General features: G+C 39.3%; 8 protein-coding genes, 1 long non-coding RNA gene and 1 pseudogene across 20 annotated transcripts in view; 4 read left to right on the top strand and 6 right to left on the bottom strand.

Annotated features, from left to right (window-relative positions):
• LOC105040808 (probable chlorophyll(ide) b reductase NYC1, chloroplastic) overlaps positions 1-8076 on the top strand; it is a 9425-nt gene extending 1349 nt beyond the window's left edge. Inside the window, exons 2-10 of the mRNA XM_010917504.3 lie at positions 678-756; positions 878-1013; positions 1473-1547; positions 1664-1859; positions 3618-3686; positions 5141-5280; positions 5569-5691; positions 6359-6551; positions 7552-8076. Of these exons, the coding sequence (XP_010915806.1) occupies positions 678-756; positions 878-1013; positions 1473-1547; positions 1664-1859; positions 3618-3686; positions 5141-5280; positions 5569-5691; positions 6359-6551; positions 7552-7737 (1197 nt within the window). The 3' untranslated portion in view covers positions 7738-8076. The remainder of the gene's footprint in view (positions 1-677; positions 757-877; positions 1014-1472; positions 1548-1663; positions 1860-3617; positions 3687-5140; positions 5281-5568; positions 5692-6358; positions 6552-7551) is intronic.
• Positions 8077-13005: 4929 nt separating this feature from the next.
• On the bottom strand, positions 13006-13501 carry LOC105040809 (mitochondrial import receptor subunit TOM7-1). The gene has a single exon (XM_010917505.4). It carries the CDS (start codon positions 13446-13448, stop codon positions 13239-13241), a length of 210 nt encoding a protein of 69 aa, XP_010915807.1. The 5' UTR covers positions 13449-13501; the 3' UTR covers positions 13006-13238.
• A 25343-nt stretch (positions 13502-38844) lies between these two features.
• On the top strand, positions 38845-46228 carry LOC105040810 (proline-rich receptor-like protein kinase PERK15). The gene is made up of 8 exons (XM_019848870.3): positions 38845-39636; positions 40468-41025; positions 42180-42260; positions 42383-42453; positions 43462-43538; positions 44098-44245; positions 44969-45130; positions 45620-46228. The coding sequence occupies exons 1-8, from the start codon at positions 39153-39155 to the stop codon at positions 45917-45919; spliced, it is 1881 nt and encodes a 626-aa protein (XP_019704429.2). The 5' UTR covers positions 38845-39152; the 3' UTR covers positions 45920-46228.
• Positions 46229-48653: 2425 nt separating this feature from the next.
• On the bottom strand, positions 48654-55523 carry LOC105041509 (uncharacterized). Of its 2 annotated transcripts, XR_012140013.1 has the most exons (4): positions 54439-55523; positions 51586-51672; positions 49591-49738; positions 48654-48902 (listed from the first exon to the last, which is right to left on the bottom strand). It is a non-coding gene; the product is annotated as an uncharacterized lncRNA (long non-coding RNA). The 2 variants fall into 2 exon arrangements; XR_012140012.1 differs by lacking the exon at positions 48654-48902 and having other exon boundaries at positions 48919-49738; positions 54439-55519.
• A 3639-nt stretch (positions 55524-59162) lies between these two features.
• Positions 59163-78089, bottom strand: LOC109504768 (uncharacterized). The gene is made up of 5 exons (XM_073253433.1): positions 78084-78089; positions 77571-77694; positions 61038-61175; positions 60397-60511; positions 59163-59316 (listed from the first exon to the last, which is right to left on the bottom strand). Exons 1-5 carry the CDS (start codon positions 78087-78089, stop codon positions 59301-59303), a joined length of 399 nt encoding a protein of 132 aa, XP_073109534.1. The 3' UTR covers positions 59163-59300.
• An 8-nt stretch (positions 78090-78097) lies between these two features.
• Positions 78098-84083, top strand: LOC105040811 (ras-related protein Rab7). The gene is made up of 7 exons (XM_010917507.4): positions 78098-78290; positions 78443-78469; positions 78569-78668; positions 82843-82989; positions 83100-83180; positions 83299-83444; positions 83721-84083. The coding sequence occupies exons 1-7, from the start codon at positions 78238-78240 to the stop codon at positions 83788-83790; spliced, it is 624 nt and encodes a 207-aa protein (XP_010915809.1). The 5' UTR covers positions 78098-78237; the 3' UTR covers positions 83791-84083.
• A 1524-nt stretch (positions 84084-85607) lies between these two features.
• Positions 85608-98967, bottom strand: LOC105040812 (subtilisin-like protease SBT6.1). Its single transcript, XM_010917508.3, has 10 exons — positions 98230-98967; positions 96805-96933; positions 96298-96450; positions 94255-94371; positions 89804-89988; positions 88814-89077; positions 87655-88726; positions 86878-87402; positions 86134-86194; positions 85608-86043 (listed from the first exon to the last, which is right to left on the bottom strand). The coding sequence occupies exons 1-10, from the start codon at positions 98785-98787 to the stop codon at positions 85952-85954; spliced, it is 3156 nt and encodes a 1051-aa protein (XP_010915810.1). The 5' UTR covers positions 98788-98967; the 3' UTR covers positions 85608-85951.
• Positions 98968-101876: 2909 nt separating this feature from the next.
• On the top strand, positions 101877-119986 carry LOC105040815 (uncharacterized). 9 transcript variants are annotated; one of them, XM_073254470.1, is made up of 12 exons: positions 101877-102198; positions 102295-102489; positions 102585-102669; positions 105373-105448; positions 108023-108202; positions 109221-109323; positions 113719-113828; positions 115330-115419; positions 115551-115631; positions 118311-118824; positions 118912-119120; positions 119508-119986. In XM_073254470.1, the coding sequence occupies exons 1-12, from the start codon at positions 102054-102056 to the stop codon at positions 119625-119627; spliced, it is 1908 nt and encodes a 635-aa protein (XP_073110571.1). In that variant the 5' UTR covers positions 101877-102053; the 3' UTR covers positions 119628-119986. The 9 variants fall into 9 exon arrangements, with proteins under 9 accessions (XP_073110571.1, XP_073110569.1, XP_073110572.1 ...); XM_073254468.1 differs by having other exon boundaries at positions 101878-102198; positions 102585-102679; positions 105389-105448; positions 118311-119120; XM_073254471.1 differs by having other exon boundaries at positions 101879-102198; positions 118404-119120.
• Positions 119987-120495: 509 nt separating this feature from the next.
• On the bottom strand, positions 120496-126447 carry LOC105040814 (uncharacterized; annotated as a pseudogene).
• A 1070-nt stretch (positions 126448-127517) lies between these two features.
• LOC105040816 (uncharacterized) lies at positions 127518-133845 on the bottom strand. 3 transcript variants are annotated; one of them, XM_029263287.2, is made up of 3 exons: positions 133583-133845; positions 130104-130192; positions 127518-128135 (listed from the first exon to the last, which is right to left on the bottom strand). In XM_029263287.2, the coding sequence occupies exons 1-3, from the start codon at positions 133730-133732 to the stop codon at positions 127730-127732; spliced, it is 645 nt and encodes a 214-aa protein (XP_029119120.1). In that variant the 5' UTR covers positions 133733-133845; the 3' UTR covers positions 127518-127729. The 3 variants fall into 3 exon arrangements, with proteins under 3 accessions (XP_029119120.1, XP_010915812.1, XP_010915813.1); XM_010917510.4 differs by having other exon boundaries at positions 130104-130198; positions 133583-133841; XM_010917511.4 differs by having other exon boundaries at positions 130104-130195; positions 133583-133841.
• Between the last annotated feature and the right edge of the window lie 10334 nt (positions 133846-144179).

The raw sequence follows: 144179 nt of genomic DNA, 5'->3' as shown, positions 1-144179 counted from the left end.
GATGTAGAAATGACATAATGGATGAGAATAGGGTTGTGAGGAACAAGGGACAAGATGCATAGGAGTTGCACCAACTAAGAGAAATAGCGAAAGAGAGTTTTTTGAGTTGGTAGGCATGGCCTAGAGAAGCAAGGAAAGACCTAATGTAACATGAAGAGAAGTTGTGAGACAGGCTTAAAAAAAGCTCATCAATAGAAGTATTAGTAATGGTCGTTAAGAAGGATCCATTGAGCCAGCCACAAATATTTGGGTCATGTTTGATGATTGTTGTCATGCTTATCAATTACATGGTTCAGAATTGTGGTGAATTGTGTAGTAAGAGTTTGCTTTGACAACACTGAAGATTTTTTCTGTCATGGAAATAACAGTGAAGGACACACATAGGTGCCTAGGCAGATGGGACAAGGCTTTTAGTTGTGTGCATGGTAATGCTCTCAGACATATCAAGATGGCTCAGATATAGATTGTTAATGACCGCTTTTCTATATTGCACTAGGTTGGAGTTTTTTCCTGGCATAAGTCCCCATACTTTCAAATGTCCTCCCACATTGTAGATATCAATTTTTTTTTGGCAATAATGTTACATTAAAGTAATCATGAGTGGAAACTAGCACACTCATATTTTTAAGCTTCTGATCTCTCTCTCTCTCTCTCTCTCACATCCTTTCCCATTTCAGTTTGTCACCCAGGTTGGAAGATATCTTGTTACCATGATGAGCACCGGTGTTATACTTGCAATTGGGTTTCAGTTATCAGGTTTGTAATTGTACCTTTTTTAGAATTTTCTAGTACTTTGTCCATCTTCTTTCTTTTTAAGTACGTGTTTGAAAGGTTTGTAAAATCTATGCCTTTCCTTCTGTACTTTGTCAATCTAAAGGTGGGGACAGTCAGATGAATACATTGATTTGGTATAGCTGGCTTGGTGGAATCGTTATTGGAACAATGATAGGGGCAAACATGGTTTTAGAAGAACATTGCAAAGCTGGACCACGCAATGTTGTCATAACTGGAAGGTAGTACACATTATCTGGTTTTAATGGAAATTTTTTGACTGTTAGCATCAGATTCTTCCAGAAAAAGAAAATTTTGATGCAAGCATATCAAATGTCAATAGTTAGGTGTCACGTGAAAATTTCAGGCTCCCTGCATATTAATTTGATGATTCACAGTGGTCACTTGGATTGCCCATGCATGTATGAATGCTATGAAATAGGAAATGCACTTTGATTCTTTTTTTCTCTCTAATATATGATTCGATTAGAATAGTCTACAGAACTTAGCAATTTTAACAAATTAATGAAATTGATATTCCAGGGTGTCTGAACACTGTGAAACAAGTACAGCATGTTCCATTAATTCTCTGTTCAAGTAGTTCAACCAATGCTGCTAACCATACATTGACTATCTCACTAATGACTGAGCTGATGATGCTATCTCATTCTGCTAACAGTTCCCTTGTACTGGTTTTACAGCACAAGGGGGTTAGGGAAAGCACTTGCTCGTGAATTTCTTCTTTCTGGAGATCGAGTTGTTGTTGCTTCCCGCAGGTGGTATTTAATATATTTGATACCTCTCAAGATTCATTTCTCTTCTATTATGCATCTACCATTTATGTCAGTCTCTTGGGCCTTAGCATATGCCATCTTGGTTTTTTTGAAGGCAGCCCTGAGTCTGTATATAAGACTGTGGAAGAATTGAAAGAAAACCTAAAGGAGGGTATGTCAATTGCTGGAAGTAGAGGTAGGACAAATTTATCTCATGCTACAGTTGTTGGAATTGCTTGTGATGTTTGCAAGCCTGAGGAAGTAAGGAAGTTGGCAAACTTTGCTGTAGATGAACTTGGTTCAGTAGACATCTGGGTAAGTATGATGTTTATCAGACTATTCTTATATTCCTGTTATTATATGCTTTGAATTAAAAGTTATTATTTTTCTCCTTTTTTTCTGAACATTGTCTGTTCTCAGAAAGAAAGTAATGACTTGGGCCTGATCTGAGCCAAATTGTTAGGATAGTTTAGCACAAGATTACCTGGACATGTGTGATTCCTAGAAAAATCTGTTATAGCAGGTGCTCTCTTGACAGCAGATTCAGCATGCCTCAAACACTGTGGATACTCTTGAATGCTTCCAATTTTTCCCTCCTTTGGCATAGCATAGACTGATTAGACTAAAATCCTGGTTCATCAATCCAACATAAAAACTTAAAAGGAAACAAGGAAGAAGATGTGGAGATTATTTTCTCATTGTCTCTCAAAAAAAAAAAAGAATCTGAGCTTGGAGGTCACTGCAATGAAAAGCTATTGCTTACGATAGACATGGAAGATAGGCAGCCTTGTCTTGCATACTTTTCCTGTTTCCTTCCACCCTGTTGACTTGGGCATAATTGAAAAACTTAAGGTTGTCAACCATGGAGGTCCTTAAAAAGGCTTAAGATTAACCTATAATAAAATTGGACAATAGAATGTTTGATGTTAAATTTGTCCAGAATACAGTTTAGCCGCATATAAAGTTATACATTTTATAAATATCAGATTCATAAATTAGTTCTGGAAGTTACTACATCATTCTCTTATGGAGTATATGCTAGCATACAACATATGACCATTTGACATGATATTTTCTAAATATTATTATCTAATTAATTGGAGTAAGTTTAAGTGTAGCCTTTTTCTACATGTCCACGCATCTTTTTCTCTTCCTTTCACTAGACAAGACATTCGAACATGTCTCTAGATCTGATTCCCACATTCTTGTCCATTCAACTCTTATTGGGCAACCTAGATAATCAATGAACATTGACATTTATAGAAGAATAATATGAAGAATGGTCAAAATCTGGTTCCATGGTGCATGTGTATCTTAATATTGGTTGATGCTCTTTGCTTATTTCTTTCAGACATTTTTTAAAAAAATTTCTTCGATGTTGCCAACATTTAAACAATGTATAGCTTGTTTAACTTGTGGCCTATGGAAGACCTTATTAGTGCATCGTATTCACCAATTGTGTTTGCTTCAAGTAATGTTTCGGTAAAGTACTTTTACTAGTCACTAAATGTATCATGTTTGAATATCTAGCCTATATGTGCGACCAAGGTTCGCCATCTTAATATCGGATCCTGTACCGATACCATCCTATAAAAATGTTAATATGCGGTTTGGTACGATACAAGATAGTGTACCGTATGTTGATATGGTACGAAAAAGCATATCAATACCATACTAGTGTGGTACGATATGCCCCATATTGGATGGTGTAGGATGGTACGCAAACCATGTCTGCAATGCTGCCTGTGGTTAGAAAGGGATAAACTTTTTTACTTTGAGGGACTATAGAACCTGTTGTGAGAAATGTGCATTAAATTGTGTTTTAAAAATTCATGAAGCTATCATTGCCTCCCTTTGTGTATCTTGTTGGTCAAATTTCTAAATTTCATGGCTAATCATGTTGAGGGTGTTAAATCTCATCCATTATCACTTAAAAATAGTTTGCCTTTGATGTATTTGTTTGTGGGCAAAGAATTTTATTTCTCAAGGGTTTATTTTATGTAGTGCATGTTTTATCTTTTAAATTCAGTAATTTGCTCATCTGGTTAGTTTATACTTTGATGCTATGGACAGATAAACAATGCTGGCACAAACAAAGGTTTTAGGCCATTGCTACAGTTCACAGATGAAGATATTGTACAGGTTCGCACTTTTGGTGCCTTCTAGTCAATCTTCTTGCTATTTACCATCTGCAACTAAGGATGTCTTTTTGCATGAACATTTTCAAATCTGGAAATATATTGAAGAAAAGATTGCAGAGTACAAATTTAAGAAACAGCATAAAGTGTTAAGACTTGGGAGGATGGCGGTAAGATCTGATATATCTTCTCTGGAAAGGAAATTTGGATAGGAAAAAAATTGCTGCTTCAATAGAAGAGACTAAAGATATTTCAAACCAATAAAATGAGTAACAATGAAACAACAATAGATTGGAATATTAATAACTATATAATAAATATGCACTTGCTTTGAGGTGAAGATTTGATTTTCTTATTGGTTTATAGGGAGATTCTGATCCAGAATTAAGATTAAATTGGTTCGATATGCACGATGCTGACTGAGTCAATGATGACAGTTGTTGTGCTATCAATTGTGTCATTTAAATGCCTAATTATGAGTGCCAATGGAGTAATGGATAGTGATCCAGGGTGCCAGTCCACAGTACTAGAGCTATAATATTCAATAAGATGAGTGTATTATATAAACAGACTCTTATGCATGCATATGCATATACCAAGTCAAAGTTGATTATATGAGGTTGACATGCTTCTCACAGAAAAAAAAAATGATGACCAAGGAATGGATCATACGTTGTTTGGTATCTATTATTGAAACACATAAAAGTTGTCTTGTGCAAAAAAATGTGTTATTCAAGACTTCAAGTTACCAATCCATATACACCATAAATGAAGACCATTTAATTCCAAGACTGATACTCCTAGCATTTCACATCTGGTGGTCTTCTAAATATGTTTTTATTTCATTTATCCAATATAGCGACCAAATAAACTCAGTAGATAGTTATCAAAATAGAAAGAGGACATTAGATTCATTGCTATGAAGGGTTCTGGGGGTCTTGTAGAATGAGGAATCTTCCTTAGGAGAACCCGATACAGGAATCCTTCACCAGTTGGGACCCATCTAGTTATTTATGCATCTTATGCTGGTATGCCAACAAAGTAGCAGAAACTTAGCATTGTAGGCTGGGTGGCATGCATGCACAACATATGCATATAAGCATGATACTTATATACATTCACACACATATATAAACAAACAAAGAAAGAAACTTTTCCATATTGTTCAGAGTACCAGAATGATTCCATGTATATCTTCTATCCTCTATGACATTGCAAGGTGCTCTCAATTGTTAACTATTCAATTTACAAAACTAGAAGTAATGGGCTTCTTTTAGCTCTCAAGGTAATGTAAGCATGCTTTTCATGCCTTAATAAATTTTTGTTGGCCAGCTGGACTATCTTCATAGGTTCAATATTTACTTTATCAGTTATTAACTTAAGAATGTTAGTTGCAGTTAATTAGTCTGCTTTAACAGTTTATTTGTGGGTTCTAACATGATGTTGCTCCCTGATTAGATTGTCTCCACAAACTTGGTTGGTTCTATAATCTGCACAAGAGAAGCTATGCGTGTCATGGGATCCCAGGGAAAGGGGGGTCACATATTCAACATGGATGGGGCAGGTTCTGGTGGATCAAGCACACCATTGACAGCAGTGTAAGTGGTACAAATTCACTGATCTTTGTCATGTGCAGAGGCTAAAACCTATATAGCCATATTAATACATAACATTGCTGATGCCAGCCAGATGAAACAAGTGCAAATTTGACATCAATTGGCAGGCATTTTTTAATGAATTTGCCATTAATTTTTGAAAACTATGAACTCATAGTTGAAACTATAGTCTCCGAAAGTATGCCGGGGATTGGCTGGCTCAACCTTTTATTCTGATTATGATGCCATTTTTGTCAGCCAACTTACCATGATCTCTTGTTTGATTTGTAGCTATGGCTCAACAAAGTGTGGCCTTAGGCAGCTTCAAGCATCACTTTTAAAAGAGTGTAAGCGGTCTAAGGTTGGAGTCCACACGGCATCTCCAGGCATGGTTCTCACAGATTTGCTTTTAAGGTAACCTCAAATGAACCATTAATTCATTTTGTCTTTAACTCTTCATATTTACGGCATTTCCAAGGTTCGTCAACAAGATGAGAGTCTACATGATCAAATAAGCTGAAAGGTCCAGATATCATAATATTTCTGTAGTGTTGTAGAACGATACAACTCACTTTCACCCAATAGGAAGGATCACCTTGCTTAGTTTGTTCTATCTGCATCTGCAATCTGCATGATATTTCTCTTGAAAGTAAATGTGGTTTGTCCTTTTTCTAAGAGAGCAAGTCAAGACACTCCCAACTCTGAGAATGTCCATTCAAGCACTCTCAGGGTGTCCTTGAAAAAATGGCCCTGCACATGGATTATGATGTTGTAATACCTGTTATGTTAATGCATAATTCTGGTTGTTGTGTTACAAGGATGTCTGTTAAGACAGGTATATCTGTTAAATTGGCATTGGAGTATTCAGATGCTTAAGAAAATTAGTTTTAGGATAGGTAAATCAGTTATGCATCTGGATAATGTAAAAAATAAAATCTGGTTTGAATTCTACATGCACTTCCACTATGCATTTTGTGGAGTTTATCCTAGCAGATTATTCTCTTTAATTTATTGCATTGCTCAAAGCATAAGGTTACTTTATTGACCTTGTCTTTTATGTTCATGGTTCCCAATCATGCAGTGGCTCAACTTTGAGAAACAAACAAATGTTTAACATAATCTGCGAGCTTCCAGAAACAGTGGCAAGAACATTGGTTCCAAGGATGCGAGTTGTAAAGGGAAGTGGAAAGGCAATCAATTACTTGACACCACCCCGTATCTTGCTGGCTTTGGTCACTGCATGGCTTCGTCGAGGTCGATGGTTTGATGATCAAGTAACTATTGCTCTCCAGATATTACTAATATTCACAATAGATTTTGATCTTGCTGCAACCATATTGAAAACTTCATAATATTTTTGTTATAGAACAAGGAACATGACAAAGTCCAGCCTTTCTTTGTATTGAGCTTGTTAATGAGTAAATAAAAGTTTGCTGATGATAACCTGTCACCAACCGATGATTTGTTAGTGCCACAACTATTAAACTACTGCCTGAACTTATAAGTTCTCTTGGATCTGCTATATTAATATATTCCGTGGGAACATATCCAGACTCATCTTGATTGGAGCATGCTTGATTAAAGACCTTCGTAGTTTTTACTCCAGTAGACTACCGAAAATAGTCTTTTTCTCTGCCCACTTATGGACATTTTTGTGATTATAATTACTGTTCATGTCGGTGGGTTTTCCAGCTGAAAATTGGACAGATCATTCTATGCGTCTGCAAGTTCAAAATTAGGGATTTTTATTGCTTTTGATTGACTCTGTAGGAATGGCAGTTTATATTTCAAATTGGCCCTTTTTCCTTTCTCTTTGAGTGGTTGTAACGACTGATTTTTGATGACGCTAGAGAGCTTATTCAAGGCAAGATTTGAAAACGTGTAACATCATGGGACAACCCAGGTCCCAGATTCTAGGAAATTGGCCAAGTAAAACAGTAGATGCTCTTATTACGACTACCCTCCCTTACTTCTTATACTCAACAGTCTCTCTCTCTCTCTCTCTCTCTCTCACACACACACACACACCCCCACTCACATGCACACATTCATTGACTTATTCTTTTTCAGTGTTCTGATTGGATGCATTTCATTTTCTTGGAAAAAATGCTTAAAGTAAGTCTTCCATTTTGTTTTCTATCGATATAACAAAGCTAATGTTCAAAGAGATTGAACTAATAGGCATAACATCACCAATCCCATTTAAAATCAACAATCTTGGTGATTTAAGAATGAAATCGCACTTGCTGATACTTTACATTTTCTCCTCTCTAGGGAAGAGCACTTTATGCTGCAGAGGCTGATAGACTTCGCAACTGGGCTGAAAGCCGTGCCCGCTTCTCTTTCACAGATGCCATGGAGATGTATGCAGAAAACACCTGGGTCTCTGTTTTCTCACTTTCAGTTGTCTGCGCCTTCATAATATTGTCCACTTCAGGTGGTACCTTTCCAGGTACATGATTCCTAATGGAGATGTTGCAAAACAAGAATGTTTTGCATCTCATGCCTCTTTTTCCGGCAGAAGAATTGGTATGATATTATTGCACACAGGAGGTCATCATTGGTGAAACTATCTAACCTATGTAAGCATAGAAGCGAGCCTTCTGGGCGAGCAGCCATGGCAGATCATCATTCATCACATAAAAATGAGGATTCCTCATTGAAAAATATCAGTGGTACCTACAGGCAAAAAAAGGAAGGGGGAAAAAAGCTTGGCTATAAATACTCTGAAATCACTGCAACCTCACATTTTAATTCCATGTAGCAGAATGCAAAAGGAAATGTATTCCAATTTTATCATGTCGTTATTTTGATAGGTTGCATATCCTATTTTACAAGATAGCACTCAGCCATGACGTGGACCATTAGTTATCCGCAGTGCATGGAATACTAGAATGTAAACCCATGATCAGGTGATTTTTTTGTGCGCTGATCAACCTGTTAAACCCAACTGATTAAACCCATGATTAAGGCTGAGAACATGATCAGCCTTGTCACAGTCTAATATTTCGAGAGCTTCCTGGTTCAATCCTGTAAGGTCGAGGATCAAAATGTGCAAAAAAGAAAGAAAGGAAGAAACTCTCAAATGCAATCTTTCCTCTGATGCTCACTGAATTAAGCAAAGTCTCCTGCATAAAACCCTAATATTCTGATTTCAGATGACAGTTTCTCCAACATGGTATGCATGTGCAATATTTGCATTTAGCTATGTCCATGTATGGTGTCTCCATTTTGAGTGGAACGCTTGTTGCGGCCTAATTAGAATAGGCTCCAACCCTCAGACACGGTAGTCTCGGCAAACTGATTTCTAGTTCTAGATCCGTTGAGAAAACCAAATTACTGAAAACTTCCATTAGAGAAAATTAAACCTCACAGAACACTCAGCAGCCTTTAATTAGTCCACCGAGAAAATTTTAGCTCAATTTGGACCTTTCAATTAGAGGTGAGATAAATTACGACGAACGCCAGTTAGCTACGTGAGATTGTTTAAGATTAATCTATTCTCCAATCAAGAATAAACTTAAGGTTGTGTTAGGTGCATTGCCAGACAACTTGAAAGATAATATTACCTAGAGGATAGATTGCCATCATTAAATTATCGATAATATTGATTACTATATTTGGTATATATAGATAATATTGTAGTAAAATTACTGAAAATTTTGATTGATATATTTGGTATGACAATCATATTATCGATAATATAAAATTAAATTTTTAAAATATCTCTAATAATTTTATCCTAATACTTTTTTTCAGTAAAAATTAATGAGAGTGATGTGATGGGAGTGATGTGGGTATGATGGTGATATAGAAAAATGACGGACCAAGAGGTGTGAGAAATCACGGCCACTGAAAGGGTGGGGAGAGGGTGGGTGCATGTGGAGTCGTAGAGATGATGGGGACGGACATGAAAGAGCCATAGAAGGATGGTGGGGGACAAAGATGGAGGAACCACAGACAAGCAAAGAGAGATGAAGGAGTTGCGGACCAGAGGCACACGCAGAGGGGGTGAGGGGGAAGGGGAGGGTTGGACAATAAGTTTTATGTGATTTTTTAAGAGATAATTTTGTTCAAAATTTTTGTTGCAACATTGACAAAAAAATGGTAATCTGGATAGTCACTCCTTCCCCAGACAGTCCAGATTGTCTCTCATGAGGTAATCTGGATTGCCAAAGTAATCTGGATTACCATCCAAAAAATATACCAAATGCAGTAATCCAGATTACCGTATTAAATTATCAATAATTTGGATAGATTGTCGGCTACCAAATGCAACCTAAAGATAATTCTCTAGAGTTTTGTTGGTGCAAACCAATTGACCCCCGACTCCGACTCTACATCAATCGAATGAATATATTACTCCAACTCATAATCGATTGACTGACCGACAGTCAGCTATTATCGACCAACAACAAACAACTTGATCAACCTCCGATCGAAGACTATCGGTATATCAGAATTACCAGTCGATGGTCATTCGGATCTTCTACTGACTTATTTTTACCGATGTATCAATATTACCGACATATAGTCGACCTATCTGCTCAACATATCTCTAATATTTCGAGAGCTTTCTGGTTCAACCCTGTAAGGTCGAGGATCAAAATATGAAAAAAAGAAAGAAAAAAAAAATCTCAAATACAATCTTTCCTCTGATGCTCATTGAATTAAGCAAAGTCTCCTGCATAAAACCCTAATATTCTGATTTCAGATGACAGTTTCTCCAACATGGTAAGCATGTGCAATATTTGCATTTAGCTATGTCCATGTATGGTGTCTCCATTGAGTGGAACACTTGTTGCGGCCTAATTAGAATAGGCTCCAACCCTCAGACACGGTGGTCTCGGCAAACTGATTTCTTATTCTGGATCCGTTGAGAAAACCAAATTACTGAAAACTTCGATCAGAGAAAATTAAACCTCACAGAACACTCAGCAGCCTTTAATTAGTCCACTGAGAAAATTTTAGCGCAATTTGGACCTTTCAATTAGAGGTGAGATAAATTACGGCAAACGCCAGTCAACTACATGAGATTGTTTAAGGTTAATCTATTCTCCAATCAAGAATAAACCTAAGATTGCATTTGGTGCACCACCAGACAATCTTGAAAGATAATATTATCTTCAGAATAGATTGTCATCATTAAATTATCAGTAATGTTAATTATTGTGTTTGGTACATACAGTAAAATTGTTGAAAATTTTGATTGGCATGTTTGCTATGACAATCATATTATCGATAATATGAAATTAAAATTTTAAAATACTTCTAATAATTTTATCCTGATGCTCTTCTTTTTTCTCAGTGAGAATTAATGAGAGTGATGTGATGGGAGTGATGTGGATGTGATGGTGGCACGAAAAGATAACAGGCCGAGAGGTATGAGAAATCACGGGCATTGAGAAGGTGAAGAGGAGGCAGACGCATCTGAAGCCATAAGAGTGATGGAGACGAATGTAGAAGAGCCACAGGAGGGTGATGGGGGACAAAGATGGAAAAGCCACGGACAAGCAAAGGAACATGGAGAAGTCTTGGAACAGGGGCACACGTGGAGGGGGGTGAGGGGGAGGGGAGAGAGTTGGGCAATGAGTTATATATATATATTTTAGAGATAATTTTGTTCAAAATTTTTATTGCAATATTATCAAAGAAATAATAATCTGAATAGCCACTCCTCTCCCAAGCAATCCAAATTGCCTCTCATAAGATAATTTAAATTGTCAAAATAATCTGAATTACCATCCAAAAAATATATCAAACGTAATAATCCAGATATTACATTGAATTGCCAGCAATCTGGATAAATTATCAGCTATCAAATGCAACCTAAAGATAATTTTTTTGTAGCATAGATTTGGAAATCAAAATTAAAGTACTCCTTAACGATGAGAGAGAGAGAGAGAGAGAGAGAGAGAGACCGCCACTGCGTTGGAAATTTTACCATTCTATGCGTATCTCCTCATGCACCTCAATCTGCAGAACTCTCAGCAAAAGAGCAGCTGCACATGAATACGACGAATTTTTGGACAAATTGATGATTGTGCCAAATGAAAGCTGCTAAAGCTTGCTGGCACTGTTGGTATGGATGCAGCCATCACCAAAAACAGCAAAGCATCTGCTCAAGAAAGAGTTCAACTGAAGCATGATTAGCTACTAAAATCATTTCGACCTAGTGTTAAAATTAGTCTTTCCCATATCAAAGGCCTCAGGCATCTAAAATAATCTGGATCAAGAAAACCATGAAGATGAGGGATTGCATGCCTGTTTAGAATTTCCAACAATAATTTTATTAAAATCACAGCATAATTCGATATGCTGGTTTAAACCTAATGGTATTGCAAATGGAGGATACTGCTGAAGAGAAACTTGGTGCACGTCCAATCAATCCTGTTTGAATTAAATCTTCTGTTCAAGCCTTTACACCATCTGGTAGAGCCACCGACTGCTGATTAACTACAAAGTCCACAAAATTGTACCCTGCATAAACTCAATTTATGCTCCAGATAATGCGACAGAGGTTAACATCGAGCTAAATAGTGGAACTCGATCGTTTGATTACCAATTATTCAATCTTTTTTTCAAACCATAACCATCATTATTTACCTTAACATGACAATCACCAACTATTTTTGGTGTTCAAGTTGTAATTGCACCAATCAATGCAAATAAACTGCTTTTCAACCTTTAATGCTGGCCAATGTTAACAGTCCATGTGCATAAGATGAGAACGTTGAAGATGAGTCAAAAATTAAGTCAGTTAAACCAAACTAAAAAGATTAGAGGAAGGTTATGACTGACCCCTAAATGAGACAAGGATAAGCTCTCAGTTATGTTTCTAGACATGCAATTTAGGCCAAAAGATGGCCTAAATGAAGGACTTCCTATTAACTGCTGAATCAGACAGAGCAGAATAAAAGCCGTGAAGAAAAGATCGAAAGCCATTTCCGGACTATTACATATAGAAACCAAGGGGATGTTTGGTTCGTAACCGAAATCAGAATGGGAATGAGAATGAAAATCAGAATGACTTGAAATCGGAATCAGAATGGCTAAATCCCCCGAAGCATTTGATTTGTGATCGAAATCGGAATTGAAATGAAAAATTGAATACATAGATAAAAGTAAAGATTGAGTTCTATATAGATTGAGCCACTCCCATTCTACTCCGGAATCAAAATCGGAATGAGACTCCACTCAACCAAATGGTTGGAATGAAAGTCACCCATTCCGATTCCAAACACTCGCTCTCCCCAACCAAACACCCCCCCCCCCCCCCCCAAAAAGTAAATCAGAATCAATAATAACTGACAAATTGATGAAAAAAAAGCGTTAACAAATCAGGTCTGCATGCTACAATGCATTTCATAGTGATACAAAGTGAATGGTACAACTGCCCTATAAAACAGATTATTAAAAGGTACCAAAATAACTCCATCATCCCCTTAGCACAATTCAAACAAGAATAATTAAAGAAGCAGGTGTTTCAAGTTCGGCCTAACAGGCGCATTCTTGCAATAAAAACGGCGAAACACGATCCATGTATAAAATTACTCAAAGAATACCCAGACAAACCATGAAATCTAACTACACTGGATCCAGCTACGAACACTCTATCACAGAATGTTCAGCAGAAGCAATCAATATCTTTCCGCTCCAGAAACAGAACCACATCCACAGAGAAATCAGAAGAAATTAAGAGCAAAAGACATCAATTTTAACAACGTATTACCTTAAAAATATCAATTTTATTAAGGAAGAATTAGGCAAAAGACAGCCAAAAATATTCACCTAGTATCACAGAATACGGTCCAAGAACACATCCGTTACAACAAAACTAGGAGGATTTAGCTAAAAATGAGGCCTATTACTACTCGAAGCAAATCCGAGGAAATCCTCCAACCATAGGATGTTATATACCGGGGACATAATCCGGAATTGGAAGTGGAGGGTTCGGCGGCTCAGACGGGGCTGAGGAGCTGAGAGAGATGGGGTTTGGGCTCGGAGTTCATGCCAATAACGATGATGAGGGGGATGAAGCCGTAGTGGGCGATGACCTTGGCCTTCTTCATCGTCCAGGTGCTCCATTCCTTCACGAATCGTGCCGTCGGTCCATCCTCGGCGCCCCTCCCGGCCTTCCCCTTTCCCTTGGACGAAACCCTAGAAGCCATGCCCGACGAAAACCCTCGCGTATCCTCTCGCGTCCTAAATCCGAGTAGCTAGAAGGCTGCGAACAACCTGGGATTTAATAGAGGCGCGACCGTGAGGCCGCATAGGGTTGCCGGGTGCGAATTGGGTGCAGTCGGGATTTGCATTAGCTCGAATCCATCATCCATAGCTTGGGTCACGTTGGACGGGGCTGCGTGCCGAATTCGATATGACTTGGGTTAATAGTTCTCATATGTCAAGTTGGACCGCGTCAATTTGAAAGCCAGGGCAATGGACCTTGTCCTGGACCCAACTTAAACTTTTATACTCAGGGTCTCCTTACATGGGAGAATTTTAAAACTCAAATGGAATCCATGTTTTTTTAAATTTTAATTTTCAGTTGTTGGAACCCACATTTGAACTTATGTCTCGATTGCATCAACATGACCCTACCTATAGTTTCGGATCAAAAGCTCGGTTTGAGGTCAGCCGGTTAGATTTGTTATTAAAAAAAGTGAAATTCATGATGGATATTTTATTAGTATCATTGAACATAAGTTGATGTTTAACCTAACCCGGCCAAAATGATGAGCCACTTAATTTTGCATTAGCTTGGACTTAAATTCATTGGGCAGGTCAAGCTTTTAATCTCATTAGTTATAAATATTTGAGTTTGCAATGTAGGTTGATTTGAGATTAAATTTATTTTTTTTAGGAAAAATTATAATTTTATTTTTTTTCTTTTTGTTTGAGTGATTCTCTCTTAAATCTTCGCTTTTTAAAAAAATTTAGTTGAATCTTGTAAGCTACCAAATCAACCAATATGAACTGCCATGAGACCATCATATGATGACCCAAATTGAGTACACAACCGAAATGTATTTTGTATCAGTAAGCTTGATGCCAGGATACAAAAGATATTGTAGGGCTCCACCTCCTCATAATCTCGAGGGAATAACCTTCATCCCTAAGATATTAGAGATGGTAGTTAGATAAACTTTTTCGTGCATTTGACCTATCCTAAATCTTAATAGAATCTATTTAGCAATACCCTATACAACTTAAGGAGGATTTGAGATTTAAAATTTGATGCTCGAGTACCTACCATCTGAATATAATTATATATATATTTTTATATTTTTTATAAAAATACATATGTTCAAGTATTCGATCTATCTCGAATTCTAATAGAACCTACTTAACCATATCTTACATGGGATTTTGGAAGAGTTTAGGATTAAAATTAAAATCCATTCAAATTTTGGATGGATCTGTTATTTGACCCTTAGGTACAATCCAAATTATATATATATATATATATATATATATATATATATATATATATATATATATATATATATATATATAATAGGGGTGTGAGAGGATTTGAACTGCATATGTTTAAAAGGCCTAACCACTACTTAGATTCATTTATTTTTTGTTAGAAGCATTCCCTTTTTAGAATGATTTCCTTGCTGATCCACAATAAATCTTGCTATATTATTTTTGAATAACTTGTGATATGGTGCACCATACTGCTTATAGATTCTAGTTTATATGATATTTGAATTGATCGGACTGATTCGAGTTGATCAGATGGATTCGGATACCCAAATAACTTGTCCAAATAAAATTTAATCAGACAGATTTTTACCTAATCTGTTTATCATTTTTTTGTGAGATGGGTTTGAAATTTTTGGATAATTTTGTAAACGTATTTCGGACAGATTCGGACATTGATAGGATAAATTTTACATATACCCTACCGTTGCCCTTCCTGCAGTCTACAGGAGACTCTCCCCTTATCCTGTGAAGAGCCCATACAGCCTCCTTGGGTGTCTCAAGTACATCTCATTCTTGTCTTAGCAAGTAGGACGGTGAAGATGATCCCTACAACTCACATTTGGGGATGAACGAGAAATTGGTGGCCTCGCTCCAGATGAGGAGGAAGAGGGAGGCATAGAGGAGATCACGGCAAGGTTGGCTAAGTGGCGGGTGCTGTTGAACATTGTCCAAACCCTTCGTGGGCATTTTCTTTTGGGAAGTAACCCAAACCCACCCAAACCATCAGGCTTTGTTGATCCAAAGCCGCATCACCATGTTTGTGAGCTCATGAAGTCTTATAAGGATTCAATCGGACTCCTCGGGCTTGGTTTTAAAGGCCATTTTGTTAATTTATGTGGATCTTTTTTTTGTTACAAGGAGCAACTGTACTACAATATGCTCTTCCTCATAGGTCGATTGGATGAGAAACTTTATCCTGCACCATATACACTGGTGTGATCGTGCACCACATCAATCATATCGTCTCATTTCTGTGGATCAATCATGGAGACAAGTACATGATAAATAAAGCCCACAAGAATAAGATGACATGATTAGCATGGTGCACGGGCCACATGGTGCGGGATATAATTGGTCTATTTAAGGGCTTTTCGTTTCCCAAAAGAAATATGCATACATGATTTTCTTGTCCGTGCTCACAAATAGAGCTAAACTTATTGCTGCACTAGCTGTTGCAGATCTAGTGCCATCTAAACATTCAGGAGAATTGCTTAATGATGTAACTGTGTCCAAGTATAGTGCGGAGCCCTCCAATATCTTGCCGTTACTGGACCTAAAATTGCATTGTCCATCAATAAAATGCCAATTTTTGCATCATCCATTAGAGGCCCATTGAGCTATAGTTAAATAGACCGTTCATTAATTAACCATGGGTTTCATCTCATCAAGGCCTCTTATCTATCTGATGCAAACTGGGCGGGATATCCTGATGATGATGGCTCCACAATTGGGTGCTATATCTTTATTAGATAAGATCTAATCAAGCAAAATAGAAAAGCTAATCTAATATCGATAGCTGAATATAAAGCCTTAATAAATACCACTACAAAAATATGTTGGGCTCAAACAATTTTAGAGACATTATGGTTTTGACTACCTACGGCTCTAATTTTATAGTGTAATAATATTGGATTCACTTAAGATCCATTTGGATATGTCAATACGATTGGACTGAAAATCACACAAAAATCGAGCCTGTTAGCCTATCCATTTTTAATTGTCCAAAAGCATGTCCAAACCCAACCAATATGCTAGCCTTTGGGCCATAGGAAGAAAAAAATTTATAGAGATCATTTTTTTCTTCTGTTGGTGCAAAAATCCGTCTGCGTCGGAGAAGCTGGAGTCGAGGGAGTCGCAGTCGCCGCCGGGACCTGCAAAAAAAGTCTAAACCGGAGTTGAGGTTGCTCCGGCAAGATCCTCAGACGCTCAAGTCAGTTCTCTGCCTCAACAAGAATGGAGTGCTCGAACGAAAATTTTAGCAGAGTTTTGGGATAGAAATTAGAGTTTAGAGAATAACGTATCTGGGGTCCCTCTTTTATAAGCGGAGGGGGCAACAGACTGATAGTGATATTTGTAACCGTCTGGCAGAGGGCTGTTCAGGGTTAGGAGGAGTTTGTTGCGAAGAGTAGGGGAGCGGACTCGTGGCCATCACCGGAACATGCCACGTGGAGTCTGTTGCGGGGAGTGGAGCGGCGTCCGTTGTCGCGACTTGCTAGAGGATAGAGGAGCCGCGCGGTATCCGTCGCAGGAAGTGGAGCAGAATCGTGGCCATTATTGTGGTCTGCCAGGGAGTGATGGAGCCGCGCTGAATCCGTCGCAGGAAGTGGAGTAGAGTCGTGGCCGTTACTGCGGCCTGCCAGGGGGTGGTGGAGCCGCGCGAAATCTGTTGCAGAAAGTGGAGCAGAGTCGTGGCCGTTACTGCGGCCTGCCAGGGGGTCCAAGCCTGTCGGCCGAAGTTCGGTTGGAGTCCGATCTCCGTAGAAGCCCGGATGGGGATCATTTGTCGAGGAGTCTCGGCCAAGACCTGTCTGCAACAGAAATCCGAAAGGAATTCGTCCATAATGAAAGCTTGAGCGAAGGCTTACGGTGGGAATTCGGCACGGACCGCTCGCGGTAGAAATTTGAAGTAGATCGTTTGTAGCGGAAACTCGGAGTGGATCGCTTGCAGTAGGAGCTCGGAGTCCGACTCTCGTGGGAGTCCGGACGAAGTCTTCCTGCAGTCGAAGTCGGGGATGAAGTCCGGCTTCCGTAGGAGTCCTGGCGAAGTCTACCTGTAATTGAAGTCGAGGGCGAAGTCCGGCTCCCGTAGGAGCCCGGACGAAGTCTACCTGCAATTGAAGTCGGGGGCGAAGTCTGGCTCCCGTAGGAGTCCGGACGAAGTCTACCTGCAATTGAAGTCGAGGGTGAAGTCCGGCTCCCGTAGAAGCCCGGATGAAGTCTACTTGCAATTAAAGTCGGGGGCGAAGTTCGGCTCCCATAGGAGTCCGGGCGAAGTCTACCTGCAATTGAAGTCGGGGGCGAAGTCCGGCTCCTGTAGGAGTCCGGGCGAAGTCTACCTGCAATTGAAGTCGAGGGCGAAGTTTGGTTCCCGTAGGAGCCCGGACGAAGTCTACCTGCAATTGAAGTCGGGGGCGAAGTCCGGCTCCCGTAGGAGTCCGGGAGAAGTCTACCTGTAATTGAAGTCGAGGGCGAACTCCAGCTCCCATAGGAGTCCGGACGAAGTCTACCTACAATTGAAGTCAAAGGAGAAGTTCGGCTCCCGTAGGAGCCCGGACAAAGTCTACCTGCAATTTAAGTCGGGGAAGAAGTCCAGCTCCCGTAGGAGTCCGGGCGAAGTCTACCTGCAATTGAAGTCGGGGGCGAAGTCCGGCTCTCGTAGGAGTCCGGACGAAGTCTACCCGCAGCCGGAGTCGGGGACGAGGTCCGGCTCCCGTAGGAGTCCGGGCGAAGTCTACCTGCAATTGAAGTCGGGCGAAGTCCGGCTCCCGTAGGAGTCCGGACGAAGTCTACATGCAGTCGGAGTCGGGGACGAGGTCCGGCTCCCGTAGGAGTCCGGATGAAGTCTGCCTGCAATTGAAGTTGGGAGCGAAGTCCGGCTCCCGTAGGAGTCCGGACGAAGTCTACCTGCAGCCGGAGTCGGGGACGAGGTCCGGCTCTCGTAGGAGTCCGGACGAAGTCTGCCTGCAATTGAAGTTGGGGGCGAAGTCCGGCTCCCGTAGGAGTCCGGACGAAGTCTACCTGCAGCCGGAGTCGGGGATGAGGTCCGACTCCCGTAGGAGTCTGGGCGAAGTCTACCTGCAATTGAAGTCGGACGGAGTCCAGCTCCCGTAGGAGTCGGGACGAAGTCTACCTGCAGCCGGAGTTAGGGACGAGGTCCGGCTCCCGTAGGATTCCGGACGAAGTCTACCTGCAGCCGGAGTCGGGGACGAGGTCCGGCTCCCGTAGGAGTCGGGGACGAGGTCCGGCTCCCGTAGGAGTCCGGGCGAAGTCTACCTGCAATTGAAGTCGGATGAAGTCCGGCTCCCATAGGAGTCCGGACGAAGTCTACCTACAGCCGGAGTCGGGGACAAGGTCCGGCTCCCGTAGGAGTCCGGGCGAAGTCTACCTGCAATTGAAGTCGGGCGAAGTCCGGCTCCCATAGGAGTCTGGACGAAGTCTACCTGCAGCCGGAGTCGGGGACGAGGTCCGGCTCCCGTAGGAGTCCGGACGAAGTTTACCTGCAATTGAAGTCGGGCGAAGTCCGGCTCCCGTAGGAGTCCGGACGAAGTCTACCTGCAGCCGGCGTCGGGGACGAGGTCCGGCTCCCATAGGAGTCCGGGCGAAGTCTGCCTGCAAGCGAAGTTGTGGGCGGAGTCCGGCTCCCGTAGGAGTCCGGGCGGGGTCTAGAAGGTGGTCGATCATCATGAAAACTTGGGTGGAGTCCGTCCGTCATAAAGAATCCGGTCGACGCTGGTGGGGGCTTATCCGTCGGCAAAACTTGGGAGTGTTGCGGAGGCTCGGCCGTCAGAGAGGTTCGGAGAGATGCCGCCGAAGGTCGAAAGTTGGTGAATCTCCGAAGGTCATTCCCGTCATGAACTTCGGCAGGAGGTATTTTATACCCAACACCTTCCTACTAGCTTGGACCGGATAGTATTTGGTTGATATAAGGCCATTCTTCCTATAGTATTTTCAGCCTAATTTTATAGAAATATCAAAGAGGCCCGTCTAACTTGATTTTCATTTGGATCATGAGATTGTGGACCGCGAAGAACTTATGTCCGATGCACACATCTCAACCGTTGATTAGCTATCAAGAGAAAAGTATGATCATCAAGATTCAAACTCCTTTTATGGGAAGCCCAGTGTCCATTCCCAGTGTCACTTGAGGGGAAATGTTAACTGTTATTCGAACTTGTCAAAATTTTTTTGAAATTTTGTGTTGAAAATTATAACCATTTCGCACCATATCCTTGCAACAAGAGAACCACCATCTCAACAACAATTTGTGAGAGACCTTTTTCAAATTTTCGTCGTTTAACTGCTGTTTTTTTGTTAAAGAAATTATAGTAAACATTTCTTATTTTATTTGTAAGGATATGCTGCCCTTGCGCCTAACGTCTAATATTGTAGGGTAAGTCAATGGAACAACTATAGCCGTAGCCAACCAGCCAGACGTGCATATCCTTTATTCGCTCCCTGGTCCTAGACGGTTGGATAATGATGCGTCTAATATTCAACAGGTTAACTTCCATGGAGACTTTTCGAGGCATCGGTAGACCTGAAACTTGAGACTAAGCAATCCATTTAGTACCGCGTGGAGACCGGACCGGATCCGAAAGTTCCCCGGTAATCTGCGGAGCGACGACAGGTTGAGGGATCGCTGTCGGTACCCTTTTTTTCTTTGCTTTATTCTAACCAAGAAACACGAACCACTACCATTCTCAAAACAATTCAATTTAGGACCGCAACGTCGGATCATTTGAAGCTTCCTTTGTCCTAACCATTAGCATTGTCCAAACCCTTCGTGGGCATTTTCTTTTGGGAAGTAACCCAAACCCACCCAAACCATCAGGCTTTGTTGATCCAAAGCCGCATCACCATGTTTGTGAGCTCATGAAGTCTTATAAGGATTCAATCGGACTCCTCGGGCTTGGTTTTAAAGGCCATTTTGTTAATTTACGTGGATCTTTTTTTTGTTACAAGGAGCAACTGTACTACAATATGCTCTTCCTCATAGGTCGTTTGGATGAGAAACTTTATCCTGCACCATATACACTGGTGTGATCGTGCACCACATCAATCATATCGTCTCATTTCTGTGGATCAATCATGGAGACAAGTACATGATAAATAAAGCCCACAAGAATAAGATGACATGATTAGCATGGTGGACGGGCCACATGGTGCGGGATATAATTGGTCTATTTAAGGGCTTTTCGTTTCCCAAAAGAAATATGCGTACATGATTTTCTTGTCCGTGCTCACAAATAGAGCTAAACTTATTGCTGCACTAGCTGTTGCAGATCTAGTGCCATCTAAACATTCAGGAGATTTGCTTAATGATGTAACTGTGTCCAAGTATAGTGCGGAGCCCTCCAATATCTTGCCGTTACTGGACCTAAAATTGCATTGTCCATCAATAAAGTATGCCAATTTTTGCATCATCCATTAGAGGCCCATTAAGCTATAGTTAAATAGACCATTCATTAATTAACCATGGGTTTCATCTCATCAGGCCTCTTATCTATCTGATGCAAACTGGGCGGGATATCCTGATGATGATGGCTCCACAATTGGGTGCTATATCTTTATTAGACCTGATCTAATCAAGCAAAATAGGAAAGCTAATCTAGTATTGATAGCTGAATATAAAGCCTTAATAAATACCACTACAAAAATATATTGGGCTCAAAAAATTTTAGAGACATTACGGTTTTGACTACCTATGGCTCTAATTTTATAGTGTAATAACATTGGATTCACTTAAGATCCATTTGGATATGTCTATACGATTGGACTGAAAATTACACAAAAATCGAGCCTGTTAGCCTATCCATTTTTAATTGTCCAAAAGCATGTCCAAACCCAACCGATATGCTAGCCTTTGGGCCATAGGAAGAAAAACATTAATAGGGATCATTTTTTTCTTCCTACTAGCTTGGACCGAATAGTATTTGGTTGATATAAGGCCATTCTCCCTATAGTATTTTCAGCCTAATTTTATAGGAATATCAAAGAGGCCCGTCTAACTTGATTTTCATTTGGATCATGAGATTGTGGACCACGAAGAACTTATGTCCGATGCACACATCTCAACAGTTGATTAGCTATCAAGAGAAAAGTATGATCATCAAGATTCAAGCTCCTTTTATGGGAAGCCCAGTGTCCATTCCCAGTGTCACTTGAGGGGAAATGTTAACTGTTATTCGAACTTGTCAAAATTTATTTGAAATTTTGTGTTGAAAATTATTACCATTTCGCACCATATCCTTGCAACAAGAGAACCACCATCTCAACAACAATTTGTGAGAGACCTTTTCAAATTTTCGTCGTTTAACTGCTTTTTTTTGTTAAAGAAATTATAGTAAACATTTCTTATTTTATTTGTAAGGATATGCTGCCCTTGCGCCTAACGTCTAATATTGTAGGGTAAGTCAATGGAACAACTATAGCCGTAGCCAACCAGCCAGACGTGCATATCCTTTATTCGCTCCCTGGTCCTTGACGGTTGGATAATGATGCGTCTAATATTCAACAGGTTAACTTCCATGGAGACTTTTCGAGGCATCCGGAGACCTGGAACTTGAGACTAAGCCATCCATTTAGTACCGCGTGGAGACCGGACCGGATCTGAAAGTTCCCCAGTAATCTGCGAAGCCACGACAGGTTGAGGGATCGCTGTCGGTACCCTTTTCTTCTTTGCTTTATTCTAACCAAGAAACACGAACCACTACTGTTGCGATCAATCCCCTCGTAGTCTGGTCATCAAAAACGAGCATCTGTAAAAGAAAATCCATACTGATCGAAGGCGATTCCGATAGAGACCCTCCGACGGTCAAATCAGAGAGGAGACTAGGCAACAGTGAAAAGGAAAGAAGGAGCTCAACGAGAGAGAGAGGGAGAGCCAGCTCGAGAGTTTTCGAAGGGATCAATCCCCTCGTAGTCTGGTCATCAAAAACGAGCGCCTGTAAAAGAAAATCCACACTGATCGAAGGCGATTCCGATGGAGACCCTCCGACGGTCAAGTCAGAGAGGAGACTAGGCAACAGTGAAAAGGAAAGAGGGAGCTCAACGAGAGAGAGAGGGGGAGCCAGCTCGAGAGTTTTCGAAGGGACCTCTTTAGCACTGTTGCCTTTTCCGATTTATAGTGAGAGGTGGTATGGCCTCGCCGTGGGTGACGTAGACAACTGGAGAGTTATCAAATCGCCGGAGGTGGTCACGTCGTTGACGAGTTGACAGATCCTAGGAATTAATTCGCGTCCTTGGCAGGACAGCGCCCCAGGTTTCTTGGCAGGGGAATGCCTCCTGGTGTTCGTACGGTGTTTGCCTGATAGGACTGCAGCCCGTACCGCTCATTCGGCGTCTAGAAGGACCTGTAGAGGTGGGGCGTCAGGTATTCAAACCGATAGTTAGTCGGCGGTGTCCCACCCGATAGGAAGTCGGTCACGGGGGATCGGCCCTCAGGTGATCAGAGGCGACGTTGGCCCGTTAGGCCGATCCACTTCGGTCGGGCACGATCGGTAGTCACTGTCGGTGTTGCCCACCGTCGGTCGGGCGAAGTCGGTCGTGCCCGTAGTAGAGTCGGTGTAGAGGATGGGTCGGCGCTGGTGAGTCGGCAGTAGGGTCAGTCGGTATATCCCAACAGTTGCCCCCCCACTCCTAAGCCTGCTGTCACACTGGCTCGCGTCTCCACGCGGGTGGGGCGTTGGACGAAAGGAGTGGATTCTTTATCACGTCCTGCCTTAAATTTGCTGATCTCACCAGCGGATGATCTAGACAAATCGATGTCAGGTATCCCATCATTCGGTGACTTGACGTTGGTCAATCCGGTGTCAGGTGATCAGGTGTCGGACGATCGGGCATCCGGCACCTTCTGGGGAACGCAAACTGCCATCCGGCGCCGGCCTTGGGAGCGCGGGCCGCCGTCAGGCATCCCATCGGGGACGCGAATCGCCGTAGGCGATTTAATTTCGGGGCGTGGCCCTGCTGCCACGCGTCAGGAGGTCGTTGGGCCGGCGTCCTTCACATTAATGAAGGCGACGTGGCCCAATCCGAGAGGGGTGCGCCGAACCGCCGGGCCGGAAGAGGGTCCGGATGCCGCCACATGTCGACCATCCAAGAGGTCTCGGTCGGCGCGGCCACATCCCGACCGTCGGTCAACCCTATATATATGGGGCCACTTGTACTCAAAGCTTCATTTGTGACGGTCTTGCTGCGGAGACTCTGCCCAAACGGTCTCTCCGTCGTCGCCAGCAGCTGCCCCCACCCCATTCTCGCAAAGGCTCATCCGGGGTTCGTGTCCCCTCCTACTTTGCTCTTGCTTTCTTTGAAACTCCTTTCTTTTTCTCCTCCTCCTTCTTCTTCTTTGGTCTTATCTTCTCCTCGGTTCCGGTGTCATGGCCAGGACCTCACCTCAGGAGGCTCGGTCGGAAAACCCGACCGATGACCTTCGGTCGACCCTGGAAGTTGAGGCTTCCTCGCTTTCGGGGCTGAATGTCGATCGGCTTCGGGATCAGTATCGCATCCCGAAGCAGTTCCGACTTTCTGCCCCTGGGATCGGGGGTCGGGTTAACAACCCGCCCGCGGGTCAGGTGGCTTTGTACGTTGAGGACCTCCGGACTGGTCTTCGGCTTCCGATTCCGGAGTTCGTTCGGAATCTGCTAGATTATTACGGACTTTGTCCGACGCAACTGGCGCCGAACTCTGTTCGGCTAATAATCAGCTTCGCCCTGTTGTGTCAGCTCCTGCTGACCAACCCTCGGATCTCTCTCTTCCGGATATTTTTTATCCTCCGACCCCACCCTAAGGCCCGAGGGTGATGGCTCTTCAACCCCCGAAAGGGTCTTTCCTTCATCACTGGCCTTCCATCATCCATTCATAGGTGGAAGAATCAGTTTTTCTTTGTTTCCTCTTCTTCTCCCTGGGGCTTCCCTTCTCATTGGGGCGTGCCTCGAATCGAGGCAAACGAGAACAGCCGAGTGGAGGCGGACGACCGGGAGGACTTCCACCGACTTAAGGACATGTCGGTCCCAAAGCAGAGGGAGCTTGTCACCGAACAAGCCCTCTATGATGCTGGCCTGAGCCTGATCCCCCGTCTAGGTACCGCCCGATCCATCAGTTGTTTTTTCATTTCACATTCGTCCCCGAACATACATTGATTCTCTTGTCAAAATCGCAGAGATGCCGCTGAGGATGAGGCCGACCGATGCCAAAATCAGACAGTACGCGACGAGGAAAAGGCCGGCGTCCGGGGCCGGACCTTCACGGCTGTCGAAGAAACCCTCGACGGCAGTGCCGACCGTCGTCGCGTCGGCGGTCGATCAGTCGGAGCCGGTAATCGCACTTTCGGCTCCGACAGCGCAACCGGAGGAGCGGCCAGCGGAGGAAGCGACCGAAGGAACATCGGTGATCTCACCGACTGAAGAGGCATCGGACGTCGTTCGGGAACCCGAACGTCAACCGTCGGTGCCTGCTATTGCGACGGGGGGTGCTCAGTCAAGCTCGAGCATCCCCTCTTTGCCCGATCTACGAGCCTGGGCGGCCAATCGGGGGAAAGCCCCGATGGCCCCTGCTGACGACCCAAGGTCGGGAAGTCGCACCGCATCATCTGACGCTCGGGCCCCCGAAGGAGCGTCAGCCCTGGCCGACCACAACTTGGCCAAGAGGCTATGTCGGGGGATCCTCCTCCCAGCCGACGTGGAGGTTCTAAAGGCTCGGTAGGTGATCGAGATGTTATCTTCATTTTATCCGACCATGATCGGGGTAAGTTTCGCTCCGTCCCTTTCCTTCTTACTGTCTTCATTATTTTGCCTTCCTGACGGCTAGTCCATGTTTACAGCTGATTTATACTATGTCCGAACTGGAGACCGGGTACCGAAGGTTCGGAGATATCCGGACGGCCTGGAAGGACAGGGCGACGACCGCCGAAGCTGACAAGGCGGTGCTAGTCGAACATCTGAAGCAGTCGACCGACCGGGAGGCGACTGGAGGAAGAGATTTCTCGTCTCGGGTCTGAACTTAAGTCGGCCCGAAAGGAAGCCAAGCGCAAGGGTCGGACCGCGCACCGACTGTGGCGCGAACGGGATGGCATCGCCGCCGAGCTCGAGGCCGAACGCGAGCAGCTCCGGATCAGTCTGGAGAATCTCGTCAAGGCCGAGGAGGACTTATCGATTGCCCAAGCCGATGCCGACATAGCGAAGGCAGAGGCGGAGTCGGCGAAGGGCTCCCTTGATCGGGTGGAGGCGGAGGCGGAGGCGAGGTCGGCGAAGGAGTCTCTAAGTCGGGCGGTGGACGACTTTCGTGGCTCGGACAGGTATTGGGAGGAACTGCTAGAAACCGGCTTTGCATCGTACCGGGTGGGGTACGAAGATGGTCGGGACGCAGTCCAGACCTTGTACCTGGAGCTGGACCTCAGCGGTGTCATTCCACCAGGAGCCGAGGACCAAGCTACGGAAGAGATGGCCGACCCTTCATCGGGAGACACCGTTGCGGTGGAGGAGATCGTCCCAGAGCAAATCATCGAAGGAGAGACGGTCCCGACTCCCGACCCGGCTCCGACCATCGATCCAGCACCGACCTTCGATCTGGCGCCGACCCTCGATCCAGCGGCAACCGTCGATCCGACGTCGACCGTCGACCCAGTGCCGATCATGGTGGATACACCGGTCATCCCCGAGCTTTCATCAGTCGAAGAGATTGACTCCGAAGGATGATCGCAGCCTTATCTTCTTTCGTTTTTTCTTTGCGCACTTGTAATCGGGCTTCGACTCGATTTTGTAGACTTGAATGAACTTAAGGAATTTCTGATTTTCTTTTTGACTTCTTTTTCTTGCCTGTCTGAATGTACTTGTAGTCGTGGGGTCATAAGGTCGGAGAGTCGCAGTCCCGACATACCATATTAGGTCATTCAACGACATCCCAAGTTGTTAGTCGAGATAGTCGGTAGCACGCCATAGGGTAAGCAAGACGAACTCCGACCATTAACTGCCCATCCTAAGATCTGGACCGGACGTCCGTCGTTAGGTCGCAAACCGAATGCCAGAGTCGAACGTACGTCGTCCTGGCATGAGTCGGGGGTCGACCGACTTCCAGGCACGAGTCCGTTGAGTCGGTCGTGCCGACGAAGTCGAAGGTCGTTTGTGGGGACGAAAGTCGATCGACTTTCGGGTGCACCCCGATGACCCGAATGTCGTCCGATGCGATCGATCGGATTGCATCTGATACATCGTCATACGTAGTCGATGTGTTTGGTCGGGGAAGCGATGGCAAGTCGAGTTCCCACTACCCAGACTTAGGTCGGATACTTGCGTCGCGCCGTGTGGTAAATGGTGGTAAGCCGAATACCCTTCGATCGGTCTCGACTCGGTCGGTCAATCGCGAACGCGACGTTGGTTGCGTTGGCGCTTTGCCTTTCCCGGTCGGAGTGGGGTCGACGAGTCGGCCGATCGTTCCGCTCGATCGTTTTGACTGAGAATTTTAGATGTAGAAGGAGTGTAACTCCCGTCGTCGCAGATGCGTCGGTCCTTTAAGCGTCCGATGCATCATTGGCGGTCGGTCCATCGGTTCGTAGCGGATCGTCAAGTCCGAGTTGGGACATCGGGGACTCGCATCCCTTGGTGAGCGCCGAACAACAGTCGAAGAGTCGACATTCCAGACTCCGAAGTTTAAAACTGAGTTCGTATTTCAAGTGAGGGGGATACAGAGTTCACTGATAGTACATCCTCAGATTGTCGGCGTTCCAAGTCCGTGGGATGGCCGTCCCTTCTAGGGTCTCAGTCGGTAAGCTCTCGGTCTGCAGGTGTCGGCTACCTTGTAGGGTCCCTCCCAGTTCGGAGATAGCTTCCCCCGATCCAGGGGTTTCGAGCCCTCCGCCTTTCTCAAGACCAGGTCTCCAGGTCGGAAGAGCTTCGGCTTCACCCTGGCATTGTAATATCGGGCCACCTTTTGTCGGTAGGAAGCCATACGAAGTTGTGCCTCGCGTCGGAGCTCGGGTAAGAAGTCCAAGTCGGCTCTCCGATACTCGGAGTTGTCCGGCTCACGATACTGCTCAACCCTAGTTGATGGCAACCCGATCTCCAGCGGGATCATGGCTTCCGTTCCATAAGCCAAGCTGAAAGGTGATTCTCCGATCGGGACCCGGGGTGTCGTCCGGTACGCCCACAGGACGGAGTTCAGCTCCTCGATCCAGAGGTCCTTGGCTTCATTCAGTCAGGTTTTGAGCCCATGCAGTATGGTTCGGTTAGTCACCTCGACCTCACCGTTGGACTGTGGATGCCCGACTGAGATTAGTCGGTGCGTGATTTGAAATTTTGCACAGAAGTCTCGAAAGTTCTGGTTGTCGAACTGTCGTCCGTTGTCGGTAATAATGGTGTTCGGCAGTCCGAACCTGAAAATGATGGACTTCTGTATGAAGTCCTCCATCTTACGCTCAGTGATTTGCGCTAAGGGTTCGGCTTCCACCCACTTAGTGAAGTAGTCGATCGCGACGACAATGAACTTTCGTTGTCCGGATACCGGAGGAAAGGGTCCGAGTATGTCGATTCCCCACTGGGCGAAGGGCCACGGGGCGACGACCGGAGCAAGCTGGCCGGCGGGTCGGTGCTGTATGTTGGCATACTTTTGGCACGGTTCGCACCTCCGAACCAACTCAGCCGCATTCTTCTTCATAGTGGGCCAGTAGTAGCCCTGTCGCAGGACTTTGTAAGCCAAGGACTTGCCCCCCAAGTGATCACCGCAAATCCCTTTATGTACTTCTCTGAGGGCATAGTCCGCGTCGGTCGGCCCTAGGCACTTCAGCAAGGGAAGAAAAAATGACCTTTTGTATAGTCGGCCGTCGATCATCACATATTGGGAAGCCACCCACTGGAGTCGTTTGCCTTCCGCGGGGTCTTCGGGGGTAGATCCGTCGGTCAGATACTGAGCGATCGGGTCCATCCAGCTCGGTTCCGGCACCAATTGCAGCACCTCTTCGACCTTGTCGACGCTCGATCGTTCAAGACTTTCCACGAACGTCCAGCCCAAGGTGCCATAGTCGGATGTCGCGAGCCTGGAGAGTGCGTCGGCCCTAGAATTTTCTGCCCTGGGGATGTGGAAGATCTCGAAGTACTTGAAGGGTGCCACGAGGTCCTTTACTTTTTGGTGGTATTTGGCCATGGTCGGATCCTGCGCCTCGAACTCGCCTTGGATTTGCCCAACGATCAATTGAGAGTCGGAGAAGACTTTGAGTCGGTCGATCCCGAGCTCTAATGCCAACCTCAAGCCCGCGACGAGCACCTCATATTCGGTCTGATTGTTGGAGGCCTTGAAGTCGAATTGGAGGGCGTGTTCGGTAACCACTCCCTCCGAGTTGGTGAGCAGAAAACCGGCCCCGCTCCCTCGAGCGTTGGAGGCTCCGTCGATGTGCAACACCCAAGTTGGATCGGGGTCACATTCGGAGGTCCCGACCTCCTCGGGGCTCCCTTTTTCCGACGATCGATCGGTCGTCAGGCATTCAGCGACGAAGTCAACCAGAACCTGGGCTTTGAGAGCAGGCCGCGGTCGGTATTTGATGTCAAATTCGCTCAGTCTCACAGCCCATTTCGTCAGTCGTCCCGATGTGTTAGGACGGTGCAGGATTGCTCTCAGGGGTTGGTCGGTGAGGACCACGATAGCATGTGCCTGGAAGTACGGACGGAGCCGCTGTGATGAAATGACCAGAGTGAAAATCATTTTCTCTGCCTTCGAGTATCGAGTCTCAACTTTGTGAAGCACTTTGCTGACATAATATATCGGTTGGTGAACTCGGTTCTCGTTCTCTCGGACGAGCACCGAACTAACTGCCTCCGGAGAGGTAGTCAGATAAAGGTACAGGATCTCCCCGACCTCTGGTCTTACGAGGAGTGGCGGAGAGGCCAGGTATTTCTTCAGTTCCTCAAAGGCTTGCCGGCACTCGTCCGGCCAAGAGAAATGCTTGGCTTGTCGCAGGGTTTTGAAGAACGGGAGGCATCTCTCAGTCGACCGAGAAATGAATCGGTTGAGCGCGATGATCCTTCCGTTGAGTTGCTGCACCTCCTTCTTGGTGTCCGGATGTCGCATATCGATGATGGCCTTGATCTTTTCGGGGTTGGCCTCGATTCTCCATTGCGAGATGAGGAATCCAAGGAACTTCCCCGAGGTCACTCCGAAAGCGCACTTAGTCGGGTTCAGCTTCATCCGGTGTCGCCGTAGAGTGCGGAAGGTTTCTTCGAGATCCCGGACGTGATCCAAAATTCGTGCACTCTTCACCAGCATGTCGTCGACATATACTTCCATGTTGCGCTCGATCTGGTCTTTAAAGATCTTGTTAACAAGTTGTTGGTAGGTGACGCCAGCGTTCTTCAGTTCGAAGGGCATTACTCTGTAGCAGTAGAGGCCCTTGGCGGTCACGAAGGCGGTGTGTTCCTCGTCTTCGGGCACCATTCGGATCTGGTTGTACCCCACGAAGGCATCCATGAAGCTGAGCAGTCGATAACCGGATGTCGCATCCACCAGCTGGTCGATCTTCGAAAGTGGAAAGCTGTCCTTTGGACAGGCCCGATTCAAGTCAGTGTAGTCGATGCAGATCCTCCACTTTCCGTTGGTTTTTTTCACCATTACGACGTTGGCGAGCCAATCGGGGTAGGTGTCTTCTCTGATGAAGCCCACCTCGAGTAGCTTATCCACCTCCTCGTCAATGGCCTTCTTCTTTCTGTAGCAAAAGATCTTTCCATCTGCCTTACCGACCTCATTGCTGGATCGATGTTGAGTCGGTGTGTCATCATCTCCGGGGGAATTTCCGGCATATCCACCGCCGACCAGGCGAATACGTCGGTATTTGCCTTCAGCAGCTCCGCCAAATGTCGTCGCTCGGGGTCGGGTAATTGAGACCCGACCCACACCTTTCGGTCGGGGTTTCCCGTTATCGCGATGGGAACGAGCTGTTCGGCCGGCTCGCTCCGCTCTTCTTCTTTCCTTGGGTCCAGCTTGTCGACCGTTAGGGGGCCCTTCGATTTGTCGCTTTGAGCAGAGATCTGAAAGCAACGTCGGGCGAGGTGTTGATCTCCGCGCATCTCCCCGACGTCATTTTTGATCAGAAACCGAACCAGGAGATGATACGTCGAAACTATCGCCTTGAGGGTGTTTAGTCCGGATCTTCCAAGTATGGCATTGTAGGCCGAGGGTAGTTGGACAACCGCAAAGGTCAGATGGACTATGCTTTATCGTGGTTCGGTGCTAGCCGTCATGGACAGAGTGACTTCTCCTTCCACCGTGACAGCACCTCCGGCGAAGCCTATCAGGGGCGTAGAGACTCTCTTGAGTCGGTCGGTCGACAGTCGCATCCGGGAGAAGGTCGAGTAAAACAGAACATTCGTTGAACTTCCATTATCTACAAAGATTCTTTTTACATCATAATTTGCTATTGTTGCCGAGACAACAATAGCGTCATCATGGGGAGTTTGGATGCCCCGAACATCTTCTTCTGTAAAAGTGATTACATCGTCCGAGCGTGGCTTCTTCGTCGGCTCTCCTCCAGCAGACATCCTCGGGCCTAGTCGTTTGGAAATCATATTGATGACCCCGGCCGTAGGTCGGTTATTCGCCGCTTCTTCAGTCGGCTGGGGTCGTTGATTGGCAACGGGCCGGGTCAGCGGATTTCTCCGAAACTTGTCGAGGTATCCCCGACGTATGAGGGCCTCAATTTCATCCTTAAGCTGGATGCATTGCTCGGTATTGTGGCCGTGGCCCCGGTCGAGGCCCTTTGCCTTCAGAGGTGGAGACCGTCGCAGGTACTCTTCGCCCTCGATCTCCATCAAAATCTGCGCACGAGGAGCGAAGAGAGGAGTTTAGGAGTCGTACCTGGGGCGTGTCGGCCTTGGGCTCCGTCGTCGGGGTGACCTCTGGTTCCGTCGTGGGGGTGAGACCCGACTGTCGGTCGGGGGCCTGTTAGGCACAGCAGGGTCCCGACCCCTCCTCCGCTTCTCCTTCGGGCCCTTGGGCTCGGCCAGATACCGGTCGGAAGCTCCTTCATCCGCGTGCATGTACTTATATGCGTGCTCCAGCAATTCAGCGTACGTTCGGGGGAGGATTTTGTCCAAGGAGTAGGTGAATCGGGAAGCCCTCAACCAACGCTTCATGGCCGAGATGGCCATGTCTTCGTTGAGGTCCCGAACCTCAAGCGTGGCCGCATTGAATCACACCACGAAGTGTCAGAGCGTCTCATTTTCTTCTTGTTTGAGGGAGAAAAGGTTGTCCGATGTTCGTGGCGGCTTCTGGCTGGTGCTGAAGTGGGCCACGAAGGAGTGCTCAAGCTGTCCGAAGGAGTGGATACTTTCCGATCGAAGATCGGAGTACCAGGCCCTGGCAGCTTTGCGGAGCGTGGCGGGGAAGCCGATGCAAAGGAGAGCGTCGTTGCCCCTTGGATCGTCATGAGAGCTTTGTAACTCTTCAGGTGGTCGATTGGGTCGGCGGAGCCGTCGTAAGGCTCCACGTGCGGCATCTTGAACCGACTGGGGATCGGTTCGTCAAGGATGAGTCGGGAGAGAGGTTGGACGGTCTGGAAGTCAACGTCGTTCGAGGACTTCTGCCCGTCCACCTGCAACTGGGCAAGCCGACGGTCGATTTCCTCGAACCTGCGTTCGTAGTCGTCGGTCCGTCGATGCTGAGAGACCCCAGGGGTGGAGTCTCCCGACGAATCCGAGAGGGAAGCAGATGGTGTTCGCGGCTGCTTCTCCTTCCTCGCTCGCTCCAGCTGGAAAGGAAATGGCTGTCGAGACCGACGGTTGTCACGTCGCGGACGCCCCTCCTCCTCTCGGTGGGAGTACTGTGACAAGTGCTCCGGAGGGGGCGACGGAGATCGGTGCGGTCGTCGGCGGTTGCTCCTGGAGGGCATCGGGCGCGCCGCCGGTTGCTCGGCCGGTGAAGGCGGCTGCCGGACCGGATGCTGTTGAAAGTTTTTGACCGCGTCTGTCAGCACGGTCATCTGCCGCACGATTGCCGTGATCTGCGCCTCCGTGGTCACTGCGGGATGCGGAGAGCTAGGCTCCGCCATAGAGGGTGGAGGAGAGGCCTCTTCCCGATGGGAAGAGCGCCTCGCCGATCCAGTGATTCTCGATCGCTGAGCTCTTATCTTTGTCATCTCGAGTTTCGTGGGGGCTACGATCCCTGATGCTGTCGATCGTGTGTTTACGGTAGTTACTGCACACATACCCTTACCTGACGCGCTAATCTGTTGCGGCCAATCCCCTCGTCGCCTGGTCGCCGGAAACGAGCGCTTGCAAAAGAAAATCCACACTGACCGGAGGCGGCTCCGGCGGGGACCCTCCGATGGTCAAGTCAGAGAGGAGACTAGGCAACAGTGAAAAGAAAAGAGGGAGCTCAACGAGAGAGAGAGAGGGGGGGCCAGCCCGAGAGTTTTCGAAGGGACCTCTTTAGCACTGTTGCCTTTCCCGATTTATAGTGGGAGGTGGTATGACCTCGCCGTGGGTGACGTAGACAACTGGAGAGTTGTCAAATCGTCGGAGGTGGTCACGTCGTTGACGAGTTGACAGGTCCTAGGAATTAATTCGCGTCCTTGGCAGGACAGCGCCCCAGGTTTCCTGACAGGGGAATGCCTCCTGGCGTTCGTACGGCGTTTGCCTGATAGGACTGCAGCCCGTACCGCTCATTCGGCATCTAGAAGGACCTGTAGAGGTGGGGCGTCAGGTATTCAAACCGATGGTTAGTCGGTGGTGTCCCACCCGATAGGAAGTCGGTCACGGGGGATCGGCCCTCAGGTGATCAGAGGCGACGTTGGCCCGTTAGGCCGATCCACTCCAGTCGGACACGATCGGTAGTCACTGTCGGTGTTGCCCACTGTCGGTCGGGTGAAGTCCGTCGGGCGAAGTCGGTCGGGCCCGTAGTAGAGTCGGTGTAGAGGATGGGTCGGCACTGGTGTGTCGACAGTAGGGTCAGTCGGTATATCCCAACAACTACCATTCTCAAAACAATTCAATTTAGGACCGCAACATCGAATCATTTGAAGCTTCCTTTGTCCTAACCATTAGCACCTAACGGACATCTGGCGCAGGCAGTTAAGTTCCAAATTTATGATGGATTTGGGAGAAATTATTTTCTACAATAATAGATCGAGATGAGCATTTGATGAACGAAGCTTATAGAAACAAATAATTATGATTGATTATGCGTACGATCATATGGTGCACATAGGATATAGAATAACTAGAACTAGCTGTAGAAATCTATCATGCTCTCATCTCCATCAATCGGGCGGCACTAGATAGATAGCTACTTGGGATTTCTTATTCCATGCATTAATTAAAACTAACTAGCAAATGATTAAATTTCTATGATTTACATTTTATCAAAAAAAAATTATGCGTGTAACTATGATATCAGGAAAAAAAATAAATAAATATGCAATATAGCACAAGGGGATTGTTACTTTGTGGTTTATATGATGATACCATTATGCGTGAATGGTACCAGGCCCTTGATTTGGGGCCACCTTTCTCGACGGCATGATGCAAAACTTTTTTTCATAATTTTAATAGAAATACTAAATCTAATAGTATTATATGAAAAATTATAAACTCTCCACCACCAGGCTTCTCACTGAATGCCTGCTTTATAACAACTCCAATGAGAAGGTGACGAGTGTTCTGTGACCCTTTTTTTTTTTTTTTTTGCCGGTGAGATTGTATCTTTGCTAATCCTGCCAATTATATATTAACAAGTGCAACTGCTGATGCATGAGTAGCGCGTCTCATGCGACCTCATCCACGCCGTGCAGCGCTTGCAAATGGCAATCCGTCCCTCAGTCATTTTGAAAAAAATCCTTCATCACATACGTGTCATTCATTTAACAAGCTTAGAACTTAGAAGAAAAGCATGATAGTTTTGGCCCATTGAGTGCCATCTTCGAATTCCTGCGCACAACGGCCTTCGGGTAAACTACCACTTGTTCTCTGGCCGTACTCGGACGGTCACGGCAAGGATGCAACGGCTAGTTTCCTTGTAGGCGCTGGTGGTTCCCACGTGTATGTATTTTATTCTTAATGCACCGGATTCTACCCGTCACTTCCGTTTGGAAGTTTAAAACGTTGTGGCTGAGCGTGCTGACTCATTTGGATGGCCCTGTCGATGGGGCCCGCGATCACCTTCCAACCAATTAACAGCTTGGGCACGTGACGTGAACATGGTAGAAAAAATACAATAAACTTTTCTGCCAGAGACGGAGAATTAGTCATCAGTTTCGCGGGCGGATGTGCGCTTGATTGCCGGAGAAAAATACGCGGAAACGCGCCTCAGAGATAAGCTAATGATGTGTACATGTTTATGTTACGAGAATAAGGATGTTTTACAGACCGGTTGGTTAATATTCGTTTTCAACTGACCGGACGCCCCAGCGCTGGTAGTTCCCTTCGCTTTTTTTCCTGGTCATTTTATTTCAAATCTTTCGGACCAGATTTGTGCTGGAGATATATATCTACACGAAGAAGCAAGAATTAGTACATACTCTCCAGCTAATTTCTTTAGAAGGAACCATTGCAATGAGTGATGCCAATTAATGCTGATGGTAGTTTCGCAATGATCATTGAAAATAAAAATCAGAAATGTTGATTATGATCCGCAATATTTAAATTTGTTAGAAACCAAAATTACATGTTTTGCAGGTTTCTTGCCCAGGCACCAAGTTGATAAAAAAAATGAACGGTAATAATATATTCAGTGAACAAAAGTATAGTGCAAATCATATAATTTATAGTTTTAGAATATCGATCTTGATCTAAATATTTCGAAATAAATATAGATCAAATTTTTAGCTAATCCTAAAGTATAGATCAATATAAAATACAATAACATATAGTTGAAGTAAGCAATTTTCTTCTTATTTAATTCATGGGTAAAAAAATTTCAAATATGCGAGATGCTATAACAAATAAAAAAAGGTTCTCAAAATTTTCTAGAGATTTATTATTTTGGCTTGCTCTATCTCCTCATGTGAAAATTGTTGCTTATTTTCTAAATGGTAAAGCTATGGATCACCTGCCACAATCACCACTTTATTCACCGAGGGATGTGGAAGCCGATAATTGATTGAGCACGGGCAAAGCCCGGTTGATATTACCACTTATCCTACCACGTTTGGCACCAATCTTCGGCTGCATGCCGAGTCCTCAAAGAACCGGATGGTGATTATCATCAAGTGATTGATAGCAATACTCTTTCTAAATCGAAGAGTAGAACTTCTATGAGTTTCCAAGATGAGTGCGGAGTTTTTCTGCATTCACTTGAGCATGGCACTATCAGACTTTCTACTTATTGTTGTGAATTATGAATTACCGAGTCTAGTCCATAGGAGCACTGGTGGTTGGTTTAATTATGATTGGCTTTTCCCTTGTGTCATTAAGGGCACATGCAATCAACAATTATTGCCATGCAGAACAAAGTAAAAAGGTTCAAGAGCTATGTGAGCATAGTAGGGATCTCTAGCAAAGAATATATGCAGGTGCTTCATCTTTAGCGTTGGATGTGGGGAATGTCCTCAATAAGAAGGAAAGGAATGCTTTCTTCTACTGTCTGCTATCCACCGGCCACAACAAGAGCACTGGTGGGTCTTTTCCCTTCAGACCAACCATGATCCTTTTATATCAATTCTACACCTTTACAGCCCCTTCTATGGACCCGGCAGGTAAACGCTTACTTTCCACTCTCTTCCATGGTTACATCAGTTAGGTCAATTAATTAACCCAAAACCAGCCATTAAGATATAAGAAATGCTAAACCCTCAACCCTTGCCATTTTATCCTGCAACTTCTGTGATCACATTATCAACACTAGGATAGAATAGAACAAAAACATGATATTTTATTATTATTTTTATATATTATATTTAAATACTTTTGTGTTGAACAAAGAAACCCTATCTGACCTGTTTATGCGTACAAATCATGGGACTTTGTATTGTATGGCATATTTATCCCCATTACATGGTTAAATATTATTTTGCTAAAGCATGGCGCCTGCCAAGCATATGACCAGGTAAATATTGAGATGAGAAATATGGAGCTCAAGTGATATAGATTCTACTAATATCACGATACTATAATGACCCTATAGACTTATTTTGCAATAATTTCTTATTAATTGATGACTTCAAGTTGTATTGCAACATAGGTGGAGCTAATCAAGATTAATTCACCAGGGAAGGGGATGGCTCTCTGCATGTATTTGCACTGGCATGTGGCCTTAATTAGGAACCTCACCTAAAACTAAATTCGGCAAATAAGAGATGTCAAAAAGAATTTGTTTGAATCAGTGGAGTGGCAATATTGAAGCGCTCCTCAATCCCACTACCTTTTTTTTTTTTTTTACACATATATAAAAAGAAGCAAACATAGGCAAATAATTAAGTGCATGGAGGTTGCACAATGAGTATTATTTATGTTCCAATTTGAAGACATCTTTTGTATCTGGGAAGGGCTATGATGGATTGAGGATGTTGGGCTGGTTACTTATCAAGTGTTAGTGAAGCTCTTAGGTTTTGCTGCTATCTTCAATCATATCCTTTCACTTTTATTTCGCATCTATCCCATATTAATATTTTAATGCATGAACACCATGCATTTTAGCTCGAGCCATTGTTCCTTACCAATGGTAACCTTGAGTTGGATATGTCTGGCACATTTACATACAAAGTGACTCCACCAACCTTTTGTATAAATAATCTTTACTCCTATTTATGGTGAAATCAAATTCTATTATTGTTTGATTACATTCATGATCTGAAATATATATTGCTATTTTGACTGATCTGCAATCAATATATAATTGGAAAATATGGAAACATGGAAATAATGTACATAACAAAATTATAAAATCAAAATTTAAATAGGGCATCATGATAATAAACTTGAACTCCTAAAACAGGACATATGCAACACTCACTAGTGATCGTATTTTGTATAGGCCACACATAGAAAGTACACATCTGGATAGTTATATCTCAAATAATAAAAATGCAACTTAGCTGTACCATTTTAATTAACTTGCCAATGTCGCTCGATGCCACCTTAGGAAAAAAATTATTACATGGACCAGATTCAACGAACTGGTCCAATAGTCACTCGCCATATCATCCCCCACCCCTCCAATTGTATTTAAACTATTGAAGATCAAAACAAGGGTGAGAAGAGTTCATCATGTTATCCATGAAACACATACTCAGGAAAGTGGGAATTCTTCTATAAGAACTAGTAAAAATGACAGTAATTTCAACATAAGAAAAAAACCTAATGATCCCATAGAAATTTTAAAAAAATACAGAGTTTAATTGGTCCATCTAATAATTTATCCATCTGAAGGCTCAATTGATGCATAGACTGGGTGCTACAAGCCACGTCAGGCAATGCCCGAGGTGCTGCTCGTGCATCCATAACTCCCATCTTGGATGACTTGATTTATATATATATATTTTTTTGGATTTACAATGTTTAAAAGCCTAATTTCAGGTTCTCCTCCTTGCAATATGCAGAGGCTGCTTGCGGTTGAAGTATAAGAGAGCTAAACGGTACCTTTTGATGCAGGCCACACATCGCATCATGCCTCCTCTCCCAAAGTAGCGTCCACCAAATTCTAATTAATCAAACGGGCCAGAAGAAGATCTTAGCCTCTAAACTCCCAAAGACGCGGCCACTAATATATAAATTGCCATCGAAGGACAATTCCCAGCTAGCTAACAGATAAAACGATGTGTTCTCTATTTCTTTTCAGCAGATAATCGCAAAAAAAAAATCTTTATTATATTTAATTTATAAAAAAAATATTTCAAAAAATAATATTAAAAATATTACTATATTTAATTAGAGATAACCATATATAAATGTATGGTAAAATTTATAAATATATTTTAAATATAAAATAATTTTTAATATAAAAATAATATTATCATCTCTAAATAATATTTATATAATAACTATAATTATATAATTTTTTACATAAAATCATATTTACCTTAATTTTTTTATAAAAATTTTTTATCCAATAAATTTAAAAATATATCAAAATAAATTTAATAATTACATATACAGTTTTATTGAAATATTTTTTGTCCAATATAAATTATTATCAAAAATTTATCAAATATCAATATTTCATGATATTTGTTTTATCTCGAAAATATATATGAATTTTTTAATTTTTTATAATTTTTTTATTTTTTATATTAAATATAATAATTTAATATAAAATTTATTTTTTTATATCAAATTATCTCCGACTAGAAGGATCTCAGAGGCAAGTTATAATTAGAACATTCTGTATATTTTTTGCTCTACTCCGGCACTCCGTGGTTGCATATAGAATACGAGGTGAGGTGAGAGCATAAAGAATACAAGGTAAGGATGCATATTTAGCAGGAGAATTCAAGGACGTGGCCGGACCGTGTTGACACCGCCGTCCTGGCTGGCACTTGCCTTGCCCTGCTCTCCTTCTCTCCCAGCCTGAAAGCGTTCCCCTGTTCCCCCACTCTTAATCCCCCAACATTATGCTGCTAATCCTAATTACCTTACTGCTCCCACAGAAAAACGGAGCGAGCGCTTAAAAGCAAACGAAAAATATCACAGTGGCCAGCAAACGACGACATATAAGAAGAGTAGAAAGGGGAAAGAAGGTCGCCGGCAATCCGCACGATGTCTTCCTCGCCTTCCCCCGGCGCCGCCCCAGCGCCCAACTCCCCCCCTTCCCCTCCGGCCCCAGTGCCCGCCCCCCCGCCGGCAAACCCCCCCGCCCCGCCGCCGTCCGACAACTCCACCACCCCTCCTCCCTCCACCTCGCCCCCCGCCCCTTCCCCCGCCTCCGTCCCCGCTCCCTCTCCCCCCACCGCCTCCAACCCGCCCCCTTCGCCCAGCCCGCCTGGTTCCTCCCCTCCGCCCGTGGTGAAACCGTCGCCGCCGCCTAGCTCTCCTTCTCCGCCCTCCAGGAAGACTCCTCCTTCCTCGTCTCCTCCCTCGGCCAACGGCTCCATGTCGACGGCGCTCATCGTCGGGGTGTGTGCGGGCGCAGTGTTTTTTCTGCTGGTGCTGGGCCTTCTCTGTGTCTGCTTCTGGAACAAGAAGCGCCGTCCTCGGCCGCACTACTACGGCGATCCTTCGCCGCCCGCTCCGCCACGGAAAGGTTTGATCTAATTTTCTTGCTCTGAAACCTCTGCAAAAAGAGAGGAAAAAAAAGGTTTTTCCCCTTGCTTTATTCGGTTTTATTTCGCATTCTTGGAAATCTCTTGAGTCGAAAGTGATGTCTGGTCGCTACGAATAGGGTTTTGGAATATTTTTTTCTTTTCAAGAACCGATTCTTGGACAATGTCGTGGAATGTAATTTTTTTTTTTTAAACATAATTGGTTTTTTTTCCCCTTTTCTGGGGTCAAAGAACTGCAATTTGTTTGTTTCTGGATCGTCTGCTTTTCCGCTTTATCTATCTATCTATCTATCTATCACTTTAATATGGCATTGGATGTAGGTTATGGATGGCTTTCTCATTGCCATTGGTGAGTGATCAGACAAAATGGATCTTTAATTTGTATACGTTTTAGGGAAGATTCAAAGTATAGGCGGCCGATAGGTTTGGAGTTTGCTGTCAGATCCTTTGTAACCAGGGTTCTGGATCAGCTATACCTCGAAATATACTCCACATGGATCACTACATCACATACAAGTAGAAGCATTCGAACTTTTTCATCGAGTCCTAACATCAATGACTTATTTTAAGCTCCCCCCTGAACCAGACTCTGTGAGAACTGGAGGGCCGGAAACGTATATTTGTAAATATCTTTGGACATGTGAATTTGTGATATTATTGCCGTTGAAAAACTTGCTCCTTTTTTTTTTTTTTCAGCAGACCTTTTTTATGCATCTGTCGTACTGTGAAATTACTACCGCCTTTTATCACCATTGCTGGATTTTGCTTTCATGTTCAATTTTTTATCCACTTTAATGGTTTGCTATTGCCAGATGATCATGGTGATTGGCCCCAGAATTGGCAGCACAATGCTACCCCACCAGCAGATCATGTTGTCAAAATTCCTCCACATCCTTCTCCTCCACCACCGTATGCTGGGCGTCCTTCACATTCACCAAGCCCTTTTCTGCCTCCACCGCCTCCTCCACCTATGATCAGCAGCAGTGGAGGTTCTGCATCAAATTATTCTGGGTCCGAGCATCCACTGCCCCCACCATCGCCTGGTGTTGCCCTTGGCTTCTCAAAGAGCACCTTCACATATGAAGAATTGGCAATGGCAACAGATGGGTTCTGTGATGCTAATCTCCTTGGGCAAGGTGGTTTTGGATATGTGCACAGAGGAGTGCTCCCAAATGGTAAAGAAATTGCAGTCAAACAATTGAAATCTGGGAGTGGACAGGGTGAGCGTGAATTCCAGGCAGAGGTTGAAATTATCAGTCGTGTGCATCACAAACATCTAGTTTCACTTGTTGGATACTGTATTGCTGGAGGCAGGAGGTTGCTTGTTTATGAATTTGTTCCCAACAGTACATTGGAGTTCCATTTGCATGGTAAACCTTTATAACTTTAATTGTAAAGGAACGTTTTTCTTTATTTGTTTTCCCATTGCCTCATTTGAACAGTTTCCTTGAATAAGTAGAAAAAAACAATACATTGGAGTTCCATTTGCATGGAAAACCTTTAGAACTTTATTTTTACCCCCACATTTTTCCTTACTTAATTTTCCTATTCTCCCTGTTGAACAGCTTTCTAGAATAAGTAACAACCAAAAGGCATCATCCTATCAATTTGAAGCCAGCCATGGGTGCTTAAGATAAATTGGAATGTTTGTATGATATAGAAATTTTAAGTAAAGAATTACACTAGTGGTCTTGGTTGCCCTTTACTATTGCAGTGCAGCGGAAGCATGTGTTCAAAGAAGTTTGTTTGAGATAATTAGAGGATGGACTCGACATGTTTTTCTGTATGAATTGATTTTTATTAGTCTGTGGTAAATTACCTATAATGTTTATCTAGGACTCCTGATGATCTTGGGTCTCTTACATCCCTTCTCCAGATCACTTGACAATGATGTCTACTCTTATATCTCCTTAATTCTCTTTGATGGCTAGCTCTGTTATGCTAATTAAGAAATCAACTATTTTACATTTCATTAGCCTAAACCATCATGTTCACTGGCATGAAAGTAATTAAGGGGATTTTTGGTTTTATATTTATGTAGAATGGTTATTATAATATCCTATTTGTGTTTTGTTTTATGAATTTTTTTAGCCAAAGAAAAAGAAGAGAAAACATGTCATGTTCATGGAAGTGTTATCAAAGGTAAAAATGGATCTCCAAACCTTGTATGCCATGAGCTTGCTTCACCGATATATTTCAAATGTGAATCACGATCAACAATGTATAGCAGTTAACTAGGAGATCTATTGGTACTCCAATGACTTGTATATCATCTTGAATCAAAATTATCCAAGTTTTACAACCATTATTATCTGATCTATCTATTGCTGTTGGCCTGTTATCTTTGAATGTGTCGGACACTCTTTTTCACCCTATCATTCATTCATTATTTCATACAATTTTGGATGTCCACTTTTTACATATGCCATCAAATGCCTGTTTTACTCTTTGATGAATCAGTTTTACCATTTACACATTTTTTTCTAACAAATAGTGTTTTGTTGTTTTTGTTTTTCCGGGAAAGGTCAACCAACAATGGATTGGCCCACAAGATTAAAAATTGCATTGGGTTCTGCAAAGGGATTGGCTTATCTTCATGAGGATTGTGAGTTTCTCTTGTTCATTGTTACTCATAAAATTTCAAATTTGATGAAGTTTAATTTTATATACAAGTTTCCCCTCTTCATTGTGATCCATGTTCTTACCGGAGATTATTTTTATTTTCAGGCCATCCTAAGATCATTCATCGTGACATCAAGGCGGCCAATATTCTTCTTGATTATAAATTTGAGGCAAAGGTAGGATGTGCTTCTATTATAGTGTAATCGGCTCATTGTTGATCCTGATTTTTCATCTTAAATGCATAATTGCTATTGAAGCTCAATGTTTCTGTATTTAAAATTGAGTAATATTTTCCTTAAAGGCCAGATTGTTTTTATAAAAAAATGATTCTCTGGAATAGTGTTAGAGCTAGATAACAAAGGGAGATGTAGGGAAAGGGGATATCCTTTTTTGGCCAAATGCTTACCTGATAACAATGTTCATAACCAGAACAGACCAATCGCTTGAGTCTGGTTTGACTGGAGATGCCTATTCCTTTGGTTTATGATGTGGTTGACCTGCCTGGGCATGAAGGTCAAATGAAGGCAAGGATTTTCTGTTAGGCCACGTGGACCAGCCAATTGTCGGGTCTGTGGTTAACCGCACAAACATATTTTATCCTAGGTTGACCTTTATGTTCATTAGAAAATAAAAAAAAAAAAATCAGGCATGATCTTATGCAGGAAGCAGTTAAACTTGTCCCATTTATTTATTCCAGATAAGCATCTAGCAAACATAATAATGTCTCCGTTCTATTATGCAGAAATGACCAGACATATTAAGAAGCATGTAAAGATTTTTTTTTTTTTTTTTGTGTAAATATCCAGTTGTGGGAACTAATCTAACACATAAAGCTATATTTCACCTATTCTTTTAAGCTTGAGACCTAGTTTTCAGCAATATCTCAGTCATATGCATCTTTCAAGCAGTAAATAGATATGCTTACGGTTGATGCTGGAACATAATTATGTATCTGGGTAAATTGCTTGAGACCATTAATTGAGATGAATTTTCATCCGAATTTAGATGACACCTTAGCTTTCTCTTAAGTTCTTTCTAGGTTTGTTCATAATTTAAGAATGTGAATCAAGTTTTTATTACCCAAAACCATTTTACTAAACAGCAAAAACTGTAAGTAAGATTAGTTTTGCAACTTGTTCTTAAATTGTTCGTTTGAGTTTAAAAAAATTGGATGCTGCTTGCAGGTTGCAGATTTTGGACTTGCAAGGATCACTTCTGATAACAACACCCATGTTTCTACCAGAGTCATGGGAACTTTTGGGTAAGTTCATTCATTCCTCATCAGCTTGATCTGGCTTGTGTCCGTAAATGATGTTTAGATTTCCTCTGCATGTCTCCAGACAATTTTACATGAAGACTCAAGTATTTAGTTCATGGGAAAGCTTTTGTACTATGTTTGACATTCACATCGAATCATTCATTTGTTTTTAGAGATTTAGAGTCTTAATCATCTAGAATTTCTATCGTGTTTGGTGGCGCTATTTGGCTTGCTGATTTCTATTGCTAAAACATTTTAGTCCATTTATTAAAATGCCCACTAGTTTAAAAACTGTATGGTTTGTTCAATTTGAGGGTGAGCCTTGGCTCAATGGTGAGGTTACTCCATTGTAACTTGGAGGTCACAGATTTGAAACATAGAAATAGCATCTTTACATGCAGATATTCACGATGGCAGCAGCCTTGTGCACTGAGCTGCCCTTGGTGATTTGTTCAGCTTGTAGTGAACTAGGAGTATTGTTCAGCAGCATATACAAGATCCCTGTGTGCTTTCTAGTAACATTCCCTTTTGGTTTAACTTGTTGCTTGTTCATTGCATGCAGCTATTTGGCACCAGAATATGCGTCTTCAGGCAAGCTCACAGATCGTTCAGATGTCTTTTCCTTTGGAGTCATGCTTCTTGAGCTAATCACTGGACGCCGACCAGTTGATGCAAACCAAAGCTTCATGGATGATAGCTTGGTTGATTGGGTCAGTGCCTTGCACATACTTATATAATCCTTGGTCGCATAGTTCTTTAGAGTTATTATTTTTTTTTTTTTGTTACATGTTTTTAATAATTGAGAAGGCATGCATGCCTGTGGAATTTTAATACCATGTATTTGAATAGGTTGGAAAGCAGCAGGTTGCTTCTCTTGCAATTTATCTTTTTATTTGTTTGTTCGTAAACCGTCTACTTAAGATCTGTCAGGCTAGCACACAGCTCATAACTGTTGTAGGTCGTTTGGCACAATACTTGTATGTACCATACCAAGTTAACGCATACCGAACCATGATTGGGGGGGGGGGGCGAGAGAGAAGGAAGGGGGTGGGGATTGGGAAGGGTAGCCAATGGGTGCAGCTTAGTGGCCCAAAGGGTCGATGTCTAGAAGGGGGAAGAGAGAGCGCGAGCCAACATCTAATGGAGAGAGCAAGTGAGAGAGCCCTCAAAAGCTCTTGAACATTCAATGGTTCTAACTTTGGATGAGGCGTAATGGCCCGTGTTGCTGCACGATCCCAGCTTGGTGTTGAAACGGTGTCAATTCATTTTGATACAGGCCAAACCACTTTATCTGGTTGGTTCGGTGATGGTTGCTTCTACTTATAATGCTATCCCTCCATCCAAAATTGGCCCATCATATCACTGCGTGCTTACCTTTTTCCATCTTTTATTTGGTTACACATTAATTGGAGTTCGGTTTTTTGCTAGTGCAGGCAAGACCTTTACTTACACAGGCTCTTGAGGATGGGAACTATGATGCCCTCATTGATTCACGATTGAGAAATAATTACAATCCTAATGAGATGGCACGCATGATTGCTTGTGCTGCTGCCTGTGTACGCCACTCAGCAAAGCGTCGGCCACGGATGAGTCAGGTATTGTTCACACACACTCTCTCTCTATCATATATTAATCATAGTAATTAGTGTACAGTTTCTCCTTTGAAGTACATTTTTTTTCTTTTTATAGAGGCATTTAAATTCCCTAAGTGATACTTTTATCTGGAGTTAGTTTTTCTGCCTCATTTGTTACTTCTTGTTCCTCAACTTTGGTAAATGAATGGATTATGATTGGGTCAATATTTGCTTCTTTTTGTGTTCGTTGTTGAGCTGTACCCAAAGTACCTCCAGAAAAAATGTCCTTAGTTTCCCAAGGTGTACATCTACTGAACTCAAATTTGTGTTTAGAAATTTAAGTCCAAATTTTTTTTTTTTTTTTGAAATTTTGAACTATAATTTGATTCTTGAGCTTTCAACTTGATAAGTCAGACAAATCATTTTACCTTTTATATTCAGATGATCAGATGCATGTTTGTGTTTCTATATCTGGCTTGTTATTAATTGTATATAGCAATTATCAAACAGGTTGTCCGGGCATTGGAAGGAGATGTATCCCTTGAGGATCTGAATGAAGGCATTAAACCAGGACACAGCAGGTTTTTCAGTTCATATAGTAGCTCAGATTATGATTCTGGCCAGTATAATAACAACATGAAGAAGTTCAGGAAAATGGCACTGCCAACCACTCAAGATTATGCCAGCAGTGAATTCAGTGCGCCGACCAGTGAGTATGGTCAAAATCCATCAGCATCAAGCAGTGAAGGCCAACATACACGGGAAATGGAGATGGGGAAGAGAGAGAAAGAAAACATTGGTACCTCGTGAAAACATTGGTCAATTGTAAAGTCCCACCTTATTTTCATACTTATTTTTGACCTTTGATTTGAAAAAAGCAGCGATGTGAGCAAGTGGAATGTAGGTTTCGGAAATATTTAAAGTCGTCTTCACACATGTATGCTTTTCATACTTGTGAAAAATGAAGAGCTAACTGATTCGTTTATTTTTTTCCGCGGTCCTTCAGATCTATGTTTTGGATGAATGTTTTGAAGAGGCATTTATTAATTGTAAATGCTAAAAAGCTACTTGCGCGGCTAGATATGCTGTGGAGGTTGCTAGATTTTATTTTGTCATGTAGAGGGAATATGCCAGTAAATGCGTCCTGCTCTTGCTGGATTTTTTTTCGAAGTTTTTTAGAGAATCATGGTAAGATACTCATTTGGACACAACAGTTTTTAGTGGAAAGCGGGAAAACACATTCATGTTTGGGTGATATCTCGATGTCCTGCATTAGTTTTGATACGGCGTTATTACATTGAATATTTTGTGCGATGGAGTCCTTTGTCGCATGCAGAACCATTTCGAAATTATGCGTGCAATGTTGTGCAAGCATTTTGATATTATCATTTTGACGAATGTCATGTAAATCCTTAGTAGATAGAGGTAATTTGAAATCAATTGTGATTTATTACGTTGAATGCAATTGAAACGCCATATCTTTAGGAGTATTAGCAAATTATTGACTTAAAAATTATAATATAACTCGATAAAATCTCCCTTCATATTGATTTATTTTTTGGTGGGTTGAAACGTAGACATTGCTTGGTAGCAAGAGGAAAGGAATAAAGAATTTCTAACCTCATCAATAGGATCCTGGCGGCCAGTCCGGGATTCAACCACCCAGTACCCACTTTTGGTAAGCACCGATTGCCTCGATTGGTCTTGCGAAAATTACCAATCAAGAAAAATTCTTTCTACACCGCGCACGGTGATTGACTCACGTGCGGAGCCGGGCAGTGTGTGGGAAAAAAAAAATTTTTTTTTTCACCAGCCCTGCACGTGAGCCAATCAGTGCGCGACCAATCAATCAGCAACCGGTGCTTACAGAAGTGCTTACAGAGTGGAAGCCCGGTCCAGATGTTCAGGCCCATGGGCCAAGGTAATTTGCTGCAAGGATCCTATTGTTTCTGAATGAGGCTAGAAATTCTTTATCCCTTTCCCCTTGCTGCCAACGTCATCTAGTGTTCTCCAGAGCAATGTCTGCCTCATGTGCAGGACATTTCAACGCACCAAAATATAAATCAATATAAAGGGAGATTTTATCGAGTTGTATTTTGATTTTTAAGTCAAGAATTTACTAATACTTCTAAAGATACGGCGTTTCAATTGCATTCAATTGATTTCCATTTAACTCTATCTACTAAGGATTTACATGACACACGTCAAAATGATAACATCAAAATGCTTGCACCACATTGCGCTGTCATCCATGAATGATGCATAATTTCGAAATGGTTCTACACGCGACAAAGGGCTCCATCGCACACGATATTCAACGTAACAACGCCGTATCAAAATGAATACATGACATCGAGATATCACCCATGCCCGAATGTGTTTTCCCGCTTTCCACTGGAAGCTATTCTGTCCGAATGAGTTTCTTATCACCATTCTCTAAAAAACTTCGAAAAAAAAAAAAAAAAAGCCCACAAGAACAGCACGCATTTATTGGCATATTTCCTCTACGTGACAAAATCAAACATAATAATCCCCACCACGCAAGTAGCTTTCTAGCATTTATAATTAATTAATGCGTCTTCAAAACATTCATCCAAAACACAGACCCGAAGGGACGTGGAAAAAAAAAAATCATGTAAAAGATTTAGTTAGCTCTTCATTTTTCGCAAGTATGAAAAGCATCCGTGTATATTTTCGAAACCTATATTCCACTTGCTCACATCACTGCTTTTTCAAATCAAAGGTCAGAAATAAGTATGAAAATAAGATGGGACTTTACAATTGACTACAATAATCAAAAATTTCTCACATATGTTGGCCTTCGCTGCTTGATGCTAATGGGTTCTGACCAAACTCATTGGTCGGCACACTGAATTCACTACTGGCATAATCTTGAGTAGTTGGTAGTGCCATTTTCCTGAACTCCTTCGTGTCATTGTTATACTGGCCAGAATCATAATCAGAGCTACCATATGAACCAAAAAACCTGTTGTGTCCTGGTTTAATGCCTTCATTCAGATCCTCAAGGGATACATCCCCTTCCAATACCCGGACAACCAGTTCGGTAATTGCTATATATAGTTAATAACAAGCCAGATGTAGAAACACATACATGCATCTGATCATCCGAATATAAAAGGTAATATGATTTGTTTGACTTGTCAAGTTGAAAGCTCAAGCATCAAATTATAGTTCAAAATTTCAGAAAAAGAATAAAAATTTGAACTTCATTTTCTGCGCACAAATTTGAGTTCGGTAGATGTACACCTTAGGAAACCCAAGGACATTTTCTAGAGGTACTTAGCGTATAGCTAAACAACGAACACAAAAACAAGCAAATATTGACCCAATCAAAATCCATTCACTTACTAAAGTTGAGGAATAAGAAGAAAGTAACAAATGAGGCAAAAAAACTCACTTCAGATAGAAGTATCACTTAGGGAATGCAAATGCCTCTAAAAAGAAAAAACAATGTACCTCAAAGGAGAAATTGTATACTAATTACTATGATTAATATATACTAGAGAGAGAGAGAGTGGGAATAATAACTGACTCATCCATGGCCATCACTTTGCTGAGTGGCGCACACACGCAGCAGCACAAGCAATCATGCATGCCATCTCCTTAGGATTGTAGTTATTTCTTGTTGTGATTTTAATAATGTGAAGGGCACTAATAGTCCCATATTGATTATGAGTCAAGAAAGATTTGCATTTATAAGAAGAAAAAAATCTTTTTCACGTGAGGCATCATAGTTCCCATCCACAAGAGCCCGTGTAAGTAAAGATCTTGCCTGCAGTAGCAAAAAACCGAACTCCAATTAATGTGTAACCAGATAAAAGGTGGAAAAAGGTAAGCAAGCAGTGACATAATGGGCCAATTTTGGATATAGCATTGCAAGTAGAAGCAACCATCACCGAACCAACCAGACAGAGTTGTTTGGCCTGTATCAAAATGAACCGACACAATTTCAACACCAAGCTGGGATCGTGCAGCAACACGAACCATTATGCCCCACCCAAAGTTAGAACCATTGAATGTTCACGAGCTTTCGAGGGCTCTCTCCCTTGCCCTCTCTGTTGGATGCTGGCTCACGCTCTCTCTCCCCCCACTTCTAGACATCGTCCCTTTGGGCCACTCAGCCGGACCCCTTGGCTACCCTTCCTTCTCTCTCACACCACCCCCCCAAAAAGGTTCGAAATGCCTTAAATTGGTATGGTATGTACTAGTACTGTGCCAAACAGGCTACAACATTTAGGAGCTGCATACCAACCAACTAGAGGGTTTACGAACAAACAAATAAAAAGATACAAATTGTGAGAGAAGCAACCCGCTTCCCAACCTTTTCAAATATATGATATTAAAATTCCATTGCCATGCATGCCTTCTCAATCATTAAAAAATATAACCAAAAAAAAGATTAAATTAACTCTAACAAACTATGAAACCAAGAGTTACATAAGTATATGTAAGGCACTGACCCAATCAACCAAGCTATCGTCCATGAAACTTTGGCTTGTATCAACCAGTCAGCATTCGGTGATTAGCTCAAGAAGCATAACTCCAAAGGAAAAGACATCTAAACGATCTGTGAACTTGCCTGATGATGCATATTCTAGTGCCAAATAGCTGCATGCAATGAACAAGCAGCAAGTTAAACCAAAAGGGAATGATACCAGAAAGCACACAAGGATCTTGTATATGCTGCTGAACAGTATGCAGTCAACTCTCCTGGTTCACTTCAAGCTGAACAAATCACCAAAGGCAGCTCAATGCACAAGGCTGCTAATTGGATGTATGCAGCCTCATCCTGTAAGTAAATGCTATTTTCATGTTTTGAAGCTGTGACCTCTAAGTTACAATGGAGTAACCATTGAGCCAAAGCTCACCCTCAAATTGAACCAACCATATAGTTTTTTAACTAGTAGGCGTTTTAATAAATACACTAAAATGTTTTAGCAACAGAAATCAGCAAGCCAAATAGCACCACCAAACATGATAGAAATTCTAGATGATTAAAACTCTAAATCTCTAAAAACAAATGAATGATTCAATGTGAATGTCAAACATAGCACAAAAGCTTTCCCATGAACTAAATACTTGAGTCTTCATATAAAATTGTTTGGAGACATGCAGAGCAATCTAAACATCATTTACAGGCACAAGCCAAATCAAGCTGATGAGGAATGAACGAACTTACCCAAAAGTTCCCATGACTCTAGTACAAACATGGGTGTTGTTATCGGAAGCAATTCTTGCAAGTCCAAAATCTACAACTTGCAAGCAGCATCCAATTTTTTTAAACTCAAACGAACAATTTAAGAACGAGTTGCAAAACTAAGCTTACTTACAGTTTTTGCTGTTTAGTAACATGGTTTTGGGCAATAAAAACTTGATTCACATTCTTAAATTATGAACAAACCTAGAAAGAACTTAAGAGAAAGCTAAGGTGTCAACTAAATTCGGATGAAAATTCATCTCAATTAATGGTCTCAAGCAATTTACCCACATGCATCATTATGTTCCAGCATCAACCCTAAGCATATCTATTTACTGCTTGTAAGATGCACATGACTGAAAGACTGCTGAAAACTAGGTCTCAAGCTTAAAAGAATAGGAGGTAGAATATAGCTTTATGTGTTTGATTAGTTACCACAACTAGATATTTACACCCAAAAAAAAAAAAAAAAAATCTTTACACGCTTCTCAATATCTAGTTATTTCTGCATAATAGAAACAGAGACATTATTATATTTGATAGATGCTTATCTAGAATAAATAGATGGGCAATGTTTACTGTTTCCTGCATAATATCATGCATGATTTTTTTTAATTTTCTAATGAACATAAAAGTCAGCCTAAGATAAAATATGTTTGTGTAGTTAACCACAGATCTGACATTGGGCTATTCCATGCGGCCTATTAGAAAACCCTTGCCTTGATTTGATCTTCATGCCTAGGCAGGTCAACCACATCATAAACCAAAGGAATAAGCATCTCCAGTCAAACCAGACTCAAGCGGTTGGTCTGTTCTGGTTATGAACATTGTTACCAGGTAAACATTTGGCAAAAAAAGGATATCCCCTTCCCTGCATCTCCCTTTGTTATTAAGCTCTAACAATATTCCAGAGAATCATTTTTTCATAAAAAACAATTTGAACCATAAGGAAAATATTAGTCAATTATAAATACAGAAACATGAAGCTTCAAGAGCAGTTATGCATTTAAGATGAAAGATCTAGGTCAACAATGACCCAATTACACTATAATTGAAGCACATCCTACCTTTGCCTCAAATTTATAATCAAGAAGAATGTTGGCCGCCTTGATGTCACAATGAATAATCTTAGGATGGCCTCAAGATGAAAATAATCTCAAACAAGGACATGGATCACAATGAAGAGGAAAAACTTGTATGCAAACATACTTCATCAAATTTGAAATTTTATGAGTAACAATGAACAAGAGAAACTCACAATCCTCGTGAAGATAAGCCAATCCCTTTGCAGATCCCAATGCAATTTTTAATCTTATGGGCCAATCCATTGTTGGTTGACCTTTCCCTGAAAACCAAAAACAACAAAACACCATTTGTTAGAAGAAAATGTGTAAATAGTAAAACTGATTCACCAAAGAGTAAAACAGGCATTTGATGGCGTATGTAAAAGGTGGACATCCAAAATGGTATTGAATAATGAATGAATGATAGGGTGAAAAAGCAGGTGGCGTTTTAGAAGCCATCCTGTTTGTGTTGAGGCTCTTAAAGTCTAAAACTAGCATGTAACCTACGCTTCGCGGTGGGATTTAATTTGAAATGAAATAAAAATTTAAAATATTTTATTATTATATAAATTTTTTATATAATATAATATATAGTATTTTCATTAACTGATAAACTTACGTTCATGCTAATCTTCAGCTATCATAACCTCTTCATTTAAGCTGAAAATACAAATACTAAAAAATTTTATTAGAGTATTACTGAATTGAGTTCCATAACAATGTATAAATCAAAATAATTGAAGACACAAACCATAATTTTAAATATTTAATATTTAAAATTTAAAGATTAACTATTAAATCTTAAAATCAATCAACAAATATAATCCACGGTTTTAAATTTATTTTTCTAATTATCAATTTTTTAAACCAATAATATATATATAGTACTTTCATAGAACCAAAATCATCAACTTTATTTATGCTGATCTTTGGATGTTTTTCGAACCATATATAATAAATTTAAATATGGATCTTAAAATTAATCTTAAAAACTCAAAAAAAAAAAATTTTTTTTGATAAACTAGTGTCATCCAATTAATACAATCATTTTTTTTAATCTTCTAATATTTTTTCACCCATATATAATAAATCTAAATATTTATATGTTTGGACATATGTGCTTAAAATTGATGTAAAAAAATCTAAAAAGAATTATTTTAAAATACAACACATTGACATGAAAATGCAATGAGCCAATCCCGCTCCTAATGTTACAATGAGCTTAGGAATGGTAGTCAGACGAATCTTTTCGGATATCCGACCTATCTCGAATTCTCATAGGACTCATTTAGCAATATTCAAATAGGAAAATGATGACTTAAAAGATAGAATATAGCTAACAGATACTAAGTTTTGGCTTCATCCATCCCTCCACTTATAGCAAATGACACATACCTTGAGATTGCATTCCAAGGTCAGGTTGTAATGAAAGCTTTTTAACCCATCTATTCCATCTTTTTAGCCAAATAAATATTTGTAAAGCTAGATTAGATCACTTCTTCCCAAAGACAAATTAAGTTTTACGAAAATCTGATATATAGTAAATGCTTCACTTTCTCTCCTAGTCCACATGACCCACTTGACCAAGGAATAATCCTTGAAAGTATAAAAAGGTGAAATAGTTCTACCCACCATTTCTCAAAAATTATAAAGATAGTTATACCAATTTCATCTTCAATAGTACTTATTTAATTTATATTTTAAGATAATAGATATATTAAAATTATTTTTTATAAAAAAATATATTAATTTCTAATAAAATAAGATATAGCATTAAAAAATATATTGCAACTTTATCATGGTACATAAAGCTGATCATTTTTATTATATTAATTATACCAAAAAATATCACCATAAATCTTTATTATAGCTCTATAATTATAATATGCTTTATACCACCAACCATAGAAGATATCAATTGATTTTAAATTTAACTTGCATGTAAATTTCATCCCCTAAAAATAATTAAATAATTTAAAATTTTTTGAGGATATAAATTATTAGACATAATCAAATATTATTTTGCACTTGAAATATTATCAATCCAACCTTAAACAGACTCCTAGTTGAACCAATAATATACCGAAACTCAACTCAAAAAAATAAAAAACTCCATCTTTTAATCCAGCTTTGGCCATTGATTTTCAAGTCCAATTTGTAAGATAATGCTAAACCAATCTAGCCCAACATGTCTCCAACAAATCCAATCCCAAAAACAGATTAGTTATTATTAAATATTAAATCTTACAAACAATCAGCAAATATAATCTATAATTTTAAATTATTTTTCTAATTATCAATTTTCTAAACCAAATAATATATATTTATATACATATAATTTTATATAACCTAAGATATCAACTATTTATGATGATTTTTGGATGTTTTATGAACCATATATAATAAATTTAAATATTTCTATATATTTTAATGTAGAATCCTAAAATTAATCTTAAAAACTCAAAAAAAATCTTTTTTGATGAATTAGTATTATCCATTTAATACAATCAGCTTTATTTTTTTAATTTACTAATTTTTTCATCCTTAATTAATAAATCTAGATATTTTATATGTTTGGACATAATTTCTTAAAATCCATCCAAAAAATTCAAAAAAAAATATGTTAAAATACGAGATACACGGGCCCAAAATTACAATAGACCAATCCTGCATCTAATGTTATAATGAGCTTTGAGATAGTGGTTGGGCGTATTTTTTCAGATACTCAATCCATTTCGAACTTTAATAGAATTCATTGGCAATATCTCATAGAATTTAGGATGGATTTAAAATTTAAAATTAAAATTCATTGACATGTGGAACGGGTTTGAGATTTTATCCTCCGATACCTGTCATCCAAACCAAGTATATGTACATGATCGTAGTGTGAGAAGATTTGAAGTTCGAAATATTCCAAAAATCTTATGATATCAATTTCCGAATCTGTAGACTTCGATGTGTTTATATCTTGGCCCAGAGACCAATATGGAGAATTTCACATCCAAATAACATTGTTAAATTAGTAGGCAAAAACCAACCAAATTTACCTCACTAAATGATGCTATTGTCCGCAAGTGATTGAACCCAAAATCCAGGTGCTGCAGCTTCGTACACTTCCTAAGATTTCCACTTTTGCAAACCGATTCCGGCGCAGATCCATAGTTTCAACAACAGGAAGTAATTGCAAGGACTCGTCCATAAGAACCAAACCATTGCAAGCACATGAGACAAAAGACAGCCGGTTCCGTGCTGGGGAGTCCTTTATATCCACAATTCTACTGGCAAATACATGCCTGAGTGCATCCTCAGTTTGCCACCAGTAGTGGATAACAAAAACACGGTGAAAAATTACAAACACAGAGCATTTATTTGTCATGACTGAATAAATGATCTATCTAGAAGGAAAATTTGTGAAAATCTACCTTCAGTACATACTAAAAATAAAACAATGCAAACTTATACATGTATATTCTCCAGTAAAGCAGAAAGGCGTAACAAATATGTAAGACAAAATAATCTTTCTCCAAGCCAGGGTAGAGTGACCAATAGGCAAAGAAACTACAATAACAGATGCAATTCAGGATTGTCAATCCGGTAATACAGAAAGTATACATTTTAAAAAAAGAAAGAAAGAAAGAAATGTTCGAAATTCAGCACTCAAAATCACAACCAAAATGAAGAAGAAAACGTAATTCCGTAACTATTAGAAACTTCAAATATGAAATTTTGACAGAGATGTCTATAAGAAAACAAATGCTCAATCAGAGGAACGACAAATCGCTGTAGAATTTGGATAAAATCATAACATTATAAAATCTGAACAGAAAAGGGGGATCTTGGTGCGAATAGCTCACAGTGGAACTATGGCATATGAGCTTCCCGAGCGTGTGCCAAAGCCCTAGCAGCCCCTTCACTGCAGACATGGAGAGGTTGCACCCCCGCAGACATGAAAAATTTTTAGGACTCGTTTAGTTCGCAAGAAGAATTTTTCTTTTCAGAAAGTTCTTGAGAAGTTATTTTCTGAAAATAAAATTTTGACATATTTGGTTGATCATGAAAAAATGACTTATTACAGGGTAACTTATGTTTGGTTGAACAATTATTTTTTTGAAAAAAATTATGTAAAATACCTATTATACCTTTAGTAGATACGAGACCATACATTTTTGCTCCTAAATTTTATAAAAATATTAATATTATATTTATATATAATATTAATACATTATAATATAACATTAAACATTAATAATGTGTTAATATAATACTAATATATATTAATATTATATTAATAAAATATTAATATTTTAATATAATAAATTTGTTAACATAGATATAAACATAATATTATATTAATATAAATATAATATTAATATTAATAAAAATATTATATGAGTATAAATATTAAAATAATATTAAAATATAATAAATATTATAATATTAATATTAATATTATATTCATATAAATATTAAGATAAAATTAATATAATATTATATCATTATTCAGTAATTTCATCCTAACCATCCATTGATATTTTGCAAAATCTTGATCATGGATCTTAAAAAGATATTTTGAAAAAGAAAAAAATAGCACAACTTCCTGTCCCATAGAAAGTATCAAAACTCATCTCTCCGTGGATTTCCATTTTTTATAAAATATGGCAAGCGACTTCTCATGGGAAGAGATTTTTTCATTCTTTATCTTCTTAAAACTCCTACCAAACAAGAGACCTCCTCTCTACTTCCCAGGAACTATTTCTTTCCGCATCCACTTTCTGTCAACTAAATGAGTCCTAAACTCTTATATGTAACTACAATACAAAACCCTCTAAATTTTGCTATATGGCCGTCCAAACCTCCCACGATCCTACCTGATTGAAACTGTTGTGACCAGAAAAAACAGAAGAAGAACCACGAGAAAAATAGGAAACATCAATGAAAATAAAGGAAAGATGGAAAGAATAAAGGTAAGACCTTTTCCACGTAGATTGGTCTATTTCTTTTTTTCTTCTTCTTCTTTTCACTTCTTTTTCTTTTTATTTCTTTCTCTTTTGTAGAGATTTGTGGTAAGGAGAGCACTTGAGGGAGATCGGAGGGGTTTCTTAGGTTCCGATCAGGATTTATTCCCAAGCATAGGGAACATACAAAAAATCAATGAAAACAAAGGAAAGACGGAAAACTCTTACCTCTTCGATTGATTTTTTTTCCTTTTCACTTCGTTTTCTTTTCATTTCTTTCTCTTTTTCTCTCTTTCCTTAATTTTCGTTGATCTTTCCTATATTTTCCCCTATTTTTCTTCCATTTTTTCCATCCTCAAAAGTCAGGCTTGGAGTTACCAAATAGGAAGCTTAAGCAGTGGCAAGGTTTTTGTGTTAGGTAAGTTTTTTTTTTCTCTTTTTTTCTTTTCATTTTCTTCTTTTTCAAAGATCTATAGGAAAGAAAGCACCTAAAGGAGATCAGAGTAGAAGGCCAATGCCAGTGATCATGGGGAGGAAGATGACGGTAAAGACTAGTGGGGGTGGTGGGGAAGAGAGCGAGGCAGGGAGGCTGGCGTCCGTAAGGGGTCGGGAAGCTTTGAGAGAGCTCGGAAGAGGTTTGAAGCCAAAAAAAAGAAAAAAAAAAAGAAGTTCAAAGCTCGATAAGTGGCACACTTAGGGAGCTCTGAACTCCCAATACTAGTATGTAACCCACGCTTCACGGCGAGATTTATCTTGAATTAAAGCAAAAATTTAAAATATTTTATCAATATATAAATTTTTCATATAATATAATATATAATATTTTTATTAGCTGATGAACTTATGTTTATGCTAATCGTCATCTACCATAACTTCATCTAAATTGAAAATATGAAAATAAAAAAAATTTATTAGAGTATTACTAAATTGAGTTTCATAACAAAATATGAATCAAAATGATTGAAGAAATAATCCATAATTTTAAATATTTAATATTTAATTTTTGCTATTTAAATGTTAAATATTAAAATCAATCAACAAATATAATCTATAATTTTAAACTTATTTTTCTTATAATCAATTCCTAAATCAATATATATATATGTGTGTGTGCGCGCGCGCATATATTGTGATTTCATACAACTGAAACTATCAACTTTATTTATACTAATTTTTGAATATTTTTTGAACCATATATAATAAATTTATATATAGGATCCTAAAATTAATCTTTAAAAACTAAAAAAAATTGATAAATTAATGTCATCCAATTAATACAATCAATTTTTTTTTAATTTTCTATTTTTTTCACCCATATAAAATAAATCTAGATATTTTATATGTTTGGACATAAATTCTTAAAATGAATCAAAAAAAAATCATATTAAAATACAACAAATAGCCTAAAAAATGCAATGAGCTAATCCTGCATCTGATGTTATAATGAGCTTACAGATGGCAGTTGGATAGATTTTTTTGGATATCCGACCAATCTCAAACTCTAATAGGATCCATTTAGCAATACCCAAATTAAAAGAGATAGCTTTAGACAGAGAATATAGCCAATAAATATTATATTTTGGCTTCATTCATCCCTCTACTTATAGCAAAAGATAGATATCTTTGAGCTAAATTCTAGGGTTAAATTATAATGAAAGTTTCTTAATCTATTTATTCTATCTTTTCAGCCAAATAATTATTTGTGAAGTCGGATTTTTGACCACTTCTTCTCAAAAGCAAAATAAGTTTTCTGAAAATCTGATATACAGTAAATGCTTTACTTTCTCTCTTCCTAGCCCACATAACCCACTTGGCCGATGAATAATCCTTCTAAAAAGTTTTAAAAGGTGGAATAGTTTTCTCCTCCATTTATTTCTCTAACTTATTCCACTTAATTTAGCTAACTTCACTTTCTTGTTTCGAAACCTAATACCAAATGAGGCCTTAGACAGTCATTGAGATGAATTATTACAGCTATTCATCCTTTTTTTAGACATTTACCAAAGAATCTTAGACTCTCAATCTAATGGTTTATAACTCAACCTGAAATGCCAAGACTTTGGTGCAACACCATAGCAAAAAATAGATTGTTTATTTGATTTGAATTAAATTGTAAATTGATATGAAAGGATTGTTAGATGGTTCATCTTTCATGATCAAAACTAATATGGGTTTCATGATCCATGTATTTATTTATAATTAGAAAATCCATGCATAAAAAGACTCAAAAACCCAAATTTTTTCCAACCAAACATATTTAAAATAAAGAAAAAACTAAAACCAAATTTTAGATAAGGTAATAATTTTATTAAAAGTTTAATCTCCAAGAAACCAACATATAATATTTAAGTCAAGGTCATGCAAAAATACCAGCAGAAAATTAACATATCAAATCAAAATTATGTTCGCAAAGCAACCTCACCCGGATGTTCATGGAAGATGTGATGCTAGAATAAATATAAAAAGAATCAGACATCCTATGTTCCTCTTACTCTCCTATGTTCACATAGCTTGTCCTAAAAACATCTTCTTTAGTAGTGTCTATTTTATTAACATCTTGCAAATAGTAAGAGATCAAAAAAACATTCATAGCAACACCATAATTAACATGTAGCACTCACATATTAACATATTTATCTTAATATCAAATTTTTTAAAACCAATTAGCAAAGAAATTTCATTCTTTATTTCCACATTGATAGATTCAAAAATTCATGCTCCACCAACACATTAAAAACATGATGTTCTTTCGATATATCTAATCATACTATTCTCCTCTCTCCTTATTGAGAAGAATATTTGCAACTCAGCTATCATATGCTTAAAACACACTAATCTATTCAAGAAGGAGAAAAAACTCATCTTTTTTAAGAAGAACTATCTAATTTGTTCTGAAATCTCCTTCCATTAATATGCTTCCAGGTGTGCTCCTCCATTTTATTGACCATCTCCTGTCATCTTGCAAACCAACTGAGAATATAGGGGAACCAAACAGTTAATGGCTTATCAATTGAGAGAGCAGAGAAAATGTAAAAGAAATTATTTTCAAGTTTTTTATCGTCCATGGAAGGAAACACTCGGGCATATACAATGCAACTAAACTTATGTACATGATATATTTATGATCCTGCACACTGAGAACTTCAGAATATAGCAACTATGGTTTATAATCATCTTGCCAAACATTAAAAATGGGCCTATAGGAGTATGCATGCCCATGGGTGGGATGAAGTGCTTAATGAATACTTAAATTGCAAGGTCAGAATGAGTATCGGTTACCTTGTAGCACCATCATCCAACTATAAAGCAATATCTAACTTTCTTATGCCCATTGGATTATGCCAGTTGACACTCCAGGGAAGTAGTGCTGGAGATTTGAGGAGGGAAAAGAAGCCATATTTAAGGGAGTAAGGTAAGGGATTTGAGATTGCAAGGTCCAGATAATGCTCAAGGTTCACATATGTGCAGCAAATGTACAGAAAAAAAATCAAGTCTGGAGAAGAACACAGGATTGGGCTTCAGGCTAACCTAATTTGGGGATGCCCAATAAAAATGGTGAACAGTTTCATGTACCTAAAGATAAGGACTTCATTGGTTTTATACAGAGAGATTAGGACTTTGTTGGTGAATGTGTTTCTCGATCACACTGGGGAACAAGTAACGCACTATGTTATATATGAAACTTTCCTTTATTCTCTTGTGGTTATGGATGCTAGATCTGGAACTTTTCTGACCTCGTCAAATACAATTCACTACTCAAGTATATCATACACCAATGTTCACACTTTACTGGTATCCTACACATTAATACATGGAATAAATAAATAATGTGTACTCACATGCATAGCTCATTCAAAGTTTCAGATCGAATTTTGCATTGTTCTATTTCAAATGACAAAAGATTCCAATGATTTGTTTGACCAAATTTGGTTCTGAAACACATTCAAATAGCAACTAAGAAAGATACCATTTCAAAAAACACAGAAATAAAAAGCGAAAGCACGTAAGAAAGAATTAATTAAAATAAAAGAAGAAAAGCTGACAATTTACCCTTCTTCAAGAACAGCGGCTGCCTTCCTGATTGAAGACTGACTCACCATAACTGACTTTCCCGATCCAGTACGAAATATTAGAAAAGCCCCGTCACTGCCACCATCCTCCGAAACTATTGCAGCTCATAAATGAAAATACACATATATGTAAAGAGACAATGTGAATGCAATCATTAATTTATGAACTGCATCTAAAATAATTTTAGCACATTTTTAATTAGAAAAAAAATAAAAAAAAAATGAAAGCAATCATGTCAGACGATACAAAGACATTCTTATTGAATTTATTAAAATGTGCCCAAAAAAAAATAGAGAAAAAAATTTAATGTTTTATGACTTTTAAAAGATACGTAAAAGCTTGTAGCTTATGTTCATTTTCATTCATAACTAATTCAAAATTTTTTGACAAAATATCATAATATGTTATTTTAAAATTTAAAAAAATAAAATTCTATTGATGCCATAGACAAACTTAAAGTTCCTCCAGATGCATTTATCATTTTAATTCCAACATTCATGTGCAATAATTAAAAAAAAACAGTGTCACTCGTGATAATTAAAAGACATTAGCAATATGCAAATAAAGGGTAAGCAATAGCCAAAAGCATAGTACAAAAAGAAGAGGAGCAACTGATTCACCTTTATTCATACCCTCTGTTTCAAGAACAGCTGATGCTTTCCTCATAGAAGACTGTCTTACTGTAACTGACTTCCCAGAACCAGTATGAAATGTTGGAAGGCACTCAGCACCCCAATCCTCTAAACTTGCTGCAAATCCTAAAAGAAAAATATATATCAACATAAGTCGATGAATGAAAGGCATGATTCATTTGTGAACTACTTCTAAAACTTTTTGCTATTAGATAATGAAAACAATAGAAAAAAGAAGCAATATTTATCTTTCTTCGTATTCACTTCTTCAAGAAAAGCCGCTGCCCTCCTCATAGAAGACTTTCACATTAACTGACTTTCACATAACTAGAACAAAATATTGGAAAGCCCTCGACACCACCATTATCCTTTGAATTTCTTTTTTTAAAAAAAGTTTTGTAACTACATATAAGTAAAGGCATGATTTATTTGTCAACTCCTACCAACCTTTTTCTTCATTTATTGAAATGAAAAAAAGAAGTAAAAGAAAGAATGTTGGCAAATATGCCCCTAATAATTCAAAAACGAAAATTTTACACCTCAGCCATTTATCTCCTCCAAGCCTCCCACCCGATTGGGACTCCCAAGAATAGAAAAAGCAGAGAAAAAAATTAAAAGGCAAGACTTGATCATTTTTTTTCTTTTTTATCTTTTCGAAGAGGATACTGTCGTGGGTTCTGAACTCTCCCTATATATACAGTAAAAAAAAATGTACAATGGCCTCCATTCACCTATACCATGCCTCCACTAAAAATGCTAGCCGCCGGTGATCTCCATCAGGTAGCCCCCAACATCATTATCATGAGAATAGAGCCCCATAAATTGAAATGTTGTAGGCAAAGAAGAATTCTTTAGATAAAAAATCCCCAAACCCTACAAAATATCATGCTCCTACCAAGATTAAGCTCTCAAAACCTCAAGAGACCAACTTACAGTGCCACAACTCGCACAAAATCCCATGTACTTAAGAAAAAAAAGGCCAATCGGAACCTGAGAAACCCCTCTAATCTCTCTTAAGTGCTCTCCTTTCCCACAAATCTCGAAAAAATATAATGAAATGAAACGAAAAGGAAGCCCCATTTTTTCTCCATTTTTTTCGTCCTTAGGAGTCCCAACCAAGTGGGAGGCTTGGAGCGGCCGAACAGAGAAGCTTAGACGGTGGCTAGTTTTTTTCCGTCTTTCTTTTTTGTTGATTTTTCTTATGTTTTCGCCCTTTTTCCTCCATTTTTTCCATCCTTAGGAGTCCCAACCGAGTTGGAGGCTTGGAGCACGGTGAGAGGTGGTGGCTCTCTTGTTTGCCCCCATCTATCCTCTATTTTTCTCATCCTCAAGCCTCCCAATCGGATGGGAAGCTGGGAACGGCCGCATAGGAAAGCCAAGATGATGGCTGAGGTTTTGTGTTGGGTATTTCTTTTATTTTTATTTTTATTTTTATTTTTTTATTTTTTTTATTTTTTATCTTTTTTCAAGACCGTGGAAAGACAAGTACCTAAAGGAGATTGGAAGGTAAGATCGGCAGTGGTGACGATGGAGAGGAAGGCGATAGTAAAGATTTATGGGAGGTGATAGTGAGAAGAGTAGGAGGACGTCAGTATCTCTCTTTTATAGAGATCTATGGAAAGGAAAGCACTCAAGAAAAATTGGAGTGGCACGCCCGATGCCAACGACGATGAAGAGGAGGGTGACGGCAGAGACCGATGGGAGGTGGCAGCAAAGAGAGCAGGCAGAAGACAAGCATCTACGAGGGGTAAAGAAGCTTCGAGAGGGCTTGGGAAGGGTCCGAAGAAAAAAAAAAAACTACATCGAAGGACAAAAACCATCGGAGTAGTTTAGAGCTCCACACATGGCGTGCTGGAAGAGCTCATGTATTGTATGGATATAAACTAGCAAATAACCTATACTATATAGCATGCTCTACTTAAATGATGATAAAAAAATTAATAAAATATAATAATAATAATTTAATATTTTTATTTGGAACATATATTTTTTTTAAAAAAAATTATATTGATCTTTTTTTTTCTCTTTAGAAACGTACAATCATTCAATACAAAATAATAGTACTTATATGCCAAATAGCTACATGCATCAAGTATAAGATACTAAGTATCATTCCTATCTAAAACTTTAAATTTAATTTTAAAATTTATTTTTTTTGAAATTCAAAAGCTATAAAAATGATAACATATTCTTGAAACATAATAGAGAGCTTATATGATAAAAAATGATAATAAGATTCACATCTTACTTGCTGACTTTGCTATAGTGTAATTTATTCCCATCTCAGCCCATAACATGGAACACTATAAATAATATTATAAAAAAAATTGAAAAAAATAAATTTCAATTTAGCCATGAATTCCAGATAAACTATAATAAATATGCCCACATAAGAAAGCTTCTATGATTTTGTTAAGTGAAATATTGGAGAACCAAACTTGCTATATTTGTTAAATTATAAATTTATTTTTTTAAAATTTTAAATATATTTTTCTTACCATATTAATATCAATTAAAATTCTAAAAATAATAACAAAAATATTAGCAGAGCCCATCAACTACTCTATAAGAAATCTCTAAATGCTAGCTCCATATCAGATCCTCCACTAAATCCAAATAGCCTTGGCAACCTTAGACATTGGTCCGCCTATAACTTAGGTGATCAGGCAAGTGCCTATGCAACAAAATATATATTAAATTTACAAAATAACTAATCCTTCGTATATTTTAATTATTTATCAAAAACATATATAATTTTTGATAAATTATGATGATAACTATAATAATAAAAATATCAACTATCTCTGAATACAATAAAAAAAATCTCACAGTCTTACTTGCTGAGTGCAGTCGGCAGCTTTGCTATAATGTAGCTTATGCCCATGGCGAAGTAAATAAGCCAAAGAATATATATATATATATATATATATATAGAGAGAGAGAGAGAGAGAGAGAGAGAGAGAGACCTAACACTTCATAAATTTTGCATCAGATTATTGACCCCAGCATTGGTCAGCAGGTTGCACAACTAGAAATCCTTCCAGACTGTCTCCAAATATGTGAAATGCTTGGTTTAAACTGGGGGATGGGGCAATAATATTGGCATAAAGTTTCAAGGTTTCATGTATCATAGAGTTTCTAGTTGCAATGCTGGATTGGGTAACTTGTTTCACCAGTAACTGAGTTGTCCTAGGCTTACTCTTGTTGGTTTTGTATGTAGCCTTCTGAAAGATGGCAGGATAAGGAAGACTTGTGAAAATGTTTATTAATTTAGACATATACCATGGTGGATTGTATTATAATACAAGGTAAGTTTAACCTTCTCCTAAGCTCTATATTTTACCCTTCTAGGATCTCTCAAGGTTCCATCATAATCATGTAGGCACATTCCCAATTTGAATATGAATATATTAACAAAGATGTTTTTCTCAACATTACACTCCTATAACGAATTAGTCATGCTCAATAATTTCAACAAACACAATTAGTTCAGTTGTATATCTTAATTCCCTAAACTCATTATTTAAAATTCAAGAATCATTCTCAAGCTATGATTATACATAAAACATACATTTTTATAATACTTCAAGAAACCGGCCATCATCAGTTCATCAAACACAATATAAGACCGGAATGCTTCTTTTTTCTTTGTTTCCAAGTCTGGTATTTCTTCTCGCTTTTACTTTCAATCTTTAAATTCCCTCTTTCTCAGTATATTTAAGTACATTTTTGCCCTGCAAATTTCTGCTTAGGGTGATGAACTTCAAGTGAAAGTGACACCAGTTGATCCATTAAGTGAAACTGATATTATTATACTTAGGAGTCTCAATCGAGTGCAAGGCTCAGAGTGGCTGAATAGAAAAGCCAGAACACTCATAGAATTCAAAAGAGCCTCAAACATAATGACTGTCCTACAACACTGTCTCTGCAACCTCAATCATCTTTAAAAATCTCCATGAGTAATAAACAAATGATTTTGATTTAAAAAATATTTTTGCAAACACCCAATCTTGAACCGTTTCACTTCCATGCAGGTCTCATCTTTTGTTACCCCTCACCTTTTGTTGAATACTACTATTTTTATTTAGTCTCCAATACAGTCTTATAGAAATGGCTTAGAATTTGCTAAGCAGTAGACTCAAAGTATTGTGGGAAATGACAAAGAAACCTAAAATAAAACTGCATACTTTGAACATATTTATTCAATCTTAAACAAAAAAAACAAAAATCTAGACAAAATAAAACACTATCTTAACACCCCATCCATCACTATAAATTGGAAATCCAGCTTAATTACAAACACATCTATTCCATAGTTCAGTGCTACCATATGTAGCGTTCTATTCAGAGAGATATGGGAAGCTACCGGTCCATACCTCATGTACATGGTCTCGACCTCTAAGCACTTGCCATTAATGAAGTAGATCTCTCCAAAGTCCCTAATGATGAGAAACTGACCGAGGAACTCCAGCTCCAAGAGGTCCTTATGTCCTCCATGATGTCCATAGAGACGATCACCAAGCACCCGATTAAGACCCCTAAGAACGGAAAAGCAGAGCAAAAATCAAGGAAAAACATAGGAAAAATCAACAAAATAAAATAAAATTGATCATTTTTTTTTCTTTATTTTTCTTTTCATTTCTTTCTCTTTTTCGAAGATCTGTGAAAGGAAAGCACCTGAGAGAGATCGGAGGGGAGGGTCGACGCTAGTGACGATGGAGAGAAAGGTGACAGTGGAGACCAGTGGGAGGTAATGACTAGGAGAGCGGAGAGGAGATGGGCATCTCTCTTTTTCGGAGATTTGTAGGAAGGAAAGCACCTGAGGGAGAAGGTCGATGCCGGTGACGATGGGGAGAAAAGCGACAACGGAGATCAATGGGCAATGGCGGTGAGGAAAACGGTGCGAAGAGTCCGGACTTCCACCCGATTGAGACCCCTGAGAATGGAAACAACAGAGGAAAAATCATAGGTATTGCGGTTTGTTTCTGGTTGACGCCAAAAAATCAAGAAGTACAGTACTAAAGCAACCTGCAAAAAAGTTCGGGCCGAAGGATTGTGCTCCGACGATGATCTTTCGATGCTCAAGTCAGAACACGCAAACAGAGAAGCAGAGTTTTAGTTCTCTGAGATGGATTACTTACCTCGATCCTCGGGATTTGAGTATTTATAGAGGAGATGGCTGTATAATCATTTTTGGTAGACAGGCTGGCTAAATCTGGTGTGGTTATTTGGTTGTGATTTTTAGGATCAGACGATTATGTCGGAAATGATTCTCAGAATCAGGTGGTTACATCGGAAATGATTCTCAAGATCAGGTGGTTACGTCCAAATAGTATTGACAGCTATGGCTAATTGGCGCTTGTCCTTTGAATCTAAGTCTGATCGATCTACTTTCGAAGAGAGGTCGGAGAGTGTAGCGTGGCGACTAGAAGTTGAAACTGATAGTTTTATGACCAAGGGCTCAAACCAAGAATACATCGACGAGAGATTAGATAGAATAGCCTTCGATCATGAGTCGGGATAGATACTTGCCGATCAGAAGTCAGACAAACCGCAATAATTAGGCCACTTGAAAGGTGCTAATATGGATCTGATGGGTCACAATGGACTTGAATCTTCATACATCACTGACCCATTCCAAATTACTCCTAACAGATACTCCCTCCTCTCTAGTCCGAATTTTGATCGGACTATGGGAGTATTTATCTTGGCATTTTTGAATAGTCGGAGATGTAAAAAGTTATTTTTAAATAAAAAATTTGCACGTGATTTTCCAAGCGAACTAATAATTTTCAAAATCTACGTAGACGCCACTCTTCTCTGTCAAGATGCTTTAAATATGGAGACCATCGGCCAGCTTTGAGCTAATGAAGGCTTGATGCGTGGTCCGTTTTAGAAACTCGTATCGATCTGATGTCCTCTGAAAGACATGCGTCTTTCTATTTAAATAAATGATTTCTTTCATTTTATTCCTCCTTCTGCTGATTTCGATAAAATCTTTTCTCTCTTTGTCATTTTTCTTGCTCCAAAGCTCTTACAGACAGATTTTCTTCTTTCTTCACCATACGAGGAGCCTTCAAAAGATAGTTACTTCTTTAGATCTCTTACTCAAAGGTAAGTGCCTCTTACCTTCTTGATTTTTCTTCTTCCTTTCACTTCCCCTTGAGTTTTTGTTTCTATGGTGGGTTTCGAAAACTCTGTGAGCAAGAGCCCCATGCAAAAGAAAGTGAAGAATTCAAAAAGTCCTAAGTCTAAAATCAATTCTTCAATCGGATTTGGAGAGATCCAAACCGAACTAACCTTGAATGACCTGGAGTTACTTTGAGCCCAATATCATATTTCAGATGAGTTTTGTCTTGAACTTCCTGATTCCAATGCTCGAGTCCACAGTCCACCTCCAGGCTAATTAGCGGTGCACGAGAAAAATCTTCGAGCAGATCTTAGATTTTCATCTTTTCCTTCATTTTTGAGCTTTTGAGGTTCTACAGGATTGCTTTTTGTTCTGTGTCTCTGAATTCCTTTAGATATATCATAAGGTTTCTTGCTCTCTGCTCTCGGGCGGGAGTCCGACCTTCGATTCCTCTCTTCTGACTCTCTTCACATTAAAGAAGCATCCATACGCTGACTGGCTATACATCTCCTCCTAGAGGGGTGCTACTTCCCTAGTTTCTGGTGCTCTCTCATCCATTCACGGCTGGAAGAGCCATTTCTTTTTTATCTCCTATGCTTCGAGAGAAGACAAGGGGCTTCTGGATTCGGGTCAGATCGAAGCTTCATCCTTGAAGTCCGTAGAGTTGAGTGCGAAGAAAAAAAATGATTTAGAGATCTCTTGGATCGCAACACTCGTCATCTGGATGAGCTTTTGTCCGACGAATCTCTTTTTTCGACAAGACTTTCCTCCAGTGACCCCAGGAGTGAGTGGGGTCATCCATGCATTTTTTCTCTTATATATATATATATATATATATATATATATATATATATATATATATATATATAGACATATATACATACATATAAATATAATTCTCCCATCCGATGTTTGTTGAACAATTGTAGAAATGAAACCCTCGACAAAGGATATCGCAAAATTGAAAGCCTCTCTTCCACAGAAGAGGAAGACTCAGGCTGCTAGGATCGAGAGGAGAAAAAAGTCAAAATCTACTTAACTCAGCCAAGAGCTTGCCACTGTTGACCAAGCAGTCTCTTTCGAGATCAGAGTAATTTTGATGACACTTTCACCTACTCCGACCCTGACTACCGACTCCGAAGAAGGGATCGTCGAGCGACCCCAGTCTTCTAAGACCCCTGCTCGGGCCGAGTCTTTTAAGGAGGCTGACAATGATGAGGCTCTTCCTGATGACATTTTGGAGGATCTATTTTTTCAAGACTGGAAGACTATCTGAAAAACTGTCAAGAACTCCGTAATTCCAGCAGAGTTGAAGTAGATGAATAGGATAAGCATTTTCAGTCAAAGAAAACTATCTTTGACCATGGGTCACTAGGTGTAACATCTATCCTGTCACCCCTCCTCCTTTAATCATCATATTGCTTCTAACTCAGTCAATTTAAAATATAGCTACTTCATATTCTCATCAATCTGTCGAACCACTTGGCTAGGGAGGCTCAGATGTAAGAGGATGAGAAGAGAGCCGAAATGGATGCCCAGATAGCTTGGATAAAAATTAAAGAACTAGAGGCTGAGGTCAGGAATCTCCAGGGGGCCCTTGGGTAGGTGGAGTCCAATCTCATCCTCACCCTGGAGAAGGAGAAAGAGATGGAGAGAAGGATTGTGGAGCGCATTCAAGATGCCAAGCGCTCCTCGATCAAAAAATTCAAGGCATCAGCTATCTTCACTGGGAAGATGGCTCGAGCAGTGGAGGTATTTAAGGTATCTGCAGAATACCGTAACAGCCATATAGCCTTCAGCGAAAAGATTTTTCGCCATACTTATAAAGAAGGTTGGATCGACTGTCAGAAGTCAATAAAGGAGGAGCATCTGGAGCTTGATCTCACCTTCTTGGACTACGAAGATGAAGATGAAGAGGATGAAGAAGTTCACACTATCTTCGAGCTCTTTATTTTCAAGGAGAAGAATGTTGCTAAGCTGCTCTCTTCTTCAACTACTAATGCAGGTCCCTCCGAGCCTCCTCCGGATATAACTCCCCAAGAAAAGGTCGGAGATTGAATGCTTGTACTTTTTGTTCCTTCTTTTTTTTGCCTCTGTAAGAAACTTTGAGTTAATGAAATAAAATTATGAGTTTTTTGAATTTATCGCCTTCAATTGTTTGCATAGTTGATGAATGAAACTTGCGACATCGGCCTGATAGTTGCTGCCGCTCTTTTACTGATGACTCTTTTTTCACCGATGATGGCAGTTAATATTAAAGCTCATATCAAGAGCCTAGAGGAGAAACTTAAATCCTTCGAAGGAAAGGCTGTCATTTAGGAAGAGAGACTTCAAAAGGCTCAGAAGGAACTTGACAAAGTCGAAAAAGACATTAATAAACTGCAACAAGAAGTTTGATAAGGGGTTGTGGCATACAGTGCCGAGAAGGCACAACTGACGAAAGAGATGTGGAGGACATCTAATGCAACAGGAATGAAGTCCTGGGGGTGGGGATGAAATTGACAGTATATTGCCGTCAACTTGACTCTACCTATGAAGAAATCCACACCTTGGAGTCCCTGATTAAGTGTAGGAAATTTGGATGGGCAAGGTTTGTACGAACATTACAACTTCAAGACGAACTCCACAATGCTAGAGAGAAATTTTCAAAATTGCAAAGGGCATTAAGTGGCAAGAAGACCGTCACCGCTCTCAAGGACGTACAGCAGTGAGACATCCAAGTGACTGTTCCTATTACTGATGTTGGCTCAAAAGAGCTTCTTTCGATCTTCCATGATGAAAGATCTTGATCGGGAAAGTGAGAACCAGAAGGCCAATCTCCGACAGGAGAAAAAAGAGCTTCTTCTTCTTGATCTCATGAGCAGCTGATGGACAGTTCTTAATCGATGATGCATACAATATTTGCTGTCGGTCGCTATTCTGGCTACAGCTTCTGTCGTAATGTACTTTAAATTTTGTACCCACAACTTGATCTGTCCGAGTTACCCAACCCCAAGATGAACATGGAAGATGCTTTGATGCAGCTACGTGAAAAGCAAGTGAATACTTATATATTTCTTGAATTCATGATTCTCCACAAAGTGCGATGCATTGAAGAAGTGCAGCCAACTGATGCTGCCCCACCAGCCGAATAGCTAACTTTTTTTTTCTTCATTTTGTTTTTTTTTTACCTTGTAATGTCAGTCAGAGCTGACTAGACTCTTATAAGTGCTTCTTGTTGGAATAAAGTCGCAACTTTTCCAACCATACATTAACATATATATATACATATATATTTATGTTATCATTTTCTAAATCATACTGACTCTACATGATCATCGTAATATGTAAAAACTTTATAATAAAATTTTAATCTTCGCAATGCTGTCCCCCTACTCTCGAGTTCAAAAATCAGACTGAGGAAGTAGCTATATGACACAAATTTTTAGGTTACACGCTACTAGTACTTTTCTTTTATCTTCGGCATTAAAATAGGGATAGTTATGATCGATCTCAAGCTTTTAGAAATTTTAAGCTGATTAAAGACTTTTAACATCTCGAGGTTGATCAGAGGTCGAGTTTCAATATAAGCCGATTAAATGCTTTTAATATCTCAAGGCTGATCAGAGATCGAGTTTCAATATAAGTTGATTAAAAGCTTTTAACATCTTGAGGCCGATCAGGAGTCGAGTTTCAATATAAGCCGATCAAAAATTTTTAACATCTCGAGACCGATCAGAGGTTGAGTTTCAATATAAGCTGATCAAAGACTTTTAACATCTCGAGGTCGATCAGAGGTCGAGTTTTAATATAAATCAATCAAAAGCTTTTAACATCTCGAAGTTGATTAGAGGTCGAGTTTCAATATAAGTCAATCAAAGACTTTTAATAACTCGAGATCGATCAGAGATCGAGTTTCAATATAAGCCGATCAAAGACTTTTAATATCTCGAGGCTGATCAGAGGCCGAGTTCAATATAACTCGCACTTATATGTGGAAGAACTGATATTGACAAATTAGAGTGTTCATTCATGTATATGCTTCAGTAAAATTATAATATCATTGATAATATATTTGGAGGTTAGCCAAGTTCCATGATCTTTGGAGTAGAGTTCCATCAAGCTGTTTCAGTTTATGAGTTTCAGAACATACTATCTCATCCATCTGATAAGGGTCTCCCCAATTAGGTGATAGCTTTCTTCGCTTCATAAATTTTGAGACTTCGGTGTGCTGTAGCACCAAATCACCAACTCGAAATTCTTTAGATTTGACTAAAAAATTATAGTACTTGATCACCCTTAGTCGATAGGATGCCATTCGCACAGCAGCTCATTCTCTGCTCTCCTCAACCAAGTCAAGATTGGTTCGCAATCATTCAGAGTTGGTATCTTTGTTATATTCCTCGACTCTGAAGGAAGAAAGCCCGATCTCAACTAGTATAACTGTCTCGATTTCGAATGCGAGGTTGAATGGAGTTTTTTCGATCAAAATTCTCTGAGTTGTTCAATATGCCCATAACACATGATACAGCTCGTCCACCCAAGACCCCTCAGTCCGATTAAGTCTAACATTCAAGCCTTGCAAGAGACTCATGTTTGTTGCTTCGGCTTCCCCATTTGTCTGTGGACGTCTAAGTGAGGTGAAGCATTGTTTAATTCCAAGATCTTCACAGAATTCTCGAAGCCATGAGCCGTTGAATTGTCTGCCATTGTCAGTTACTAGTGCCCTCGGAAGATCATAGTGGCAAATAATGAATTTTCAGATAAAGTCTTTAACTTTAGCCTCTGTTATTCGGGTCAGAGGCTCGGCCTCCACCCACTTTGTGAAATAATCAATGGCCATCAGAAAGAATTTATGCTGACTTGAGGTTTGAGGAAAGGGACACAGGATGTCCATTTTTCACTGAGCGAAAGGCCACGGAGCAGCAATAGAAGTAAGGGGCACCACTGGTTGATGCTGAATATTAGAAATCCTCTGACAGCGATCACACCTTCTGACAAATCAGAGGCACCTTTTGCATCGAGGGCCAATAATAGCCTTGTCAGAGAATTTTATAAGAAAGAGTCTTCATGCCCAAATAATTTTCATAAATCCCTTCATGGACCTCTCTTAGTGCATAGTTTGCTTCAGACAGTCGCAGACACCTCAGAAGCAGGAGGGAGAAGGATCGTTTACACAACTTGTCATCATGAAGCACATAACGGGCAGCCTGCTTGTGGATTTTTTGAACTTTCTGGCTATCAAGTGGTAATTCATCCGATCGGATGTACTTCAACAAGGGGTCAATCCAGCAAGACTCTTCTTCAATCTGCTAAATAGCAAGAGGTTCTTCTAGGTTTGAGTTCTTTAATACCTTAATGTAAGTTTCTTTTTGGACTTTGGGTGATAGAGAGGCTGCTAGCTTTGACAGCGCATCTGCCCATATGTTTTGTGTCCGAGATACCTGTCGGATATCAAAGCTCAAAAAAGATATAGTTAGTTCTTTTATCTTTTCGAGGTACCTCTTTATGTTCTCCTCTCGAGCTTTATATTCGCTCTTGACTTATCCCATCATCAGTTGAGAGTCACTGAAGACCTTCAAGTGCTTGGCTCTCATATCCTTTACAAGTCTAAGCCCAGCAATTAAAGTCTCATATTCTACCTCATTGTTAATGGCTAAAAATTCAAACCGCAGAGCATGCTCCATCACATCACCTTCCGATCTGATTAAAATGACCCCAGCTCTTGATCCCGATGAATTGGAAGACCCATCCATGTGAAAAATTCATTGGTCTTCAAGATCATGATCCATATTTATTTGTTCCTCTAGCGCCATTGAGCTACTCTCTGCAGCCTCCAAGCCCTCCTCATCGAGGATGGTGCACTCAAGGATGAAGTCCATCAAGACTTAAGCTTTGATTGAAGGCCTTGGATGGAACTTAATGTCGAACTCAGAGAGTTGTAAGGCTGATTCTGCAACACATCCCGACGTATCTAGACGGTGGAGGACTATCTTGACTGGTTGATCTGTGAGCAGTACTATTGTATGAGCTTGAAAGTAGGACCAAAGTTTTTTTACAATGACGATCAGAGCAAATATCAATTTTTCTAACTTTGTGTACCTAGTCTCAGCATCCTGAAGGATCTTACTTGAGTAATACACTGAATTTTAAATTCATCCTTCTTCTCGGATAAGAACCGAACTAATTGCTGACAGAGATATGGCAAGATAGAGTAACAATTCCTCTCTAAGTTGGAGCTTTGTAAGCAAGGGTGATGAGCTGAGGTATTGCTTCAACTCTTCAAATACTTTCTGACACTCAATCATCCATTACAAGTCCTTCGGCTGTTTAAGGGTTTAAAAAAAAGGCAAATATCTCTCAATCGATCTGGAGACGAAACGATTGAGTGAGGCAATCCTTTTGGTGAGGTGCTGAAATTTTTTTATATTTTTTGGTGGGGACATCTTCAGAATCACCTTAATCTTCTTTGAATTTGTCTCGATTCCTCATCGAGAGACCAAAAATCTGAGAAACTTTTCCAAGCTAACTTCGAAGGCACATTTTATGGGATTTAACCGTATCTGAAATCAACATAGGGTTTTGAAGGTTTCTTGGATGTTAGCTATGTGATCTAAGATGGCTCGACTTTTTACCAACACGTCATCTATATAGACCTCCATGTTGCGATCAATTTTGATCTTTGAATATCTTATTCACCACTCACTGATATGTTGCCCCGACATTCTTCAGTCCAAAGGGCATCACCTTATAACAATAGAGCCCAGAGTCAGTAATAAAGATCGTTTTCTCCTCATCCTCAGATGCCATCCGGATTTGGTTATAATCGGAGAAGGTATCCATGAAAGTGAGAAATTCGTGCCCAAAAATGGCATCCACCAATTAATCTATTCGGGGGAGAGGATAGATGTCTTTGAGGTAGGTTTTATTCAGGTCAGTGAAGTTGATGTACATATACCATTTTTCATTTCTCTTCTTGACTAGCACCATGTTAGCGAGCCAATCAGGATACATCACTTCTCAGATGAAGCCGACCTTGACCAGTTTGTCCACTTTCTCAGCAATTGCCTTCTGGCACTCCGGGGCAAAGCTTCTCTTCTTTTGCTTTACAGGGCGGAAGGTCGGATCCACTCCCAAGTGATGAGTTATCACCTCTGGGTCAATGCCAGGCATGTCCGCTACCATCTAAGCAAACACGTCTGTATTTTTTTGCAAAAGAGTAGTTAGCCGAGCTTTGGTTATCTGATCTATGGATGATCCAATTTTTACAGTTTGATAGAAATTTTTCTTCCTCAGGAGGACCTCCACTAGATCCTCGGATGGTCGAGCATGCTCTCCGACCAGATCATCGTGAGTGTCCAAACCTATTAGGAGTTCAGGTTGGGATGCCGTCGACTGTTCTTCCGTCCGCAGTTTAGCAACAAAATATTGTTGGACCATGGCTTGATTGCCTCAGACTTGCCCCACTCCAGCTTCCATCAGAAATTTCTTCATCAAGTGGTAGTTTGACACCATTGCCTTCAGTTTTCCTAATCTTGGTCGGCCAAGTATTATATTGTAGGCTGATGGTAGGTTAAGCACAAGAAAATCAACATGAACAGTTATCTGCCTGGGTTTGGTTCCCAAGATAAGGGGCAGTCTGATTATCCTCTCCAGAATTATCAAACTCTCAGAGAAATCTTGAATTGGAGTACTGAACTTATTCAACTATTCGGGAGCAAACTCCATTGCAGTGAATGCGGCAAAGTACAAAATGTCAACAGAACTTTCATTGTCGATAAAAATGCAGTGTACATTGGAGTCAGCTATATTAGCAATAATAACCACCATATCATTGTGCGGGGTTTGTACACCTTCAGCGTCTTGTTCTGTGAAGATCATTGGCTCTTCAAGCTGAGGCTTCTTCACTGCATGCAGCTCCATCGATCCAAACGAACCCCCAGTTATCATATGAATTTCACCCTGTGGGGGTCGATCTTCTACTACCGCCTACCCCTCCTCTCACGGTTGTGCTGGTACCGACTAAGGTTGAGGCTGAGGGGGCTAGCACTGTCGCTGCTGATGTGTGGGATGTCTCCACTACTGCTGTCTAGCTCTTGAAGGATATCGGTATGGAGGACCTTACCGTTGAATGAATCAATCCAGTCTCTCCTCCCAAATCAAATGCTTAATTTTCTCCTTGAGCTAGTAACAATCTTCAGTATCATGACTGCGGTCATGATGATAGAGGCAGTACTTGTCTGGATCGCAGCACTTCAGATTTGTCTGCATCTTAAGAGGCAGAGGTAGTTCAGTTTGCACTTCCATCAAGATCTCCCTCCTTGAAGTATTTAAAGGAGTGAGATCGTCCATTCGTCTTGAAGGTGAACGATTCCTCCTCGATGAAATATGCTTTCTTCTCGATGGAGATCTTGAATGGCGGCGATTTTCATCATTCTGCCTGGGCGAGCGAGCCCCACCCTGCTCTTGATTCCCTACGGTCGGGGTTATTCGGATGATGTCTTCTACCAAAAAGTCTTCCAATCGGATGTATTTCTCTGCTCGAGCCAGTATTTCCAGAAAATCTCAGGGAAAGATCTTCAATAGCAACTTTTTGAAGTTGTCCATCAATAGTTCATCCTTCAGGATGGACATTGCAACTGAATGATCTAGGTCACGAACTTCCAATATAGCCCTGTTGAACCAAGCTACGTAAGATCGGATGGGCTCACCTTCCTTCTGTTTGATGGTCTGGAGGTGGTCCGAGTGCTTTTGTTATCATCGACTGGTGATGAAGTGGGCAGCAAAGATTTGGCTCAGCTGTCAAAAAGAGTAAATAAAAATTGACTTCAAACTGGAGTATTAATGTCGGATCGCTTCGTTCAAAGTGGAGGGGAAGGCTCGGCATAGGATAGCGTCGGAGGCTTCCTGAATGAGCATAACTGCTTGAAAGCTGTTGATATGATCGACGGGGTCAGTGATCCCATCGTAGCTCTCCAACTGAGGAATCTTGAAGTTTGATGGGATAGGTTCTTGGAGGATGCTTGCCATGAAAGGCGATTCTGAATCGAACCCATCGGATGAGGCTGACAGATTGTTGCAAATCTACTAGATCCTCTGATCTATTTCTTGAAGTCTTCACTCGACTTCTACATCTCTATTAATATGCACCTCAAAGTGCGGAGGAGATCGTCGGTCGGAGGTTGAATCATACCCCGACCAAGGACTTGGAGACCGCCGTCTCCCTGACTCTTGGATATGATCCGCCGCCAGTCGCTGGGTTTGATTTGCCGATTGTAATGTCGGCGGAGGCTGGATCACCGCTTGAACAATAGCTGTTAATTAATTGCTGCACCTGCTGGAAAAGCAGGTTGAACTACTCTATGGTCACCGTCGTGGGTTGCTACACCGGTGCAGGAACCTCCACCATCGCTGGAGGTGCAGGAGCAGAATAATTTATTTTATTCTACACCTGTCGAGAAGTGGAGATATTGGTTCGTCGGGAGGAAGTCCTGCGTGCAGCCATCTTTGAGAATTTTCGACTTGTCTGCTTCTTTCTACAAGACCTGAGATTCAGCCATTCCTCTATTTATTGCAGCTTGGTTCTAGTTGATGTTGAAAAATTGAGAAGTACAGTGCTGGAGCAACCTGCAAAAAAGTTCGGACCGGAGGATTGTGCTCCGGCGAGGACCTTCCAATGCTCAAGTCAAAACACACAAATAGAGAAGCAGAGTTTTAATTCTCTAAGATGGGTTACTTACCTGGATCCTCAGGATTTGAGTATTTATAGAGGAGACAGCTGTGTAATCATTTTTGGTAGACAGACTGGCCAAATCTGATGCAGTTATTTGGTTGTGATTCTTAAGATTGAGCAGTTACACCAGAAATAATTTTCAGGATCAAGCGATTATATCAGAAATGATTCTCAGGATTAGACGGTTACGTCCAAATAGTATTGACAGCTATAGCCAGTTAGCGCTTGTCCTTTGAATCTAAGCCTGATCGATCTACTTTCGAGGAGAAGTCAGAGAGTGTGGCGTGCCAACTAGGAGTTAGAACTAATAGTTTTCCAACCAAAGACTCAAACCAAGAACACGTCGACGAGAGATCAGATAGAATAGCCTCTGACCATGAGTCGGGATAAATACTTGCCGACCAGATGTCGGACAAACCGCAATAGTTAGGCTGCTTGAAAAGTATTCATATAGACCTGATGGGTTATAATGAACTTGAATCTTCATACATCATCAGTCTATTCCAAATTACTTCTAATAATAGAAAAATATTGAAAAGAATCAACAAAAACAAAGAAAATGTGAAAAAATTAAAAGGGAAGACTTTTTCCTGCATAGATTGTTTTTTTTTTTTTGCCTTTTCCCTGCCTTTTTTTTCATTTCTTTACCTTTTTCGGAGATCTGTGGGAAGGAAAGTACCTGAGGGAGATAGGAAGGGAGGGCCGACGTCGGTGACGATGGAGAGGAAGGTGGTGGTGGAGACAGGTAGGATGTGGTCGTGAGACAAGGGAGGAGTAGATGCCAACCCAGAGGGCTCGAGAAACTTCAAAAAAAAAAATTGGGAGGGAGAAAGGTGATGGCACCTAACGGAGATCGGAAGCGAAGGCCGACACTAGTAATGGTGGGGAGGAAAGTGACGGTAGAGACCGACGGAAGGTTGCAGTGAGAAGAGTAGAGAGGAGATAGGCGTCCAGAGCGTTCGGGAAGCTTTGAAGAAAAAAAAATAAGGGGGGGAGGGGTGGAAGAGTTTGAGAATGTTTAAAAAATAATAATAATAATTGAGAAAGTCAGAGCTTGATATGTGGTGTGCAGAGGTTATTGGCTCTCTTCTAATGTATTGTATAGATAGATAGATAGATTGTATGGATGTATAGGAGATATAGATATAGATTTTTTTTGTTTAATTAATTTTTGTCCGCCGTATTTTTCCACCACCATAGATAGAAAGAATATTCCCTTTCCGCTACCCCTCTCTCTCGATTGAGGAATTTTTCCAGGGCTCGATCTCGTTTACCGGTAGGGAAAGAAAGCGTAGATCGTTCGGGCTCCAAGCTTTTGAATCCCCCTCCCTTCTCAGTTCGAATCCATGGCGTCCCGAAGGCGAATGCTTCTCAAAGTCATCATTCTCGGAGACAGCGGGTGAGCTCCCTACTCCAATCTTTCTCTCGATTCGAGTTCATTTTATCTTTCTTTCTTTTTTTGATGGCAATTTTATCTTTCTTTGTTTGTTTTTGATTTATCTTCGCCTTTGCTAATTCTTGATTCTGACTTGTTTCTGTAAATTCTGGTAGGGTTGGGAAGACGTCTCTGATGAATCAGTAATCTCGAATGCTTTAAACTTCTTTCGCAAGTATATGTTTCTTTGATGCATCTTCGGTGTCGCGATGGGTGATTTGGTTCTATTGATAACCTTTTAGGTATGTGAACAAGAAGTTTAGTACTCAGTATAAAGCGACTATTGGAGCTGATTTTTTGACAAAAGAAGTCCAGTTTGAGGACAGGCTATTCACATTACAGGTGAGTTTCGGTATGCTAGGGGTCGTTCAGTTTCTTTTGTCCGAACAAATTTGATACTTCTTGTGTTTGCAATATGGGATTTGGCATGGAATCACAAGATTGCAAGTTAGATTATTTAGATGGATTTATGATAGGTGCCTGTGATATGTTTTATCAATGGTATTGATAATAGATGTTTTAGGAGTTCCTGAAATTTCCTTTTCTTGTAACAAATTCAATGTTTCTAGGATTATGCCTGCAACAAACTAATGTACTAAATGATCTAGTGCAACTTTAGCCTAGTCTTTTTTTTTTTTTTTTCTGAACATGTCATACTTTGAGCTGATTCTGCCATTTACTTTATGATATATGCTGTATATGCAGGCTATGCTTGTCTTGACAAAGCACCTGTTAGCAGCAATTTACCTGTCATTATGCCTGATTATTTTTGTTGTCTTATGCAAAATTTAGTCGTAGGGATAAATGTGTTGTTCAAAAGAAAGGAGAGACACCATCCTGTACTGGTATGTTCATTGCTACTTTGTTGAGGGGCGTGCTGTGAAAATTTGTCCCAGGTTAATCAAATCATTTTTTTGACAATGATATGCCCTTAAAGTGATAGAATGAGACTTTAAAAAGTGATGTTCATTATTTTCTTATTAAGAACACGATGCTGGTTGTTTCATTAGTGCCAAGTCATTTAGCATTAAGAATCATAAAAGGACTTATTTTAAGCCACACTGAACTCATCGCTAATGAAGGAGGATGGAGCCAACTTTATACAGATACCACGTGTCCTTTCTAGTATATATTCAGAAAGCCAAAATATTGTGAGGTAACATAATTTCTCTTATGCTTTCTTACCCTATTCATCTAGAAGATTTAAAACTTAATTTGTTGTCTAAGTGCAAAAAATATGGCGGCGGACTGCTTGTTCCCTAGATAGGAGTTTGAGGGATTTGACATTTTATAGAAATACAAAGGTAATGCCTTTTTAGCACAGAGAGGTATTTAAGGAACCTGCCAGACGAGGTCATCAACATTTTATCCCTGAAAGGTTGATTTTGAGTAGTTGGTTGGTTGAAGAAAAGAATGCTGTGAAATCATAGAACTTCATGAAGATGCATTGACTCTTGGCATCTGAAAGGAATTCTTGAGGACTAAAGCACTTACAGTAGATAATTTAGTGGGAAAGCATGATGCGAAGCATTAGCTGCTCTAATTACCTGCCTAGTGATGCACTAGTTTATTTTTTTAGGATCAAGCTGCAACTGCTACTACAGATATCTGCTTTATACCGATCTCGTATCTTTTGATAGTTTATCTATCCGGTGGTGTGAGCGGAATGTACCTTTATTCTTGTGGTTGGAAATAATTTTGCTGTCATTTGTTGCATAATTTGTATTTACATGGATAAAACTAGACAGGGTTTCTCTTTTCTGTCCCTTAAGAGATTGAAGGCTTATGTGTGATTGATTTTCGACTTGTTTTTTTATGCAAGTATCATGATTCATGTCATCTGTTTAGGATATGGTCAATAAACAATGAAGATTTGATCGGCATGTCCCATACTTCCATCTAGGAAATTTTAAGTCAATAGGATGGATAAAAAAAATTCAAACTTCTGGAGAAATTCAAAGTGAATAGCTTTTGATAATTAAGTGCAACATTTTCTAGAAGGCCCAGGATGCTCTCTCCTTCTCTCTCTCTCAGCTTATCCCCTGTCAAGGGAAAAAGAATGAAGTACCTGTATCTCTAGGATGATAAAGAAAGTTCGATTGAGAACTAACAACATGGTATACAATGTTGAAAATGGGCAGCAATTGTCAGAATTTTGCATATACCCATTTTTCATTACATGTCAATCTTTAAAGTTAAGAAGTGACAGGATTTGAGATATAACGTTTAGCTTTATTGATAAGCTGAGATATGGCTATCCACCTTTGGCCTTTCGAACTTTAATGGTCAGTTTGATGGTGGATCTTTTGGTAATTTAGCCCCTCAGTCATTTGAGTGGTTGAACTATACTAGATATGTTTTGTTAGCAGTACTTGTTTGATTGGAGGGGCTTATTGGAATAAAAACTAAGCATAGGAAGTGATGCAGTGAAGGAGGTGTGAACAATTGCTATGTCTTTGAAGGGGCTTCTCAGATACTTGAAGGAAGAATCACTAAGTAGCGACTAGTGAGGACGTTGAAAAGATGATCCCTACCCGCTATGTCCTTTACCATATCTGGTTGTCTAGGAATAGCTGTGTCATGGAGGGAAGGATCGGAGTCCCCTTCTGAACTTCGTGAGTTTTTGAGAAACAGCTAGTAAAATGGGAAAAAGAGCTCCTTTTTGAAAGTGGAAAACTAAAGCACTCCATATCATTTGAGTTCTTGACCACTTGCCTCAGTTTAAGCAAGAACTCTTTTTTGTAATGTTTTGAACCATTGAGGTGATTTGAGAAGTTTTTAATCTTAACTAAATAACTATATACAGAAAGCAAGATGAGAGAAGAGGAGTCAGCGTGTCATTGTAAGCTTCCATATATCTGCTTTATTTGGCCATATCTCACATGAGTATTGAAGTTCAACCCCTTTCCGTCCTTTAGAGACTCTTATAGGAAAACGAGCAAAAGCAACCAAATCCTTACCCCACCAGCATTACCACCTTTGGGCTGACTGGCTTGAGAAGAGTTGGGGTAGATCTGGAAACACTTGCATGGAAGCAATGCTGATGGTCAAAGGTGCCTCTAGTGATGTGGATGTGGTGGGCCTATATAGGGATGATTTGCAAAATTTAATCTACAAAACAGATCCATGATCATGATTGATGGGATTTGCTGGTTATGAATCTGGTTGAAATTCAGTTTGTGTTTTTTTGTTGATCATTCACTACTTTATTTGCTGAGTTAATCTACAATTATTAATTGGAATATTAATTGGAATCTTGTTTATATGAATGAAAATGTAGGTCTTCATATCACTTTCAGAAGGAATATTTACAACGTCACATTTACAAGTCATAGTTGTAAACAAATGAGTTTTTTTTGGTGTTTGTTATGATATTCATAATGATATGCTTTTCTAACCTCTTAGATGTTCAATTTATTTGCTCAGGATTTAAAATTTGGTTTTGGATTGTGTTTAAGTCCAAGCCTAAAATAGACCCAAAAGAAATTTAGAATGAAACATAAGACCTTTCTAATATATACACTGACACATCAGATTACGGTTTGATTGGAGGAATTTGAAATCATGAATTAAGTAATTGGAAGTTGAACCTGATAGGTATGCTTGGCTTTATGATATGAAATAGTTTTGATGAAGGAATTAAGTAAAAGATGAGATCTATTCTTTAAGATAGATGGTTTGATGATACCATGATTATTAGATTGAAATATCCTTGAGATTGATGACCTAATCTAAACTGGGAGCTATTAAGTTTAGAGAGGAAAGAGGTTGATCAGATATAATTTGAAAATATTATTAATTTTATTTCTCTAAAGATCAAACTTACCATACATATGTAGGCGATTGTTGCCATGCTTTGCATTTTAGGAAATTCAAACATGAAAGATTCAAAAAAAGCACAAAAAGCTGAACTTTTAATGGTGTTTGCTGCACCTTCATGAACCATCTAGTTCGAGGCATAATCATACTAGGTTGGAACCAGTACGAAAACATGATTTAGTACAGATCCTGTACTTAGACATACTGAGGTGAACCACAATGCATACTGACCTGTACTGCCTAGTTTCAGGTAGTACAGTGATAAAAAGTGAGAAAAATGACTCGAGAGTTGTCTCAGTATAGGGTGTGTACCATTTTATACCGACTTATGCCATATTGAACCGGCCGGTGGCATACTGGCGTGGTACATGGCACCGAGATTGCAGACCTTGCTTTTAACTCATATACTAGACAACATAAAAAAACAACAATTCAGGAGAGCGAAATCGTTTCGTTGGCTGGTTAACATAACATGGAGTATGGACCATAGCCACTGTGGATTAAATTGTTGGCAGAGGTTGTGGCCCCAAGAGCTTGAGTATACATCAAAAGTTCATGAGGAGGTCTAGTCTTTATGGCCTCAGTCCTATGGTTTCTCTTACAGAAAATTGTATTTACATTTTCATCTCACCCTTGTGTTGGTGGATAGCCTCCTTTCTTTAGACTCATGTTCGTTGTTGCTGCATTTATTCCCCAGATATGGGATACCGCAGGGCAAGAAAGATTTCAGAGTCTTGGTGTCGCCTTTTATCGTGGAGCTGATTGCTGTGTTCTTGTGTATGATGTTAATGTGATGAAATCATTTGATAACCTGAACAATTGGCGTGAAGAATTTTTGATTCAGGTAAGTGACCTTTGATCAAACATGACTTCAAAGTATTACACACACACACCAGGAAAAAAAAAAAAACCTTTAGAGTTGGTTAACTTCTATGTTGATTGTCTGACATGCAGGCTAGCCCGTCTGACCCAGAAAATTTCCCATTTGTAGTGTTGGGAAACAAGATAGATGTTGATGGTGGCAATAGCCGAGTGGTAAGATTGTTTTCTTCTCCATAATTATAGCCAACTAGCAGTATCATTACTTCCGTTACCAGTTTTTGATATAATTATATTAATTTGGTGGAGTTATTTTTCTCTCTGTGTTCCCCAGGTTTCTGAGAAGAAAGCAAGGGCATGGTGTGCATCAAAAGGGAACATCCCCTACTTTGAGACATCTGCTAAAGAAGGATCTAATGTGGATGCTGCTTTTGAGTGTATAGCCAAGAATGCCCTCAAGAATGAACCTGAGGAAGAGCTGTGAGTACCTCTGTAGGCCAACTATTTAACATCTGACTTTGAAAGTGATAATTTTTCAAACCTAGACCTGAGGTTCAAGTTTGAAAATACCTATGGACTGGATTGGGAAAGTATCTTCATAGGTATCTTGATTGCAATCAGGTTGTTCTGAGGTGATATGGGTCATTTGAAGTTCTTAGTTTACCCAAGCAATCCTGTATCTAATTTAAAACGTTTTCTTTTGCGCCATTTTTTCCAAGTTAGAGGATTGACTGAGACTTTCTTTTGCTAATGAAGGTATCTTCCTGAGACCATTGATGTGGCGGGTGGTGGACGTCAGCAACGATCATCAGGCTGTGAATGCTAGATAAATGACAGGCAGCTGGAGTTTATTCTTCCAATTTATTTTGTAGTCAAAATGTCATATAATAATTCTGTGAAAGCTCATTGCTCCTTGTAATCTCTATCATGTCATTGGGAGGGGATTGGTACTATTTGGTCTTAATAGGTTATTCTTCCTCCTATATTTTCTTCATCAGCATTGTCTCGCTGATGGATTAATTTGTTTCTGCGTTTAAGGACTTGAAGAGTTTGTGCTATTTTCTGTGGATGTTCCATACGGTAGTTTCTTAGCATCTATTCTACAATCCATTGCAGAGAGATATTTGAATTTGTTGCTTGATGCCTGGAGGGATTCTTGCAGCTTTGATTTTCTGCATGTCCGTTTTGTGGTGATTTTGTAATTTGTCCTTGCTAAGAAACTTCTTTGGGGACAGCAGGTCGCCTCGTGGCTTGCAAGGTGATCTACCATGAGGCAGAGGTTCTGGTGTTATGGAGCCGGTTGTTATCAGTGTCAACCTGTGATTTGTGGACTTCCTGGGGGATCCGGTCTAGGCATCAATGCTGGGTCCTAGGATTTTTCAGAAGCTTCTCCAGTCCGCCCTACTTTATTGCTTAGTTCCCTAACATTTTTGTTCACATGCGTGTGTTGCATTTGTGTGCTGCGATGCACATCCAGTCCAGAGTTTTTTGCTAGGCGATGGGATACCTCTAGAACATGTTGGAATAGTCTGTTTTCCTTTGTGGATTTGTTTGGTTTATGGAATTTTTTTTTTCTTATTTGGATATTATTTTTAAAAAGTTAATATTTGTGTATATGATGTTTGACAAAATGATTTTTGCACTGTTTGATTAGTCTTGAAAGAATGATATATTTGGTTGACCATCTATTTTTTTTAAAAAATTATATAAAATATCTATTATATTTTTAATAAAAAAGTCTCAACCGGTTATATTTAAAATTTTATGGATAATTTTGTGATAAATAATTATCTTAATTTTTAGTTGATGAGAAAGTGGTTTTTCTATATCTTGCATGGATTTTGCTCTCTTATAAAATATAAAATCTCATTTTCATAAGAAAGTTATTTTTCATCCCTGTTTTGAAAACTCCAATTAAATATGAGGTATTTATTATTTTTCACTGGCTATATTTTCCTCCTCAAACGAGTCCTTTTTTTAAGTCTTCCAAGGAGCTTCTACGGTGAAAGTAAAAATGATGTTTCGGGTTCAAAGGCATTAGGTTCCCTCCATGTTTATATAGAGACGAGAGCTGCACCCCCGCAAGCAAAGAATATTTGGAAATACATGCTTCCAGGTTGGTGGTGATGGCTGGGTCTAGCTTTACCGGGGCAGGGGGGGCTGGGAGAGATGGAAACTTGTGTTCAAGATGGTTTCGAAGGAATGGTTGGTAGGTACTATAGAATGACATGAAGAAGATGATAATGATATCTACGATGAAAATGAAAATAATAACAAAAGGATATTGATTGGAGCGCTCAACAAAAGGAAAATCAATCCGGCAGACAAAAGAAAAAAAAATTGCCGGATCATAATCCTGAACTAGCATCCAAGCAGCTGTATAATTTTTTTCTAATATAGCAAATGAAGGTTCCTGTCAATTGTTGAATAAGGTAGTTCAAGGAAACAATTGATACACATTTTCATGTTTATGAATTATGACTTCTTTTTTTTTTTCCACCGCAAGTTTATGTTGCTTCTTGGTGCATGATTTCTGTATAAATTAATGGCACTGGAGATGGCATCTAAAAATTTCATTATCGAAGCAATAGGAAATAGAAATTGCGAGGATGTCTCTTGAATCGATTGGTGACCTCATAAAAATTCAGGTTAAGGCTAAAAAGCCAATAATTGATTGTGATTGATAGCACTAGCAGTTCCTAACACAACAAAATTAATGGATGATAATACAACATTGGGGCATTTTGACAACCATCCGGAGTCTGATCTCAAGGCAGCCGAAGGGCTATCATGCTCCCTTCTGGGTCAAGAGCATCAGATTCTGGACCCCACAAATCTATGACTGATACATTAGGCTACTTCTCAAGTCCTCAAATGCAACTGTCATAGGTACATGAAATCTCCTGTTAAATTGATCTAAAGGTAACCTATATGACCATGGCACAGCCAGAAATATAGTCCATTGAAAACTATAACAGTTGGTGCAGCTAAACTAGGTTTGAAACTCGACCTGATCCCGACCCTCTCCTTCGCCGTCGTCGCTTCTGCCGCATACGCCAGCTCAGGCATAACAGAAGACCTGAGAATCAACCGATGAAATCAATAGGCCACAGTGTGAAAAATATCAGCAATTTACAATTAATTGTTGATTCTCTATGGTTGTACTTACCAGTCACAGCAACGAACAAAGGTACGACCCATTGACTTGCCATTAACATGGGTATGTCAACCTGCAGACAGTATCAAATCAGTTATCAGGTAAATAATCAGCAGCAAACAAGTGATGAAAGATAAATCAAATGCTTGGCTGGCTGATATGACTTTAATGCTCAATGATCTGAAGTTCCATTGTGGATATTGTTATTTTCATAAAGGAGAATATCTTGTGAATGAGAGATAAAAGCCCGAAAGCATAAATTTATTTGAGTTTCCCTTCTCTTTTCTGTTTTCTCTGTTAATTGGTAGCACCAATGACATAACCAAAAATAATAATAATAATAACAAGATTTGTCAGTAGTTCATCACAATTTATTAGCTTCCAATGGTTGGTCACTTACGGTCAGGTGATACTTGAAAAGGATCTAGTTCACTCGAATAGATTTGTTTATAACAACATAGGGACAGGATGGCCAATGGCTATGATTCCTTGGACTGCATACTACCAATCAATACATTCTTTTATTTCATATGAGTGAAAAATAAAATTATAGTAAGAAGCGATTCATATGGACTTCAAGAAGAATCATGGTAATCTAATTTGCATCCAGAATATTAAAGTTTTCTTCAAGTTTTCCCGTACTATATTGTATAGATGCATAATGTAGTGAACATATACCAGTAAACTTCATGAATAAAAATACTAGTCTGTCTGATATTCTAAATAAAGATCAGGAAGGGAGCCTTATGTTCATACCTCATCATGGTTGAGCAGACCCAAGAAATCCACGCTATTGTGAAACTTGTTTCTACCAATGGCTCCAGAATTATTTCCTCCATCAATCTGTATTGTAACTTCATCTGATCTTAGATTGGATCCCATCATTGTGATGTTCAAATCATTAACCAGCTCAATGGTAGGATATCCTGGTAGTTTTCTGTTCCTGCCAATGAGTTGACCATAACCTTTTGTCCCCCAAACCTCAAACCTAGAGTCGTGGTGGCAGATCAACTCTTTGCCCACTACTGCAGAATATGACGAAAAGTTTACATCAGTTCTACGGGATGGTAACTGGCTACCATCCTCATGCAGCGGGACCTTGGTTTTTGCCGGGTCTGCGAAAAGCACTGGATCTTTAACATTCTTGTTGGTGAAGTCCAGTATCTTCCTCAGAAGCCAATAGCAGTTTGTTACCATGTGACTACTGTCAAGGCAGTTGGAATCCCCATAGACTGCGATTCGACCCCTACCAATCTCCACTAGGCCAAGAATTGAAGAGAGCTGCATCCATAGAATGAAAGAGAATATATGAGAGAAAATAGCCATAGAATATCATGGACTATTGTAGGCATTTGTCTTCTGATTGACTAATTTCCCGATCCACCAACACACCCACCCAATCTAAACTCTTATTTTTCCATCATTTACCCAGTCAAACAGTAAGAAGATCCTCAGAGAAACATTCATGTGTTCAATATTACAGAAAAAAGATTTATACTATTGGATTACATAAAAGAAGCCGAGACTACGAACCTTGGTCATCCCAGAAGTCTGCAGTATGTTCTGCATAGCACCACTTTCTGAGTTGTCCTGAAATTCAAAACTATGTACATAACCACCCCCTGGAAATTTCACTATATCAGTTCCAGAGGCATAATGACTCTGCTCACCGTTGATCGAGAAATCACCATTTAAAATTTTATCCCCAAAGGCAATACCAAATGGGGTCAAGAGCTCATTAAGCGCAGGGATATTTGCACCTCCAGTAACTGGAGTCCACCAACTCCGCGTGTTATCATCAAAAAATCTCATCTTCACCATCGAATCTACATTGTACCATTCAGCAAAAACAGCAAGTCCCAGCCCTCCATTAATAACATCATCTCTAAGTTTCTCAATTTCCTCTCTGAAATATTCCTCTTCAAGATCCACCATGAGCAAGGTTCCATAATGTCTAGCATCAAAACATGTAAAGGGTGATCCAAGTGTCTCAACATAGTACCCTGCATCCCGTAGCATGTTGTACATGATGTGGAAATTTGTGTGCAGGTGATCACCATGCCAATCAAGAATGTCATTACGAACATCCAGAGAATCTCTTGGAATATATCCAGGTGGGTATTTTATGTTGTGAAATTGGTCCCATAGAATTCTCTTTGATCTAGGTGGGGTTGGAACCACTTTTAGTTTCAAGTAAAGCACACATGTACTACTTTGTGCGCTTTTTTCTCCACGAGATGGTGGACTGTATACTTTAAGTGTCACATTACCCTCAATCAGACCTGAGAATTGGGCACCTTCTTCCTTGACCTGCATGTGAAGCGCAAGGTGACCAGTCCAAGGCCAGATGACATCTGAGTATGTGAAGTAAATGCTGAGCAGATTGCCAACCTCATCAAAAGGCTGCCATATAGGCGGGCTCTCAACATAACCAATCACACCCATGCCATTAAGGATTGTAGCATTGAAGATGACAGGCATGGCCCCAGCATATAAAGGTTGGCGACAAAAAGGCCAGGAGTAGGGACAATCTGTATAGTCAAGAACACTCGGGAAAATGCTAGCTCGGGGTTGATAGCTTTTCAGGATTTCATAAGACTCCCAGCTGGAGGAAAAAAAATGACACTGCAGCATTATGATAACCATTGATGCAATTATATTTCGAGGAGACACCTAAAAATTTAGAACTTACAGATTGAGTCTGCCTGCACCTTGCTCATACATATTAGAACCAGAAAGCTTCCTGGCACCCTCAACTAGAGCTTGCTTCATGCTTGCAGGATTCAGAAGATCTTTCCGGTTTTTTTCTGGGATAACACTTACAAGCAAGCATACCACACCAGCAACCACTGGACTTGCAACACTGGTGCCTGAGAGGCTTTTGCAACCTGTGCTGATCTTGGATCCCATTATTTCACGACCATATGCAACCACATCTGGTTTCACACGGCCATATCTGTCCAGACACACAGCAAACATGAATGCTCTTCCTCAATGATATGCATGAACACATCACTGAAGCTAGGAAAAACAACATATATGTGTTCGTGCCAATATTTTTGTTTGGGCAGGGCCAGCAATAATTTGAACACTTCCCAAATGTTAATAATTGTACTGAGAAATCTTTTTCACATATATATAGATGAAAGGAGATTCCAAGGCACTCCTAGATGATGAAGCTACATCATATATAGGCATGTTTTAGTTGTATATCATAAAATGCAGAATGTGTGGGAGGCAGAAAAAATGTTGGAAAAACTCTGCAGAAAATTTATGGTGCTATTTCATAATTACATCTGCTCAGAGCAAGGCTTCAGCCCTTTTCTACCAAGTCTTAGAACATCAGGTCAATATATGATACAAGTACAACTATAGCAGAAATTCAACATCGTACATATTGTACATCACAGAAACAAAGGGAATCTAGGGAAGGATAGGAAACTTTGATGTCAACTTCTAATCGTTGGAACCCAGTGCATAATAATGGCAGAAAAATATATAAAGTAAATAAAGCATACGGTGTGCCGATAAGTCAGTTGATTTAACAAGAAACGAGACTTTTTATATGAGATTTATTAAGGAAAATGTTTAAAGCCAATATCACGAATGTTTGGATTTCATATAAGTCAAGCAAAACATGGACATCAAAAAATAAATTTCTAGAAATGCATAAAAAGCTCACCCATGCGGAATCTCCCATGTACTCATGCCACGTGAGGAGAAAGAAGCAATATGATCATTGTAATCAATACCACCAACTCCAATAACGTCACTCTGGTCCGCTGGATTATTTAGTGTGCCATACAAAGGTCCATCATTTCCAATAGCTGACACCATAATAATATTATTTGCTGTGAGCTCCCAAACCTGATTACCAGTCAATGACATTGATAATTTGAGCATTGCTTCACACAATGAATGAGTTAACCAAAAAAAACAAAAAAACAAAAAAAAAAAAATTGTTTCTTAACACAAGTTGGGACTTAATAACTAGAATTTATGCTTACGAAAACTACCTTAAGAATTTAAAGACGAGTTGCTCACAGCAGGTTCCACTGCAATGCCTATTTGTACCCTAGAGTTACAGCAACATACAATACCGACTTGGTGAAGGCATTGTAAATGACTTCAAATTAACTCCAACACATGAATGGTTCTATCAAGACTATGAAAGCCTGTATAATTGTCACTATAGTAAAGAGCATTCATAATTTTCTCGGGCTGTGAGGTTACAAATTAAAATATTTCAAATTTATAAGAAATGATGTGTTAATCAAGTTTATAGTCATGAACTGATGGATGCATGAAAATATGAATGCACAAATGAAAAGGTAGAAACATAATGTTCATTATGACAATGTCACTAGGTAAAAAACAGCATTTGAAAAGGATTTAAATGAAAATACTAACCAGCATGACAAATTAACGTAGCATGAGTGAGAGGGTCCTGATCGATGTTTAATTATATCAACAAAGGTTCCTCAAAGGAAAAGCTAGCTTAAGAAGTACTAGACTTGGTTTCAAGTGTCAGCTGAGCAACTAACAAAATACAAGTCAAAGTTACTTCATTGCAAATCCAACAGGCAAAATCACACTAGCCCAGATGATGACTATGTGTCTACCTAAGCTAAAAATATGCATATGCATACAAGCAAGTTCAGAGATGCTGGTCATTTAAGTCATCATGGACAGAGTCATGGGTGACTGGTTTTATGTGATAGTTTGTTTTGTGATTTGTCGTGGTCCAGTCATATTTTCTGCTAATGAATATTGATAGGTTATTTCTTACATCCCTCATCTAGGTCTCAGTGTCCACCCTTCATTTAATTTTTTTAACATTTCTTGTGATCAAGGCAATGTTCTACTAATTAGCACAGTTTGATTCTTTTCACAGCTCTCATTTAAGGCCTGTTTAGCATCACTAGCAGTTTCCAGTTTTCATTTGTTTGTGAAAACCTGAAAACTGAGGCAAAATGCTTGTTTAGTTACCCTGTTTCACTTTTTGTTTTTTAAAAGCTCTTTCCAAGTTTCCAAAGAATATGAAAGCTCTCAGAACTAGTTTTCACTTTTTTTTTTTTAAACAGAAACCACCCATAGCTACCACAGCCGCATTTGTCACCACCACCATCACACCCACTGGCCTCCCACCACCACCCACTGCAGCCCATTGGCTGCTACTAGCCACCAACTTTGGCTGTTAGCTACCACCATTGCCGGCCATCACTGCCACCATCACTCGCTAGCCATCACCGCCGCTGCTGGTAGCGCTATTGCCGCCACAATCCAAATGACTACCAAACAAGCTATGAGTTTCAGCTTTGGAAAAAAAAAAGGAAAGAAACTGGATTTGGCTTTCATGAAAATTGAAAACTAGAATTGATGCCAAATGGAATCTTAGGTATCTAGGGTCTACTCTGCTGATTCAAACCCATTAACATAATTGCGTTTTGCTTCTTACTGAGTTATATATGCCTTTCACAGCAAATGAATAAACCAACAATTAATTACCATGATCTTGATCAATGCCTACTGCAACACTCTCTCGTTACCTATTACTACACTTCCCTAGATATGCCACACATATCTACCTCAACAACCTCAAAGACCTTATCTTTGCCATGATCTTGTACATTAACTACTTCTATTCCTAACCAAGAAATTATTGCATCTCTGACTATTGTCAGTTTGTGGTATAAATTTTCTCAAGTCTTAGCATTGCATAGCAATCACTCAACAAGAGGGCAACTACATTATTCACCTGATTGACACTGCTAGATAAAATACCAAGTATCTTCTCTTACACCTCGATAATGAAGGTGCCACAAGTAAATGCTTGATAGCATCCCTTAGCCTTCAAGTTCATTGACAATGCTATATATCTTCAACACTAATACAGTAAGTACACACAACCAACTAATTTTTCACCTTTTCACTATAGCATTCCTACATAACTTAAATTTAGCATTCCAGCATGCTGTAGTATATAACACCGTATCATCTAGTTACTCTTGTATATGGCATATTTCATTATTAACAATAGTAAGGAGATGCAGATTTAAGGCCTGAGCATAGTATGGGTAATCTCCATGAAAATAATTTCATATGATATTTCTCCAACATAGAATTTCCATAGGATTGTCCATATACTTTTGTAAGATAATTATTTTCTTTTCCCCTTGTTGCCAACAAATTACACTGTGATTTGTCATCCCTTTTTTAGGTCATGAAGTCCACTAAATTAATGAGATTTTTAGATATATACCCTTACAAATATGATATATTTCACATTTACCCCTCGAAATCACTATTTGCATACATACTCTTCAATTCATCCTATTTTCTCAGCATTCTCATTTCTTTTTTTTTTTTTTTTTTGATAACAATGTTAGTAAGCAATTATGTTAAGAATAAGATGGCTCTATACACTTTTGCATTAATAACCCTGGAAAATTTAAATTAAATTAAATTAAACTTATATTATAAATATTTGCATAAACTTTTAGGGGTATAAATACAACAGGATAATATATTCATTCTATTCTTAAAATATTGCTTAGCAACACAATCAGCCAAAAATTTAACAAGAAGGGCAACATTGCAAAAACAAGATGAACTGATATATATGTGTGTGTGTGTGTGTAAATAATCATTTTTGAGAGGTCCATATGCAATAAGGCATATTTGCATGAGTACAAATGCAAAATACCCTAAATTAATTCATCATTTCATGCATCGATCCAATCAAGAATATCAAACCTACAAAAGGTGGGGTAATGTTATGGCAATTTCGGGACTGATATACTGGTTGCTCGACAGTCCAGCAAGGTATTATGTCATTTCATTCTAAGCCCATACTAACACAGCCAGAGCCGATGAGGGAGGGGAGAGGGAGGAAGGAAGAGAGAGAGAGGGGCCGAAAGAGGGAGGGAGGGAGAGAGAAGCCTTTTGAACCCCCACTCCTTTGACTACACAAGAACTAGGGCAGAGGAAAGGAGGCTCGAAAGCCCTCTCTCTCCTTCTCTCCGTCTCCCTCTGCCCCTCACCCCTCCTCCCTCTCCCTCCCTCATTTCCTCCCTCTCCCTCTCCCTCTCCCTATTTCCCCTAACTTGAAACAAGGGGCAGAACCATGCTAGTCCACCCCTAGTACAGCTTAGTAATGCCCTGAACTAGGCTGCCCAAGGTGGTGTAGCATTCCATGGGTGGGATCTGAAATAAATTCTAGATCTCAAAATAAATATGAATATGAGAGATCTTATATTCCTATGCCATTGATCTGCTTGTGAACAAATCATACTCTAGAAACCAATTTCTTTCATTAATCACCAACAATTAAATTTTATACCATATAAAAAAGGAGAGCAATTTAAATCCTTTTAGGCTTTCTAGAAATAGCTAAATTCATTGTTTCATAAACCCAACCTAACAACATAAACTCTTAAAGTTAACATAAGCCTAAAGCTGCACCCACAGACACTAATATTCCCCAAAATAAGATACCAAAGCCACTAGAAAAATATGCATAAAAATATAAAATTATGTTCAAAAATCACAAAAAAATAGAAAATGACTAACTTTCTTTATTAAGACACTTAATATTTGATAAAACAACAACTTAACTGAATTGGAACCCTGAAAATGTAATAACAAAATCTAAAGCTAATGTGAATATAAATCACCTAAAAAACAACCAAGAAAAGGTGATACACAAACATATAGAGATGCAGATATACTACCAAAGTCTTTTAAAGGTAGATCTTTCAAGCTCTTCACACAAACCTGAGATTGTTGCCAACATAATTATTTACCATAAAGAAATCAGAAAGTAAAAGGAAAACTGCAAGAGAAAAGTTGCAGATATTTTGCCAATTATAAAGCTAGTTATCAACTCAGAAGAAATGTTAATTAGCTGTCTTTTCACAATGACTAGCTTAGAAGAAACAAATAGTGAGATTTAGAAAAATCTGCAAACTTATAGAGGCTAAAAAAGGAGCATTTGGGACTCAATGGCAAAATTTATATAATACTAAAGTTCAGATGATTTGAAGAGAGGAAGAGGCTAGCATTCTAGGTTACATTGAAGAAGCTAATGCAAATATTATAGGTCACAATCATCTAGCAAAACCTTCAAAGTACCTTTTCCACAAATGGGAGATCCAGATAATCAGGCCCGCCAATACTTAAATTCAGCACATCCATATTGGTCGCAATAGCATAATTAAATGCATCAAGAAACCATGACGTGTAAGATACCTGCAACGAGGCTGAAGAAAGAATTCTCAAAATCATGCCAGAACATGTAAAAGCTGAAAGTTTCTGAGACATGATTGGAACACAAAATGCACGACACCAGTCACAAAACACTTAATAGGAAATGAAAGCAAAGAAAAATAAAACATAAAAATTTAGCAAGTGGCATGAAAAATTTATCACATATATCAGCATAACTTAACCACTTACAAATAAAGCATGATGCATGGAGGTAACACAATATAGAATTTCAACCTAATCCAATTTATCCATTTACCAAAGACAAGAAGTCACTGGATGGGAAGTCTACAAAAATTTCCCCATCTAAAAGAAATTTTATCCCATTAAGAACAGTATAGATTAGCTCTAGAACAAACAGGTTCTCTGTACAGGACCTTTATTCTTCCCCCATTTACTCTACTCCTTCCATGTTTTCAGGAACCTAACCTGATTGTATGACTTTGAAATGCATGATCAGCTAGGTAGTTCTTTCACCTTGCCAACTGTCCTTCAAGGTCATGGCAAGCTCTTCCTTCTCCAAAGCTTGCCTTAGCTAAAAATTTTGAACTTGAAGTTATTAAAGACTGATGACAGGATGAGAGGCAATCAAAGAACATTGTCAAACTTTGGTGGATAATACCTTGGTCTATGTATCCAAGCCATATAGATTGGGTTTGTCTTGTAGTTAAGTCCTGAGAAAATTTTGAGACGTATAACATCCCAGCTGTCAACAGTATTTTGATTTTGCACTAGGGCATAGCCAGCAACAAAAACAAAAACAAAAAAAGAAAGAAAGAAAAGAAGCCTCGGCAATACTTGCAACATATGTGCCACAAAATCTATGCTTCCAATATCAAAAAACTTGTGCTGTATATATTAAGATCAGAAGTCTTGGAAAAACTTAAACTTGGAACTTACCATACAAGTTGGTGGTGGTTATAATTTTTTTACAGCTATGAAATATAATAGGTTATCCAGTGAAGTGACCTAGTTTGATTACAGGTGCTTGCAACTGGTGCCATAATCATGATGTTGAATGTTTTGCTGATGGACAGATAAATTTCTTTGGGTGTCTTAAGATTTTTGGGATATTGCCTGTTTAGCCTGGACATTAGAGCTCTGACCTGCTTGCTGAAAAGAAATATCATAATTAAAATGATTTTGGTGCAGGGAGCATTTCCGTGGAGTCCTAGGTATGCAGTTTTCCCACCACAAAGAAAGACATGGTTCAATTATAGTATGAGTACTTCAAGCAAGAGTTACTGTGATATTATAGCATTCGCATGTCTTTTGCGACACGTCGTGACTGTAATTATATCTGCATGGAGTTCATGGACATACCAAAGTAATCGGCATTTGCAACATATAATAAATAAAGCAATTCAATCACAAAATTAAGAGGAAAGAGAAGATGATTGCTGATAACTGAGCAAAGAGACAGCAAGGATAGCAAGAGTTTGGCAAAGGATGGTTATGAATTTTAACATGGCAACAAAATGTTTTAATTCATTTACTTCATGAGAAGACTTGTTTATGTGAAGCATGCTTGCCACAGGTCTCGAATACAGGAGTTTTCAGGATGACTGCAACCACACGTACATGGTATAAAAGTAAAACAGGTATAAAGCAATTCAGCATTGGTAATAACAGTGCCTTTGCAACAACTGTGATGTCTACTTCCAAACAGTTGGATGACTTAACAGAAACCAAAAGGGGAACATGCCGTGATGATGAATCATCTATCAGTTTTTTCTTTGGAATTGCAGGCATTTCAACTTAACAGTTCAGTCAATATCAAAAGAAGCAGAAGAGAAAAATATGAGACCATAAAATAAAGATATTTAATGGATGTCGGATGAGAAGGAAAGCAGTATCATACAAATTAGTGTCATTTACACGCTGAATTTCGTGAGGCAAATTATTCATTACCTGAGCATCAGTGAATACTCGAAATGCATAGATTTCAGTGTCTGGAGCAAAACCCAGGCACTCTGCATCTTCGCCAGCAATAACACCTGCTACAAAGGTCCCATGCCCAAGATTGTCATTTAATGTATCCTCATTTGTCCAGTTAGTGCGCTCCTGGATAAGTTAGTGACGAAATTAACCTCATGTTCCAGTAAATTACCGACAAATAGCACTCTTATTCACTGAACACAAACACTGAAAGTTGACAAGATTTAGAATGGAAAACCATAAGTACTGTCTTTGCTTTTTGATGCATCAGAGATATGAAATTTCTGATAATCATAAGTTGTAAAGCAGAGCATTTGTGTTGAAGCTTGTGTCAGAAAAAGGCATATGAATAACTACTACATTAAGACTAGGTTGCATGATCCCAAGTTATGATGCAAAACAACCTAAGTATTGTTCATAAATTCAGAACTGTATGTTGCCCTCCTATGTAAACATGAATAAATTTAAAGAAAACTATACCTTGATATTACGAAAATGAGGGTGATTTGCTCGAATACCGGTGTCAAAAATTGCCATTCTAACTTTTGCACCAGTGAATCCCTGAGCCCAAAGTCTGTCAGCTCCAAAAAGAGATGTAACTTGGGATCTCTGTTAAAAGGATAATAACTGTCAAATAATTTCAGATCCAGAAAAAGCAGAATTGTGACAAACTATCAGAGAATCACTAAAATCCAGCGAACTAATTCAATTGGATGGTGCAGGGCTCCACCTGGACCAGTTCAAAAACAAAGAGCCCAACTATGCCATCTGGCTCTTTCCAAGTGATTGGAAAGTCCAGTCACTCAGATCACTGAATGGTCTACCCTGGAGGCATGCATATCATATGCCCACTAACTCAGAACCAAGACCCAAATTTTCCACAAGGCTGCCAACTGGCCAAGTTGGTGGAGTTTTGTGTGGATACAAGAGACCTAGGTTCCAACACACCCTCACTCTGATACTCAGGTGCTTCCACCTAGCCTAGCTCCAGAGTCAGAAAAGTAAAAAGAATCAAATTTTGTGCAAAGTCTTCGATTTTAGGGCTTTTCAAATAGAAACAAAATTGCCTTTTTTTCCTCTCCATCCTCAGATCAAGAAGAGAATACATTTAGGGGGCAGGGGGGTTTGGTTCATGATCAGAATAAGAATCAGAATGAATTGGAATGGGAATCAAAGAGGCCATATCCCCTTGAAGCATTTGGTTCATGGCTAGAATTGGAACCGGAAAGGAGATTTGAATGCTTAAGAGAGAGTCAGGATTAGGTTTTAGGAGAACTGAGCCCTTCCCATTCCGCTCCAAAAATGGAATCGGAATTAGAATGGGACTCCCCCCAACAAAACACCCCCTTAAGGATTTCGCGGCCAACCAAATAACCATCCATTCCTTTTCATGCTGGAATCTTCTGGATGCATGCTATCTTTAGCACCATCACTTATGAAAGCCCCACATCATTTGCCAGTAGTATCATATCTTTTTGTACCATATTGCATCTACCATTCTACATTCCACCATTAACTGTGCTGACCATCCAGCTTTATAACTTGTTGATTGACTGCCAGGGCAGATCTAATTGGCTAGAAATTCATTCAATACCTCCCTTTCTTTTCTTCTTTTCTCTTTCTTGTTTTCTTCGTTAACAATTTTTTCCTATGCAATTGCTGCTATTCACATACTCCTACTTCCTGTCCAACTCGACCAATTCATTCCTGAGAGGATAAAGTAGAACCAATGGAAAAGGATTATTTGTCATCGACACGTGAATAATTGCAGAGCTCATGGATCATGTATCAGATTCCAAGATTCATATTTTGATGCGTATTTCACCATTTAGAAATGAATTGCACAAGAGGACATGGCTAAATTACATCGAAAAAAACCGAAAGAAAGAAAGAAAGAAAGGGTACCTGCACCAAAAGCTTCCTTTTCCAGCAAATTGATGCATTGCTAAGCGGAGTATACGCCCGGTCTTCTTCCTCCTCGAACGACATCGATGTGAAAATTTTCCCAGGGCGTTTCTTGCACTCTAGAAAGGTTCCATCGTTCGGATTTTCCTCCGCAAACAAACTCCGAGAATAGCTCGAATCGACGAATACGTCCTTCACCCGCCCCAACGTCTCGAGCTCCTTGATCAAAGACATCCGATGCAAATCCTCTATCTCCAAGACCCCGAAATCTGTGGGGAATGACGCCGCCGGGTTCCTCCTCTCGATCCATCTCCACCCGTCCAATGATCCAAGAGTCTCCTCGAGGTAGGCCCAGTGGTCCTCCGCCTTCCTGTACTCCAGGAACCTCACCACGTAATTACGGGAGAGGGTTAGGGTTCCGTTCTTGGGGCCGAGGCGAGGAGAGGGGCCACTGGACGGATCGAAGAGCGGCGGCCGGGTGAGGGGGAGGGGGAATAGGACGAGAAGGAGAGCGAGAAGGGCGAGGGAACTAGGAAAGGCCCCGCCTTTGAGGGCCATTGGGGGTGGAGAGCGTGGAGATCACCTCAAGAAGCGGTTTTTGATGAGGCTTAGATAGGACTTTGGAGACGACACTCCATCCATTCGCCGCCGCGGCGATAGCCGTCTCAGGGCGAGAAAGATGATGAAAAAAATAGAAACGAAGGAGGACATAAACGGACAATCAAGTACGTGCTACAAATTCCTCACGGATCCAAGACTACATGTGAGTGCTAGGGTTCATGGATCCATCATCAGCATGTTTTCTCTGGAGGCGTTCTTCGTCAAGATTGCGAATATAGACGCATGTGTTTTGGTACAAGGTATTACCTCTCTCTCTCTCTCTCTCTCTCTACATATATATACACACACACACATATAATATATCCAGCAAATCTTTATTCTCTCAGCTATCTCCTAAATTAAGGCATGGTCCATTTTTCACTGGCCTGTGTTGGAAGTCACCTGCATAGTTCAAAACTTTTTTTTTTGTATGAGCAAACTTTCCTTTTTTTTTTCTTTTTTTTTCTTTGGAGGAGGGGGGTGATGAAAAATGAACCTGCTTCAAGGTATAATCACTGGCAAATCCGATATGTACATTGATATTTTCTATTTTAATTTTAAGATGTATATTTATCAACATCAAAATGGATATGACAAGTTAGATATTGGAAAGAGATGAGATTGTTGAAGATGGAAGATGAGCATAACAAAGATGGTTTAGGAAGAGTTTTTTAATATATAAATAAAAACATATTATTGAAAAAAATATTTCAAAAAAATTTTATGTAAATATAATAGCAATTTTAGAAGGAAAAAAATATTATCCATAGACTAATTTTAAATTATGTATGAATGGATACTTTAATTATCTTTTTTTTTTTATACTTTTTTTAAATTCTCTTAGCATATTATTAAAAATACTTTCAAAATTTATCTTAAAAATTACCATATTTTTAGTTGATTTCTCATAGCAATTTGAACCTTAAAATATTTTCTTTTCTATTCATAATATTATCTAACCTATTTCTATCCCAAAGTAAGCTGTATTAAACAAGTTAGACAGGACTTTTTATTTCCTTTTTGATAGTTGGGCTATATAGTTATATTGTTGAGTAAGGATGGTAGTATTTAATCATTTAACGTATTTAGCTTATTTCAACAATCTATAAATTGAGCTAGAGTACATGTTTAATAAGATGGTTATATTCGAACTCATATTTAGATTTGTTTAATAAGTAGCTCAGGTTTGATTAATTGACTTTTTATCTACCATATATCTAATCGGATCCATATCTTGTTCGATCTAACCTAATTGCCACCCCTCTTACTGTCAGAATTTTTGAGTTCTTTAAATAAGAAACAACCTGATATCTACTTGATGCTATGATAATAAATGAAATAAAAAATATTTTGTTATATTTTTTATTTGACTTTAATTTAGCCAATCCAACTTCAATCATCCAACTCTCCATTAATTGTTTGTGAGAGATCAAGGCATACTTTAAAGTTCTTTGGAGTGAATGATCAAGGAAAATATGACTCACTTTCTGTATTTTGGGATGAAAAGAGATTTTATAGAATTTGAAAGAGCTATGTAGAACTTGTGAGCGATGGTGATGTTGAAAAAATATAGACAAATTTTCTAAACTTATGAGGGATGTTGTGTTTAGGATAAAGTTGTTCTCATAATACGTGTAGATGGCTATATGAAAAATTTGAAATATCGTACTCTATAAATGTTATGGATACCAAGAGAACAATGGAGAATGAATCGAAAATATCGATAATTAAGGTGTTTTGGGGGCCTTTTCCATATTCAAAGGAGACTTGATTGTTGTGATCGAATCTAAAAAGCTTCAATATCCGTTATTTTGTAAAAAAAAATAATCACAAGTTCTAAATTGATTTCCATCTAATGACCTTGGGTTATTTACAATGAATCCAACCATCAACCATTATTATAAAACTCTAACCATTATACCCTTTTTTGATTCAAATCAAATTAAAACAATCAATTAAACAAAAATTAAGTTCAATTTTGATCAACCCACCTCCATTCTTTTTTCTTTTTATCCTTTCTATCTTAAAAATGCACATCCATTCCCCACTCGTACCTTAATTTATCCGCTTTGTATTTCCTTCTCCTTTTTTTTGGGATAAATAACTTACTTTTTTATTTTAAAAAAATAAAAATAATTTAACCACACTAGTCAAATAAATGGAATATATTTATCAGCTCATATAATAGAAATGATGAATCTTTAACTAGATTAGCGTAAAGCTCTTTGTGGGGAGGGGTCATGACTTCAAAACAATCAATAATCCGACAAGGGAACAATATAAAATTTTCGATCATTTTTTTATTTATTTCCCCAATTCTCACATAAAAATGATAAATAATTTATTTTTTCAATATATCACTAGTAAAATAAAAAATTAATAGTTATTAAATATTTTTTTTAAAATGGTCAAATTTGAAAGGAAAAAAAAGATACAATTTATATATGTCCTCGTATGTACTCTGATAAAATTAGAAGAACTCTATAAATAATTTTATTCTATAATAAATTAATTCGTAATCTTCAACATCAGCTATAAATCCACCAGTTGCTTGAGTTTTCAATACATTCGTGGATGTTATTACTAATTTCAGCAATATAATTCATAATCTTATTAGAGGCTTAATGATGGTTTTATCTTTTGTGCTTCTGCGTTCCTACCCTAAGTTGTCTCCAGTCTTTTAGGCAAACTCACATTGACAGCATTACGGTCGGGACTGGGTTGTATCTTTGGTATTAAAGAAGCAGTCACCTTCCTTTGCATGAATTCACCATCTGATCACCCAATATTTACTTTGAGATCTGTGCGTGTGGATGAAGTCTCTGCTTTGCCATGTGTGGTGGGTAATCCAACGGTTCTTCGCACGCAAGAAGGTTAATCGTTTTTCCGTGTCAAAGATGCAGCCCAAACCATCACAATAAGCTCGTTGCCTGTTCTGTAATTATATTTAGGTCCCCGTTTCACGTTTGTATGCGGAGAATACCAAATTTTAAGTTGCAAAATTGGACGGTCACAAAGTTGCGATCTTGGCACGCAGTCCCTCGCTGGTTCGAAAAATACCAGGAGACCGTAGAGGCCGTCCGAGCTTCTGTTTAAGTTCTTATCACCTCCGTAGCAGAACCAAGAAAAGCTATCGAAGCGCCACTTCCCAAGGTTTTCCAAGGGCTCTCCATCGTCCAAGAAACCCGGGATCAAGAAACCCTTGTTCGTCTTTCCGTTCAGCGATGCTCTCTTCTCTCCGAACCTCTCCTCACCTCCCTCTCCGCCGCTTCTTCTGCCACAGCTCCGCTCCGCTGGACACGGCGAGATACCGAGAGGTTTTCGCCAGGAGAATGGCCATGGCCGGCATCAAACCCCACCATCGAATAGGTAACCCGGCCTTCTCCTATTCATCCTTTTCTCTATCCTTTTGCCCTAATCTCGGTCCCATGAAGTTTTAATGAATTTTTTCGACGTTTTTCCAAGCTTTGGGAGTCTCCGGCGGACCTGACAGCATGGCGCTGTGTGTCTTGATGGCCGAATGGAAATCTGACGGTCGTTTTGGCAAGAATGAAACGTTGGGCTTCACAGACGGGCTTCTGGGAATTATAGTGGACCATAGATTGCGGCCGGAGAGTACAGAGGAGGCGACTCAGGTTCGAGACAGAGTGAATAAGATAGGTAATTTCTACTTGCCTTCTTATCCATTCTCGAATCTTGGGCTACATTCTTGTTAATGAGTTTGTCTTTGAGATGGTTTAGGATTGTCATTCCAGGAATTAAATGTGAGATTGCATGTTGTGATTGGCGGGATGGTAGGCCTAAGAAAGGTCATTTGCAAGAGGCTGCTCGGGAGATGAGGTGCGTTTGGGTAATTGGATCCTCATCTTATGTTGTCAAAAGTTTGTTGCATCTAATTTCGTGAACTTACTGCATAGGAGTTCAGTAATGCTTGTTCCACTTTATTTGTATAACTTGGAAAAAATACTTGCTTTCATTCATTGTATCACCAAAATATTTATGATTCATAACTGTATTTTGAGCATCCTCAATTTAATCAATGCATGATTAAGTTCATGTAGAGATAAAATTAGATATAATGCATGCAACATGTCCTTGGTGTTGTCTACTAGAAAACTAGCTCAGTCTCGAAGGTCCCCTCAATTTGAGAGCCGTGACTTAATTGAAAGCCAGTATTATGGCTTATACTGGTGGCCTTTCGGTTCCTTATAGGCCGATGGTTATTCTGACAATTCAAGCTGTCCAGGGAAGTTATTTGAGTCTTGGGAAGCCTTTCTAGAGTACTGGTTTAAGCTTTCACCTCACCTACTAGGAGGGCATATGTTCAACTCTAATTAGTCTTGTCCTAAGACTAACTTCTTAGAGAAACTGATCACAACTATATTACAGAGGAAAAATGGAGTTGGTGGGTATGTTCTTGAAGAACCATGTAATCTTATTTCAAGATACTCTGGCATTTATCAGGAGTTATCGAAGTAATAAAACAATACGACAACACTTGTTATTTTACAACAGTATGGATGCGCTACACCATCTAAATAGGTGCATAAATATTTAACTGATTTTCTCTCCTCTTTAACTGAACGGTGAGTTCATGTAACATGAATAATTAACTTCCAGCCATTGTTGTAATAATGACAATTATAATGATGACTAAATGCACTGACCTGTTGAATGTGTTGATGTAGAAAGATTAAAAACTATCATGACGATTATAGGGCATGTCTAGGTTTACATTTGAGAATACTTCTGGCAAATTATACTTGGTAAGATAACCATAACCATGACCATCTAGCCTTGTCCTAACTATTGGGGCGGGCTTTATGATCCTCATTTTCCAAGTATTCCTATTTAAGACCATAGTTGATGTTATTCCAAGTTTTAATCAGGAAAGCATTACATAGAAAATTTACTAATGAAGACTGTATGGAGAAAGAAGTCAGAGTGTTTTGTTGTTGTTGTTGTTGCAAGCGGAGGGGCTTGAAGGAAAATCGTAGCCTAGCTTGTATTCGATGAGGTCACCTGATTAATTTCATGTGTATTCAATATGGTTTTTGTGGACATATTAATCTAGTAATGTTTGGGAATGACAACTTTGGGATTCTATAGGCACTAGGAAGCCAAATATGCTGCTCATATGTTTATTATAAAATATAGCAATCACTTGTAGTGGAACTAGTATGTCTATAGATAATGGCAAAGGAAATATTTTATTGATCATTTTTCCAAGTTGGAGCATTTGGAACCAAGACTATGAATATTTGAATTGACCATGCTCTAGATAATAGATAAGGACCACTTCTAGATGACATAGGGAGATATAGACAATAGGTGGAAAACTGATCCCTCTAACCATTTGTCATCCAAATGTATCCACCACATCACACAGTTGGTTAATTGTTACTGGATGATAACCTTGTTTGGATGCGGTGATACATTTCTTTTAATGTCCATATGGTGCTCCAAACCAAATAATTCTAGACAAATAAAATGACCATCAGCAGGTAGAAAGTGTCCATGAGCTACATGGGCATATTCATTAATTGACAGAAGATATACTATAGTTACAAACCTGGCAAATGGGAAAGCAAGTGATTGATCGTGCTTGCTAGGATCAAGCGTAAGAGATTAAGAGCACATTTCTTTACCTTTTTCTTTAAAAAATAAGTTATTTGGTTTATTATTGGAAAACCAAAACATCTGACTTGAGTCTACACTTCAAAATTCTTGTCATCTTGTTAAATACCAGAAAATCAAGCCTGTGGTAGATTCACATAAAAGTATATTCTAGTTCTAGAAGACTCATCAGTTGCCTCCAATCGCTCCTCTATAGTAATAATTGTGTGATAAGGCTGCTTGATGAACTGGTGCATGCCTTGTTCCTTCATAAAGAGAAAGAGAGAAAGGTGAGACAGCTCTAGTGTTTCAATTATTTCCCTTTGTTATTCAAAATAAAGAAGTCAAATGCACTTGAATTCCCATATTTCATTGTTTGATTTAACTAGCAATCTTGATGCTACCTGCAGTTCATCATTTGCAGGTGTAAAACACTTTGTGGCACCTTTTTGTTCCCCTTGTTTTTGGTTGATAAACTCTGTCCATCCTGTCCTACTTGACATTACACTGCTGTGCATATGCATGCATCTCATGCTTGTTGTTTCATTGTCTTTCTTGTGAACATGGATCTGTGTTTGTCAGTTTTACAACTTAACAGTTATTGTGTTAAGATGCCAAAATATATTACTTTTCCAGCATGGAAGTCTATTTTAAAAGGTGCGAGTCTCGTTGAGGCTATCATCCCCTCGACTGGCTAAGGTGTTAAGACCTTCCATAAGTTCTATAACTTGTTTCAACAACATTTTACTTTCATAATACTGACATGATCATTAAGGATGAAACTGTTGCCTCTTATTTGGTGCATGCAATTCTTTTATTCCACTACTTTCCATATGATTCTTCTGAATTTTGGCCCAGGTACAGACCAAAAGATTTCTGGTGATTTATCTATGGAGTTTGTTAACTCTTATGGGTTATTAATTTCAGGTATCAAATTTTTCAGGGTGTCTGCATTAAGCAACAAATAGGAATCTTACTTGTCGCCCACCATGCAGATGACCAGGTTTGAGTATATTTTTATACAGGACTGTACATTTGTGTGCGCATTGTCTGTGGTTTGTCATTGGTTTATCTAATATTGACATTATGTATTAATCTACTCACTTCCTTGACCTGTTTTTCATGTTAACTAGTGCTATGGTAATTCATCACTTGGACCTGTTCATTATAAGAATTTAAAATTATCTCATGTCATCTGAAAACAGTGCATACGTTCTTGTTTGAAATGCTGCATTATAAGATTAATCTTGTCTTCCATGGTTTGCTTATTGATTTTTGTGAGCTGTATTGTGGTATGGTGAATGTGTAAATGGAAATAATTGGGCAGAACCAACAATCTGCCATCATTTCATTAGTGGGGCTCAAAAATTGCAGCATCAGAAGAATTCCTTGAGTCCATTAGATTGCATGTGACTGTCTCCTCCTCGATTTGTGTCTTACTTACATGCCTTGTTGAATTTCTCAAGTCATTATTATCAAAGGGTTTACAACAAATGATCTCTATTTTAAAGTGTTCGAGGTCTATACCTCGTTCCATTTTTCAACTATAGATGTTAAGCTAAAACCTCCTTGAATGACCCAAAACTAGCGGTGTTCTATTTCTTTTTTTAGTCCTTACCTCATATGATATGGAGTAAAACTCTTATTGTTGGATTTAGCCTTGCAGTTCTCAAAACCTTGCGTATCTCAGATTTTTCATACTATTTTGCTTCAAAAGCATTTTTATTATTTTTATTTGTAAGGTTTTACATCCTGGCGGGACGGGGGGTGTCCCAACCATCCCGTCCTGTTCCTATGAAAAAGTGGTACCAGGATGGGGTTGCGAGTATGAAAACCATCCATGTGGGGAAAGAAGAAAGAAGGAAAGATGAAGAAAAAAAAAAAGTGAAAGGAAGGAAAGATGAAGAAAAACAAAAGAAAGAAAAGAAAGGAGAAGAAAAGAAATGAAGGAAAGAAGAAAGAAAGAAAATAGAGAAGAAGAAAAAGTAAAAAAAAAGAAAGAAAGGGATCAAAAAAGAAAGAAACATGAAAGGAAAGAAAGAAAGGTAGAAGAAAAAGAAAGAAAAGAAGGAAAGAAAAGAAGGGATATTTACCGGGATGCACTGCCAAGATGGGATGGGTGAGTGGGGTCTTCCATTCCATGGAGAAACCAGGACGCCTCCGTCCCACGGGATTTAAAACCTTGTTTAGTTGGATTGACGTCAAAGAGTGCCTACATAAAAAAAGATGGCTTGCATAGGATAATGTTTTAGGATCTGCACAAAGTAATATGTTTTGCCCAATGTATTATAGGTTTTTATGTTACCAGACCATAACAGAATGCTGATAAAGTGCATACCTATTCTGGCCCTGCATTTGTAAGTTTTTGATGAAACTAGACCAATTTTTCAGAACCATGTCTTTTGAATAAACCATGTAAACTGTGGTTCGGTATACAATCTGATGACCTCCATATATTTAGTTAATTTATCATCGTAAGTAATATCTTTCCATTGCTGTGTGTTGTGCATTATATGGATGTACACATGCATTCTATACAGAGATACCTACGTATACACATACAAATCGTTCACCTGTATATGTATATAATTTATGTGTGTGCATCTGTGTTCTTTCTATTGTTATTAAACCTGTTTTTGCTTGTATTTTACATATCTGTCTTTTCACTAAATGAAAAACATCTATATACAGATTGGATAATACTTGATGAGATATAAGTAACATTTCATGTTCTACTCCTATCTTTTCTGCTATTTTGATTTCTCACGGTCTGCAGTAGCAAAAATAAGTGTTCTGGTTTTGGCTTGTTTTAGTTGAAAAGAAAAACTTCCTAAATGAAATGAAATTCACTAATCTAACATAAAGTTGTGATGCAATGAACAAAGAGGGCTCTTTTGAAATTTAATCTTTATTCCGAGTCTTCTCAATAAAGATGTAGAAGACCTGGAGGACATCCAGTTGGAAGTGAATTTTATTTAATAACAAAGGGAAAACTAAAAGTAATGATCATTTTTGATTAATTTTCTGTATTCATTTTAGTATTTTATTTCCTAGCGAAGGGCTCGATTTGTATTTTAAATGTTACTTCATTAAAGACTGTCTTGACTTAGGAGTGTTTAGCTTCACGAGTAGGAATTTTCTTCCTTTTTTCTTATTTTTTGGTGTGGAAATTGCTGTATTTTCACTTAAATTTATCTGGAAGCTTCCCTCTTCAATTATGAGGGCTGCAGGATTCAAAGTTTATCTAAATTTGGCATATGGTTACTTTAAGTCAGTCTATGCTTAGCTGTAACCTTTTAGCTGGCTTATATTTTGTGCTCGATTCTGTATTCTTCTGTCAATCTCTCTCGGTATATTCCTTTGCAGCTCTTCCGTTCAGAAATTCAGAAAAAAATATTTCCATATTATAATTATGAAGTTCTTCTTCCTGTTTGAGTTTTCGTGCTCTTTTACGTAATCAGCTGTCTGTTGTGATGTTCAATATTGAATTGCACAATACTCATTATTGCTAATGAAGGTGTACTTTTATTGGATTTTTGTGTATGGCAAGTTTGTAACAATGACACTCCTATTAAAGCAGGCTGAGCTCTTAATTCTAAGGCTATCTCGCAATAGTGGAGTCCTTGGACTTGCTGGTATGGCATTTGTTTCACAATTATTTGCTACACAAATAAAATGCTTTGGAGAAAATTCAGACGGTGATGGCATTCTGCTTGTGCGGCCAATGCTTGAATTCTCAAAAGATGACATGTATAAAGTGAGTGTATCTATTCTTCTGAAGCATTGCAGAATTTTTTTTCTGTGTTTGGTCTACTATATTATAGTCTACTAATATGAAACCTTCATGTATGAAGACATCAAACATTGAACTCATTAGCATATTTCTAAATTTTAATATCTTGGACATCACATGGATCACATATACTTTTTTTAGCCAGAAAAGTTTTATTAGTTTATAGTTGAACATGCCTATGCATAAATTTTCAGCCAACTACATGAATTTTTTAAGAATACCTATAAGTACTCTGTGTCCCTGGATTCAACTGGTAAAAGTGGAATTATGAAAGCCTCTATCTGGGCAGTTGTATTTCTCTACCTTAAAGTTGCAAGGGTATATTCTTTTTCTTAATTTTAGAAAATTCATTTATTCTGAAAGAGGAACATCAGATGAACAATGCTTTCTGCAGGCAACATGTTTCCTGTTTTGTCAAGATCTATATGTTGTTATGTTGCCTGCTTTTTTCTTGTTATTATAGATGAGTTGCTTTGACTTGTAGGCTTATATATGAACAAGCTTATTGCAAGGAACCAGAAAACGTACATGCAGCATCACAATTTAGGTTGATAAATTTTGTTGCTAGTGATTCATATTAGGTTTTTTTGGGCTGCTGGAGAACAAGTGAGGCAGGCAAATTTCCTTTTTTTTTTGTTTGTCAAAATTTTCTTTCAATGGTATTTACATGTATAATCTAGAAAATTTATGCTGTTGATTCTGTTTTAAATGTTAAAATGCTTTTCAGTTTATCCTTGGAAACAAGTGGGAAATATTTTCACGTTTTTTTTCTACACATGACATGAAGCATTTAGAGTGAGATTCTATATCCGCTGATGAAGGATCTAGTGTTTTTATCCGTGCATGAAGTCAAAACAAAAACATGTGTTTTGGATCATTTTGAGGTTTCTTTGAATGAAATGATCTGCTTAGATTTTTTTCCCTCGAAGTTTGCAATCTTTTTTGGATACTAATTACCTGAGAGGATTATCATTATCTACAGATATGTCAAGGAAGTAATCAAGAGTGGGTGGAAGATCCGACAAACCAAAGTCTGTTGTTTGCTCGGAACCGAATACGAGCCCGCTTAAGAAGTCTGCTATCATGTAAGTTTCTATATGATGTTATAACCTAAGTTTACGGTGGCATTGCTGGACTAGTACCTGACAGGAAATATTAGAAGGCTAGTTTACAGCAACCTCGATAAAAGATATTGGGACTTATGAGTGATAGTGTGAGGGTGTTGCTACTGAGCAATGGTGGAGCCACTGGGTGTTTTATGTGTGTGTGTGTTTGTATTCTTTCGCCAGGGGGGGGGGTGTGGGCAGGCCCGATCACATGGAAGCAAGATTGGGCAATTGCTTCCTCTAATATCCTGGAGTTCTCCAAAAATTGGGATATCGTATCAGGGGAATTTTGGTTGATTTTTGCCTCCTAAACATATGATAATTTTCTCTTGAAGAGCCTGCTTAGTTTTCTAACAGCATGAAGGCTTCACTCCAAGATCTCCGCAAATCCACTCTCTAATTCGAGCCTATCTATTTCTTCTGTGGTAATAGTGAACATCATCTAGTTTTAGGAGTTATATTCGGTATATTTTATCATGGCAAGGCTTTTACTGAGTAGAGAAAAGAATTATAATTGGGAAGATGTAGAGGTCATGGCAGCACCATGTAAAAGACAAATCATCCAATCCATTCCCCCCCCCCCCCCCTTTGCTCTCTTGTGTTTTTATTCTCCAATACCTCTCCTAAATATGTATCATATATCTCAAAGGAGTCATTTGGATTTGACGAGCACTTTAGTTAGTGCTTGACATATTAGGTTTCATGTTAAGGCTGCTTAATTTTTCTTTTATAGATGCACCAAGAACAAACCGCATTATCGACATGCACCCATTACATGTGGTCTAATGCACAATTTTTTTAAAGTAGCATCTAGCTATAAAAGTTTAAGGTTGAAAAGTAGTCTGTGCTTTAGATAGAGCAATAGTATGAGTTACAATTTTGTTTTAATGGTTAAGAGAGCATGTCAGCCTTATCAGGGACATTCACCTTGTGTCATTTTCTTTAAGTTTTTTTAGCCAGGTCTGCAATCTTGGCACTGGGTATTGTATTGTTACGTTACCAATTCGGTGTGGTATAACATATAGTTACGCACCTCAAATCAAGAAAGCTCTCAATCTCCTTTTCTTACTTTTCATGATGGTACCCTTTGAAATTGGTACAGGTTGGCACATGGATTGCTGTACCACCTGGCATGGGGTGTATAGTACTGTACTGGGTGGGAACATGTACGAAACTCAAGTTTGGATTGGTATAGCCCTTGTACCATCTTGTACTGCCTCGTATTAAAGCATATCAAGGTGTGTACCAATGTGTACTGAAGCATATCGAGATAAAAAAAGTGAGAAATGGTAGGAGGGTTGCTTTGGTATGGGGTGCATACCATACTGCATTGGTAAGGTACCAATATGGTACTCGGTTCCGAGATTGTAGATTTTAAGTTGCTACAGTATGCTACACATCATTTTCGGGTGGTATAAGACAACTCCACTCAATTCGGATCGGTTCGACTTATGTATAGAACTGGATCTCGGCACCATACCAATATCTTATCAGTATGGTATGGTAGAGCTAATTCATAGTTTACTTTTCGTTTAAATGTTCTCTACCTATTAGCAAACTAACTTAGAAGGTGGTGCTTCATATAGAAAATTTCTACTTTCTCACTTGAAGCTAGGTCAATTTGGGAAGTGTCAAGTTTATAATGGAAATTTTGTAGTTCCCTATTTCATTGTTAAATGTACATACATGCACACTGTAGTTATGATCTTTTAAACAAAAGCCTAGCTAGGCCACTTCTGTTTAAGCACCATCATTGGTAATGTAGCTCGTATAAGAAATTATTGGTGACGTAATCCATATTGCCAATATCAAATGGTTGGAAGAAGGCTTATTTGGAAACTATGGTTATGATACTTCTGCTTGTAAACCTGCAATTGTACCAAATCTGGATATCATGCAGCCTCCACCCTTTTCAATGTGTTATTTCTTGTTCGCTGATTGATCACTTTTTTTAGGCTTTACCACATGAAACTATTTAGGTGGCATTCTATGATGAATGACTTCATGCTTTCTGATAACCAGGCTAGGTTGATCCATGTTGCCCGTCCCTGGATACTGGTTTGAGGTCTGAGATATAACATGTGAGCTGATAAATAATCAGCTTAGCCTAGTTATTACGAATGTGGTAGTTTCGCTACATAACCTATATGATTTTAGATCAATAACTGATTCCTTATAAACTGTACACATTTTTGTAGCAGAATCTTCACTAGTTCACAGTTTCAAGCTTTTTGCAATTGGGGATCTCCATGTGTTTTTTTTTTAATAAAAATCTATTTTATATTGTAAAAGTTCCATTCTGAATACTATATCGATTTAGTGTAAATATTGCACTTCAATCTGTGGCAAATTATGGAAATGATCTTCTGATTTATCTGTTTCTTTTTCAATTTTTGTTAAATTTAACCACTTTATTGAGATGTTTCTGATGTACACTTCTTATTTTCTACTTTTTCCTTGATTTTCCTTGTTGTCTACTGGACTACATGATTCCACTTGATGGACTGATCTTCCTGGCTTTGTCTCGTGCTTGGAAATTAATGGCTTGTGTAGCTGATTAAAAGTGCGGAGCACTAAAAGTGAGTTCAACAAAAGTTAGCTTTTAAAAAGAGGTTCAAGATTTGAGTGAGTTCAACAAAAGTGAGCTTTTAAAAAGAAGTTCAAGATTTGTGTTCGATATGTTAAAATTACCAATATATACATTAATTGTGTCCTGGAAGATTGGTGTTTTTGTCTCATTAGACATTTTATTTGCATTTTCCATGCATTTCAAGTTATTACGGTATGAGAACTTACATATGTGTCCAGGACGTTTCTTTGTGTGCTTCCAAAAAACATTATGACATCAGGTGAGAGAGCAGATTAAAATAAACATTTTCGAGTCAGGAAAATATTGTCGATGAGCCATTCTTCTGATTGAAAGATCAGATGTTTCTTTTGTGCTTGAGTTATAGGGGACCTTTTTTCTGTGTGCATCACCAGAATCAGCTGAAAATAGAAAATGTTGCTGGTACTTGATGATCTTGGAGAGAGATCACCTAGTATGGCTGGATCTATACATCTGCGAAATGATGCCTGAATTTATTCTTTCTGGTAGTTCTTCTTTTAACCTTCTCAAAGCATCAAACTAGTCTCATTAGTTTCAGTTTGCCCATCCACATCATTCTCTTACTTTCTCAAATATCTTTTCTGTTGGGATTCTCATTTTTTTTTGTTGATTAACTGAGTCAATTGGGCACACCGGCATATGGCAAGTTTAGATAACACTGTTATCTCAAAGAAGGCTTTGTACCTAACTTGCTATGGAAAACTAGGCTGTCATTACAGATCTTGAAAAGCTCTTTGCAATGTGTAGGAGTTGAAGAATAAGCTAATGTGCATTTGCCTTAAAAAAGAATTATGGATAAATTTTACAGTCCTTGTTCCATGTAGACTAAACATTTGAAATCCAACTGAATTGGAGAGTTCTTTTTTTTTTTTTTTTTGTGGGGGGGGGGGGGGGTGGCGTAGGGCGGTGGGTGGGGTGGGGGTATAAAGATGCATTTTAAGTTACCATTTTTTCCAAGAATTTATGAAGGGGCCGGTTTTTTTCTTTATCAAACGAAGGATGAGTAAGTTTATCTTTTTATTTTTTTATAAATTTCTTTTTTGGTTATGCTAGTTTTCCTGAATCCTTAATTTATATGGATACATGTTAATGTAGTCCCATCCAATATTTAAATGAAACAATATGAAATTGTCATATGTATGTCTCTTGGTGATTCAGTATTGCATCAGAAAGCTTATTTGCTTTTTCAGTCTTGTTCTGCAGTCACTCCATCTTTCACCCATATGAAGGCACATAGATTGTAGTGAAAGCTTATCACAAAGTAAACTGTTGATTGTTTTCATCTGATTGTATTTCTTTTTGGCATATAATGAAAAGAAAACAAGCCTTTATTACTAGCATCCATTCTCATTGGATAGTTTTTTTTGGCTCATTTATGCAATGAAAGTCATGAGAACTCACATTACCTAATATAATTTCTTCACCTTTCTCTTTGTGAAAGGAATGCACTTTCGTAACCGGGCATCATGGATGCTTGTGCTTGTGTATGTTATGGTTTTGTACACCTAAATGACTGAAGGCAAACCACTTAAATTAATTTTCTTATCCACCTTCACCCAACCAAGAGAACCTAAACAGAAGATGCATCTTAGTTTAATGCTTTTTTCTATGCATGGTGTGCTAACTGCTCCCGTTTGCTGATTCTGCTTCCAATTTTACTTTTTGGATATCTAGTAATCTTACAGATTAATTTAAACGGTAAGCGTCTCTGCATTTCTGATCCAGCTTTTGTATGCTGACAGAATCATTCTTAATCCTATTTTAAGGTGTCTTTAGATCAGAACTGCAAGGACTTATCTCTGCTTGCCGGTTAACACGTACATATGTTGACAATATTTGCCGTCAGATGATACAGCACTCTGTTACCATCATGGAGGTTGGTATCCTTGCAGCTAGCAAATATTTAGTAATTAATATATAAATGGAAACCATTTTCCTTAACCTTAAAATTTATTCTTACCTGGTCAGGAATCCTATCTTATGTTTCAGTTTGGTATGTTCTTTTTTTGTAAATGACTGATTCACTTGGTAGACTTGTTTTGTGGGACCTTTAACCCTTTTCTGATTCTGAGAGCTCAGCCCAGACCATATTATGCATGACATGTGTATTAGGTGTTGGTTATTGTTTAGTGTGTTGCTAAACATATAGTTCTTTATATTATCCAATTTTGATTGAAGATAATTTGCAATAATGATTAAGGATAGAATTATTTGTAAACTGTGAACATTTTTTACATTCCCCTAGAATAAGAACTAGCAGTACTCTTTCTAGTATCCCACTTCCATGTCTGTGTCATGTGCCCTGGCTTTCTTCACTTTGTTCAGTCCTGCCCACAAAGCGAATGCAGTCCCACCTTTTTCTTCCCTTTTCATCTTTTGCTTGCATCCTTGAATTCCCTGTTTGGCGTCCATGTCAGTGGAAACCAATATTGCGGTGGAAAGAAGCAACTTTCGCGGTCTTGGTACTGGACCCTATATTGGTATCGGACCCCATACCGGTGTTATCCTATTATAATGTCAGTATGCAATATGTTATGAGATTGCATATCGGTTCGGTACCGGTATGGTATAGTATGTTTGGTATGGTATATTTTATTTTTATTTCTTTTTCTTTATGATCTTGTTCTTTCAGAGTCTAAGATTTGTCGAGAATTTAGTCAGTTCTTTAGTTGGTTAATATGATGGGTTTGCGTGATGGCGTACTGTGCCAAAATCATCTGAGAGAAGTTCAGTTTCAGCCCTTAGTGCCAAGCACAGGCTGGACTGAGCTTCAGCCAGGTGTTGAACAGCACAGGCTAGGCACAACCGCATGTGGCCTAGCCAGGCATGCTCAGTATTCATCTCCTGTTGGAAGTAGCCAAAAGTTGGCTAGGTTTGTAGGACATTCACATAGATATCTTTTCAGAGACCATGATAATATGTTTTCTTCTGCAACTCAAATCACCAGCTGCCTTTTTATTCCAATCGCCCCTGCATTACATGGAGGAAAAAGCAATGCAGTATGGGCACAAGCTGTGCTCTGTTTGGAGAGTAAGTTGGTGGAAGCTCATGGGCTTCGATGTTTCTTTCTTCGCAACCATCTTTTTTGAAGTCTCTTTAGAAAGGGAACTAATATATAATAAAAGACAGATGACTGGTACTAGTAGGAGAGCATCTTGGTTAATTCAATGAAAATGTGACCTACAAAATTATGAGCATATAAAATCATCATATTAAAAACTAATAACATCATAGGCAAAATATTGCGTCTGTATGTGTAGGAGCTACTATGGTATATTCTTTTTTGTCGCTATTCTCTAATCTCTTGGATGTGCATTATGATCGTTATAACCGAGCAAGTTCCCCTCACATGTTTTTGCAATACTTTGTTTTTACAGCATGGGTATGCTATAGTTGATTTAGAGAAGCTCAATCCATCAGATGTTGAGGATCTTTGTTTGTCGAAATTTCTAGCGTTGATCTTGCAGGTAACACTGATTATTTATCTTTTAATTTTTTGCTTGCTGTCACATCCTGCACAAGATGATCTTTCGTCCCATGCACAAGATGATTTTGTTCACCAGCATTCTGATATCAATGCTATAACTGTCTACAACAGTTCATCTCACAAAGGAATAGGCCAATTCGTGGTAGTATTTTACAGTTGCTACTGGGCTACATCCGCAACATCCCGTGCAAGGTCCATTCCACTTCACTGTTCTGGTATCATATTTTGAATCCTGAATGTTCTCTTACAAATGATTGCCTAAGACCGTTTGACAAGTTTTAAAACAGTATCAAATTTCTGTTGAATTTTAGAATGCAAATTTGATCTTTCATAAGTTAGAGATCTTTGTGGATATGCTGATATGCAGTAGTCTCATAGCATAAGAGGTCTATGTGAACAACATTACTAACCTTACTTCATGTTGCTTTTGATCAATAATTAAATTTGTAAAAACAGATATCCATAAAACACTTGCACAAGTGATCAAATCATCTGTCAACAGGGAGGGTGGCGGGAATATATTGTATCAATGAGCACATACAGGCTTATTTGTGTCCTCTTCTTTCTATTATCTTGCACACCACATTCGGAATATCCACTACAGGTGACAGTGCCGCAACATTTTGGTGAATCATCTGTCAACAGAGAGGGTGGCGGGAATATATTGTATCAATGAGCACATGCAGGCTTGTTTGTGCCCTCTTCTTTCTATTATCTTGCACACCACATTCGGAATATCCACTACAGGTGACAAAGTGCCCCAACATTTTGGTGATTAGGGTTCCACTGTCCTTCAGTTCTTCACTCTGCTTCCTCTATCCACCAGCTGGTTGAGCTGGGTTTTGTCCCCACGCTCAACTTTGTCCAGGCTGCCCAGAGGCTATCCATCTCTGCTCTACCCCTTTCTTCCTTTCATCCTTGTTCATCTGCTCTAGGCGGAAGGAGGCAGATATGGAGATTGGGGTATGTGGAGCATAGGAGGATGGAGGTGAGGTGGTGATGGTTGGCTCACAGGGGAAGATGGAGGTGTTAGGGGATGACACAATTTTGATAAGAGGGTGGCTAGTTGGAGGGTGAGGTCAGGCTAGCGAAATGTGGGAAGAGAAAATTAGCTGGTCGTGATCACCAACAGTTGCAAGTACAGTGGTTAGTAGAAATGTGGTGTCACTGTGTAACCTATGAAGGAAGGTCTCAAGTACATCTAGGATTGTGACAGCTAGAATTTCTATGATGTTTATACTAATTTTCATGGAGAGCATAAAGTGAGGATTTCTCAGTACAATTCTATTGGTAGGATCCTGTTGCCAATCTTCTCAGAAGAGTCCATCATAGGGGCATACACATGCATGCAAGTACTTGCATATATGACATCCTTTTTGGTTCTAGCATGCACGTAAATGGGACTGAGCTTGTTGGTAATAGTTCTTTATGTTTATAGCACTAGCAGATGCACTTCTATCAAACCTGTATGTTCTATTTGATGCAAAATTGGCCTCAAGCAATGATTCTGCATTCGGAAAGAAAAGAATGGGACTGAGCTTGTCGGTAATAGTTCTTTATGTTTAACACTAGTGGATGCACTTCTATTTAACCTGTATGTTCTATGTGATGCAAATTGGCCTTAATCAGTGATTCTGCATTCAGAAAGAAAGGGCCATGATAGTTAATAGTTACCTCCTTAGGGTACTTGATAATGGTATTAAGCTTGTTGGTAATAGTTTATGTTTAGCACTGGCGGATGCACTTATATTGAACATGTATGCCAAAGTTCGCTGAACCGGTACCAAAAGGGATATTGGTTGGCGACTGGTTTGGCACAGTATGGATCTATACCATGCCATTTTGGAGCATACCGAGACAAGAAGAGCCAGAGCGGGAGAAAAGAGGGGTTGGGTGCATGGGGGGTTGGGGGGGAGAGGGCAAGGGAGACCCTAACTCGATCGAGAGAGAGAGAGGGAGAGGAGGGGGGGGGGGGACTTACCAGAAGGGGGTGAATGCAATATAATAGCTGGAGGAGGGGTAGTTTAAGTGAACCAATCTCTGAATTGTTTTAACAGCCTAAATTGTGCTGGTCCCTGATCAGTTTAGTTCGGTACATCCTGAACCAGCTGGTTTGGCAAACCATGCTGTATTCTATTTGATGCGAGATTGGGCTCAAGCAATGATTTTGGATTCAAAAAGAAATGGCCGTGATACTTAATAGTTACCCCTTTTGCTAGTGACCTTGACAACTACATCTGAAAATACTATGATAATATGATCTTCAGTAATATGCCTTCAGTTCACATAAGAGGTGGTAGATCCACAATGCCTCAATGCATTAATGATGCCTTCTTTCAATACTAAACTTCATCTTTAAGCCGTATGTGGTCATCTTCATGTGTGGAAGTGTATTGTTTAAGCAGTTTCTCTTCGTATCAATGGAGAATCAGCAAACAGTTGACCCAGGCATCTGAGCAGGCACAAACTATGCTAAAGTGATCTGGGTAATAATAGCTATGTCAAAATGTTACCTATTAGTATTCAGTATTCCAATGGAACTGTTCTTTTTATATCTCAATTCAGTAAAGCGCGACATTCATGTAAATAAATTCTTGTCTTTTCCATTACGATATCTTCAATAAATTTTCTGTATCAAGGTTGCAACTTGTCTAGTTTTGTTAGTTCCTTTTTTTTTTCCCAATAAAACTTTTTGTCCTGCTGTATTTCCCTCTTCATTAGTTTTTTCAGATATTGCTGTGTAGTGATATTGCCATTGATTGTCAAACTTATTTTATACGAAAAGGATACATCCTGTTTTTAGGAAGTGCACCATTGTTTTTCAGATCATTTGCAATAATTTATATATATATTTTTTGGGAACCCCAACAGACCTCCCTTACTGCAGCTGGCTGTTATATTTGTCCTGCTCCACGGTCCAAGGGCATGAAAATCTTGATCAGTTTTTCTGCTTACTCACCACAGCCAACTAGAGTGGAGCTGTCGTACAAGTACTCGTGTGAAGAACAGCAATCAACAGCGCCCAGTGAGATTGATAAGATAATAATGGATGCAAAATCATTTTCTGATCAATCAGTCCCAGATGCTTCTATTGTACCTTTTATGCATGCAAAATCTACCATGGCTATCCTAAGTGAAGCAAAGAGGCTGAACCTTATAAGTGAATCAACCTTTAAAAGCATTTGCTTGTTGCAAGAGGAAGAACTCGAGAAATTTGGCAGTAAGGCAGTGGCTAAATTTGATGACCAGCCGAGTGAAATGAAGCCTGCTCCAAGTATTACATTAAATCCTGGCGAATCATGCCACTTTATGAGCAGGTTCTTAGTTACATGGAAACTTTGTAAAGATGTTATAGAAAATCAGCTTTCCTGGAATAGCAATCAAGGTCATCTCTGTCAATTTTGCATGGTTGATCAGGAGAAAACTATTGCAATTAGGCACATGGTTGATGCAGACTGGTTGTTTCTTGCAGAACTATCTAAGAGCCACGCAATGAAAGAATGTCAGGATAATTCAAATGCTTCAATATATAAGCACGGTGTAGTGCAAAAGGCTCAATATTCCAGATATATGCAATTGTCAGCACAGAGAGCTATTCAGGCCTTGAAATCAATTCCAGTTTCTGCAAGAAGAGCATTGCCTGTACTTGTTAATTCTCAAGGTGGTCTACTAAGCATACCGGTATGTCCGTTTATGATTTAATATATAACCAAGCTGAGGATGATAAGTTAATAGCACGAGCGTTTAGGCTTTTCTCATTCTACTATAAGTACAATGTTTTCATAATCTTTATTTAGTCCTTGATTATGTATACTTGAGCTTCAGTCGCCAAAGCAACCAATTTCTTATGACCTTTATATATAGACTTGCCCCCATGAAGAGGATAATAATGTGACTGCCAGAATAATATGATGAAATTTTAAAAATTTGACTGAAAGAATAACGTTTTGAAAATTTTGGAACCTTATTGATCGAAGGTCATTTTACCTTGTCTATATAAAGATGCCTATGGTCTTTTTGCAGTCTAACTGGTTGTATATATGTTTTATGGCAGAGCATTTGTTTCAGGTGTTGTCCTTGCCTATCGGTAGATGCAGTATTCAGGCCGAGAGTGCCACTTGGAGGAGGTTACAGTTCATATATTTGACTTCTGCAGGGGTCGGGAGGTTTCATCATTTGGCATGTTAGTACATCCATGGCAGTTTATGTGGTGCTCCAAGTCCGTGTCATCACCTTTGACTCCATGATGAATTTGGAGAGAAGTTTTGAGAGTACTGATGTTCTATGATCGGTTGATGAAACATCACATTTTAAATCCTACCATGGACCAACAGCAGGGAGACTGCGGAGCTATGTGATTGGGTTCTGGCTACAGGATTGGCGTCTCTCGGTGAATCATTGCAAGTTGGTAGGCATTTGCACGTTTCTCGTCTTTTAACTTGCCGGATATCATTGACTAATGCAATGTGGAAGGAGCTCAGCCGGGCTTGTGTAGACGAAATTATAGATGAATACTTCAAATAGCCATATTATAACTTTAAGCTGTACGACCACATAAAACGAGTATGCATGCTAAAAACTAGAGCATCAAATGTAGGAACCCACGATGAACAAGCCGAAAAAGGGGCAAACATTTGAGTACATCAAAGTAGCAAGACTAATCAAAACTTTGCAAAAGCTTAAAACGTTTTATCGGAATGAGCGGTGAAGAATTTCCCTTAGATCTATGGATATAAAATTTTGTAAGTTAATAAATCAGACTTTCCAATGGTTAGTGGTTAAACAGAATCTTGTCTGCTCTGCCAATAAATTAGGGTCCTACACTCTACGAGTATGGAATGAAAAATTAAGCTTCGCTTAAGAGAATACGTGAGACTATGAAATTAAATTATTTATGGCGGTTGACGCTGGCCACCAAGAACATGGATGCCAGTCTTTTTCATACGGATCCATAAAAAAATAGACAGCAATGAGACTTTGCCCCGAGTTGAGCGTTGGAAGAAACCATTAGGAGACTATTAAACATAAATATATTTATAATATAAAACAAAACAAGTTAGAGCTCTCTAAGCCAATTATAATTTAGATAATGGACCATTAATCATGACAATGCTAATTCGAAGAGCTAGAGCTCTTTGACTTTGTTACAACTTGGAAAAACCAGTAGACGGACGGAACATAAAATAACTACTTAGTAGATAAAAGGAAAAGTGAACGTAAAAGCGGTAGACACGCAGAAGGAAACCAGTTGCACCATCATTGGTCCAGTGGCAAAACAAATACGTTAACTCCAATCTGGTAACTGATTCACAGACATGGCAATAGGATTGAAATTACCTCCGCAAGCTATATCAAAGTCCTCAAATACTGGTCAAGCCTTGTATTCAAGAACTCACACCTGCCAAAAGAAAAAGGCATAACAATCCAGTTAGAAATAAAAGGGAGCTATATCATCAAACAAGAGCATGTCTAGTGTTGAGAAGCAGAAAAGTGATTCTGAATTAAGTAGTGTAATAATTATGTTATGGCATCAGAAAGTAATATGCTAGAGATTTGCCACAATTTTGACTTATTAGACTGGTTACAAAGTAGAACAGTGATTCTAAATGAAGTAAAGTCATAATTAAAAATTAGCATTAGAAAGTTACATGATAAAGACTAGCATAATTTTGACTTCTTATATTGGTTACTGGTTGGCGTAGATGAACTATGGTTATGAGTTATGACTACTCAGTTTGTGCATGCATTACATTAGAACTCACTACTTTGTGGTAGGGAAATGGAACCATATGTTGGATGTGCATCAGAAACGCACATTATTTTTGAACAATTTAGAAAAAATATGGCAGATTCATGTTCTTGGACTGCCGTAAAAGAGCAATATCCATCAAAACAGATTGGAACTGTAGATGGTATAAAGGAATGAAAAACTAATCTAAATGAGGTATCTGTGAATTTACTGAAACGAAAGCTGGCTCCTAATTAGGCAAATTACTAAAAAAATATGGAGATGTTTGTGTATATGTGCATACAGATAAATTACTGCACATTCTCAAAAGCAAGAATATCTATTGATGCATTTATGTGTCTATCTATGCATAAATGACGAACATAAGCTTATGGGACATGCATGTAATTTTCTATGCCCTAAGAGTAATTTCTGCCCTTGCATAGCAGTTATCTAGTTCCAATAAGTAACAATATTGGCAGCCTGAGATCAAATGCGATCACAAGTAGGAGCATGTCTGATCTGAATTCTGATGGTCAGGAAAAATGAATAAAAGGAAAAAAGTGAGTTGCCAAGCGTTTCTCTCATAGAAAAAAAGGTAAGTTGGAAAATCAGTGACTTTTCTGATAATCAGATCTCTGCCCAGACACCTGATGGCCGTGTGCGATAACACTATCTGTAGCCATGTTAAAAAGATCCCAACACGCAGAAATGGGTAGAAACCCAATAACACACACACTCTCTCTCTCTCTCTCTCGGGATATTGAAAATAATAATGGAACATGGGAAAGCAAAGTGATGAGCCAGTCATGACAGCACCATAGCACTCCTATAATGATCTTAGCCGAAAAAGAGAATTAAAAATTTTGAACCAAATAAAAAGATAATAGCAAATAAAAGAAAAAATCATAAGGAGATTGCAGCCCAACATTTTGTACTAATACATGTAAACGCAATAAATGCGTGAAGCATGCATTTTTTATGCCACAGTACATGCTACTCTCTGTCCGTCGGGCAGCGATAAATTGTACTGGTGCAATTTCAAGTTTCAATTTTTGCATACAAGAAATATATGCAGGATGCGTGGCAGTGCTCATATACTGTATTTGTATAAAATAACAAAAAAGAAATCCATCCTTTTGATTTTGTCATGCAACCAAATGAGCCAATTACCATGAAAAAAATAAGCAAGGAATATTCATGAAGTTATATTACTGCAGAGTGGTTTACAAAGGAATTATAGTTCATTACAACAAAATTCACTAGTATCCACATGTTCATGGTGCATTTGTTTAGCAGACTAGACAAGTATTATACACACCATACAGTACATACTAGTTATAGCAAAGTACCAAAAAAAACAGCATTTAAAAGAAGAAAGTGATGCTAGAGAAGCCTATGCTTCTTCCAGTAGTAGGATCACAAGAAGAAATAATGGGTAGAAAAGCAGAATGAGATTTGTCAGTATGAGTAGCATTGAAACTTTCATAATTCCATTAATAGAATTGGCTATGTGGAATGTCCATTCCTCAACCACATGTTCCAATGCTTGTTACATGAAGCCAGTATATTCAGTAAAACAAATTTCTAAAATGCAGATGGCATTTTACATGCAGATGCAAGTCAATACTATGTCCCTATCAGAGCAAGCATTTTGATAACAGTTCAGATATTCTAGGTCCCCCTTTCCTTTTCCCTCACCTTTTTGAATAAGTTGATCTCCTAATGGACATACAAGGTAGCACCATCTTAATTGGTGACTCGATTGTCCACCCCTCTCTTCAACAATCACAATGCATAAAGTTAATACATGCACTAAGTTATACCCATCACAACAACCACATCAACCTCTATGGTCTGCAAACTACAGAGCGTATTAATGTCAGCATTCATTATCCTTTTCTGTTGGAAAGACAGTTGAATTCACATTATGATACTTAAAAATTCCATCATCATAGTAATATTCATAGCTAACTTTGTAGTACAACATCTTTTCCAAAGCTCAACATCCAGGAACACTAGCTCAATGTTACCAGACAGCCTCCTTGAAAATCTGAACCATGCAGCTGTCATGCATAGAATATCATTCAAGACATCAACTTTTGAGAGTCTCTCATCAATTTGTATTTTGCAGCATAACCTCTTTTAGATAACTGGATATAAGAATCTATATTAGGAGAAAGCAAGAAAAAAAAAACACCCTTCATTAGCGCTTTCAACATCAACAATTCATTTATACAAATTATGTTGGATAAATCCTTCACGTGAATAAATGTTGGCATGTGGCTTATAAACTGCTGTTTGGCAATGTGTAGAACTAATTATAATTTGGGAATACATGAATTTGCAAGACTTGGTATTTACTGGGCCCAATCAGTCTTCTTCAAAAACTGAAGGCCTGAATGCCTAGGAGCGTCTATCTCAGCAGTTTTGACCAATGTTGTGTGGCATGCGATCTATACTAAATGGACCCTAGTAGATTGGCTGATGTAATAGTAAAGCCTGTGCTTAAGCTAAACCTCATGAAGATGTAAATCCAGCTACAAAGTTGGAAAGCAAGTGAATTTAATAAAAAGTGTCTGTTTATTAAAAATAATAGCAGATCTAATCTAATGAGTGATAGGAACCATACTTGGTAGAAGTTCCAGGACCATAGACAGGATTCTTTATTGATATACTCCACCTAAATGGTGTAAACTTGTATATATGCCATAGCAATCCCAAAGATCACCAGTCTTTGGATGAGTAATTAAAATAATCTGTATCAACGAGCCAGTAACTACCAGCTGTGATACATGCTATGAAGCTATAAGCAGCAAAGCCTACCATTAAAAAGAGGAAAACACCCATTCATTACCTTGTTACAGATGAAGAAAATACTTAGATGGAACAAAAATGTTAACAAATATCAAGCATCAAAAGCACACTTTATAAAGAACATAAGGAATCTAATTTCGTAACTAAATCAACTCTAATTAATAGAATCATAACGTGAGGAAATGACCGGAAAGTGTTTCACTAGTGCTGCAATCAATAATCAGTTCATTATCAAATCTAATCAGTACAGTCAGATACCATATAGCGAATCACTAAGATAATGCACAGATTTGGCTGGCGTACAAGGAAGACGTGCAAAGGTAGCTGCAGGAACGACAAAAATCTTGAAGGTGTATTAAAAGCAGTTTGCTGGAATCTACATTGTCCAGGAATGCTTATTATTGAAATGATCGAGGATGAGGCTTAGATATGAGGCAGCATGACTGCTTACGATTTTGGCATGAACATGGCCCCCATCATGATATTTTCAATAAATAGGATATATTATGAAGCCCCAAATTATTTCATATGAAGCAACACATAATATAATCATTCAAGTTTAAAGTTCAAGACTAAACAGATCTAATATTGGCAAATGCTTGCACCTAGGTTATTCAGATCAAATAAATTCATGCAATCATTATCCATAGACATATCAACCATGGCAGTGATATAGGACACAAACCTCACCAGACTTAAGAAAGGAGTACCAAGGTTTATTCCCCTGCACTGCCTATATATCCATGACATCGCCTGATTTCAAATTCAATTCCACTAAATGGCTAAGGTTTTTTAATTGATGTTTCCATTCTAAAAGATTATGAGAAATTAAAAGATCTAGAATATCCAAGCGTTTCTCTACTCTTTACACAGTTACTTTCTGTTATCCAATCTCAAAGCTCAAGAAACTATTATTAGTTCAAGGCTATTTATCGCCAGTGATTGTATTCGTACATTGGAAAAGTCAATAATCCTCATTCCCCACTTTTTTTTTTTTTTTTCAATCTTGGTCTCAACTAATGAGGTAGAATTTAGTCAAAACTCAAATATCATCCCCAAAAGTTAATTTAATCATCACCATTATTGCAAAGCAATACAAACTTCTCTATCCAACAAACACAGAGATGATAGGGATTTGTGAAGGTAAAAGAGAGGTGTGAATACAAACACAGAGATGATAGGGATTTGTGAAGGTAAAATAGAGGTGTGTTACTCACAGATGAGTTAGATAGAAAAGAGGTTCCAGCTGACCAAGCTCGTAAGGACTTTGGTGTTCTGCCAGGTGAACTGAGTTCTACTCCCGCCTTCACTAGGATTTGGGGGTTTAGTATTATTTGGGAAGAGCTGCTGGCAACTCTGTAGCCCATTCAACACAACTGCAGAATTTACTTTCTTAAGATTTTCTGCTTCAATCACCAAGTAAAAATGCTTTGATATGCAAAATTGTTCCCCCATCATCAACACCATAATGTGGCCTTTTCGTCTTGCTGAACACAAAACAATTCATGCATTCTAGTCTATTTGCAGTTAGTGTTTGTAGAACACTTGTATATTTATAGCCAATGCTGTCTGTCTGATTGAAAGTTCAAGCATGCATAGAGATTGAAGTATTCCCAATTCCAGTAGTTCGGAACTAAAACCATATGCAAATTCCTCAAATGCCAGCACTCCGTAACAGGCTAAACAGAAATTATCCAATCTTCCTGAAAAATTTCGGTCGGATCGAACATAAAGGAGGTTACAGAACAACTGACCTTAATCCCAGAGGGGCACTCCATGAAGCTTAGCTTGTAGGTGTTGGAGCAAACTTGTCCGGGGAGCAGAGGCACCCCAATATTTCCTTTATCGACGCTACACCAAAAGAAAGGAAAAGAGATGGTTTTTTAGGGCTCGGATCAAAAGAGAGGGTAAAAAGGGGGATCGGGTGAATAAGGGAATTGGAACCTGGTGGGATCCATCTTCGCGATGAAAGGAGAGGAGGGAGAAGAGGAGGCCGAAGATGAGCTTCTGATACTGCTGCGCGTCCCGGGTGTGGAGCGGGCGGTGCCAATACCGGTACAGCAGCCACACCCCACTCCTATTGAACATGTATAACATGTTCGCGTTGTTCCCGGCAAGGCCCGTCGCCGTCCCCGGCGCCGCCGCAGAAGATACGGCGATCTCCGCGTCTGACAACCCACCGAAAAATTGCATCGCTGGTCCGTGCGGTCTCCGCTGCCGGCGGTCGGTGGCAGTATATCTTGGCTCGCCGTAAACAGGTCCGCGCCAGGAAGGAGACCCATCATGTTTAGGTGGTACCTAAGGTTTTCATCTGGTCTGCGATATCGATCTGTATCGGTATCGGGCACCTGCTGGTTGGTGGTATAAATATAAATCTTGGCTCTAGTATCTCGCCTGATATAAACTGATATACAAACAAACATAAATTGATATTTTTCAATCGTTTATCTACTTCCTCAAATAAAATATTTAATTAATAAATTTTAAAATTCATATTTAAATACAACGTTTAATTCTGAATCTATTATATCAGTTGAAATTTAAATGTCTTAATTAACATTTTTCAAGATTCTTTCCAAATTTTCTCACTCACCATATTGGTTGAAATAATGAGATGAGTTCGGTTAAGTCTTTGAAATATGAATTATCATTGAAGATTAGTTTTGTTGGGTGCAAAGAAAACTTATAAAAATAGAGATTAATTGCTTTGGAGGAAAAACATGCTAGATGAGTTAGGGCAAAATAATTTATAATGTTAGAGATCTCGAGTTTTAATTAATGAATTTTTTTAGATACTCTGCCTATTGCTCCCTCCACCGGACCCAAAAAAAAAAAAAAAAAAGGGGGAAAGAGTCAAGGAATAAGTGCGGAACAAATGTTCCTCCCTTGTTTGCAGTTGCCATATACCATACAAGCTACAGAATTAACGGTTTGCAGTTGCCATATATCATACAAGCTTCAGAATTAACGGTGACTGAAAGTCAACGCCAAGAGATGGATCTGGTTTCAAATAAGCTAAATGATTAAAACTGTTCTAGTTCCAACCGCCTGTAGGAGGCAATGCTGATATATTAGCTGCATCTAACTATAGAAATGCTTGGATTGAAAGAGGTATTGGTTCTTCTACTGAAGAATCCATAATCCTGGTCCTTAAAATAGAATTTTGGAATGTTCATTGTCTAGGTCTTACGGTGGGCCTCTCTTCTATTTATTCTTTCTAACTCATGTGGCCTGCAGGGAAGTTTTGCAAGAAGAGCTGTTGAGTGCCTGCAATTTTTAAAAACTAGCAATAAATCCAAGTCCTACGATGCATCAATTTACTAAATCATCAAGAATTCACCATTAGGACCTATCTCAGCAGCACTTTGTCCGGGCTAACCTGTCTCAGCACTTCAACTGCAAAGAAACTGATAAATGCTTTATTTAGCCCATAATTCAGATCACCAGATAAAATATTACTTCAAAGAAAAGCCACAACCACAACATCAGATTTACAAAGATTTGCTTGATATGCAATTCATCATTCAGGATGCTTCACTAAAGTGCAACTTTGAAGGGCCCAGACCTTCATTTCAGCAAAAGATAGACTCAGAATTATTTCAACAAAAAGGAAAAACCAAATTTCTAATCCCCAAATTTTCTTCCCAGTATTTGTTCAAAATATACATGAATCTCTACATGAATGTGCTTAGATTGGAATAAAAGGTAGGTTGACTGTTAAAAATACAAACATCAGACTAAATCGTCAAGCCTGACCTTTCTGCTTTTCCAAGGTACCAATTGATGAAAACCACTGCTTCCATGGAGCATCGCCTTGCTGTTCAATCCAAGACAAGAAGCAGCTGTCCAACAGGCAAAAGAAATTTACATATAGAAGTTGGTACCTGACTGGAACAAATCTGAAGTTTGCAACTTGGACAAATGGCCAAACTCCTCCCCCAACAATAAGAGCTGGAAGAAAATCCCTCTTCACATCTTCTTTCACCTGCTCTACGCTCCTCCCACTGGCAAACCCCATGTATGAGAAAAAGATCAGTAGATCCAAAGGCCCAAAGAGAAGCCCATCTGCAGCAACTTTTGCAGCAACAAATTTTAAAGATTTAGGTTGCAGTTGAAGTCGAACTCGAATGTAATGGTCCAAGTATTCATACCTATATAAAGAAAACAAAACAGTTAAAAAGAAACATGCAACAAAATTGTGCATGGCAAGATCTTTGAACCTGTTCCTGTGAAAACATCCAACTTTTAATTTTAATTTGATAAAACAGCTTTCCTCAATATAATTTAGTCACAGATTTTTCTCATGGAAAGAAAGATGTATCAATATAAAGCATAGGAATCGGCAATTGAACAATCTATAAATAAGCTTTGTTGCAGTGGGCTTTGCAATTTGCTGCTTTACAATATGTAATTGCTCAATTTTCACAATAAGATTCAAGCAGAAAACAATAGCCAATTTAGTTAAGGAATCCAAATTCTCTAGCCTAGCCTTTAGAACCATACAAGCATTCCTTTGGAATTTAAGCTTGTTCCAGAACAAGCATGGCTATGAGATGAACCATAGCATTGGAAGATAACAATTTGTGAAGCATAATTATTGATAAGCAATTAATGATGCCTATATATATCTATATATAAAGGTAAAGCTGCGTAAGTGAATATATAACCTATAGAAAAATGGGCTTATCCAAGCAATCTTGCTCGGACAATGGAAAAAGGCACTGCCTCATCTTTTCGTCAAATTAAATTAGCCAAAGTTATCTGTTCATTAGCCTATCCTAAAGTTTCAATCAATTTGTGCCAAAGCAATTCCCATAGTAGTGGTAAGTGAAGTGGAAGCAGCCTAAATAGTGAAAATGGGATTGTGGGAGAGCAACACAAGCATCGTGTTGGTAGGCAAAGCAGTGGAATGATGCACCTTAGATGGCAAAAGTCCAATAGCTGAAACCATTGCTAGCTTATGCTTTAACCTAGAGTAGCATGGGGCATATGGAATCCCATATGAATCAGCAAGTACCACCTTGCAAAGCTAAATATTCCTAGGTGGCTGATAACTTTCCATGAGTAAAAGGTGGAAAGAATCCCCATCAGTGAGTAACATAGAACATGAAACCGTAAGCTCCCAAGATCAAATAAAAAATATCCTTTGTTTCATACTACTATCTCGACATAAATTTTCATGTTATAAAAAACAATAAAGGTTTGCTCATATAGAACTTAAAGTGTGGAACACTTGATAAGATGTTTGGTATATTAATATTGATTAGATCCAAAATTTGTTACTAAATTGCCCATTCAATAAGCATGTTTCTCAGTATTATACCTTGAAAAGGACTCAAACCTTTATGCTCTTTAGCATAACATTTTCATTCTTGCATGTCTACCATTTCATCATATATACAGTTTTATATATGTATGTCTCTGCATGTGCGTGTGCGTGTGCATGTGTAATGCACTTCTACCTTTCTAGTTGACTGGTAAACAGCCTCAACAATCTTTGAAGACTTTAAACATCATTGACTTTGACAAGGTTAATCAAAAATTTATATAGACGATCATTATTTGTGCTATATTACTCTCCAACTTTCATTTCTCCAACCAACCACTAAGTTGCCTTTACATTTTATACTCCAAAACTTAAATATTAAATAACTACTTCATATAAGATAGAATATCCTGGACAGCACCAAGAGATGACAATGTTATTTAAGCACCTTAAGAATGCAATGAGAGAAAGTAGGAATGTAGACACTCTTAACTCATTGCATTCCCAAAATAAAATATTATAACAAGGTCCACATTGTAAACTTTTCTTAAAAAAAGCTTTTCATCACATTTCACATGCCACAATCTGCTCCTTGCATCATGCATTACATGTAATCAGCCATTTGGCAATTTGAACAGAAATTTTAAATTAATTTGACAATTTACGAACTTTTCTTGCATGAAAAGACCAAATTTGCTCATTTTGCCTGCATATAATCTCGACGTGCTCAGATTAGAAATTTCGGTAACAATTTCAATCAAGAAATGTGCCATTCAAGACAAAAGTATACAATCTAAGCATGGTCTAATGTAAAGCTAGATGTGCAAATGCCAGAGAGTATAAGATAACCTACCAGTAGTGGCCAACTGGTCCAACAAATGCGAATCCAAACATACTTGTGATAGCCACCCTTTTCCAATTGATTTTGAACTCCTTATCTTTCTGCTGCTGATAAGACATGATGTTATCATCACATCAACCAGAAAAATTTTCAAAAAATGATGAATGATCAATGTCACTATGGTACTACCTAATAAACTTCCGAACTCAGAAATCAAGAGACTATTGATTCACAAGTCTGAATTAATACATGGTATGTGCATTCAGGACAAATGTTAGAGATCTTGCAACTCTAGGAAGTAGACAACTAAAGAGGCCGCGCCAACAAGAGTTGGTGGCCACGAGCTACCTCAGTTTGTGATCAGAATCATCACATAAAAGCAATTGGGTTAACCTATCTGATAAGTTTACAGCAAAGAGGTGCTTTTGAGTTGTGTGGCTACGACCGTCCTGCAAAAATGCTGCAGATGCAAAACCTGGTAGGCGTGCACCGGCAGAGCATAGTGAGAAAGGGGAGCCTGGAAAATGCCTATACAAAAATTACATGTTTAAGACAATAGTAAGGATTAAAAATCGTGTTGACTAAAATATGTTGGCTAATAATGAGGTTCCACAGATGGAAGGTCAGTGCGATGGGGAACAGAAGTAGTTATTAGAAAACCAGAGGAATTATAGATGTGACAACAGAGGACACGCTGATGGAGAAGTAGTTGTGGGGGAATTTCTGTATGGAACAGTGACCTGAGAGGACTTGTCAAAGTATGGAGTTTGAAATTCTTGTGGAATAGCCAGCAAGAAAGAGAGAAAGACTAAGACAGAAAAAAATTGCAAGGGAAATTTAGAAAAAGTCATCATTGATGAGAGGACAAAACCCTTCACTAGAATATATTTAAAAAGAAACAATAATTAATATTTGGGATAAGATTCATCAATGATGTTACCATACGACACCTTGAACTTTACAATTTTATTATGTTTTTGTTTATGAATTTTGATAAATTACAAATCATAACAAGTTATTTATGAATTTCATTACAAATTTTGTTAATCATGCCTCTATCACCATCTTCATTCAACTATCACCATCAACCTATATTCCTTATATAAGATAAAATTGCCAGAAGGAAAATGAAACTATGAGATTGAGGGTATAGCTTAGCAATATCACCAATGAGCTAATAACATTTAGAGAAGAGGAGGTACAAATATAAAGAAATTCCAAATAAAAACAAAAATGAGGCCCAAATCAAAGAGTGGTAATAAAGAGAGACCACAGTGTGATTGGTTTTGCCATCTTGGATCTGTTATACAACAGAAGAGTAAGATGGATGAAGAAATATATGACAAATTAGGGCAGGGTGGATGAAGTGGAGACATTCTCCTAATAAAAGTCATGGATTAAGCATGCTCCTACTGGGTGGATACAGTGGGTTCACCCCATGAGAAACCATCACATTTGACGGCCAATTCGTAGATCAGCCTACCAGAGTTTGTAAACTTGGTTCTCTACTAATGGAAAAGCCAAGTTCAGGCCTCAGAAGTTGGAACGAGGGAGCTGGAACAAGAAGAAGAAGGAAATCGAGGAATGCTTTTTTAGGTTGAAGACTTGAAGTTGATGATTCAATGTATTATTGGGATCTTTGCTTCTACACTTAAGGTCTGTCACCAGAAATAATCAAATTAGATATAGTTTACATAAGATCAAGAGAGAAAAAAGAAAAAGAAACATATAAACAGGCATACATGCAAGTGCACAAAAAATAATGATAACAGCCCAATCCTAGCTCTTCATCGAAAGATTATCTACCGAATTTGATATACATTCTAAAGAAATAAACTGATCAGCTCCTAGTTTACTGATGCAAACTAGAAGTTTGAGGGTGTAAGGACTTTACTATAATTCACTGTCTTAAAACCAATTGAAAAATGATACTCTTTAGAAGTTAAGATTGAACTATAAAAATGTTTGAATTTGTTTTTCTTGGCCAAAAATTTTCATATGCTTATCATATGATTAAGTCGCCACTTTCCCTTAAGTTCAAACTTCAAACTTTTGAAGTTATGGAATAATCAAGATCTTTTTTGTGGGAAGGATGGTGACTTTCATGTTAGAGCATCGTTACACGTATATGACATTGCTTGCATGTAGAATGCACATATTATGGGTTCTCTATATTACCACGGCAGCCACACCACCTTAGACGTTGTATTGAACTGTTTCCTCCAAAATTCTATGTAAATTGATTATTCTCAAAGGTTTCCCTCAATATTGAATTGATAAGCCCCTCTTCTACAGTATTCCCAAAGATTTCTCATGGTTAACTTTATAGATAATGATAATGATACTCATAGCTAATGATGCATCCTCGGTACCCATTCTTTAGCCATGGAATTTGTCACTTCATTTGCCACACATATAATGTGCTTAACTATGAATAAAACGTTTTTCTTTTTTTTTTTAGTTTTGAATTTCTCCACCATATCCGCAAGAGATGCTAAGTCCATCTTTTTTTATCATAAGTATTCCACTTCAGCCCTATTCTTGAGCGGCAACTGGAAAATTTCTCCACCTTTGAAGTAGACCATTTGCTAAGTAAAAGGATTACAGCAGAGTCAATATTTATATTCTAAAAGGATTACGACCATCTATTACAAGTGCTATAGCTCAGATCTCAGTAGACAGAATCATCTATTTAGGGATCTATACCCTCTTTGAATCCTTGAACTCAATCCTAAACATTACTTCAATGTTGCTTCTAAAATCTAAAGAAAACTAGATTATCAGAAAAAAGAAATTTCTAAAAGTCATCCAGATAGCCTCAATATCTTACAATGACTAGTGTAACAGGTATCTAATTTTTCTTTTATTGTAATTCTAAGGGGCCCATAAACATCAGGACAAAGAACTGTTCTCTCCAGCATAAGTAACCCAGGTTGCCAAAGACAAATCTTTACAATGTAGACAACTAAACATCTACGACTTGTGGATACAAATCAAGAAAAACAAAGCATTAACGCCTATCAAGAACATGGAACCACGATAGTGACAGCACAATGTTGAACAAGCATCAAGAAGCAACAGTTCACATTCCATCTCTTCGCATAAAGATCAGATTTCTTTATTATCTATATACTGTTCATTCAACCCATAAGCAATGCGTATCTTCTTCCGCACATCCATCTTCATACTACCACTACTTTTTTCTCTGTTCCCTTGAAAAAAGAAATCACAGAAGATAATGTACCGATTTGATATCTGAGAAAAAAGCACAGGTATTTTTTTCCAAGAAAAAGGAAATTCAAGAATCGTATCAAAAGGAATATGCACGCACCGAGAAAAGAAGCGAATCAAGAACATGCCAAGAATTAGAATTACATCTACACATTAGAAGAAGAATAGGCCAGCATCCATCCAGGAACCATGAAAAAAAAAAAAAATCGGAGGGAACGAAAAGAAAAGAAAGAATCGGGGTTTTCTTGATCGGTGATTACTGTGAGTTGAGGATGTTTTGTTTGGATCGAATGGGTGACGGCCTGAGCTCCGATGTCTCCCAAACCCCAGAGGATTCCGGAGCTGATCACCTGGGTCTTCACCGGATGCACGGCGAGGCAGTTCTGGTACCATCTCCATAGCTTCAACATTGGGGGGGAGGGGGAGGGGGAGGGGGAGGGGGCGTGGGGTAAAGGGGGATTCGGTTGGGTTCCGATGGGGATGGGTTGGAGAGCCAAGGTTTCCTTATTCGAGGAAGAGGAACGCACCAATTTTTGGGAGATTTTTTTTTTTTTTGGGTAAGTCAATTTTTGGGAGAATTGTCAAACGGCACCGCTTCTAATACGGACGGGATTGTATGTTTCGAGCGATAAAAGGATCAACCTTCTCTCGCGCGAATCCACCGTTGGATCGCACTATGGTCGCTTCGCGATCTGTGCGTGTGACTTGTGGTTTAGTTCGGAATGCTTTGAGAGCTGTGCTGAGAGCGATCCAACGGTCAGCGTCGAGAAAGAAAAAGATACAACCCGAACCCTTCCAATTACCTGATGGTAGCGTTCTCATGATCATCGAGTTGATCCCCCTTTTACTGGCTTGGCCTGGATGGCAACCGCCTAGCACTCTCTTTTGCGGCTGGTGAGAGCAAGCGAAACAACTTCATGGTCCACTGACCTAAAAAATGAATAAATTGCATTTGGACTCAAAGTTATGCTGATATGTTGAAAATAATCACGTGATTTTAGGGGTAGGATACGAGTGGACATAGTTAGGCCAAAAGAATAAGTACTAAAGTGTCGCTTTTTAGTACCGGGGTCATTTGCATGTATATACCGTGTCAACAAGTTAGGACTTATTTGGATATTTCTGTAAGATTAGGTTGAAAATTTTACAAAAATCGGGTCTATTAATCCATCCAGCTCGCATCTTCTAAGAGCCTGTCCAAATCCCAGTTTAAATCATAGTCTGTGAGCCTGTTGGTCTCCATGAAGAGAAAAAAGACCATGGATTTCTTCTCATATGATTTAGGTTATGAGATATTTTGATTGATAGAATCATGCTAAGACAGGTGATCCAATCTATGAATCCAATAGAAAATTCAGCTCAATTCTACCAAGTTACTCAAACTGATCCTTAAAGACTATTTGGAAAATCCAGCTTGTTGGATTTCATAAGGGAATTGGGCCTATTAAGCCTCTCAACGTTTTTTCCTAAAGACCCAACCCAGTCTAGGCCTAAACTCTATATAGGGCTTGCTAGACCACAGGAATGAGAACAAAAAAGATGATTTGATCTTGAGTGGGATTGGATTGATATGAGCCTTACTTAAATAGACGGTGTTGGTGCAGAATTTCATCAAAGTCAGAGAAACTGGAGCTGGGATGACCGCGGCCGCCGCCGGGATCTGCAAAGAAAATCTAAACCAGAGTTAGGGGTGCTCCGGCAAGACCCTCCGATGCTCAAGTCAGTACTCTGCTTCAACAGAAATGGAGTGCTCGAGCGAAAATTTTGGCAGAATTTCGAGATAGAGTTATCAACTTAGAGAAGAACGTATCTGAGGGTTCTTATTTATATACGGAGGGCGTAACTGACTGACAGCGACGTCTGTAACCATCTGGTCGTGAGCCGCTCAGAGCCGCGTGGAGTTTGTTACGGAGAGTAGTGGCGTCAGGGGTCGTTCAGGGCCACGCGGAGCTTGTTGCGGAGAGTGGAGTGGTGTCCATTGTTGGGACTTGCCAGAGAGTGGTGGAGCTGCATGGAATCCGTTGCAGAGAGTGGAGCAGGATGGCGGCTCTTGTCGTGGCTAGTCAGAGAGTGGTGGAGCTGCATGAAATTCATTGCAGAGAGTGGAGTAGGATGGCGGCTCTTATCGTGGCTTGTCAGAGAGTTTGGATCCGTCGGCTGAAGCTCAGCTGGGATGCCTGTCAGGCGGGAGTCACCTGCTGTAGGAGCTCGGATGGAGATTTTTTGTTGACGAAGTCCGGAGAAGTCCGATCGCTAGGGAAGTCCGTCTGGGATTTATCTGATGTGGAAGCTCACCCGAAGATCGTCCGTCGGAAAAGTTCGATTTTATGGGGAGCTTGATAGGAGGTTGGCCGGCGATGGACTTCGGATAGCGCTGGGGAGACTCGGCAGACATCAGAGGCGATCGGCTATCGCAGGGATCCAGTTGCTGGAGCTCGTCCGTCATAGAAGCTCGTCCAGAATCCATCCACTGGAGAAGTTCAGACGGGCTTCGGTTCTCGCGAGAGGTCGAAAGGGGGCCGTTTATTGTAGGAGCTCGGACGAGGATCAGTTGTCGTGGAAGCTCGGAGTAGTGTCCCGCTGTAGAAGTTCGGAGTAGACCGTTCGTTACGGAGTAGCTCGGCTGGGGTCTACCTGTAACAGAAGTTCGAAAGAAATTTGCTTACAGTAGATATCTGGGGTAGACAGCCCGCTGTAGAAGTTCGGAGTAGATCGTTCGCAGCAGAAGTTCGACTTTCGTGGGAGCTCGATTAGGATCCGAGAAGCGATCGATCGCCGTAGAAACTTGGGTGGAGTCTGGTTACTGTAGAAATCTCATTGTCGGAGAAGCTCGGATGCTGATTTGTAGCGAAAATTTAGTGCAGGGGCAAAATGGTAATTTTAAAATTTTTTCAAAATTACTATTTTACAGCGAAATTATTAATTAATCTCATTAATTAATACTAATTAACCCTACACTAGGATCTAAATATGATACAACAGCATGCATTTAAATTTGAAATTCAAATTTGAATCAGTAAACGTTTTACAGTACTGTGTTCAGAACACATCACCTTTTTGCGGGTAGTCGATCACCGCAATCTGATCACCGTCGGGGGGCTCTGATCGTCACGTCGCAGCCACACAAATGTCTGGCCTCTGCGGATCGTCCACACGAAGCTCCCGTCTGATAAGCTCCTCACGAATGCTAGTTCGTGATTTCACCCTTTTGATGGCAGATGTTGATCGAACTCCTTCGATCGATGTGTGCCGACTTCTCGGACGCTCCGAATCGTCTACACAATTGCTTGAGAGGCTGATGGATCTCTTCCTGAAATTTGGTGGACTCACGACACTCGTGGCACACCAATCTCACTTCTCGAACCCTAGGTAGAAACCCTAGGGTACACACCAAAAACCCTGCGCCCAATTTTCTCTCTTTTCTTTCTTTTTCTCTCGGAAGGTTTTGGACCTTCACCTTGCGCAGAAGCCTTCCTCACACCCCAAAGTTTCTCTCTTAAAATTTTTACGCACGTCCCACCTTTCTCCTCTTTTTAAAACAACGTCGAACGTGTCTTATCCGCGTGACAGGATAAAGACAAGAGGTTACACATTTGAATTCAAATCAAATTTGAATTCAAATGAAAACCAACTTATCCCTATCCTTTTGGACGTGAGAAGAGAAGGGGCGTGGCTCTTTGTGCGTGGAAAATGTTTCACGAGAAATCTTTTCTCGTGTAAGTAATGTGGCGCACAAAATGGATAAGGATGAAAGGACAAGTGATAAGTTATCCATTCAAATTCAAACATGCTTTGAATTTGAATGGCTAACTAATTATTTTATCCATCCATATGGCGCACAAATGAGGGCGTGGGGAAGGATTTTGCATGAGAAAAATTTCACGAGAAGTTTCTTCTCGTGAATTCAAATGGGTGCAAGGAAGTTGGGTGTCGCAGGAAATTTAAAACAAGATGGTTTGATTCAAATTGAGCCAACTTAGTTTAAAATAGGTTAAGCACAATTAGACCAGATTAAACCCAACATAATTAGGCTTAATTAGGCTCAATAAAATCCTAATCAAATCAGAAATTAACTAAACCTAATCCCTGATCAAATCAGAGACTAAACCACCTTAGCGATTAGGTCAACATTTAACCTAATCGGGTCAATCCAAACTGAATCCAATTCAATTGGACTTGATCCAAAAATAATTACTCAATCAAATTGAGTTAATTAGCGATTAAATCACTAATTAAACCTCTCATAAATATTGAGTCCAAATCCGATGGGCAATCAGGCATCAGAGACCATCGATATGAAACCCTGATCAAAGAGTTCAAATTTCAAATTCAAAATTTGAAATTCAAAATTTTGACCCCGGTATCCAAAATGTGTGAAACTCATGATTAGAGAATCCTAATTCTCAATCATAGAGTCCCAGATAGATAAGACTCATAATCAGCCATCAGATCAGAAAGGAACCTCTAATGTGTGTGACTCCGCAGGTTCGAACCTAAACCGGTAGCACAGGAACCAATTCCTGTACTAATCGAAGTGACCATCTAGCAATGGTACCCGACGATCGGATAGGTCGAATAATCGCAATCGCAACATTCAGAACCTACGTGAATATGGTTACCGTATAATTCATCCTTTTTGACCCCTGTGTTTAGGATGACTCAGGGTTAAACTGTCAACCCTGATGATATCATCCGAATCGTGCTCAACTCAATTAGTCCTGTGACTCCTCACTAGGACTACCCTGGCCAAGGTTTTGCTAAATTGAAATACGACTGTACACAGCTCCTAAACTGAAATGGTCAATCCCATCTTGACACACGCACCGACAAGTCAAGTATTTGACTACACCCAGCAACCTTCCGTCACTGAATTAGAAATTCAGATAGTCCAGTGCCTAAGTGCAGTGAGTTGCTTGCAAGTCACCGTGGCGGTCTCAGGTCGGAGGGACATTTATACCCATATCTCATCGGAGCAAATCTTGACAGCAGAAATAGCTTCGGAGTTGGTCACGTTCAGTGCAGATGTACCATTACATCTCACCTGTATGCCATAGGAGTGTCTCCACACTCTTTGGTTATGAGGACAACCAACCCATATGACACACAACGACCTATGCTCGATAAACGTTGTCGTCCTTGGTAACAACGTATCATTTGGTCGCGAACATGTTTAAGGACTAAGCGACAAATCCTCCTTTGTCGAGTCTAAATAGTCCTAAGGACTTCACCACAACACAGGAGTTCATTAGAAGATGAAACATTTGTGATGAAAAAATACCAAAATAACTTTTATTTATTTATAATTCATGTACTAATACAAAAGGAGCACAACCGTCAACAGGCTGACGATTGGCTTTGGGACACTATTCCCAACAATCTCCCACTTGGCCTAAAGCCTATCGGTGCAGTATCTAATACCCATCTTCGACTTGTAGTCGTTGAACTCCTTCACCGCAATGGCTTTAGTGAATGGATCAGTCAGGTCTCCTTCCCGTCGATCTTCTGAAGGTCGACGTCACCTCGATCCACAATCTTCTGGATGAGATGGTAGCGGCGCAGAATATGTTTCGTCCGCTGGTGTGCCTTTGGTTCCTTCGCCTGAGCAATGGCTCCAGAGCTGTCGCAGTAGAGCAGAACTGGACCAACAAGAGAGGGTGCTACTCCGAGCTCGGTGATGAATTTTCTCAGCCACACCGCTTCTTTGGCAGCATCTGATGCAGCAATATACTCCGCCTCGCATACTGAATCAGCCACAGTGTGCTGCTTGGAACTCTTCCAGCAAACAGCCCCACCATTAAGGGTAAAAATAAATCCTGACACACTCTTGCTATCATCGCGATCAGACTGAAAACTAGAGTCTGTAAACCCTATAAGTCTCAAGTTCGATTCACCATATATAAGCCACTGGTCCTTAGTATTTCTTAAATACTTCAGGATGGTTTTAACAACCTTCCAGTGATTCTCTCCTGGATCAGATTGGTATCTACTCACTACCCCTAGTGAGTATGCCACATCTGGTCGTGTACATGTCATGGCGTACATGATAGATCCCACTGCCGAAGCATATGGAATCCTACCCATACGCTCTCTCTCTTGAGGTGTTGTCGGACAATCCCTCTTCGAGAGAGAAATTCCATGGCCTATCGGTAGATAGCTTTTCTTAGAATTTTTCATGCTGAACCTTTTCAGTATAGTATCAATGTACGTGGACTGGGATAAGCCAAGCAACTTTTTGGATCTATCCCTATAGATCCTTATCCCTAGGATGTAGGAAGCTTCTCCCAGATCCTTCATAGAGAACTGTGACGATAGTCAAATCTTTATTCCCTGTAATGCAGGGACATCATTCCCGATTAAGAGAATGTCATCCACATACAATACAAAAAATACTACTACTGGACCATTAGCCCACTTATAAATGCAGGGCTCTTCTCCGTTCTTAACGAAGCCATACGTTTTGATCGTCCTATCAAAACGTATGTTCCAACTCCGAGATGCCTGCTTAAGTCCATAAATGGACCTCTGTAGCTTGCACACCTTAGACTCATCTGTGGATGTGAACCCTTCAGGTTGTATCATATACATCTCTTCGTCCAGCTCTCCATTTAGGAAAGCTGTCTTCACATCCATCTGCCAGATTTCATAGTCCAGATGGGCAGCTATCGCAAGCATAATCTGAATGGATTTGAGCATTGCCACAGGAGAAAACGTCTTGTCATAGTCTATACCATAACGTTGACGATATCCCTTAGCAACCAGACGGGCTTTATAGGTCTCCACCTTTCCGTCTGCGCCCCTCTTCCTTTTGAAGACCCATTTACACCCTATGGGTTTTACTCCTTCGGGTGGGTCAACCAATGTCCACACATCGTTACCTTCATGGACTCCATTTCGGATTTCATGGCCTCTAGCTATTTCTCAGAGTCAGGTCTCTGCATTGCATCCATGTAGGTGATCGGATCCTCATCATTTTCATCAAGTTCGACAGGATCACCATCCCGGACCAAGAAACCATAGTATCTGTCCGGTTGATGTGGTACTCTACCAGACCGCCTTAAGGGTGCATAATCAATGGGCTCCGGATATGATCTAATCAAATCCGGTTCAGGTTCAGTAATATGTGTCAGTTTTTCCACCTGTCGAACTTCGTCAAGTTCGACTTTAGAGGCAACAGTTCCTTCACTAAGGAACTCCTTTTCTAAAAAGATTGCCTTAAGGCTGACAAACACCTTTTGCTCATCAGCAAGGTAGAAATAATACCCTTTGGTCTCTTTTGGGTACCCTATAAAATTACACTTGTCAGACCTAGGTCCAAGCTTGTCTGTAATTAAACGTTTAACATAAGCCGGACACCCCCAAACCCTAAGGTGCGAGAGTACTGGCTTACGTCCTATCCATATCTCATATGGCGTTTTGACTACAGACTTACTCGGAACTCTATTTAGAAGGTAACAAGCCGATTCGAGCGCATATCCCCAGAGGAAGATCGGTAGACCAGCAAACCCCATCATGGATCGAACCATGTCTAACAGGGTCCGATTCCTCCTTTCAGACACACCATTATGCTGTGGTGTTCCAGGAGGAGTCCACTGAGAGAGAATCCCATTCTTCCCTAGATACGTCAGAAACTCATTGGAAAGGTATTCACCTCCTCGATCAGATCGAAGAGTTTTAATACACTTCCCAGTTTGTTTTTCTATCTCATTTCAGAATAGTTTGAACATTTCAAATGATTCCGACTTATGCTTCATTAAATAGACATACCCATACCTAGATAGGTCGTCTGTGAAGGTTATGAAGTAGAAAAATCCACCTCTTGCATTTGAGCTCATGGGTCCACATACATCAGAATGTACCAGACCTAAGAGTTCACTGGCTCGCTCACCTTTTCCAGTAAAAGGTGACTTGATCATCTTCCCAAGAAGACAGGACTCACAGGTTGGAAGTGATTCACAATCACTAACTTCAAAAATTCCTTCTTGAGCCAACCTGTTTATCCTGTTCTTATTGATATGACCTAGCCTACAGTGCCAAAGGTAGACTTCTGACACATTATCTATTCTAGAGCGTTTACCGAATTTTTGAACCACATTAACAGGCTGTGATAGTAAGTAAATTCCATTATTTAATTGTCCAACAAATATTGTAACACCATTCAAAATGATATTGCAAATATTTACTTTTATTAAAAAATCATAACCGTACATGACCAAAAGGCCTACAGAAATAATATTTAATAAAAAACTTGGACAATAGTGACATTCACTCAGAATTACATTACGAGAATTGATTACAAGACTCATGATTCCTAAAGCTAGAACTGGAACTTTGCTTCCATCTCCAACATTCAGGAACCTCTCGCCTTCATTAAATCTCCTACTGACCTGCAGACCCTGCATCGAATTACAAATATGATAAGGGCTTTCGGTATCCAATACCCAGGCAGTAGTATCACAAATCGAAAAGTTGCAAGGAGTTATCATATAATTACCTTGCTTCTTCTTTGGCCTGTTCGAGTCCAGGGAGGCAATGTATTGAGGACAGTTCCTCTTCCAATGCCCGTGCTTCTTGCAAAAGAAGCACTCCGCCTGGCTTTGGTCGTGCTTGCGCTTCTTGGTCTGACCCCGTGCTACTGTCCCAGCATGAGATTGCACCTTCTTATTTTTCTTCTTCTTGTTCTTCTTTCCCTTCCCAAAGGGTTGACGACGAGAAGAAGACCCTCCCACTACATTCACCGACTCCTTATGGAGTTGGTGATCCTTCTCAAAGTTCTGCAGCAACCCCAACAATCCGTGGTAATTTACTGCAGGCTTTGTCATTCGAAAATGAGTAAGGAATGGGAGGAAGGACTTGGACAAGGAATTAAGGATCGCATCCTTACCGAGCTGCTCGTGCAGAGGAAAGCCCAATTTGCTTAGGCGCTCAATCATCTCGATCATGTACAGTATATGATCAGTGACTGAGGCCCCATCCCTCATCCGAGCATTGAAAATGGCACAACTAGTTTTGTGCCTTTCAACGTCGTCAGGCGTGCCAAAGGAGTCGTTCAACATTTGAAGCATCTCCTGTGGCTGGGCATTCTCAAACCTTCGGCTGAACTCGTCATTCATTGCTGCCAGCATAATACATCGAACGGTGGTGCGGTCATTGAGCCACTTCAAGTAAGTGTCTCGGATCGCCTTACTAGCGTTCGGAGCTGGCTCCTCAAGTGCTGGATCCGTTACTACAAAAAGGATCCGCTCATGCTCAAGGACGATTTTCAATTTTCGATACCAGCTATCGAAATTTAGTCCCATGAGCTTGTCATTATCTAATAATGACCGGAGCGACAGGGTAGTGGCCATAGCTGCTTAAAGAAAAACGAGACCTCTATTAGTACATAAATTAATACTAAAGACTTGGACTTTAGTCTAAAGTTTTTTCCAATATTTTTACGAACTGGTAGCCTCATCCTCCAATTCGAGGAATTACTTTAATTCCTTAATGGGTACTAGAATCCACACAGACTACACACGAGCCCAACTTTGGTTGGTCAACCCATGTGCATCTATGGGTAGGTTCTTAACCAGTTGTTTCTCTAAACAACTTCTAGTAATTGATTTTGCCCCAGAACCTAATCAGTAGGCTTTGGCCTCCACTGAAAAGATCTGGTTAGGTCCAACCATTAACATGACTTAATTTAGTGAATCGAATCAATAAATGATCAGGCCCGACTTTGGCCGGCCAACCTAACCACCATCAGAAAGACTCAATCAAATTATCATATTATGAATAATAATTTCATTAGCCAATGAGCACCAGGCCTTTGGGCCTCCAATGATCATTGAACTAATGGACTCATTATCACTCACGTAATGGGAGGCTATGACTTAGTTATCATTATAACTTAATCATTTTAGGGACCTAATAATTTTGAGGATTTTATTAAAGAATAGTAGAGAAGATATCATCCAGCCAATTTCAATCCTCCCACTGACTTCACCAAGTCAGATTAAAAAAAGATTTAATTAAAGCTGGCATTAGGAGCACCTAAATCAGTCACACTGATTTACCTAATGACATGGGTGAGCTCTAATCACCAAGTGATCTAATCAAAATCTAACTTACCAGATTGGCCAGGTAAGTGAGATCAGTGATGGAGATTTGCCATTAACTCGTCATTGATCGAATCAATACGAGTAGCTCCCGCTTAAGAACCACTGGTCAAAACTGCCGAACTTACCTTAGACACCAACCGGTTCATTAGTTTTAATTTTGATCAACTTAGTAAATAGGGCTCCACCGCGTAGCCATGAATTAAGTCCATCTTGGTCTAGTTAAAGACATGGACCCATTCAACTACAACTATTGAAGTTGAGTCTAGAGTATCCTTGACCTAATCTAATTCAACTTTTAATTAGATTTGACCAATTACTCCATTTAGTCCATTTTTTAAGCTAACCTTAGGTCTAACCCAATTATGGACCTAATTCATCTAACCCATTGACCCACAAGTTTATGCAATTGTCTTAGGTCTTAATTCACAATTCTAGACCTACTAGACAATACTTAATTCTTTTAATTAAGTACTTGGGCTGATGGGTCAGGGTTTGGCATTTTGAAAATAATTTTCAAATTTGAAAGATTTTATTTTCTGTTCACCAAATGTGTTAACTCATTTCACAAACGGGCCAGCACATTTCATAAACAGCAATTCTATTGCTCATTTCATAATAGAAAATAACTCAAAATAAATCATAAATTTTTTTTTAGATCTAATCTAACACATTCATGATAAATTTCTTAATTAAGTCCTTTCGCTGCTTCATCGGCATGGGATATAATTGCATCGGCACCCCTACCGCCATAGGAGACCCC

This window comes from Elaeis guineensis, chromosome 3 (assembly GCF_000442705.2).
Source record: "Elaeis guineensis isolate ETL-2024a chromosome 3, EG11, whole genome shotgun sequence".
Lineage (NCBI taxonomy): Eukaryota > Viridiplantae > Streptophyta > Magnoliopsida > Arecales > Arecaceae > Elaeis > Elaeis guineensis.
The sequence above is the reverse complement of the archived record's forward strand: the minus strand, read 5'-3'. Positions and strand labels throughout refer to the sequence as shown.

Coding starts and splice junctions, on each gene's coding strand:
- LOC105040809 (XM_010917505.4), bottom strand. CDS start 13,448: ATGGCTTCTAGGGTTTCGTCCAAGGGAAAGGGGAAGGCCGGGAGGGGC.
- LOC105040810 (XM_019848870.3), top strand. CDS start 39,153: ATGTCTTCCTCGCCTTCCCCCGGCGCCGCCCCAGCGCCCAACTCCCCC. Junction 39,637..40,467: donor GCCCGCTCCGCCACGGAAAG/GTTTGATCTAAT, acceptor TGCTATTGCCAG/ATGATCATGGTGATTGGCCC. Junction 42,261..42,382: donor GGCTTATCTTCATGAGGATT/GTGAGTTTCTCT, acceptor TTTTATTTTCAG/GCCATCCTAAGATCATTCAT.
- LOC109504768 (XM_073253433.1), bottom strand. Junction 61,176..77,570: donor TCCCTTCCTATCTCCCTCAG/GTACTTTCCTTC, acceptor TTTTTCTTTTAG/GATTTGCAGCAAGTTTAGAG. Junction 60,512..61,037: donor AACAGAGGGTATGAATAAAG/GTGAATCAGTTG, acceptor GAGCTGCAATAG/TTTCGGAGGATGGTGGCAGT.
- LOC105040811 (XM_010917507.4), top strand. CDS start 78,238: ATGGCGTCCCGAAGGCGAATGCTTCTCAAAGTCATCATTCTCGGAGAC. Junction 78,669..82,842: donor ACAGGCTATTCACATTACAG/GTGAGTTTCGGT, acceptor TTTATTCCCCAG/ATATGGGATACCGCAGGGCA. Junction 83,445..83,720: donor AATGAACCTGAGGAAGAGCT/GTGAGTACCTCT, acceptor TTGCTAATGAAG/GTATCTTCCTGAGACCATTG.
- LOC105040812 (XM_010917508.3), bottom strand. CDS start 98,787: ATGGCCCTCAAAGGCGGGGCCTTTCCTAGTTCCCTCGCCCTTCTCGCT. Junction 96,934..98,229: donor AAAGGAAGCTTTTGGTGCAG/GTACCCTTTCTT, acceptor TCCTTTTAACAG/AGATCCCAAGTTACATCTCT. Junction 86,044..86,133: donor TTTGTTCGTTGCTGTGACTG/GTAAGTACAACC, acceptor GTTGATTCTCAG/GTCTTCTGTTATGCCTGAGC.
- LOC105040815 (XM_073254467.1), top strand. CDS start 102,054: ATGCTCTCTTCTCTCCGAACCTCTCCTCACCTCCCTCTCCGCCGCTTC. Junction 108,203..109,220: donor CAAAAGATGACATGTATAAA/GTGAGTGTATCT, acceptor CATTATCTACAG/ATATGTCAAGGAAGTAATCA. Junction 113,829..115,329: donor ACTCTGTTACCATCATGGAG/GTTGGTATCCTT, acceptor TTGTTTTTACAG/CATGGGTATGCTATAGTTGA.
- LOC105040816 (XM_010917510.4), bottom strand. CDS start 133,732: ATGTTGAAGCTATGGAGATGGTACCAGAACTGCCTCGCCGTGCATCCG. Junction 130,199..133,582: donor CAAAACATCCTCAACTCACA/GTAATCACCGAT, acceptor ATGTCTTATCAG/CAGCAGAAAGATAAGGAGTT. Junction 128,136..130,103: donor GGACCAGTTGGCCACTACTG/GTAGGTTATCTT, acceptor TTCTTTATATAG/GTATGAATACTTGGACCATT.